The sequence below is a fragment of the Mesoplodon densirostris genome, chromosome 9 (assembly GCF_025265405.1).
Source record: "Mesoplodon densirostris isolate mMesDen1 chromosome 9, mMesDen1 primary haplotype, whole genome shotgun sequence".
In the NCBI taxonomy this organism is placed as follows: Eukaryota; Metazoa; Chordata; class Mammalia; order Artiodactyla; family Ziphiidae; genus Mesoplodon; species Mesoplodon densirostris.
In genome coordinates, this window is record NC_082669.1 from 6,077,514 (window position 1) to 6,221,692 (window position 144,179).

A 144,179-nucleotide genomic window follows, 5' to 3' on the forward strand; every position below is an offset into this window, starting at 1 on the left:
CCTCAGATCCACTCCCCACCTTCCTACACCCTACTTGGTGCCCTGGAAAGTTGACTTTTATGGACGCTGTCAGCAGGCTCTTTTGATCTCTGGTTTCCATTTGGGCTTGGCCAATGGGGAACCAGCCAAAGGTCAGAGGGAAGAAGGAGACTTGGGTTAGGATAATTATTTCCCAGGCATCTCCCAAGTGAGCTATGGGGTGGCCCTGTCCCTCTGCTAAGGCCACAGCTTCCTCTGGGTGATCTCTTTTATACCATGGCTGCTTTCTTACTTTCTCTAGGTGTCAACTTAAACACAAGTGTTCAGGCCTACGGATGGTTTCTCCTAGTCTTGCTCATACTTGACAAACAGTCCTTTTATAAACTCTTCAGTTACCTCGTGTTATCTGTTTGCATTTCTTGTTTCTATAGGTAATTCTGACCAAAATAATCTATGGCTAATTTTTACAAAGAAAAACATGTATATTCAAGGTCTCAAAACTCAATACTCATTTTAAACAAATCCGTGTGCATGTCAACCTCAAGCTGCCTGACAAATACAATTGGTAGATGGCCAGAGTCCTTTGGAAAGGGAGAGGCGTGCCAGCCTGGGGCATACCCACCTTGGAGGTTGCTGGCAGTAATAGGCATGCTGCTCATTCTAAATCACTGTCAACAGCTACATTCATTGTGTGTCTCAAGAAATAAAGCTCTAGGACTTTGATATCCTAAACCAGTTGTTTCTTACCTGTTTGTGTTTTACTTGTTTTCGTTGCCTTTTGGGAACCTGAATCAAGGTTTTGGCTTGACATGTAATGCATCATAATTTTTACCATTTAAAATAGACGGAAAGGGGCTCAATGTTTCCATGCAGAAAATTTGTTTTTCAGGAATAGATTCCTGATATCAAACAGGTAATGCCTACCTGAGGAGAAAGGAAACAGTTTATAGCATCTAGGGGTCAATTTCTTTATTTAAGTAGGAATAATGATAGCACGTAACTCAGAAACTTGTAAGAATTAACGATAAGCAATGTGTGCCTGGGACACATATTTCAGGAAATGATAGTTGTCATTGTTATCCTAATTATTTTACTGATTTCACAAATGGAAATTTTTATATTACCATTTACAGGAAGGCAGAAAATATCTGAGGATGCCTTAGTAACTTACGGATGGGTATGTTACCTATAGCATAAATAGAATTCAACTACCCTCTTGACTTCTGAAGTTAGTTAATTCTTTTGGCATAGACAAACCGTCAACTAGATTTTATTTCTGTGTGTGCCTGTTGACGAGGTGGAAGAAAGAGGAGAGAAGAAAGAAATGAACCCAGTTTACAGTCATCAAAGAGGTCAAACTGTATGATAGTTAAGGATCTTTGGTCAAAACTTACTGTAGATGAAATGACTCAAACGTCTTTTTAATTCAGTGACTTCTTTCATAATCAGAAACCACCATTTCGGGTAAATTTGCATCCTTCAAAGTGCATATTAAATGAACGAACAGTTTTCTTTATGCCTCACATTACTGTCTGGGGAGGAGACTAAGGTCAAGGTCCAGGAAAATATTCATGACTACCTTCTTCATGGCTGTGTCTTTTTTTTTTCTGTTATGTAACATCGAAGAGCAATTGGACAAGTTAACACTCATTTTTTCCTCTATATTTTAATGCTACGACACAGAGAACAATAACATATCAATTAACTTTAATCACCCTCGATCTCACCTCCTCAGGTACCTGCTATGTAAGCAGTGTGCTTTTATGAATAGCCTCCTGACACCGAGAGCCTCTCAAGGTCTATAACTCGTGCCACAATTTCGGTCCAGGGTCTCACAAAAAAAATCATTTAATATATTATGGGTGTTGTCTCATTTCTCCAATATTCTCAGAAGTCAGGATCATATCATTTATAACTGGATATTAAAGATAGACTCACAAAGTCAAGCATGGAATCAATCTAACAACAATAAAATGAACTCTCATGCCCAAGCAAGAAGCTGTACATTCCACCAGCTCCTAAGTCTGCACTACACTAAAGAGCCAGCGGTAAGAAGGTCTGTGGGTCACAGTTATAAAGCTCGAGCAGCTGTGCGGCAGCCCTGAAAACCAAGTGGGTTCTCCCCTCTGTCTGACATTTCCAGTCGAACATGGGATACCTTTGCAGTTCATTCATCTAGCATATGAAGACGTAAATTCACAGTAAAATATAAACAGCACTGCAATTAGCCAGATTAAAAGGATCAGGTGTTGGGAATTATATCTTCTCTGAGGTGAACTTTGATCAACGTCAGACCTGGGATTAATTGTCTCTCCATTCTTGCCTCCAATGGGCTTTTCCAAGATGGCGGTTTCTTCGTATTGGCCCGTCCAGAGATGCCCATGTGCTCAAGTGGCTATGCAGAGATTGGCTGGGAAGTCGTGGCCGGCAGGGCATGCATCACTACACACGCACAATTCCCCTGCTTCCTACCTCATTTCTCTTACCCTCACTTTTGCTGCCCTTGGGTTGCACTTGCCAAATAAAACATTAGCAATCAGTCCATAAAATATCAAGTCTCAAAACCTGTTCCTTGAATCCTTCTATTTATAATAAATACTATAGATAACATGGCCTTTGCAGGATATGGGAGGAGGTGTTTTCTTTAAATACAGAACAAGCTCTGAGAAAATGCTCATATCAATTAGGTTTGCCTTTGGGCCCACCCTCCCTCACCTCCATTCTCTGGAACTTTCCCATCTTTGTTGAGTCCCTGCCTTTTAGGTGACTTGTGACCTTATTCTGCCTCTAACTCTCACAGAATTAATCCATAACTTAGTACATCTTAATAATTTTCTACACATAAGTAACTCAACATGTTACTTCTTCCAACAGCATTACATTCTTTAAAAAGACATTTTAGAAAGAAAAATGATAAACCCTAGTGAATTTATTTCTAATAGTCATATTTTAGGCACTGTGGTACATAAATCATCATGGATATATGTTGGGATGAAAAGAAAACTTTTTTGATGCCACTTAAATCATACCAGGTTAATGAAAAACCCAGGCTCTGGATTCTACCAGATTTGGTTTTGAATATCAGTTTTGCTCTGTATAAGCTGTGTGACGTTATACAAATTACTTAACCTCTCTGTGCTTCAATGGTAAGATGTGGAAAGTAATAAAACCTACCTCAGGTTCATGATGAGATTGTGAGTTATTACATATAAAGCTCTTAGCAGCGTAAATGTTCTGTTTATACCCTGGAAAGGTCCTACAACCAAATGGAGGAACAGATTTATTTCATGGAACAGTGTAAGCAGTCCTCTGATTGGAGGAGGTTCAAAAGCTAAAGGAGCAAGGACGAGGGCTAGACTAACTTTTTGCCTATGTGAAAACCAAGTATTTATCCTTTTTCCTGTTTGAGAAAACTATTCTGTTACCAATTTCTAAAACAGGCAGTGGTTCACAGGACCCATCAGGGTAATGACTCATGAAACTCAGCCTCTTCATTAAGACACCTGATGTGAAAATCATTCTTAACAATCTGCACAATCATAGTTTAAAGTCACCAACTTTCCGGTATAGGAGCCATTGCAAACATTATTCAGTGCTATGGACTTGCTTATGCTTTGTAAACAGTTACATCCCTCAGAGATTAAAATACGAAGTTATCAGCAAGAGGATTTCATGTATAAGCAGCAATTTTGATGACTCCAGGATACAGAAGTCTTCATTTCGATGCTAAGCAATTTTATATTTGAGATATAAAGTTAGCTGAAAAGTGAAATGTGATGCATAGAGAAATGTCTACAGTCAATATTTATACAATATTTTATGGCACATACTGATGAAATACTTGTAATTCAGTGTTGTTCTTTCATTCTTTTCAACAAAGGGATTGCCCTCATTCCTTTTTGAGAATAAGCATTCAAAGAGGAATGAATTTGCCTCTTAGATATTCCAAGCGACTCTCTTAGGGGGGCAGGTGGGCAACACTTTTAGCAGAGTAAATATCCACCACATAACTAGCCTCGGATCTTCTACGTGAGCATGTATATCTGGCAGGATGGGTGACTTTACTCTGCACTGACAAATCTCCAACTCCCTGGTTACATTTCCTCTCCTATCAGCTAGAGACTCTGCTCGACTTATCCTCACTACAGAATTCAGGCTGATGGAACAGCCACTGTCTAGAGCATGGCCACTCAGTGTGCTGTATGAAAAGAGAGTGGTGATGTGGTCTAACCACGCAAGGGCTCTTAAGGCTTCCACTCAAATTTCAATGGCCAAAGTCAAGTCCCATGGCCACACCTAAGTTTGAAGAAGCAGGGAAGGGATGTTTTACCACGTCCTGAAAGAGGAAGAACTGGAAAAAGTTAGAGAACAGCCTCGTGACTGCAACGGTAACTGATCTCTTCTCTTCTCATTCGATGTGCTTTTTCTGGGAGCTCATTTTCTCGGCTTGGGCCAGAAGACATTTAATATATCCAAGATTTGCATTATGAAAGAAGCAAAGGACACCGTATAAAGTGATTCTGTGAAATGAAGAGGAATGCCGCATTCACAGTGCAAAGTTTCCAAGTCACGGTAGTATCAGCGGATATTCACATGTGCCTTTATTATTGCAAAATAAACCATCTTAAAACTTGGTAATCACAAAAAGCACCACTGATTTGCTCACGATGCTGCAGTTTGGGCCAGGCTCAGCCAGTGATTCTTCTGTTGGTCTCATTCAGTCACATGGCAGCAGCAGCGTCTGGAAGGTCCAAGACAGCCTCACTCATTTTTCTGGCGATGATCTTGGCTGATGGCTGAACCTCTTTCTCCAGGATCTTTTCTTACTCAAGGAGTCTAGTCCAGGGCTCATCTTATGGTCACCTCAGAGCAACAAGAGGGCAAGAGTGAAAGCCAAAAGCCTTCTTGAGGAGAAGGTAAGAAGTCCTACAAGGACATCACGTTCCCTGCATTCTGTTCACCAGGCAACATGACAGGGCCAGCCCCTTTGGGGGTGAGGTCGGGGAGATAGACGCTTGCTGGGGGAGCAGCAGGCCACGTGGTAAAGGGGCATATGAGCCAGGAGTGGAGGCATTGTTGCCGCCAACTTTGAAAGCAGTCTGCACACTGCAGAGCATGGGCATGGCCAGTGGCTTTATGGACTCTCCCAAGAATGTACATTCAGGGGCTTCCCTGGTGGCACAGTGGTTAAGAACCTGCCTGCCGGTGCGGGGTACACAGGCTCCAGCCCTGGTCTGGGAAGATCCCATGTGCAACTAAGCCCGTGTGCCACAACTACTGAGCCTGCGCTCTAGAGCCCGCGAGCCACAGCTACTGAGCCTGCATTCTAGAGCCTGTGAGTCACAACTACTGAGCCTGCGCTCTAGAGCCTGAGAGCCACAACTACTGAGCCTGCGCTCTAGAGCCCGCAAGCCACAACTACTGAGCCTGCGAGCCACAACTACTGAGCCTGCATTCTAGAGCCCGCGAGCCACAACTACTGGGCCTGCATTCTAGAGCCCGCGAGCCACAACTACTGGGCCTGCACTCTAGAGCCCGCGAGCCACAACTACTGAAGCCCACGCACCTAGAGCTCATGCTCTGCAACGAGAGAAGCCACCGCAACGAGCAGCCCACCCACCGCAACGAAGAGTGGCCCCCACTCGCCGCAACTAGAGAAAACCCATGCACAGCAACGAAGACCCAGTGCAGCCACAAGTAAATAAATGAATAAATGAATTAATTTTTTTAAAAAGGAATGTACATTCAGCCATATCAGAGAGTATACCATGGTTTTCCAGGGATTTCTCAACAGGTTTGTTTCTGTTACAAATGGACTGCAGTTTGGAAAATAACTGAAGAAATGCAGTCACCATGTGTGGAAAGTGAGGGGCTTTTCACCTGACTGCTTTTGTACATCCTGCCAGTCTGAGCGCCACTCCATCACAGCGGTGCTATCTGCCTTCTTTGCTAGCACCTGAGTAATTTGCCCTTTGCCATTTCTGATTCTGTTCTCCTTCTGTAATGAAATTGTATTTATTTCCTATGGTAAAAGCACCTCAAAATCTTGTAAAAGTAGAGTGTGAATAAGATCCTTGACACCAATGAAGCGCCCGATGTCATCTATTTCAAGGATTTTTAAGATGGACATTTATTTTCTAATGTCTACATGAGCGGCAGAGATGTGAAAAACAAACTCATCAGTTTTTCTGTGATTTCACATGATAGAGAAACAGGAAGCCAAAGCAGTCTTTGCACATCTTTGCCGACTGGGTTCATTCAATCTTCTCATCACACCTGGTTCAGCCATAACTGGGTAAACGTAACCCTTTTATGTGACTTTCTTTTCAGCTGTGGAAACTGCAGTTATCACATATTGAATTAGTAACCAATTAATAAGAGTTTCCCTTATTCACTTGGCAAGTATTGGTTGAAAAGTCATTACGTGCCTGGGAGCCTCCTGGGCGCCAGGAGGCGCCAAACAGAGAGCCTCTGTCCTCTGAGCTTCTCATCCATTGGATACGTAACTGGTGAAAATAAGTATGTGGTGATGAATTATAAAAAGTTCTCTGCATAAAACATAACGAGTGAAAAAAGAACCACAATGAGTGAGAATGAGAGGCATCGGCATGGACACCTCAGTAAGTTTGGGGGTTGGGCATCTCAGGTGTTTTCTGAGGAAGTGACGGAAAAGAAGAAACTGGAAGAAGGATGAGGAGGGTGGAGCCAGGCACAGGGTGGGAAGCAGAGGGCAGCGGTCGGGGGCCAGCAGGTCTGAAGGTTCCCGGTTAGGAAGCAGCCCCGCCCAGGCCCGGAACTGGAGAAGGCCAGTGTGGCCGGGGGACATGCAGCCAGGGGGAGCGACAGAAGCTGAGGACAGCAAGGTGGCTATAAGGACCTTTCAAATAGGTTCCGGATTTTACCCTGAGACTTTATGCAGAAAAACGCTGAACTAGAAAGAGACACGGTCAGCTGTGCATTTAAAGATTACTGGAAGTGTTGTGCAAAAACCAGGCTTGACCAGGGCAAGATGGAAGTAGACCAAGGCTATGGTCCAGAGTCCAAGGGAGAGATGCTGGTGCCTGGTGCAGACAACCGAAAGAATCGATAGGACTTCATGACAAAGTAAATGTGCGGTGAGAGCAAGAGGTGGTGTCAAGATGACTCCCCACGGGAAGAGCAGGGAGATATGTGACTTTACTGGGCGGTTAAGAAGGGTTAAGCAAGGAGTTTCCTAAAGAGAGTCCCATTTCCTTATCTTCCAAGATAGTAAAAGGTTTGCAAATTGGGGTGTCTTCACCCCAGGGGTGCTTAATACACTGGGATGCAGAAGTAAATATTAGAACTATTATTCATAGCATTTTACTGGAAATATAAGAAAATAAGACCTTTTAATATTTGATATTGAGGTGGATAGTAACGTGCTCTAAATACTAACAGAAATGTGTGCTCACAGTTTTTTATTGATGGGGTACTGTATTAATTTTCTGGACCATAAATTTGGTTCAGTAAACTGTTCCGACCCACAAGCAGGTTCCACAAACCATCCCATCATACACTTTGGGGAACTAAGTTGGCTCATACCGGCCTCTACGGGGCAGCGAACCCGTGTTCTGTGTCAATTCTTTTAAGCAACGTGCTAGTTTATATTTAAGGTCGTGCTGCCATTTTCCCAGGGAAAGTGAGAAATATCTTCTTTTTTACTTTCTTCTGTATTTATGATTTGCTCTTCAGGGAAAAAATGGGACTTCCTTTTCTAGTTCAGCCACATTGATAGCCTCAGTCTAACACGTCGATGGTAGGTAGAATTTGGCAGTGATCACATTCCGCTAGCAGGTATTCTATCTTGTTGCAATTTAGAAAGCCTGATGTTCGGAGGAGCAATAAACCTTATTTACATATTTGCCTTTGCCAACTGTAAATTTCCCTTTTATTGTTGTTGGCCTTGTGCGGCTGTAAACATTTGCCATTTGCTCTGTGAAAGTTCACCTTGGATAAGAAATATTGAAGTAACAAATGTGGCCTTGTTTCTTCAGTCCCTTTGAAAAAAAATGGTCTCTCCGAAGGGACCATTTTCAATATACACGTCTGTTTGATTCATTTTTTTTTAATCCATTTTTTTGCAGGAGTCCTTATTTCCTTTATAGCCATTTATAATTGAGGGGAAAGGTGTGAAATACTTTTTTTTTCCAACAAGCATACCTTGCAAATGCAACCCATATGTTATCTGTTTTCCTATGTATTTCGTATCGCTAGTACCATATGCCTCAAGTGATTGATCTTCCTGTTGTGAGGAAGCTCAAGATGCACATATTTTCAGTCCCTCTTATAGAAAATAAGGTAACCCCCTATCACTTCTTATGACTGACGTGCTAAAAGCCTCTGCTCATCTCTAATAGATGATCTGTAATTTACATCAATATTTCAATCATTTTAAATTAATACAGCCATTTCTTTAATGAATCTTGTTACTAATCTCTGATTTTCATCAAACAATCCAGTCGTAGCTGTTTACAGTTTTTTGTTTCGCATAAAATCTGAGTGTCCAGAGTATTTTCCGTTTGAGTTTTAATTAATAAATGACATGTATTCTTTTCAAATCAATATATTCCCTGCACCCTTTTGTGAGAAATATATTCTATTATCCATCACCCTGTTTTCATCTTCTATTGGATTTCATAAGATGGAAAAGAGAAAAAGATATGTAAGCTACTAACAGACATATAAATATTGTGAGAGCCATCTCGAAAAATAAGGCTGTTTATTTCTTATTTGTGCCCAAGAGAGGTACCAAGAGTAAGTCACATTAATTCTGATGGGATTTAGCAGTCAGAGTTTTCCCTGCATCAGCAGAAGGGATGTATGTGGGCAGAGAAAAGGAGAAAGTTGAAAAATGAATGTCTCAGACCTAAATGTTTTATTGCAATTGTTACATAATTAATATTGCACCTTAGTATGAGTTCAGCTAGTTATGGATATAACTATCTGGTGTATGTTTACTCCATAGTGAAAATGAACACTGATTTACTAGTTATATCTAAACGTGGGGTTGAAAAATTAATCAGTCTTCATGAGGGCCAACAGGACTCATTTGCATCAAATGGCCAAGTTGAATGGAAGATAGCTCAGTACACACTGGTATTGAGGTGGAAAGAAATGATTCCATGCTCTTCAGCTGAGACGGCCTTAGGGGACCAGCGGTCTCCTCTTCATCAGCAGTGGGGCACCGACACTTGGAGGGTTCTGGGAGCTGCAGGCATGGAGCGGGTGGAGGCAGACTGGACCCAGGCTGACCCCGCTTCTGCCTTTAAGCTGGAACAGCAATTCTCTCTTGGCTGTTTTATATATTAATCTTCTTTGCAGGATTTCCTGTAAAGGATGGACTCAAGAGCTTTCAAAAAAACTGTTGCAAAAAAGCACTGTAATCACACAGGCGTCTGGATGGAGTCAAGGCATCCTCAGAGAGACAATCATAAGAGAAAGGTCACAGTCAGGAAAAAACAGGCAGGACCATCTGTGGGAATTGGGATTAAATCTCGTTATGTGGTCTCTCCTCCCTGACAACATGTAGATACGTATACGCAGAATAACCACACACACACATACGTGTGTATACATGTATTAATAAGTATATATATATATGTGTGTGTGTGATTATGTATATATTTTTTCTATATGTGTGTGTATATATATGAATATATATATAAATCTGTAGAGAGTATAGACGCATATATAAAAATCACACATTCATATGCATGTAATCACACAGAGATACACACACACACACACAGAGACAGAAAAAAATAGAACAATGCATATCGTTGGACACTTACTATGTTCTAGGGTCTGTGTTAAACACTGGACTTACATAAAAGAACCAGACAGACGAGGTCCCCAGCCTCACAGGAAGACAAACAATGAGCAGGTGAACAACAAACAAATGAAAGGGTACAGATTCCGAGCGCTGGTGGAAATGAATGGAAGGTGTGTAGAGGCTTTTACACAGACAGAGAGGCTGGTTAGATGCTGGGAGGCGTAAAGGAGTGCGTCCAGTTGCAGGACCAGGGAAACTGGAGCTCAGAGGTGCTCGGTTCTAGCCTTGGTTCTGCCTTCAACCATCTTGTGTTGTGTAGGCGACCTAAATTTGTCAGAGGAGGTGATTTCCACTGTGGGGTTAGTAGGGACACCCCTAGGCGTGGTCTGTGCTGTTCTGAACTTGGCCTGACTAGATGTGGGCACAGGCGTCTTCCTTTCAACAGCCGAGGAAAAAATGCATGGAAGAGTTTGCTGAGGGCTAGGATAGGGCCTGCAGAGACACACAAGTGCTCAAGTTTCCTGATATCTGTAGCATTCCGGCCAAAGTCATTTGTTCAGATTTCAATCTAGGAAACAGTCTTAGAGATCATGAGGCAGACAGGAGTCCCACACAAAAAGTTCCCATGCGTTGGGACAGGTAAAAGCTAAGGAACCATGGAAAGCATACACCCATTCTAAGGATTCCACTGGTCCTCACCACGTGGGAACACGGCACAGCTTTGCTGGATGTTGCATGTTAGGATTAAAAAGGCGCTAGACATCCAAATGTTCCTGTAAATGTTTCTCACTTTTTAATGTTGCCAACTAATAAAAAGATAACTGTGGGAAATAGCTTTGGCTAGATTCAGACTACAGGACTCAAGTTCATACTAATTTGTTCAACCACCTCCTTTCCTATTTTCCAACAAGTAAGTAAAGTATAAAGAGATGAAGTGGTTTCTTTAGGCACAGAAATACCACGGTAAATGGGAGTTACATTTAGAGCCTTCACCTCTGATCTCATCCAGGTATTTTTTTCCCACCATTTTCCATCATTCCGGGGCGATACATCTACAGCTCACATTCAAGGAATTAGGTATCAAATCCTCCGTTCAATAACCATTTTAACTTAAAAAAAACAAAACAAAACAAAACCCTGACAACCCCAATTCAACTGAACTCCCTGGACAGCAAGACACATAGGAAAAAACAGTTGTGCAGGAGGGGTTTACAGGATTCAGGATCTCATTGGACGGTAGGGACGGGGTTGGAAGGATTCAGAATAGCTCTGAGCTTGTTTTACTCTGACTTCAGTGCAGAAACTTCATACAGCTATTAACGTAGAGAAACTGCCATAATGAACCTGTACATATGCGTCACAACTTTAAAAATCATCAATGTTTTTACCAGTTTTGTTTATATTTATTCCCCTACTTTGGGGTGGGCGATTTCACTTATAAATACTGGTTCTGAGGTTCTGAAGTTAGCTCAGTTTCAGAAAAGGGAAGGAAAAGAAGGAACGTGTGTGTGTGTGTGTGTGTGTGTGTGTGTGTGTGTGTGATCATGGGGGAGGTGGGGATGAGAAGCACTGAGGGGGCAGATACCATGACATTTATTTATTTATTATTTGTTTGTTTGTTTGTTTATTTATTTGCGGTATGCGGGCCTCTCACTGTTGTGGTCTCTCCCCTTGCGGAGCACAGGCTCCGGATGCACAGGCTCAGCGGCCGTGGCTCGCGGGCCCAGCCGCTCCACGGCATGTGGTATCTTCCTGGACCGGGGCACGAACCCATGTCCCCTGCATTGGCAGGCGGACTCTCAACCACTGCGCCACCAGGGAAGCCCTATGGCATTTATTTTGAGATGTGAGTTTGAAGTAGGAGGTGTCTGCATTGGAGCAGAGAATTCAGAAACGAGGCTCAAACTTGGGAGTCCGCCCCACAGAGACGGTAGTTGAAGCAACGGATGTGGGTAAAATTATCAGAAGAGAAAAAGTGTGTAGAGAGGCCAGAAGAGAGAAGAGAAGAGAACGGAGCAGAGGGAGAGGAGGAGGAAGCGGGTCCAGGGACAGGGAGGCTGGTGAGGCGTGGCCGCTTGGGACACAGCCAGAGGAGAGCTTCCACCAGCTCCTGCCAGGGCGTCTGCTGATGCCGCCTGTCCGTACCTGTACCCGACTAGCCTGTCACCTGGCTGTCCCATCACAAGGCCACCCCTGCACCACTGCTCAGCGTCTCCTCTCCCCACCCGAGGGCGGCGCTGCCCTGGTGCTCTCATCTCTCCTGTGTCGTGAACTGGCCCTTCTTTCTCTAGCATCAGCACATCGACTGGCCACTCTTTCTCCCACCACCTTCCGCCCCTATTCCCTCATTTCTCTGAAAGCAAAACTCTTTAGAAAGAATTGTCAGTACTTTGCTTTCTTCCAGTTCTTCTCCTGTTCCCTCTTGAACTCGCTCGCGTCGAGACTCCGCCTCCGTCATCCCAGGCGCGAATGCTTTCGTTAGACACGAAGGACCTCAACCCGGTTTTGGATGCTCCGCCCTCAGCCCTTACTTGACCTCCGCATGACCAACCCCTCCTCCTCAAAAGGCTTCCTCCCTCGCTTTCCAGGATACCTTGCTCCGTGGTTTCCGTCCCATCTCTCTGGCTGTTCCTTGTCAGTCTCCTTTGCCTGCTCTAGCTGTGTAGTTGGATTGGTGTGAGGGGTTTGGACCACAAGCAGGCATTTTTAGTAGCAAAGGTAGAAATTAGGTGAAAGACCGTCTGAGGAGCGGAGGTATGCTTGTTGACTTTATCCTGTTCCCTTTATCTAGTCACTGAGTTTTGTTATTAGGTAACTTGTAAAAACCTGGTTTACTCAAATCTAGGACGTGAGTATCATACTAGTTGGGCTGTGTGTTGGTCACAGAATCCACTCGTCCCCATGCCGCCTAGCAGCGTGCCTGGACTGAGAGACATACAATAGACAGTGGTTGAATGAGTCGGAATATCTGAATAAATAGGCATCGGGTTAGATTTCCTTCAGCATAAGCGCTGGGACTCATTTATTCTTCAACAATTACATACAAAGAAGGCTGTTAATGTTTGCAAGATGCAGTTATACAGAATACTTAATGTCTCCCATTGTTTGGGGATCACTGAGTATTTCCTTTAGGACTGTAAAAATCATTAATGTCATCTTTTCCATGTTCCGGCTGTCACCTCTCTACCATATTCCATTTGCAGAACAAATCCAAGTCAGAGGTTGATATCCTGAAGTTCAAAGATCGTTTGTCTATTTGCATCTCTTCGCTGTTTTAGAACCTTAAAAATTCAGCCTGGGAATAAGGAGATTTGCTCATCTTTGCTCTTATGTTTCATTTTCCCTGTGGTTAAAAATGAAAACTTTTGTGCAAAACATAATATTGATAAATCAATTGTAATTATCCTCATAGTTTGAGACAGTATATTTTTAATGTTGCTTTACTGAAAATCACCAGGTATTAAAAAATGCAAAGATATATATTCCAGAGTGCCTTGATATCAGCAGAGATGCACCTGCATATTTTGGTCTCCTACAGGAAAAGAGGGCAATTACCTCCTGAATTAACACATCTAGGTATTCGTCATTGACATTTCATAGTTGCCCAAAGGTCATTGGGAAAGATTCTGTTCTTGCATAAAACTGCAGGACTTACTGTAATCACACTGTACCTGTTAGATTCACATATGATCTAACTGTCCAAATCGTTACGTCAAAGTGTCATTTAGGATTTATTTTGTTTTGCATTTTTCCGGTTGCTTGAAAATATTTCAAGTACTTTCCTGTCATCACGTGTCTTGGTAGCAGTCCATAAACCTGACAGAGTTGAAAATTCTTTTGGATTCCTAGATATTGGGAGCCATCAGCAATGGAAAATGTAGGCCAACAAGAGGGGAGCCATGCATAATAATCCAAAAGAAATGGCAAACATCACCAGAACATATTGCATTGAGAGGTGTTTAATTTATTCATTGAGAAATTTTTAATAAGGATAAATTGGGCTCATGGAACCCAAGTTAGTTATACAAATGGCCAGCCTGATGGCGACCTTCCAAGGGCAGCAAACCAGATTCCGCTCCATCCTCCATGGCATGATGCCATCATCGTCCCGCGGCAACGTCCTGTTCGTGTTTTTCCCGTGCCCGGAGGGTTCCCCTTCCCCTGACCGCTGTGACGCTCCCACTCCTGCTCGTGGGCCTGCCTCTCGGTCAGTGAGAGCCACCATGATGGACACAGTTTCTGCCAGTGAGGCTTCGGGTGGTACCGCCCCTGAGTGTGTCATCCTGGGCAGTATGAGCGTGGTGGGCTGTGCGGTTTACAATGCTCTTTGCCATTTGTTTTGTGTTGCAGTGGATACATCTTTTCCCATAGTAACTGGGGAAAGGAATCTGACTGTGTCAGTCAGGCCCTGGTAGCGCACAGACGGAACACATCAAAGGTGGTAGCAGAAGAGAGTGTGCAGAAGAGAGAACAGGTGGGCAGGGTTAAGAGACACCAGTAAGGTGCCCGTGCTTATTGGGAGGTCCTTGGCCCAAGAGCATCAATAGCACCTGGGAACTTGTTAGAAATGCAAATTCTCAGTCCCTCCTCCAGACCTGCTTAGTCTGAAACTGGGGGGATGGAACCCAACAGTCTATGTGTGAACAAGCTCTCCAGGTGACTTGAATACCTGCTGAAGTCCCAGAACTGCAGTAAAGGATGAAGAAGGATTCTGGAGCTGGAAATAATTAGAAGGTGCAAGAGTAAAAACTGGTGAAAAAAATCCAGCAAGAAATGCAGCTGGGGGAAAGGCTAAGAGAACAGAGCGATGACTTTCAATGGAGGACAGCCAGCCCATGGCCTGTGACTCAGCAAGAAAGCCTTCTTCTAGCCCAGCCTCTGTATACCTGCTCTCTGGTTTTTCAAGCCCTGGAATGTGGCTAAAAGGAAAGGAGATATCTACTTAGAGGACCACTGACAGGAGTCTTTGAACAGACAAATAAAATGTCCCCTTTGTAGGAAGATTGGGAGAGAGGAAAAAGGCTGGGGAGACTCAGAAGTTTTAACAGATGTCGCCCCAGACAATATATGTTCTGGGAAAAAAAAAACAGTCTTTCAAGTAATTAATAGTCTAGGCACCTCCCTAGACTAGGACAATTTTGCAGAATGAACTGTTTTCCTAGAAGTGGTTAATAACGTCAAGATTACCAGGGATGTGCTCAAAGTTGAACACTCACAGATGATCAGATGTTTCTAGGGTGAAAAATATTTCTTGAGTCTAGAATTTTCAGGAGGAAAAGAACTTGAGAAGCTTTTGGAAAACCTCTTTGCATGATTATGATTTTTGGCCTGATTCTTCCACCTTGACCCAGCCTCACCTCATCACCAGCTCTTAGCATTTTGCCCAGAATTCCAGGAGTCTGGTCCATGCTGCGAGACCTTGGGCAGGTGGTCTGTGGGCTCAGGGTCGGGGGAGCTGGGCTGGGAGCCCCACTTGTCACCCTCTCAGGCGTTTGCTGTTGGGGGACCTTTGGTCCTGGGTCAGTCTACCCTTCTGGTAGGACAATAGTCCAATTTCTCATTTACTCTTAAAATTATTGCTGAGCTTGGGTTATCCTTTACTGTTTTTGAAGGTGAAATGCTTAAACATGTAAGGGTGGAGGAGTGATGGAACAGCTCAAAAAAAAATTGCAATTGTAATAAATCATCGGCCAGGTGGAACTGGTCCAAGCAATACGAAGGAACTATAGAATGAAGTGGCTGTGCTACTAACAAAAATATGTAATTTATCATTTAAAACAGCTGCTCAACTAGAAGACTGGAAGACTGCCAAGGTGATACCCATCTTTTAAATAGGACTAGAGGTGATCTCAGAAATTATACATCTGTGGGTTTCATATTGATGCTAAGAAAAATGTCTTTACAATTAACATGATTTCCCCTATAGCCTTGCACACAGTTTATTAATACCACTTGGGCTACAAAGGTGTCATTAGGTCTAGAAAATTTGCCTTTTCACCACCCTTGTTATCTCTCGTAGCATCAACTTCCGTGCACGCATCCAAAAGACTCCCAGTCCCCACAGGTGTTGACACCCAATGGGCACACTTCATCGTGAATTAAATAGGCCAGTGCGTGTAAAGTCTAGCATACAGTGTGGTGTGGCCTGACACAAAGGTGACATTGAAAGGTATTTGGTGTCACTGATGTGTTATTGCCATTGTTGTGAGTCTTGCACACAAACATTAGAAGACACGTGAGCAACGGTGGAGGTTTGCCCCTGCCTGCCCCCCGTTTCTTTTCCTTACGCCTCATGTCTGCCATCACTAACACTTCCTTCTTGCACCCTGCATGGAGAACGAGGACATTCTATCTTAAGGATGAAAGACGGTGTTGTCTGGGCCGTGTTACAGGGATCTAGAGACAATTGCTGCCTCCCAGGGCACGGTGATCTGAGGGAGCGGACGGTGACATGGAAGGAAGACCGTTTAACTGTGTTAGGTGAAAAGAGGGAGGTGGGAACCGTCAAAGTGACTTCTAGAATCAGGAGGAAGGAGCGTTCTTCCTTACCTCGCTGTTGTTGGTTTTCCTCAGGCCCAGATCTGCAAAGGGCGGAGGATTCACACTTGTTGAACATCAACTGTTGTCCCGTTCATTCTCCTGAAGACCCTGAGAGGCAGGGCATCCTGTCTATTTCATGGATGAGGGACTTGGAGTCTCAGAGTGACGAGCTCAAGACCCTGATCGCCAGCAGCTGGGAGTCCTCCCAGAGGCGCTCATGTCCTTTGCCTTACATCAAACTACCTCTCCTGAGCACCTGCTGAGCAGAATGACGGTCTGTATGACACTTGACAAACTTTCTAAGAGCTATAGCAGCCGTGAAAAAGTAGAACTCCCTGAACCTAATTTATTTAAACACTGAAATGTCTTCTGATACATTCTCTCGGTAGAATCTGTCAAGGCAACGGAGTCACAGAGCGCAATCAGAAATTCTTTTGTGGATTAAATGGACAGGGAGAAAAAAAAAGCCTCATTATTTTAAATGGCAAGTTTTCACCAAGGAAAAATCAAGTCTGAAATGACCCAAGAATGTAGACTAAGTGTGGTATATACATTGCCTGTATTGATGACTCAGAAAACAAGGGAAACATTGAGTATTGATATTTGCTGAGGATACATTTTTAGGGTACGTTAGGAAGAGAAAACAATGATGAAGGTCTCCAAACAACATGAATGACAACCTAAGGCCAAGCATCAACTTGGCAGGTAAATTAAATTTGGTACAGACAAGTGCCAGGCAACATATACAATGAAAAAATGTATGTACACACATATGTGTATTTTGTGTGATGGAACAGGACATTAACAATCCTTTATCCATGATCATTTCCAAATTATCTCTAAACCTGTCAAGACAAAGACAGAGGTATCAGTTTTGAGAACTAAGAGTATCTATTTCATGTGTGTGTAGCAACTGTAGAAGAAAAAAGTGTGTATACACAATATGTAAATGAATATTAGACCTTATTAATCAAGTACACCAAAATGGCACCATATGCCTAATAGTCACATGTGCAGTTTTCTGAGTCTGTTGTGTGCTCACACTTTGAGTCTATGTGTACTTTTGTCCCTCGTTTCACAAATGAAATGGCAGCAAGAGAAAATAACAACACAACATTCCAGAAATGTATCATGAGATTTTCAAGAGCTGTGAGTGGGGCGTAACTCCTGCAAGAAGAAAAATCAAATCCATGAATATAGAAACGGGGGCAAGCAAGAGGCCATGGTGGCGGATGTGCTATGGGGAATAAGGAATGATTTTAGGAAAACGCGCTGATACTCTTTCTTTTCTCAGTAGCAAAGAAACCAGCCAGGCAGTCGGAGAAGCCAGACAGCAGCAAATCTAAGGGGAGAAGGGGAAACAGGTTCTCAACACATCGTCCACAATTCCACGGAGGGGCTTGTTGGGTTTCCACTGGATTCAAACTTTGGGGGGAGGTTTGCAAAAGGGCTTCTGCATCGCCACAAGTAAGAACAGCCCGGGCAGTTTATTGTCGAGGATAGAATTACAAGGAGGCTCGATTCCACTGCTTCAGGGCACACACACTGCTGATCACCAGCTGGGGACTGGGAGGAATGGGAATGGCCCCCGGTGCTCCCGTGACGCACAATTAGGTGTATTACAGGGGGGTTTACATCTTTGGGAACGTGCAGCATTGGCTGTGTTGGAGAGAAGGTACCAGATTCCCAGTCTCATCGGTCTGTTCTGGGGTGGTGTTTATGGTTGTCCGCTCTTTTAGGTTTTGCAAGTCTCCAATTCACAAGAGGGCTCCTAAACTAGAATGGAGATATGGCTCTAATCCTACCACTGCTACAAAGTTAGCACAGATTGTAGAGGAAGTGCATAGGGTTTCCTAAAAAGGGTTTCCCCGGCCCTGGGGTAAGATTGCCTGCTGGGTCACCAGCCCTCCTCCAAGGCTGGCTACCACCTTAGCAAAGTCCTTTGACTGACAAACTGAATACAAAGTGGTTGCCAGAAAGAAAACAAACACACAAAACCAAACAAACAAATTCCCCACGACTGGCTTTTGTACATTTGAAACTCGCTACTAAAATTCTCATGTTAGTTTCCTCCAGCGAGCCCCCTAATTTCATTTTGCATTTGGGGCACTCTTGTTCCAGTTTACAAAAGGATTCCAATTTACCATGGGCGGAGCTAAAGAAACTGGATATGCTTTCCTTAGTTCTCTTTCTCTCTGACTGGACACATTGGGCTATTAATTCTGCACTGTCCACCTAAGGGAACTATTTCTAAACCTCTGTCCTTCTAACAGTAATAGGAGTGAGTGGTGGCCATTCTGCATAACAGCTGGGTGTGTGGTCAGCAAAGATGCCTGAGTGAGGTTCACCCATCAATATAAATCCAGACACTGCATCATCGCACGCTCCAGAGGAGTTTGTACATAAACGTGGGCCAGCTGAGGGCATCACTAGTGAGATACAGTGATTCTAAACAACTGGGAAACTGTAGCAACAGCCCTTAAAAGGCTTCATCACTCATCTGTCAACCTTTCTTCCGTATCCGGAGCATTGCAACTTTTCAACTTTTTTTTTTTGGCTGGGTTTCTGATGGTTACTACGAGCAAGCAGTTCGAGGCCTTTGCATTTAAGTATCATTTTTACCCGTCTCTGCCTCCATTTCTAGCAGAGAAGGAATTCTTCAATCTTTGAAAATGCATCAGGCTGAGTATTTGAATAAATGGTTAACCGCTGCGTGAAAATGGTTTTCACTGGCTCCCTATTGGCAGAGCTGAGCCTCTTTCCTGTCAATTATTGGGGTTGGTGATTACAGTGACAAATGGCCAGACTACAGCCACTCTCCCCGCCGTGTCCGTCAGTAACGGCATGAGGAATATAAATGGGATCAGGTGGGAAGAGGCAATAAGTCACATTTGATGGGCGCGTCTTTTTGTTTTCTGTGAGTTACTTCTAAAGGGTTGTTATTTCTATGTTGGTCCAGACTGGCAGTGTCACAGAGCACGTGGCCTTTTCGGTTGACAAATTTGCATCAGTATTCATATTGTATGGACCCTTGGCTAAAAGAAGGCAAACATGTCTTTAGGGAACTGCTGAGCAAGAGCAATGCTGGGTACCATTTTGGGGAGGCAGTTGGCAGGGCTGGGTATGTTTCGGCGTGTTAAAAAGGGGGAAGAAAGATCTAAGAGTGGTGTGTTTGGTGTATACTAGCACAAGTTTAGTTAAACATGGACACTGTATTTCAGTACCGGTTGGTAAATTTCATTCATTTCTGAGCCCCTGGGGATAATGTTTGACAGCACAGAAAATGGGTGATATTTTATAATAATATCATTGTCTACGGTCCCTGGTAAGTAGAGCTCTTGTGGTACAGAGATAATGTGTCATCTCAATCAACTTAGATGTGCAGTGGGTTTTGCGTCCTTAAAAAGTTGTATCTGGGAGGAAATAATAGCTGAAATTGATGGAGTTCTGGTGGGAGTGATTATCATGGGTGAGGGATTTTGACAGCAGAGACAAACTTTGGTGAAAGTCACTCATTAAACAAGTCAGGTAGACTTTTTCAGAGCATGTGGGCTTCTGATTATAAAAATCTGAGCAGGTTTGATAGCAGGAAAGGAATACATGTCACTCAAAGATTATGCATGATAGCCTCAAAAGGGCATATTACTCTGTTTTAAATTACCAGGATACTGCATTTCCTAAAACAGATTTACTAAAAGTTAAATCAGAAGCCTGCATGAGTCAAGAAATTCTCCTTTGTAACTTCACCCATTAGACCCTCTTAGGGTTCTGCTTCAGATGAGGTGTTCAGAACTCAAATTAAAGAGGAAAACATAAAAAAGCATGTTAGGAAACCAGAGCACTGACTCAAACCATGTACGCTGCCATCTGTTACACTTGCTCCTTACACAGGAGGGATGTAGGGATTGTGAATCCTTTTCAGCTTGCCTAGAAACTTCTACTTCGGAACAGTCTTTACCCTCAACCTTATCCTGTGAAAACTGGGTCTCCAGCATCCATTTTCTTTCTTCCTATCTCAGTTGTCATGGCTGCAGTCACACTGTGTCTTTATCACCTGTAATTAGTAGTAGTTGTAATAGATCCTTCTGGCTTAATGTGTATAGGAAAATATATAGTGACTAAGGAAAGTTGGCAAACCCTGGATGTCATTTAATACTATTAACTGAATAACCGAAATCTAGAACTTTCTATAATAGATACATCAAGAGAAGGAGAGCTGAGGCAAATTTTAGAGAGAATGATGAGCACGTTTAATGGTATTCAAGGGGCAAATGTCAAATTCCTATTTTTAAATCAAAATGTCATATAGTATTTGGAAAGAGAAACAGCAGTGGTATTCTTTACTTTGATTTGTATTTTAATTAAAACATATATTTTGCAAGCATACAGTAGGGCAATGTATTGTCTCATAAATAACTGTGTAAGAGCCACTGTTCAATTCTTTGTTCCCACTTGCAGTTTCTTAGCACATGGGGGATTTCTTCCCGCCTTCCAATGAGGATGATGTGTGTCTTCTTGTCTGTAAGGCTGAAGAGGTTACTGAAACTTGGGGAATAGAAAAGATCAAAGAGAGAGAAAATATTAATCTGTGGTTACCGAGTACAGCCTAAACTTTGCCATTTCTATCGATGGTATTCATTTAAAGATTATAAAATAATATGGATATCAGAACTTCAAAGGAAAATAATGTGAATTGTTTTCCAAAACTAACCTAAATAAGGACAGCATTTTAAATCATAAGCCAATGTAATAAAAAGCATCAGTATGTAACTCTAACCTGATGTCAGCATTTTTGTAACTCATACAAGACATGGAGAACTCTGTTAGTATCCTGAGTAGACAGAAAGGATAAACTGACATCACAGCTGACACCAAGGAACTCTGAACTTTTAGAATTTTCAGAAATAATGTGATTAAGATAGTGTTGTGTCTAATGTGTTACCTGGGCTTGTTCTGCAGTAGCAGATTCCAGAATAATCCTAGTATCTATCTCAAATAAAACTTCCATTCAAATCAGACTGATCTGCCTATATTGCACTTTAATTGACAAAAAAAAAAGATTCTTGTGCAAAAGAAAGCAGGTCATTTGACGAAAATTTTTATTTCAAATCTTTTGGTAACTTTTATATTATATAGGGATTAGCTTTCAATTTTCCTTGTTAAGATGAATATAATACTTGTTCGTCACATAGTTTACATCATATAATATAAAACCGCTATTTAGCACACGTGGTTTTCCTGTTGGCATAGAATCAAATTGTTTCTCTTCTTTCAATCCCATTTTTATTTCTCTTTTGGCAAACTGCAAACCCTTTGGGGAAAAAACAAAACAAACAAAACCTCAGGTTGCTGTGGTCTTCTATGGGACATGGTTGAAGGAAGCCCATAATTCATTCTGATATTTCTTCAAAGGGAAAGGTTTCCAAAGTCATCATTATTGGACCAATAAGCATGTTGCTCTTTGCAGAAGTCAGTGGGCCCACACTAAGGTATATAGGCTGCTGTGAACATTGACTCCTTTCATCCCCACACTCTCTTCCTCATCCCCTGTACTCTCTTTATGAACAACAACTTGTCTCCTACTTTTAAAGACAAAGGCCAAGTGATATGACTGATGCCATCTTTCGTCATTCCCACCTCAAAATTTCCCTGCATCTTCTTTATATTTTCATCCCCATTTCTTAGCACAATGCTTGGCCATATAGAAGATGTTCCATATTACCTGAACAGCATGGCTCCCATGTTGGACCACCACCATCCAGCATTGTTTTATGAGTTACCTCTTCTACATCTTCCATGTGTCCAGTGATGCCCATGGTGTTGGCCCTGTCCCCTTGGCTTAGAAACATATTGTAAATCTCCCAACTCTTAAAACACACACACGCACATACACACACTGGGTTGCAACGTTTTTTTTATTTATATATTTTTCAAAATTTTATCTTGGTTGCAGGGAGATTTCAGAGACTTTTACTTGGCCCTCTTCATGAAAATATTAAGGAACAATTATGGAAGTTACTCCAAAATGCCAAGTGTTTAAGCACAAAAAAGAGGGTGGCAGTGAGAAAGTAAGAGATTATAAACAGGAGTAAAAGATGCCTTTCCATTTTCCAGCCTGACTGGTTGGGGTTTTGGTGGCATCAACAAAAGAAAGACCGGGAATTCCCTGGTGGCGCAGTGGTTAACACTCCACGCTCCCAACACAGGGTGCCCGGGTTCAATCCCCGGTCAGGGAACTGGCTCCCACATCCAGACTCATGACCCAGACATTTCAGGCTTCAGGGATCTGGCCTCAGTAAAAACTCTCATGGAATAAGTAAAACTCCATAGTTTTGAGACATTTGAGCTTGACTGGAAGAAAAGAGTATTTTCAGGAAAGGAAAATGATGTGTGCCCACGGGTGTGAAATGGCATGATATATTTATCTGGTCTACATGAAGAAGTTCATTTTAGCCAAGCCAATGTTTCTCAGTGGTCCTCAGATCATTCACTGATGTTTGTTACAAATGCAGATGCCTAGGCTGGTTGTGGTCCCCTGACTTTGAGTGATTGAAACTTAAGCATCTTTGTTTTTAACTTCAACTCAAAGTGAGACCATCACTGACCTAGATCAGGATCAGGGAAAAGGTGAACACAGACATATAAAGTGAAACCAGGTTTAAAGATAGACAGACAGTTAGCCAGCTAGCCATTTTCAGGTGTTTGCAAGAGAGGGTAGTTATAGATTTTTAAGGATACGAATGAAATCAGCTGTATTCATTCCGGAAGGAAGTGCTGGACACAGGAAGAGCAGGCTTGGGGGCAGCTTATGGGAAACAAGTACTGGACTCGTCCAGGTAAGGGAAGAAAGGTGACAGTGGAATCCAACACCAAGATTATTTAGGAGGCATTGCAGAGGTACTTTAAAAGTAACTTGGTGTTGGGCTTCCCTGGTGGCGCAGTGGTTGAGAGTCCACCTGCTGATGCAGGGGACATGAGTTTGTGCCCCGGTCCGGGAAGATCCCACACGCCATGGAGCGGCTGGGCCCGTGAGCCATGGCCGCTGAGCCTGCGCGTCCGGAGCCTATGCTCTGCAGCGGGAGAGGCCACAACAGTGAGAGGCCCGCGTACAGCAAAGGAAAAAAAAAAAAAAAAACTTGTCCAATTAAAGTGAGAAGTGAGGAAAGGGAGGAATAAGGGTGACACGTTATATTTTCTATTTGGGGTATTGAGAGGGTGGGAATTGTCATTAACTAAGACATAAATCACAGTCAAGAAAACGGCCAGGGGCTCAGGAGAGATGATCATTTAGTTGGTTTTGGTCCTGCTGAGTTTGAATTGAGTTGGATGCAACAAAGATGTATGGAGGACCTATTATGTGCCAGACGTCATGCAAAGCTGTGAGGGGAACCAGTAAGGACGACAGTGGGTTCCTGTGTTCATGAAGCCCGGAACCCAACACTGGAGATAATTGAACCAATGATTGAAATCATGGTGGGTCCCTGCCATGCCTGGTGAAGTGCAGGTGCCTTGGGAGTGCATGGCAGCTGTCCAGGTCATAGACTGGACAGAGGAGGACAATCCTTGAGGACTTGCCAGAGGAAGTGTTATTCCATTAAGACCTAAAGGATATACTAGAGTTTTAAGTAAAAGGAGAAGGAAAAGAGGAAATAGATGCCAAAAAGGAAAAACAATGTGTGCAAAGTCCAGTAGGGATAAAGTACGTGGTACCTTTGAGGAACGAAAAGCAGTTTAGTCGAGCTGAAGGGAAGGAATGAGGTAGCGGCTCTTAGGGGACAGATTAGTTAGGGAAGTGTCCACGCTTCAATAATAAAAAGACAACAAAACAAAGTATTTCAAGACGACAGGAGCTTCTTTCTTTCTAGTGTAATGATCCAGAAGTGACTGACTGAGGTGATCGTGCATGAGGGGACCTTCTGTTCTCCTCGACGTGTCAGTTTCCTCTCTGGGTTCAAGCAGATGATTCAGTTGTTGTCACCTCCTGCCAGAAACATGCAAGAAGTGGACCAGTGATCCTGGACCCAGTCATTTTAATGACAAACCTTGGAAGTAGAACACATCACTTCTGTCAGCCCATGGACAAGACCCTCACTGCAGGGAAGCTAGGGAATATAGTTCCACGCCCAGGTAATATCCCACCCTGTGGAGAGGGCAGGATCTAGAGAATGACATAGCAGCCTACAGCAGAAGCCAGCCAACCAAGGATCTCGGCAACAATAGTAAGGGGTTTAAACCACATCCTACAGGAACTGGATGGATTTAAGCCAGAGTGTAGCCTGAAGAGATTTCTAGAGAGAACTATCATTAAAGGATTTGATCTTAGCAAACTGGGGGCAGGGAGACTGGTTAGGATGAAGGAGGTGCAGTGTGGATGGAGAAGACTGGACATACAGAATGACTCAGCTGTTGGTCGGTTATGTGGAGCGGCTGGAGAAAGGAAGGGGTCAGGGATGACACCCACGTTTCTGGGTGGAAAACTGAATACTGAATGGACAGGGGCGTCATCACCCACGTTCAGGGCACGGGACAAGATGGGGTGTAGATGGGCCCGGCAGGGCAGTGGGGAGGCTCTGAGTTCAGTTTCAGAAAGATCCATCAAGCAGTTTTAAATATAGAGTGCGAGGCGAGGAGACCTCCAGGAATAACTGACAGTTGATGCTTGCTGTGCCGTTGTGCCTCCAGGGAAAACGTAAAAAGCGGAGGAGTAGAACTATGACCTGAACATGGAAGGGGCGCAGGCGGGGCGGGGGAAGGGTGTCATGGAAAACTGACCACAAGTGATGCCAACAGAGGAATGTCTCAAAGAAGCCAAGGAAGGAGAGAGTTTCAAGACAGAAGGAGGAGATGAAGCTGACAAGAACCAAAGTGTATTTAGAGTTTAGCATGTGCCAGGCATTGTTCTACGTTCTTTACAGGAATTACCTTATAACAACACAATGAAGGAATGTTCTCTTACAGCCTCTGTTTTGTAAGTGGAGGAACCTGACCCATCAGGAGGCTGGATTGCCCAGGCTCCCACAGTGCACGGGATTCAGTGCAGGGAGGCCAGCTCCACAGCCTGTGCCTTTAGTACAAAAAAAAAAAAAAAGAGGGGGAAGCAACCGTTGGACTTGGCTCTGAAGAGATTTTTGTGGCCGTGATGAGAGCTGTTTAGAAGACGCATGTTGCCTTAGGCGTGCTCTTCACAGCACTAGGTACCCCAGGAAAAAACCATTCTGTCGTGAAATGAGTGTGAGGAAAACCACATACCACCAACCCCTTCCCTTCCCTGGGAATTTAGAATGCAAACTAGTTTAAGAAATACATGACATTTTCAGTAGAAAAAAAAAGATGAACATTGTTTAACCTGGTGTCTTCCTAATTTGTTTGATCATGGAGCCACTTCCTCTCATACTATCTATTAAAATCAGAAATCCCATGTTGAGAAATACTTCAGAATATGGGTGGAGCCGGTGAGTAAGTGGCAAAGTGGTGAAAACTGGAGAATAAACCTTACAATGTTTGAGAGGTGGAGGAAGGAGTGTACTGGGGCAATCTCAACCTTCTCTTAGCCTCTCAACCGGGAGAGAAAGTTCTGCTGGAATCCTCTAGCACGTCTGTGTGTCCCATGCCCACCACTGCTTAGTGGCGGTCATCCCAGATAGTGCATTATTCTACTTGCTGCACACAAATCCTGGCTGAAGCTCTCCGAGGGCAGCGTTTCATTATATTGACCTTCTAACATCTATAGCACGATGAACAAGAGGATGTTTATGACACGTGTACCAGGTCCCTGGCACTCTACCTGACACATCCCATTCACTACGTCATTGTGGCCGTATAACAAGTAAGCTATATAATTACCCCACCTTGCAGATGAGAAAACTGAGAGGCTAAATCCCAAATCTATGTGACCCCCAACCCATACCCATCATTCTATACAGAGTAAACTCAAAGAATCATTTTCTGAGTGAGTGTGTAAACATAAATAGTTTTTGGTAACCTATGGCCACTCTTCTGAGTGCATTTCCCTTAAAATTAAAATCTGAGCCTATTTCTTCTAACTAAACATCAGTCAGTGGAAGTGTAAGGTACATCTGACAGCAGCCTGTTCCCAAATTCCAGGCAAGTTTTTCAGTAAGGGTGCTGAAGTGTTTAGCTAGCTGCAGAGTTACTAGCTACAGAATTACCTCTAAGCAAAGAGCCATTTTTCATCTGCTTTTGAATACTGGTTGCAAGGTTTCCCCTTAGCCCCAGATATTAAGGGAGTTGCGACTAAACAATGCTGTGTGTCCACGGGGTAACCATCATATTTCCTTTTTCTCACCGTTTTCCCAAGTAGTGCTGTACGTATCGAGTTCCAGCCTTCTTCATTGCTTCTTCTACAGAGAGACCCTTTGAAAACTTGGGCCTTTGTAGTAATAGTGACAACAAAAGCAGCTGTTATCACCTCCCATTAACGTGAATTTAATCGCTGATTCACTCCATAAACCACTCCTACCGCCCTGTGGTGGGCCATCCTAGGAGAACACAGGAGCTGTAGAAGTAAACACCATGGCAAGAAAATAGAGCGAGACAGCCTTTTTGGGAATAGTAAATGTAAGCTGTATAAACACTTGTTTTCCTTTTACCAGTAATGAAAAACTCCTAATTCCTTCTAGATGGGGAAGACCATTGTGAAGGTATATGGTTAATTGGTCTTGAAAGACAGTTAATATCTGTCAGGAACACATACAACACATACAGGTTTTGCAAACGGTCAGTCCCTTTGCCCCTTTTCCTCTGTTGTTGTGTTTACTGTGCCCAGTTAATGTGGTCTTTTGCCATAATACTCTCCAGCTAAATGGTAATTGCTCTATTGATGGCATTACTGTACATTTTTGACAGATCATTATTCATACTTAACCACTTGACCTGGAATAAATGTTAAAGCAATTACCACTGAGAGCTTTTCTATGAGAAAATTGAGGCAAAGTTTAGAGATAATCAAAATGCAAAGCTGATCATGATAGCAATTGGAAAAATGGCAAATCCTATTAAACAGATTTTTATTAGCCAAGTTGATGCCAGTAGATATTATCTGGTAATTTAGTCTTATTAAAAAGAAAATAAAGCAGCTAATTGTTTACTATTCTGGAACTTATTCCAGCTTGCAATTTGCAACTGAAATTAGTCTTTATGTGGCTCATCTATTTTGTCACATTGAAATATGAAATCGTTCGGTACAAAGCACATCTGCCCGATGCCTCTTACATTACAGGAAAAATCCCTCATTCGATATGTTTTTCACCTGTTGAGGCATTATAGATGGATTAATTTATAGCAACTAATATAAAAGCTAATATTCAGCATATTTTTATGATGTCGAATATATTAAACGTCTGTATTTCTGAGGATTAAATTTTATTCCTGCTTCATCTTACTTTGCATTCAAACACTGACACAAATGATTTTTGTTTTCATTAAGTCAGAGGGCAACCGGCTTCTGAAAACACCACAGATGTACTGTCTGCTCATTAGAAATAAGAAATTACATATGGACCCCAAACTTAAGTATGTACGTGGTAAATATTTCAAAATATTTGAAGATGAATAATTTTAAAACTTTACAAGCAAAATGCTCAATCAGTTGTATAGTGATGAAAATACTTAATGACCTAAAAATTAATTTTAATATTCATGGTGACCATTTATTCCTTGATCTTACTTTACACTTTAAAATCAGCACATTCTCATAGGCTAGCTATTTAGAATGAGTAAAAATAAAATCCACAATTTATTCTTCTTAGTTCATGATCCAAGTAACTCTCAGAAAAGCAAACTTTCGGGATGACCGTATTTGGAAAATTGTCTTTTCACGTAATCTTCCTGTACTAAGTTGAGAAATTATTTAAGATGACGAAACCTGACCAAAAAAAAAATCTCATTTTAATTTCATCATACTCTCTTTTCCCCTTGGTTCTTAGAGGCTGCTTAGCTAAAACTTCAGCAAGATTCAGAGTCTTTGCACTAATATCTAGAGCAAAGTGCTGATGAAAAATGTGTACCAAAAGAGAAAGAAATTCTTAAACAGGTAGTGTAAAGTTTTACTGGCCCCTACTGAATCATGAGCCCTGTTTGAAAACTATCATTGAAATTCAGAAAACGGATTACTGATATGCTGATATTGTTATCTTGGGAGGCACAGTTATCATGGTCTCCTTCAGTTGGTAGCTGTAGTTTCTATATAAATGGAGGGTTTTTTTTCCCCACAGTTAATAAAAGGAGAGACTTTCTTTTAATGAGTTCATAAAACATTAAGTAGATTTTTCCCTCTTTCTTCTGCCATTTTCTTCTCCCTAAAGGGTCTTTTTCAAAGTCCAAAATGTGTACATTTGGCAGTCACATAAGGAGTGGCAATTTGTAAAAACACTCATTCTAGTTTTCCATTCTTGGACTTGGCCTTATCAAACTGATAATGTTTGAGATAACAGACTCTAATTGTTTCAAAATGTTTATATAGTTATGTCACTTCTTTTTAAAGAGACATTCCCCAGAAGTTTTCTAGGTGTTCAGATAGTAGCCAGAAAAACAAAGGGTGTCACAAAATTGCAGTTCTTCTTCCTTTGCTATGTTTGTTAGCTTAAATTTATTCTTGATAGAATAATATATTTATTACAAAATTCAAATGAAGTGGCTTATATGTGCTGAATTAGTTTACTTTAGATACAGAAGCAAAACTAAATAAAGTCCTTTTTTCCCAGTATTTATATGCAAAGCTGAGTTTGCATGATGGGCTAAAACGACAGAGCTATTCTCATTTGATTTTTTGAAAACCTGCAAAAATCCATGGGCCTTCATACTTTAATGTATGTAGTTTGTTTCTGTGGATTGTGTCATTATTTTAATCAGTACAATATGTGTTCTGCAGTCGTTGTACTGTTTTGTTACTTCTCTGTACAACCTTTGAACCACCATCCCTTGTCTCTCCTCTCTTGGATATTGACATCCCAGGAATCTAAGCGTGGGACTTTCTTCCTGACCTTGGCCTGGGCATAGACCCAAGACTCCACTCTCTCATTAGGGCATCGTGTCACGATTGTAATGTGTGCTTTCTACTGAATAATTTGTGTATTATGGAGACACAAAACAATTGGGCCATATGTGTCCCATGTCAGCCACATAATGAAAGGGCTGAAGTTAAGTCACAGAACAATAAACAAGTAAGTGCTTTATATTTTTCTCCTTGAAGGGTTTTACACATTGATTCTGCCCAATGTATTCTAAGAGACCTTTCTGCCCCTTTAGAATTACTCTTTTACCCTCTCCTATTTTCTGTTAACACAGATAGGGTAGAAAAAGAGGTTAAAATGCTCCAGTGGCTGCCGAACAGTCTTGGTAGCAAATAGACCAATTCAAGATAAAAGGTAAAGATTAAAAACTACACTAGTCTTGAAGATGGACTCTATCCTGAGCCTAGAACCCGCATCCTACTGATAATCTGGCCGGCAGGGCTTCTGGACAATTTGTTTTCTCGTTTTCCATTTTTACGTTCTACAGGACCAATTTCTACTTAGTAAAATTATGAAAAAATTTTTTCAACTGGATCTGAAAAACTTATGGCTGGTTATTGATGATCAAACAAATGTTCTGCTTCATGGCCATTTTCCAGGGGAATTGGACAATATTCCCTAAGGAAGCCTTCACTTCCCAGCCCCTGAAGTGCCTTTGGGTCCTTGGGTTTTGTTCCTAGTTATGCTGTCTCCACGGGCCATTGGTTGGTAGACAGAGGTTCGCTCTGGCCTGGGTTCGGTGTATTCCCTTAACACAGCAGCAACTGCTTGAATTTCTCCAAATGCACACGGATCTGGGCAATTGTGCATTCTAATGTAATGATATTAAAAGTTCATCAAAATTATACCGTCAATCACTGAAGATTATACAGTCTTGTTTTCCAAATCAGTTTCTCCTCCCTTTTCTCCACTTCTCCATCCTTGACCCTGCTGGACTCCTCATGTCCCTTATGTCCGTTCTCATCAATGGGCTTATAGTTTTAGGGGGAAAATATTACAAAATAGAGTTTGAGGAACCCAAAGTTGGGAAAAACTAATTCCAAATGGGAGAACTGGGAAAAATTTTAGGAAGCATAATGTCTTCTCTTAGCCTTGAAGTGCTGTACAATTTCACCAAGCAAAGATGGGGAGAACACCCTTAAAATTAAGGGAATAGGGGCTTCCCTGGTGGCGCAGTGGTTGAGAGTCCGCCTGCCGATGCAGGGGACGTGGGTTCGTGCCCCGGTCCGGGAAGATCCCACATGCCGTGGAGCAGCTGGGCCCGTGAGCCATGGCCACTGAGCCTGCGCGTCCAGAGCCTGTGCTCCGCAACGGGAGAGGCCACAACAGTGAGGGGCCCGCGAACCGCAAGAAAAAAAAATTAAGGAAATATATTTGCAGAGTGAGTTCTGACTCTAGCATCCACCGTGGGGGCCAGGGGAAGAGGGACACAGAGAAACATTTGAGGGAGAGCCTCCTCTCCCTGGGTCCTCATTACTTACCGCTTTCCCAGTCCTTGACTGACAGGCCTACCTCAGCTTCTGGTGTTTGATTCCCTTGCAGTCCCATTTCAGTTATCAATGCTGCCATCTTCTGATTCCCCAGCAGCTGTTTTCGTCTTTCCAGAGGATTCCAGTGTTTTCTTATCATTTTCTTCCACCCTTATCCTTGATGACTTCAGTTGTCGGGTAGATGGGATTTTAGACTCTTTGAAGACGTAATTCTTTGTTACTACTCAGAGAGATGATTTAGTGTCGTGGTAAAGAGACTGATCTGTGAAACTGGACCATCTGGGCAAGTTTCCTACCTTTTCAGTAACTCGGTTTCCTCATCTTTTAATAGAGCTAATAATAGTCCCTAATATAGAAGACTCTTATTGTGAGGCTTAAATGAATAAATGTATTAAAAGTACTTACAATGATAACCTAATATATCTTATTAGCTATTACCATTAGCATCATAAATGATGTGTCTACAGACCTTCAAGTTCACTACTCAACTTCCGTACTTGGCCACACCTTGTTGGGACAGTACTTCAGCTGCCAAAGATCTGAGCTACAGTGTGTCCCCCTCATTCCCAGCCTCCTTGCAAGACTTAGCTGCCTGTCATGTTGATGGTGCCCTCTGTCTGGGGCTCTTCCTTTCACCATGCTGCCTGCACCTTTACCACCTGCTTTCTCCACTTTTGCTCTGAGCCCTCGCACTTCTGCTAGAGAAATAGGAAGAATCCTGTAGGTGATGAATGCTGTTTGCCCTCTGTGCTGTTTGTCAACTCCTGTAATTCTTATGTTTTCCCAGGGAATGTAGTTATTATTATTTTTTTATTTTTGTAGGTGAGATAATAATCTTACAAATAGGTAACATTAAGAGCACCAGTACTGTTCCAAGTATGTGACAGTGATTAACTCATCTGACACTCCTGTCAATTTTATTGATGTTATTCTTTTATTTTAATTGAGTTATAGTTGATTTACAATGTTGTGTTAATTTCTGCTGTACAGCAAAGTGATGCAGTAATACACACATATATATATTCTTTTTAAAATTCTTTTCCATTATGGTTTATCACAGGATATTGACTATAGATCCCTGTGCTGTACAATAGGACCTTGCTGTTTATCCATCCTATATATAATAGTTTACAGCTGCTAACCTCAGACCCCCAATCCATCCCTCCTCCACCCCGCCTCCCCCTTGGCAACCACAAGTCTGTTCTCTATATCGGTGAGTCTGTTTCTGTTTCATAGATAGGTTATTGGTGTCATATTTTAGATTCCACATATAAGTGATATCATATGGTACATGTCTTTCTCTTTCTAATTTACTACACTTAGTATGATAAGCTCTAAGTCCATCCATGTTGCTGCACATGGCATTATTTCATTCTTTCTTATGGCTGAGTAGTATTCTATTGTATGTGTGTGTGTGTATACCACATATTCTTTTTTTTTTTTTTTTTTTTTTTCGGTATGCGGGCCTCTCACTGTTGTGGCCTCCCCCGTTGCGGAGCACAGGCTCCGGACGCGCAGGCTCCGGACGCGCAGGCTCAGCGGCCATGGCTCACGGGCCCAGCCACTCCGCGGCATATGGGATCCTCCCAGACCGGGGCACGAACCTGTATCCCCTGCATCGGCAGGTGGACTCTCAACCACTTGCGCCACCAGGGAGGCCCTATACCACATATTCTTTATCCATTCATCTGTTGATGGATATTTAGGTTGTTTCCATGTCTTGGCTATTGTGAAAAGTGCTGCTATGAACATAGGGGTGCATGTATCTTTTTGAGTTATTGCTTTGCCCGGATATATGCCTAGGAGTGGGATTGCTGGATTATATGGCAATTCTATCTTTAGTTTTTTGAGGAACCTTCGTACTGTTTTCCATAGTGGCTGCACAGACTTACATTCCCATATTGGTGCTACTCTTATTCCTATTTCACTGAAGTAGAAAGTGAGGTTCAGATGGGTAAGGCAGCATCCCAAACTCACATTGCAGTGGCCAAGTCAGGTTCCAGTCTCAGCTGGAGACAGTTCAGAACCTACACTCTTAGGCACTACAACATCTTCTCTTTTGTAAACTTCTGAACAAGTAGCTGGAATATTATAGGTGTTAAATCTTAGGTCATTTTCTCTTAAAAAATGAAACTAGTTTTTAAAGTATTACCAAAATAGCATATAAACATTGTGGGAAAAGAACAGAAGATATAAAACAAGAAATAAGTGGTTTCTTCTCTTTTTCTCCAAATCCCAGTGCATCCTTCCAAAATGCTCTATACATATTCAAGTACTAATACAAACATTATGTGTGCATTTATACAGATAATATGAATGTGTATATTACATTATATTTGTTAATGGGTGGAACTCTATATATACACACACATTTTTGTGCACAGAGACATGGAAAACTAGCACATTTGATGCTGGATATAAGTTTTAAACATTCTCCTTTATTTTTTGTAACATCATAAAATTTAAAAAATAATAATAATGTTCAAGAAAGAAATACAAGATGTGAAAATGTTTAGTAAGCTTCATGTATTTTTTTAGCTTTTTATTCATTTTAATCTTGAAAATTTTCCTTCACATAAGGCAATACCTACACAAATTAAGGAAAGTCTTAAACATAAGGAAAAGTCTGGCAGGTATTTATAAAATCCCATTTCACAAAAAAAGTTCTAGAAATTATAATATTTTCCATGTCTCTTTTCTGTTTGGGATAGATTTTAGCAGCTTTTAAATATGTATGCACTCAAAATTTTTCCTCTAAAATATATTCACTAGAAAATTCATTATAAATTTCTATTACATTTTTGTAAGAACTTCCAACATTCATAATAGTTCAGAATTTTTCAAGCTTTCTTTGAAAGCAGTTTATGCCCCTACTTCCTGCATTTAAAGAGTAGATTCAAAGTTAACAATGGTAGCACAGTGACTGAAAAAACTAAGAAACAGAACTTGAGGTTTTACTCTCAGAATGAACATGTGTTGCTGAGTCAGGGACTAACTCTCTAAATGGCAGTTCTCTGAATTAACTTCTAGATAGAACACAAGGTTTATTAAAGGGTAAGTTATAAAAATATACTAATTTGAAGTTTCCATATATATTGTAACTGCCGCAATTGTTTCAAATTTAGACCAATAAAATATTTTTCAGGGAGAAGTATTTTATCACTGACATTTGGGAAATGCTGGTGCACAGTGATAATAAAAAGCATACCAGATATAGTCAGTTTCGTACCATTTAAAAATAGTGGACAGAAAATGTGTCCCCTTATTGCTGGCACCCAGGGTAGACCTGCTCCCCTCTCTCTGCCCCCAGGACATCCACAGCTCCCACACCAGTCTCATTTCATGAGACAATATAGAGACTTTCCATTTCAGCGCATAAAGGTCTACCTCATTCTTTCTTATGACTGCATAACATCCCCCTCTATAGAGGTAGCCATACCATCATATTTTGATAAATGCTAAAATTTTTATTCGTACAAAGAGTGCTGAAATGTATGTTCTTGCACATGCATCTTTGCACGGGACTGTATCGGTAGGATAAATTCTTGGAATTTTGTTCCTTCCTAGATCCCATATTCTTCTCCATAAATATGGTCCCCAAATGCCCCTCAGTGGACCTCACTGTGCCCTCCTCAGGGCATCACTGCTCTTGTCTCCACCCATTAATTCCGACTTGCAGCCTCTCAGTTTTGTTCTCTCCTTAATCTCTTTTCATCCTATTCCATCCTATGTATCACCACCAAACGATTCTTCTAAAATATCTTTTCATCATGTCACACCTCTGTTCCAGAATCTGTGACCACTGCCATTGGTTTATGACAAAGGCTCACAAACGGTCCTCTTCAGAGAAAGTTCTGTAAATTCAGAAGGAGGCTGAGGACCTGTCCCTGGGGCACCGCGGTGTGAGACAGGCAGTTAAATAGTAACCACTCCTCTGTCCACACTCAGCACTTACCTCTCCTACCACAGCAATTTACTTCTGTTGGTCTTATATTTCTTATATACTTGTATATAGTTTTATATATTCCATGTGATATTTCATATGAAGAAATATTTCTACTGAGAAGTATGTGTGTTTGTGTGTGTGTGTGTCCACTAGAACATAAGTGCCACAAAGACAGGAATTTTTATATGTCTGATACTTCTGTTTTGGACCCAATGTATCCCAAGGGTCTACAGCAGTGCCTGGCATATAGTAGATGCTCAGATATGTGTTGGATATAATTAAATATTAATACTATTCATGAAATTCTTCATAAAATTAATATTAATTAAATGTATGTATTATATATATATATATATATATATATATATATATATATATATATATATATATATACACGTACATATACATCTGACACCCCCCCACACATTTCTCTGCCTGACTTTCATATCTGCAGTTATTTCTACCCTATCTGGGCTTACAAGGCTTACTCTCCACTGGTTCTACTAATCTGAAACCAGATCAATCCTCTACAAGCTCCATCTTTATTGCTGTAGTAGTTGCTAGAGCTGCCATAGCGAAGTATCACAAATTGAGTGGGTTAACCAACAGAAATGTGTCATTTCGCGGTTCTGTAGGGCAGAAGTTCACGATCAGGGTATCAGCAGGGTCGAGCTCCCACTGAAGGAGGATGGAAATGTCTGGTCCAGGCTCTCCTTTAGCTTCTGGTCGTTCCTTGGCTTGTGGTGGCATAATTCCAGTCTTCCCATGGCAATGTGTCTGTGTCCAGATTTCCCCTTTTTATAAGCACACCACTCGTATTGGATTAAGGGCTCACCCTACACCAGTAAGACCTCATCGGAACTAATTGTATCTGCAACAACCCTATTTACATATCAGGTTACATTCTGAGGCACTGGGGCTTAGAAATTCAACGTATGATTTGGGGGGGTACACAGTCCAACCCACAAAGGTTCCTACTCTCTGCCATTTCTCTTGCCCTTTCTCCTCCCTGGAGTGGAAGGCCCCGCTCACCCTCTTACATATTTGACTCTCACTCAAGGACTTCAACTCCTGTAAGATCAAAAAGTTAAACTTGACTCACACTTTAACAGCTTGATGTTTTTTCATTTTGTCTCTTCTCCTTGATAGCGAGGTCCTTGAGAACATAACCATAGGGTAGATAGATAGAAGTGGAAGGAAGGAGGGAGAGAGGGAGGCAGGCGAGAAGGGAGAGGGGAAAAACGCGTTCCCTCTCGTCTGGTGAAGCACTCTGCTTTAACATGCCACCAATAATAGCAAAGAAATGAGTAACTGTGGCTCCCTCACAATTCACAGCATTGTCAGGAATGAAAAGGCTACCTGAGAAACATTTTGCCCGTTAAAATGTAGTACCGCCTAGGCAACAAAGGCTCAAATTCCCCAAATTGCTAAGAACATTTCATAGTGGTAATAGCTAAGGTTTATCGAAGACCCATCAAATGCTGGACATCGCTCTAAACTCTTTACGTACTAACGCATTTAATCTTTACTGAAACCCTAAGAGATAATACAATTATCATCCACATTTATTTGATGAAGGGATTTCCAGAGACGTTAAATAAGCTGTTCAAGGCCTTACACGACTTAGTGATTTCTTGGGAGTTGTACCAAGGCTCTTCGGCTTCAGAGACCAGCACTATTCTAAATTCCTTGATTTTTAAGGAGATTTAAAAAAAAGTCCCTAAATCTTACACCATTTAAGGGGTAATTTTTGAATAAAGCCGTATCAGGAATCATAAAGAAGCGGGGTTAGGCTTTTCAGTAAATAGACTTTTCTTATCCATTTTTCCCAGGTCTCTCTCATCTGCTTTTCTCTCCTGCACGTTTTCCCAATGTATCCCGATTCAGACTTGTGAATCGCTTAAGCCAGCCAGACAACCCCCAGCGTATCAGCACCTGGGGAAGTTCTCTAAGGGGACTAATTGTTTCTGCTCCCTTTCTGATTTGCAAACCTGGAGAATTACCTGTCCAATGCCTGGCACACGTGGATGCCTGTTCAATGGATTAGTCTAACCCTGACTTTGGAGCCCACAGATAAAGCCCACTCTGTTCAAGAACGTTATGACTGTTGAAATGCTTGTTTGATAGGCCCTCTTGAGAGAACTTGAGTCTGTGTCTGCCTGCTGGGATATTTCAATACAGCAGCAACAGGTTGAAAATCTCGCATAGAGGGAATGTAAAAGATGGCTTTATTAGAAAGCTATTAATAAGAATCATTTTATGATTATTGCGTTAAAAGGCAGTTTACAATTTCCAATTTTAGATATGAAAAATGTAGAAGATAAACAGCTTATAATACTACTTCCAGAAATTGATCTCTACACTCAAGGTGAATGAATTGCAAGTATTGATTAATACTTTGGAGTGAATACCATTTCGTAATATTTAATTACCCACGAGGTACTATTGAATGGAAACTACATAATGTCATATATGTGAATATGAAGAATGGGAAGGTAAATGTGTTCTGTCCTTTGGTCCCATTGTGGTAAAAAGTAATTGCCGGGAGTGACCGGTTTGTTATCGTGTTTCCTTCTCTGGTAACTCTGGTTTATTAATGTCCCAAAGCACGAAGTGATTCTGCTATATTAATTCTCTTGGCCTTGAAATGATCTGTAACATGATTTAAGACCCATGCATTTTGTCACCATCTCAAATGGATTGTTTGAACCCAGTGAAAGATGGAGAAAAAAAGAAAAGACAAGGAATCGGATAGAACTAGAGAAGAAATTCACCTGTGTATGTTTTCTTTTGAAAATACTGGCCATACTAAATAGTCGTATTAGTTTTGCCACAGATCCCTGGCATAGAAGTAAGAGGAAAAAGATTTATACTTGGTTGTAGAGCATGAAATACTGTAGGTACCACATTAACATGTGACATTCATGTCGAAATGGAAACAGTAAAGGTACAGTCTTCACATATAGAACTCTTAGAAGTACTGACTGTGTGTTGCAGGAAGAGCCCTGGATTTAAATGAATCATTTATGCCTTTGCTGCCATAGGGCAAGTACAAGGTACATTAATAATGCAGTGTTTATTTGAAATATTTTATTATAGCACACATTTATTATTAAAAAAATCTAAACAGCAGAAAAAAGCCAGTATTGCACCAGTTCAGCATTCTGGACAAGTTATTTTCAAAATAGGATTCTTGGCAAATTATATCATTTCCTTCAATACTTCACCTGTGACACTATAAATAATACATATTTATTTAAGTAGTGGTATTATACACTGCTGCTTGCGTTGTACATAATTTATAGAAAACGATCTACCAGCAGGGTAGGTAATGTCCTCCATGAAAATAAATGGTTCAGATTAGAAAGTGATGAAGATCCCTGAGAGCTGCCTAATTGTAGGTGGAGTAGATTAGGCTTCTTAACAGGTTATTTTGTATTTTCCAAAAACGATAATCAACCTGCCTTCCATTAGAAATGTGAGGGCGATTATTACTAAGTTTGTCATGAATAAACGGACCTGTGTATCAAGTACGTATAAAGGGATACGAGAATGCCATTCTGTTTACTCTTTCAGAGGGTGCCATACCCAAGCTATACTTACCAGCACAGAATAGTGGAGAAACCATGCCCGGGTTTAAGATCATCCAGATCGCCCTGCAGTACCGTGTGGTCTTGGGAGCAGCCAGACCTCCATAACTCCTGGTTTAACCGCTTATTAGTTTATGATTTGGGGCAAGTTTTTTCACCTTCCTGACTTTCCGTTTCCACATCTGAACAATAATACCTGCCTCACAGAGTCAATAGAGGAATGAAATATGGAAAAATATGCAAAACACTCTAGTGCCTGGTGCTCAACTGTTTTATTTCTTGCTCTGGCCCTTTATACCCAAGAAGTATACTTACTACCTAGCAGTTTAGTAACTGCTTGTCTATTTTTTCCAGCAAGTTGTTTATTCATAGGGAAAAAACGCTTCCATCTTTCCGTTCCCTGTAATGAACAAAAGGCCTGGTACCTGGTAGTTCTGATCCATACGTTAATCATACATTAATTGGACTCCTTCGGATGTGCTCTGGTTTCTGGGGCAGGGACAGTCGAAGCAGTTCTGACGTATCTCTGGCACATGTAAAGAATCGTACCTGAAGATGGAATAGGGATTTTTCCCTCTTTTGTTTTTCCTGATAAAATGGTATCCCTCGGAACTTCTTAAGTTTCAGAATCCCAAAATACATCCTTTTGATAGTACCTTGGAATATTTGCCCCCTCTAGAGAGTCAGTAGTCATGTTTGCATATGCAGAATATACTGCAAATGTTATATGCACTTCTGCTATACAAAGAATGCTGTGAGAGTCTGTCCAGAGGACATTGTACTATGATAAAACCACCGCACGAGATTCCAGGCCCCCTCTCTTGAGCATGTATCTTAATCTCTCCAAACCTTACTTTATTTTCCTGTGAAATAGAGAGTAATACAGAATCCACTGTGATTTTTAAGTGAGTTTGAATACATGTTAGACACTCTAAAAATGCAAGATTTGCTTTGTTTGTTACTTCTATGTATGGTGCTAACACTCGTTTCTGAGACAGAAATGAAGAAAATTAACATTTCATGAGTACCTTCTGCCAGCCAAGCACTATGCTAAGGATTTTTCAAATATTACCTCATTTAAACCTGCAGGCACTTCTGTGAGTGAAGTGATATTAACTTCCTTTATTATCTAAGGAAACTGTGCTTGGTGAAATTAACTAAGATCATATGACAAATAGGCAACAAACAGGATCCAAGTGCAACTTTCTTCTCTCCTGTCCTACTGTATAAAAGTCTACTCAAATTAAAGGGGAGAACATTCTAGCAGTTAGTATGATGTGTTGTCATAAAGATTATTGATAATTATATTTTATTTCCATAACCATTTATGAGAGTGCTTTCACTTGCATTATAGGTCCTAGCAATAATTTCCTCTTTTATGTGCCAGGAACTGTGCTACATACACTTTGAATATAGTATAATCAATCTTCTAAGTAAATTAAATCGTGGGTGTGAGCCTCATTTTATAGAAGTAGAAACTGAGGCTCAAAGAGTTGAATACTTCTTCCTCGCCCTGGGGCTAATTGGTGGCCTGGCTCTCTCTCTCAGCTCTGAAGGCTACTCTTCCTGTAGCTGCCTGTTAATCTAAAGTAGCTGTGTCAGTTTGTTTTGAGCAATGTAGTAAGACAAAGAGGCAGATGATATGTTCCATATCACAGAGAAGGACCTCAAAACTCAAGGAAATATCCTGAAGTAGGAAAGCAAGGACTAGAACCCAGGGCACCGTCTTAGTTAGTACATAGTAAGTGCTAAAATGTACCTTACAGAAACCTGGCATATTTACAGGCTCATGAAATGCCCTTCCTTAAGCTGTGTTCCTATTACCTCGTTGTAAAAGACCAAATCTGTTTTCAATATACCCCAAACGTGTCTCAATAGGGAATGTGGATTTTTCCATGTGCTATAGATGTTTCTATAGTTTCTCAGTCTATTGACTTTTTTTCCTATTTAGCTGTATTTTTCCTATTTTCCTATTTAAAAACCCACATACCTCTTCCACATCCCATGTCAGCAGGGAAATACGAATTAAAACAATGATATACCACTGCACGCCTATTAGAATGGCCAAAATTCAGACCACTGACAACACCAAATGCTGATGAGGGTGTGGAGCAATAGGAACTCTCATTCATTGTTGGTGGGAGTGCAAAATGGTGCAGCTACTTTGGAGGATTTTGGCAGTGTCTCACAAAACTGAACATACCCTTACCGTGGCCTCCAGCAACTGACTCCTTAGTGTTTACCCAAAGAAGTTGAAACTTATGTCTACACAAGAACACGGACACAGATAGTTATAGCAGCTTTATTCATAATTGCCAACACTTAAGCAACTGAGGTGCCCTTCAATGGGTGAATGGATATATCAACTGTGGTCCATCCAGACAATGGATTTTTATTCAGGGCTAAAAAGAAATGAGCTATCAAGCCATGAAAAGACAGAGAGGACAGTTGAATACATATTAATAAGTGCAGGAAGCCAACCTAAAAAGGCTATGTGCTGTAGGATTCCAATCATGTGACACTGAAAAAGGCAAAACTATGGAGACAGTAAAATGATCAGTGGTTGTCAGAGGCTAGTGGGGAGGAAAGGATAAATAGGCAGAGCACAGAGGATTTCTACAATAGTGTTAAGACTACTCTGTATGATACTGTAATGGTGGGTATATGCCATTTGTCCAAACCCATGGAATGTAAATACAACATGAAGAGTGAACCCTAATGTGAACTATGGACTTTGGGTGATAAGGATGTGTCTCTGTAGGTTCATGTATTATAAGAAATGTACCACTTTGGTGGAGGATATTGGTAATGGAGGAGGCTGTGCACGTGTAGGGCAGGGGGTATCTGGGAAATATTGTACCTGCTGCTCCATTTTGCTGTGAACCTAAAAACTGCTCTAGAAAATGAAGTCTATTCACATATGGAGTAAAATATCATGTAAAAGCAAGCAGTTCAATACATATTAACGGTTGTTGATGAGAACTATGGTGGAAATTTTATACAAATTCATCAGTGTCGTAACCATGTATTGCACATCTGCAGTGTACATATCACAGTACTCAGAAGGAGAGGACCAGAGCAGGTACTGAGGTGTCAGCGCCCACAAAGAGCTAGCAGTGGCCTCAGTTTAAGGACATCCAAAGGACTACGTTCAAAGAAGTAGTTTACTACGAACAATTCCTTTTAAATGGAAAAACTAAGAGGAAGAACATATACGTATTGTTGCTTCGTGTTACTGTTTCTCAACATGTGTAGTTGTTGTAAACTAAGTTCATTCTTAATTCAAGGTCTCCTGGGTGACACTGCTTTCCACAGGACATTTTCACCAAGGGGTGGCGGCGACCTTGGAAAAGACAGAAGTGTGTGTGTGTGTGTGTGTGAGTGTGTGTGTGTGTGCATGCCACGCATTACATATGACTGTGCTTATGTCCTTGTAAACCAACAACTACAACTGGGGTACTGCGCAATTTCTACCCAGCACAAAATTGAGATTTCACAACTACAGTAATCATCCCATCGAAGTATCTAGCCGAGGTTTTCCAAACTAGAGTTTATTGGGATGTTAGTAAATGGTCTATGAAAAAAACCTGTTCCCTGTTTAATTAAGTTTGGGAAATGCTGAATTAGGCAAAGTCAAGCAGGTTCCTTTCGTATAGGATTTCTGAGAAGCTTTCTTGAGCCTCAAGGCATTGTGAAATTCCAAGAAAGTAGTTCAGAATTTTATAAACTTACCTGAATATGTAACTTTTCGCCCACAGGGCTTCTCTTAAGTGTTCCCCAGAACAAATCAGAAATGCTGATTTGGAAAAGGGGACAGTTGAGGCCACTGATGAATTTCTTGGACCAGAGTGGTTCTGAGTAAACAGTATGGTAATCAGCAGGTCAATATGCATATGCTCTCCTTGTGTTTTGGACCACGTTTAGAAGAGCACTGTGTTCCCCAAATTTCTTGCTTTTGTTAACATATGATTACCAGAAATCGTATTGAAATTCACAATAGGGGCTCTTTACATGTATTGCCTAGTCATCAAATTTCCCCAAATTACCATCACATACTTTTTCACTCAAAAGCTGAATTAGGAACAGATTCTGTATCTTTAACACTGCCCCATAAGTCACTCCAACACCGAGTTCAGCGTTGTAGACACAAAAGGTACATGAATAAAAGCTATTTGTTGGGCTTTCATGGTGGCGCGGTGGTTGAGAGTCCGCCTGCCAATGCAGGGGACACAGGTTCGTGCCCCGGTCCGGGAGGATCCCACGTGCCACGGAGTGGTTGGGCCCGTGAGCCATGGCTGCCGAGCCTGCACGTCCGGAGCCTGTGCTCCGCAACAGGAGAGGCCACAACAGTGAAAGGCCCGCGTACCACCAAAAAAATAAAAGCTATTTGTTGATGGTGACTTATGGTCCTTGAAGATGCCTCATGTGGACTACCAGCTAAAAAAGCAAGACTGGGTCTGTCTGTCCTGATACACTTGCCACCTGAATCTAGGTTTATTTGAATTGAATTTATTTCCCAGAAATGTTATCAAATCAAAGATAGAATGCCCTTCTGAAAACATAAGATATGAAACTTGTGCTTTATGTGGAAGACAGAGGCTTTTTTTAAAGTAATCATTCATATTTTATAGTATGAACCATTTCCTTGCAGTTTGGAAAATGAGTTATATTGAAAGGATTGTGGCTTCTAGGTAGTAATAAATATGAATATTTTATATGGCCTTCTCTATTGTTTCAGAACTTAGCAATATACTTAAAATTTGTTTCATTTCTCTGAGTTACAAACTTTTATTATGATTAGTCCTATCTGTCACAAATTGTAAACACTGATTAGATATAAGTCAAGATGGAATTCAAGTATGTATAGAATTTTCAGTGTGGCAATTCATTTTATTATCTTTTTAACAGATGTGTGTTAAGGGCTCACTGTGTCAGGTGCTGTGATGGGCACTGCAGACATCTTCTCCCTCATGATAGTATTTCTCTAATGTGTGGCCATAGAGTGACAAGCTTGACTTTCATATGAAAATTGTCATCATTGCTTTACAGTTGCATCGTAAGGGGTAAATATTTTTCTCTGAGGATACTTCTGTTTGGCGTGAAAAGCAAAGGCAGAGTTGGTGGGAAAATATAGTTTGGACTTCTCTAATTTGATAATTTCAGATTCCATATTAACTACTCCAGTTTGAGTTGGGTTAAATTGGTAGGTTTGATAATAAAATCCCTTAGGAAAATATGGAAATGTCTTATGCAGAAAAATATCTTGGAAGAGAGAACGTAAACAAAAGAAAAATGTTCCATCATAAAGCAAGTTTCTTCCTCATCCACTGACCCATTTTCAATATATTTTCCAATAGAACCATTACTAATGGGCTCTTTTAAAGTGTTATGTGAGGCTTGGGGAGAGGGGGGATTTTCTTTTTCTATAGTTTCCTTGACAGGCACCATACGTTCAGCATAGTCTTGAGCCTCCAAATATGTTATAAATTGGACTTAAAATCTGAATGAAAGCATATTGCAATGAAATGTGCACTGGCCTAGATTACAGTTGGTATTGGATCTATAAAAAGGCAAATTCACAAGCAATATATAGCATGGGAGATAACCAGTAGGAAAGGGGGAAAATGACTAAAAGTTAGGAAACCAGGGCTCTATTTCAAAGTCTATGGATGACTGAGAGCTTGGAAAAGTACCCAGACTCTCTCTTAATCTTGTTTTCCTCATCTATAAAACAAGGTTTGGATTGTAGTGGATCTCAGCGGATCATCTCTTTCATTACAAAAATGTAATGGCTCTCTTTCTAAGCATAAGCCAGAGCTTGCATCAACATTAAAGGTCACAGATATGTTAAAATTAAAACATATTTTTAAATGGGGTTACATGTATGAAGTATATCATACTAGTCACAAATAAGGAAGCCACACACTCCTCCACATACTTTACGTAGGTCCAAAATAGTCCCCCATGATAGCTCTCCGTAAAGTGACGGCTGCCTTCCAGACCATTACATCTGGGAGCCATGGTTTAACATCCGTTACATGTGATGCATGTTAATGACCACTCCTTTCTTCCTGGAATAGTTTTTTACCTTGGTTTTGCCCCAGGCTGCTCCTCTGTCTCTCCCACAGGCTTATTGATCTCCGCTTGATCCTTGACTACCGGCAAGTCTCTCACATCCTGGTCTTCACATTCTGCCCTGCTTACCCCATATTCCCTTCCTAAGAGAACCCATATGTGTCCATGGTTTCTCTTACTGCCTGATGTCCATGATTCACAGTCTTCATCTCCAGTTATGACCTCCAGCTTTCTGACTCGTGTACAACTACCTATTTGCCATCTCTATTTGGATATCTTCACACACATCTAAAACGTACCCTGTCTCAGCCATACTCTTAAGAGTTGGTCTTCTCCAGACCTAATCCTCTTCCAGAATTAACTTCCAGAGAATGGAGTAGTCATCACCCAACTGTGCAAAAGAGAGACATTTCTTTGAAATGTTTCCTCCCTCCCTTCACATGACCCAGTCTGTTAACAAGTCCTCTTGTCTTTAAATGTATCTTCTTGTCACCATTGTCCATTGCCTCTCACAGTCAAAGGTACCCCTTTCCCTTACCTAAGTGACAACATAGCTTCCTAATTGTCTGTGTTCTTCTATTCATGCTTTCCCCGATTATCAGTTTCCATTCTGAAGTTGGAATGCTTCCTTAGACGTTCAAACAGGGTTATGATTTTCCCCTGTTTAAAATCATTGAAAGCCTTTTCATTTTTCTTTGAATAAAGAAGAGCCTTAAATGATCAATGAGGCTTTTTCTGATCTGGGCCCTGCCTAGCGCTGGAGCCTCATTCCTCATTCCTAACCTCCTCCTTTTTCTACTTTCCAGACTCATTATTCTTATTTCAGCTCCTTCAGTAAGCTGTACTTCTTCCCACATAAGAAATTTCAAGCAGTTGCTTCTGTGCTCCTCCCCTCTCCCAATCCCCTTTGGACAACATTCTCTCATCCCCTAGGTCAACTTCCCCTTTCATATGGTCTTAGAGCACTATATCTCTTTGAGAGAATTTATCTCAGTCATATAGGTATATTCTTTTAGGGATTGTTTTGTGCACTCAATCGATACATGTTTATTGAGCATCTACTAGGTGCTAGACACACTGTAAGCTGATAGTAAACATTGGTGGGCAAAATAGACAAATTCTAGGCTCTGACAGTTCTATGCCCTAATAATCTTACAAGAAAGACAGAAAATACACAAATATATCACCATAATGTATGTAAAATTTGAATTGTAATAACTGTTTTGAAGCAAAGAGTTTAGTGAAAGAGAAGGAGGGATTTAGGGAATCAGGAAAGACTTTTCTGAGAAAGTAGTTTTAATGCTGAAATGGAAAAATATGAGGGACCAAGGAGGGGGATGCGTATTAAAGGGAAAAAGTGTTTGTGGCAGAGGGAAGAGTATTGAGACTATCTCCAGGCAGAAAAGAATTTGCTGTACATTGAGACCCTAAAGGAGGCCTTTTTGTGTCCGCCCCCCTTTACCCCTGAGAGGGAGAGAGTAATTCTGCCTTGTTCTCTACTGAAACTCTAGTGCCAAACTCACTGACAGGCACATAGTCACTGAAAGTAAATATCAGTAGATACACAGATAGAACTCACTTTGCAAAATGACTTGGTCCTAAAACAAAATACGTAATTCAAGTTTCAAAAAAAAGGTATCATTTAATAGTCATTTAATAATACAGTAAGAAAAATGTTGCTTGTAAAAATTCTTTATTAAACTGTTATACACATACTTGTACTAAAGAATCTATCTGCTTAATTTTTCTTCATAGTACTTATGTCTATATCTATCTATATCATCTCTCTTATGCTATTTGAATGGAAAACTTCCCAGGAAGTTTTTAAATAGAACAAAAAAGAGAAAGCACAATTTTGGATTAGCACTGTCTACCAATAAAAGCTGTAAATAAAAGCAATCCAAAGATAATACAAATAATCTCTTTTGTGTCCGAATACTTCTCAGTAGTAAATTATAAACCATCGCTTAACACAGTCAGTTTAAAACAAAATTTATGTTCACTCTTACATAAAGTTCCTTAAAACAAGCAAATTTCCAAAATAAGATGAATGCAAAGGAGCACATATATGTTTTACAGCATTTGAAATATTTCCATGATTTGATTCACTGTGCTGGATGGAGATTCAATTAAACTGATAGTTTTTCAAGCTGTTTTTATCTAGGCTAAATCATTCTGCAAACAACTCACCTTCCTCCTGAAGAAATATATATAAGATACTGATTTAATTCACTTTAAAATTGGTATATATTTATAGAGTGTGACAAATTAAAACCTTTGATCAAATATATTATTGGGACTGAATTATACTAAACACCGTATATGTTAAAGTAGTATAAATAATACATAGACTAAGTCTCTATGTTTAAAATAAAGTGGGAGGTTGTCTAGATAATTTAAACATTCACTTCTGCATTATTTATGTAGCTGGTTTAAAGTAGGGTTCAGGCGGGAAGAGACTTGATACACAAATCATTGTCTGAATCTCCCAGCTGGCTTGACTCAGAAGACACAGTTTTACCTGGCAAATTGCTCATGTATATCATGATTGTGTCTAATCAATTTCCTTTTCAAAATTGTATCTCGTTGTAACCACCTATCTCTATAAAAAGTGCCAGGAGTAGCTCTCAGCTACAGCTACCTACAGCTTACTGCCACACTATATCCTAAATTTAAACATTCTGTTTTATATCTGTGAAATTAAACCCGTTTCCTCCTAAAATCTTATTTCTGATCTAATATCCTCCAGAAATATATTTGAACTCGTAGATCTGTAAACTAATTATTTTACCATACACACACATACACACTGCCTCTAAAGTATTAATATGTAGGCTATAAATAATACATACTGTCAATACAATAATCCCTGTGGTATTTTCTGCTATGTTTTTATAAAAATTGTCCCAAAGAATATCCAATATTTTACTCATCTTTCTAAACAATGATACTTTTAATCACTTTAAATGTGTCATAAATATTTTCTAAGCTGAAATTTAATGAGCTCTGTAAATATGTTCAAACAAACCAGTCAAACTACAGTTAACAGACAGAAGAAAATCTTGATTAAGGATTTGCTTGCCAAAGCAACCTGATAGACCCATGTTGGTCACAGCCCTTAGCTACAAGAGATCTGTGGTATTTGATGGTTTGCCCATGACAATGTTTTCCAAAATAAAACACATGGTGTGGCCTCAAGTATTCAAAGGCTTGTAGTGACTTTTTTTTTGAAAGAGCATTGAAGATAATTCAGATGGCACATAAATTACTAATAGCTACTATTCAATTTGTGAATTTGACCAGAAGTCATCCATTGACAACTCATCAGGATATTTTGATGAGAACTTTTTTATAATGAACAATTACAAAGCTTTTGAAATGATGACAAAAAAAGATAGAACCAAGTATTATTGCCACCTAAAACCCTATAAAATTGTTGTATATTTTTGTTTGTGTGCTTTTAATCAAATTGTCTTTCTCTCTCTTGTATCTATCTTCGAGGTCTTAAAATGATGCGTTCTACTGTGTAGTTCAAATAACCAGTCAGGGAGTCATAAAAACAGAATAATTCTAGATTTGAAAGATATCATAAGTTATTCTAGTTTTTTCTCACTACAAAGTGTTGTGTTGTCATGAGGAACCAAGGAGCTCTGTCAGCTGTAAAGTGCTAGACAGATATAAAAGATTGCTACTACTCAAGTCAGTCTAAATTGCAAGTTTCACAGATGCATCCTTAGTCCCAACATTCAAAATTTCCCATTGATTTTATGTTTCCCAAAAAGGGGTTTCTACCTTAATTATTCAAACAGTTATGTAAATTGTCCATGAAGAGAAATACTGAATCATGTGTAGAAGGTCTAAACAAATCAGGGCATCTTAAAAGCTAAAATGGGAACTAGGAGATACACTGGCTGTTATCTTTCTGTTCTTTTTATTTGTTTCTCATGGGAAATTGTATAGGGGTGGTATACTGAATGTTATTATAAGTATATTAATACATTCTTTTAGTTTATAGGAGAACTAGCATAGACTATGCCCAAGATAAGCATATTCTTGGGAAATGGAAACAGTCCTGTGCAAAATTTGCAAGCCAGACAGAACACAGTTGATGAGAGACAAATCCATTTGACAAATTCTTTGCAAGTCAAATCCCGTAATTTGCCAAGATTGAGAAGTAGCTCGATTGGAAATAAATGAAGAGATTATTGAATTTCAGTTAAAAAAAGTAGAAATTGCTAACATTTAACTGGACCTTGATATTTTCTTCTCTCTGAAAGAAACCATTTCGGTGGTCAGAGGCAAGTGCAAAGAACAGAAGAGACTTTTTCCCCCTTGTCCTAAAGGCAGTTATCACTAAAATTGCTCAATTCTGAAAAGCCTTAGGGTTCCAGCTGGCCATTATTGTATGAATACTGTTTTCACTATCCATAATTAGAAGGTATTTTTCTTTATTGCCTAGACACAATATCCTTTCTGTATAAGTAAATTTACAATAAAGTTAGCCAGTGCTTACTCTGCCTGGTCTAAAACCTTTCTTCAGTTTACCAAAAATATTACTTCAACTTCAGGATGATAGTGATTCAAGGAGTTACTAACTCATGACTATACATCAAGTAAATACTTTCTATTTCTCTGAGAAAGAAATACAAATACACAAGATGGCTTTAGGCAGACACAGCTATTTTTACAGTAGAGATAAACCACAATGTAAAGCAGGTAAATTTTCTAAATATTTGTAAGTGTCTTAAAGAATTCATTTAAAATATGGCAATCACGTAATGAAACACTACCCCCTATGTTAATCAGTTTCCAAAATTATTTGCACATGTGAGACGTGACTCAAAGGAAACTCCAACGCATCATATTCTAACTCAGATAACCTCATCCGAAATGAAACCTTGATGCTATTTACACGACATGTCGTTGATAAAGGATCAACCATCATTTTGGCTGAATTTAAGAACAATATATTGTAACAATATTGCTGGGTTCTTGAAACCTAGTAGATGTGAATGATTAGCCATGTAAATATGACCAGTACTGAGAGCCCTAACATGGAACATAATAAAATTCAAACCCACTGCAACAATTAACAAAAAGAGAATTCAGTAAATAGTCCAACAAGAAGTCCTTGTGAGTATTCGGTCACAGCCACAGAGGCTGTTTATATCATTGAGCTAGAAACCTCATTAAACCAGCTAGAACCTTTACTTTGAATATCCCTTTTTGTGGAGTTTTTCTGTTCAGTGACAGCGGGGTTTTTTTCCAAGACTTTTTCCCTTGGTTTTTCCCTTTAAGTCTGCATCTGTGGGTGGCTTACCAGTCAATTCAGTGAAAAATGAGAAAAAGTAGTTTCATCAGATTGACTGGTTGATTGTTAAAACAGTTGATCCCGTGACCTCTTTACATGTAGACACTGACATTTTATGTGAACCTTGGACATGATCTCTGTTATTTAAAATAAAGCAATTGGACTTGCTTTGGGGTCTGACTCAAAACAACGTGGCCAAGGTGGGAAGAGAAAAAACATATAAACATATGTGTATACACTCATACCTAAGATTGACTTGTACCACATGTAATACAATGTGATGTTTAAATGACCTTGGTAGATTGGAAGAGTGGTCAGAAATAAGTAGAATGAAATTAAATAAGAAAGAAACTGTACAGCACTTCACTTGGAGTGTGTGGAAGAGGCAGAATGAGCAGAGTCCAACGACACAGGATGAAATCCTGAGCTCAGGTGGGTAAACGGCAACAAGGACTCACTGAATTGGGGCTGAGGTGGTGTGAACCCAGCAGCATGCTGCTCCTGACGACTCCCAGCTGGGAGGGCAGTGGAGGATCCCGGGATCTCAAGGGTGACTTGCAGAGATGCCTAGAACAGAACGTGGGAGGAAAGCTCTGCTTTTTACAGAACAGAATAGGCCCCTTATATTTTTAAGGCTTTATACTTTGTTATGTTCTTGTCATTATTATTTTACTTGACCTCATATTACTCTTTAGGTAGACAGGACAGATATAGTCATTTTTCCCCTTCTTGTAGATGGATCAACCAAGGTTCAGAGAGCTTAAGTGGCCCTCCCAAAGCCACATGGTCGGGGTGGGGCTGCACAGAGACTGTCCAATCTGGGCTGAGATCCTCTCCCTCCTGTGTCCAGGATTTCTCTCCACCTTTTGTGTGGTCCCTGGCAGCACTCTTCTGAGTGTCAGCTCCTTAGACAGGAAAACGGGGTTCTCTGAGGCGGGGCTCCCTGGAAGCAGAAGCTGGGACAGGATGCAGTTCATTGGGGGAGTGACCTTCAGAGGAAACCTGTAAATAGGTTTCCATCCATCTGTAAATAATTACTGTTATTAAGGTCTTAGAAAATGCAATCAACTTAAAAAAAAATATCTACCAAGTATCTACTAGGTAGGGTTAGATGGGACAGAGACGGATGAAAAAGATAGACAACCCAGTAAGAGCTCACCATCTAGTTGGATGCAGATATGAAACAAACAAATTATAACATTAGGAGCATAACGATAGAAGTGAGAGGTTGGAAGATAGCACAAAGAAGGAAGTGATTGATTAAAACTATGGAGAGAAAGAGAAGGCCTGGAAGCTTCCTTAGAAGAGGTTATATCTCGGCTTGATTTGGAATGATGAATAGAAAGTTTTCTGGTGGCAGAGACAAGGTTAGTGAAAGAAGCGTGAGTACTCCAGATAAAGAAGCATCAGCCCAGAGACAGGAATGCAAAATGTAGTCTGTGGGGGGAAATATAAGGAACTGGAGTTTATTTTAGAATAAATTTAAAGTTGGGGAGATTGGTTCAAGATGGAGGACTAGAAGGACATCTGCTCCCTCTTGCGAGAGTGCTGGAATCACAACTAACTGCTGAACAATCATCAATAGGAAGACACTGGAACTCACCAAATGATACCCCACATCCAAAGAGAAAGGAGAAGCCACAATGAGACGGTAGGAGGGGTGCAATCACAGCAAAATCTAATCCCATAACTGCTGGGTGGGTGACTCACAAACTGGAGAACAATTATACCACAGAAGTCCACCCACTGGAGTGAAGGTTCTGAGCCCCATGTGAGGCTTCCCAACCTGGAGGTCCGGCAACGGGAGGAGGAATTCCTACAGAATCAGACTTTGAAGGCTAGGGGGATTTGATGGCACAACTTTGACAGGACTGGGGGAAACAGAAACTCCACACTTGGAGGGCACGCACAGAGTCATGTGCGCATTGGGACCCAGGGGAAGGAAAAGTGAATCCAGGGGAGACTGAACCAGACCTACCTGCTAGTGTTGGAGGGTCTCCTGCAGAGGCAGGGTGTGGCTGTGGCTCACATGGGGACAGGGACACTGACAGCAGAAGTTCTGGGAAGTACTCCTTGGCGTTAGCCCTCCCAGAGTCTGTCATTAAACCCACCAAAGACCCAGGTAGGCTCCAGTGTTGGGTCGCCTCAGGCCAAACAACCAACAGAGAGGGAACCCAGCCCCACCTATCAGCAGTCAAGCAGATTAAAGTTTTACTGAGCTCTGCCCACCAGAGCAACACCCAGCTCTACCCACCACCAGTCCCTCCCATCAGGAAGCCTGCACAAGCCTCTTAGATAGCCTCATCCACCAGAGGGCAGACAGCAGAAGCAAGAAGAACTACAATCCTGCAGCCTGTGGAACAAAACCAAATTCATAGAAAGATAGACAAGATAAAAAGGCAGAGGGCTATGTACCAGATGAAGAAACAAGATAAAAGCCCAGAAAACCAACTAAAAGAAGTGGAGATAGGCAACCTTCCAGAAAAAGAATTCAGAATAATGATAGTGAAGATGATCCAGGACCTCGGAAAAAGAATGGGGGCAAAGATCGAGAAGATGCAAGAAATGTTTAACAAAGACCTAGAAGAATTAAAGAACAAACAGAGATGAACAGTACAATAACTGAAATGAAAACTACACTAGAAGGAATCAATAGCAGAATAACTGAGGCAGAAGAACGGATAAGTGACCTGGAAGACAGAATGGTGGAACTCACTGCTGCGGAAGAGAATAAAGAAAAAAGAATGAAAGGAGATGAAGACAGCCTAAGAGACCTCTGGGACAACATTAAATGCAACAACATTTGCATTATAGGGATCCCAGAAGGAGAAGAGAGAGAGAAAGTACCTGAAAAAATATTTGGAAAGATTATAGTCGAAAACTTCCCTAATGTGGCAAAGGAAATAGCCACCCAAGTCCTGGAAGCACAGTGGGTCCCACACAGGATAAACACAAGGAGAAGCACACCGAGACACATAGTAATCAAATTGGCAAAAATTAAAGACAAAGAAAAATTATTGAAAGCAGCAAGGGAAAAAATGACAAATAACATACAAGGGAACTCCCATAAGGTTAACATCTGATTTCCCAGCAGAAACTCTACAAGCCAGAAGGGAGTGGCATGATATACTTAAAGTGATGAAAGGGAAGAACCTACAGCCAAAATTACTCTACCCGGCAAGGATCTCATTCAGATTCAACGGAGAAATCAAAAGCTTTACAGACAAGCCAAAGCTAAGAGAATTCAGCATCACCAAACCAACTCGACAACAAATGCTGAAGGAACTTCTCTAAGTGGGAAACACAAGAGAAGAAAAGGACCTACAGAAACAAACCCAAAACAATTAAGAAAATGGTCATAGGAACATACATATCGATAATTACCTTCAACGTGAATGGATTAAATGCTCCAACCAAAAGACACAAGCACGCTGACTGGATACAAAACAAGGCACACATATATGCTGTCTACAAGAGACCCACTTCAGACCTAGGGACACATACAGACTGAAAGTGAGGGGATGGAAAACGCTATTCCATGCAAATGGAAATCCAAAGAAAGCTGGAGTAGCAATCCTCATATCAGATTATTAGAGAAATGCAAATCAAAACTACAATGAGGTATCACCTCACATGGGTTAGAATGGGCATCATCAGAAAATCTACAAACATCAAATGCTGGAGAGGGTGTGGAGAAAAGGGAACCCTCTTGCACTTTTGGTGGGAATGTAAATTGATACAGTCACTATGGAGAACAGTATGGAGGTTCCTTAAAAGACTACAAATAGAACTACCATACGACCCAGCAATCCCACTACTGGGCATATACCCAGAGAAAACCATAATTCAAAAAGACACATGCACCCCGATGTTCATTGCAGCACTATTTACAATAGCCAGGTCATGGAAGCAACCTAAATGCCCATCGACAGACAAATAGATAAAGAAGATGTGGTACATATATACAATGCAATATTACTTAGCCATAAAAAGGAATGAAATTGGGTCATTTGTAGAGACGTGGATGGACCTAGAGTGTCATACAGAGTGAAGTAAGTCAGAAAGAGAAAAACAAATATTGTATATTAACGCATATATGTGGAATCTAGAAAATTTTTACAGATGAACCGGTTTGCAGTGCAGAAATAGAGACACAGATGTAAAGAACAAATATATGGACACCAAGGTGGGAAAGTGGCGGGGGTGGGGTGGGAAGAACTGGGAGATTGGGATCGACGTGTATACACAAATATGTATAAAATAGGTAACTAATAAGAAGCTGCTGTATAAAAAAATAAAATAAAAAATAAAGCTGGAGTAACAGGAAATAAGTTTGGAGAATTAGTAATCATAATAATCCCTAATATGTATTGGGCACTGATTATATATATATAGGAGGCATAGAAATGTGGTTAGTTAATCTTCCCCTAAAATCTGTGAAATGATTCATATCCATTTTACAGGTAAGAAAACCGGATGTCAGGTGTGACTCATCAGGGTCAGAGCCGTTGGTGGAGCAAAGGTGCAAATCAAGCACTTCTAACCTCTGTTTCAAACAGACTCGTAGATCATAATGAGTCTCAAACGTCTTGCTTAAGACCGTACATTTCACTCTACGCCAGGGGCTCCGTGACTGTCAAACTTTAGCCTGTATCAGAATCATCTGGAAGGCTTGCTAAAATGCAGAGTGCTGGGTCCACTCCCAGATTTGCTTATTTTTCTGTAGGTCTGGGGTTGGGCCCGAGAATTTACGTTTCTGCCGGTTATCCAGGTGATGCTGCTGCTGCTTCTCCTCGGCCCCCGGTGGAGAGCTTCTGCCCTAGAAAACAGGCAACAGGTGAGGCCACTGAGCCAGAGATGAGCGGTGGTCAGGGGATGTATTTAGATAGGCGTCCAAGGCAGTGGTCTCGGAGAGGTGATGCCGGGCGGGCCCTGTGGTAGCAGCAGCAGAAGCAGAGTCTCCGTGACAGCAGACTCCGTGCTGGCTGGGCCAGGTACTGTGATGTGGGGGTCATGAATGGGGTGGGCCCTCTGTAGTCCTTCTGGTCTTTGAGCGCCCACACCCTGACCGGTTCTTCCCTTCTGTTTAAGCTGCAGTTGACATGAACGCCCTCTTCCTGAGGTTTTTGTGAAAGCCAGAGGGGTTATGACCATATGTATGCCTAGCAGGGTGAAGTATTTAGCAAATATTAGTTATTATTATAGGAGGGAAAAGGAACCTGGGAAAACTCCAGGCAGTTTCTGGCTTAAACGTCTAGGCTGCTTTGCTTGGCGTTCCTGGAATACTCCGCGCGGGTTTATACTTCTAGGTTTTTGTTTATGTCTGTCCTGCATTCCGTTCCTCTCACCCCTCACCCCAGTTCCTATGCAGGGGTGCATGTCGGAGGGGAAGGGGGGATGGCAGGAGTTGAAGCCAGGCGTGGAGCCAGAGCCCAATCTTTTTACGAAACGTTGTACAGAAAGAGAAGTTCGGTGTGAAAGTTCAGTATTTTTAAAGCGATTCAGAGAAACCCTTCCTTCTTGCTGCCTTCCTACTCTCCCACCCCTCATCCTTCTAAATGTATAAAGAAAGGAAATCCTGTGACTCTTATTTATTTAACTTTTCATTTTATATTGGAGTTACAGCCAATTAACAATGTTGTGATGCCTCAGGTGCACTGCAAAGTGACTCAGCCGTACAAGAAATCTTACAAGTTTTAATCTGATGTTTTCACATCTTATTCATTTACATGAATCTATTTGTGTGAAAATGTGAGGAATGTGTTTTTAAAGGAAATGAATGTGACAATGTTAGCGACGCATTGGATTTCTTAAGCAGTCCCTGAATGCATTAACAAACACACTGTGCATTAAGAGCTAGTTTGTATCGTGGGTAACCTCACTCTGATGGGGAGCTGCTATCCTGTAAGAACCCATTTCAGAGATGTCTTAAGGGTAAGACTGAGAAAAAGAAAAAGTGGTTCATGTAATACCCGTCCCAGTTTTGGAAATTAAGGATATAAATGAATGCTTGTTTTTCTAACATAATCATCTAAAAAGATTCCAGGAGACAATTAAGTGTATGGAACTTGACTAAAATCATTTCTTTCAGTTTTAGATGTTTGGTAGAATTCATTATTCCTCGTCTGGTGAAGATTTTTATCTGTTTAAACAAGATGTTTTGGTCATCTAGGTCCAACATTACATAATAATATCATTAATTTTATATTTCTAGAGGCAAAGTTTTAAGTGACACTTGAGGTTTCAGATATTCACTACTGGAAATCATGTCCACAAGAACACAATGTACCCTCCCAATTTATTCAGTGCGATGCCTTTGTATGTTACCATAAATTACAAAGTGTTGGTATCATTTCAGTAACCTCATTGCATTTTTAATGTTTGATTAAATCCATTTTCAATTATTCCAGACAAGTGATCATTTAAAAAGATTTCTCAGACATATTTTGGAAATGACATCTTCCACAAGCGGGTGGGGAGTTTTCACATTCATGGTCATGTTGAGCCTCGGGTGAGATGTTTAGCTCCAAAAATACAAGACTAATCCAAATGGAATAATAGTTAAAATTCCAAATAATGTCAAAGGATGAATTCTCACCCTGCCTGCACCCAGCTCACGAGTGGGTTTCTGACATTGCACAGGTGATCGTGTGACCTCTCTTGCCAGGAAGGCAGCATGTAATTAATGATACGTTGAGTTGTTTCCCAAAACGTATAGATGTTTTCCAGAGATGGCTGATGTCACTCAGTGGAATCCCTGCACATTTTCTCATCCAGGAGTGGCTGTTACTAGGAAACAAGTTTCACTGTAACTTTGAAAGTACTGTTCTCAGGGTATTAGTATTACTTGTCTGTATTTTTCTGACATTTTAGCTATAGAAAGTGTTTTTGTATGGGAAACAAAATGCAGGCTGACAAATGAAAATCAAGCCAGTTGAATCAGTATGCATATTTTTCTGAGTCACCATGCCCTTTGCTGGGTTCTGGCAAACTGCTTTTACTCATCTTTGTAGGCGAAGCACAATAAACAGCTACTGTACCAGCTCCAGCGCAGAGTCAGCAGCTGCAGATCGTACATGATTCAGACAGCAACACGTGCTCCCCACCCCCACCCCGGACAGCATAAATACACAGGGAACAGGATTTTTCCATTAAATGCTTTAGGATCCTTCTCAACTTCTTAGCCGAACGTTTTCCTTCAGATAATTCCTCATTTCAGAAATCTTTTTAGTTGGTGTTTAAGCAGTGTTAGCTACCTGTCGTCGAGTCAGAAATATTTTTCTTCTGTTCCCTCAGTGAGAAAAACTAAAACGGCTTTTCCTCGGATAGAAATTTATATTTCAGGCTGTTTTTGACATAATTTAAAGGACACAAGTTCTCCCATAGCCTTCTTTCCTTCTTCAGTAAACATTTATTGAGCACAATTATATAAAAAGCTCTCTACTAGATGCTATGGAAATTCACAGATAAGTAAGACATGACTCCTGGTCTTAAAGTTTCACAGGGGATGCAATGTATATATGTAGAGAAAGAAAAAGATGATTTTGGAAAATTGATGCAACTACATTTTTTAAGTAATAGTGTTCATTTGATTCATTTGTTATCTTTCATAGGAATCATTTAGTAAGTCCTCTTTTTATTTGAAAAACTGCTGTCATTTTTAAAAAGTAAAAAAGAAAAGACTTCAGATGTTAGTTTCTATATTCTTTGGTCAAGTATAGCCCACGATATACTTTTCTGAAAATGCTCTCTCATCTAGAACAAACTAGATTTCTTTTCCCTTCCTCTCTTTTAGACTTTGTTTTTCTTTTTACACTGTTCATTATTAAATGAATCTTTGTTTTCTATAAAAAAGTGATCTCTGCTTTACTATCTAACCACTTATATGCTGCTACTCTGGATCTTATTAAAAGAGAGAAGCACAGAGTTTAAATGTAGAATGAGTTTTAGAAATATGCCCGGCCACGCCAAATTAGTGATTTTATAGACCTGCAAAATAAAGTTTTATTAAACCATTTAATAGTCACACAATGGAAGAAGAATACCAATTTAAATAAGGCTGACCATTACATGTGTTAGTAGAAAGACATTAGCCCAGCTGTTACTGAAAATGACTATTATTTAGTGGTTTTGTTCCTTTTTTTTTTGCATTGTAATGAAACTATTTAATCCCACTCTCTAATGACTAACCTGTGAGGTATGTAGTGATATCAATTTCATCAAAGTTAGCTTTGCCGTGAATATAACACAAACTTTTATAGAAACTAAAGGTAATCGTTTTCCTTTGTTCTCCCCTTCACAGCTGCATATCCTTTCTAAAAGCTGGCTAATCTATTGTTTTCCAAAATATTTTCAATATACTCTTGCAGAATGCCTCTGAAGGCTCGTTTTCAGCTGTTTGTCCATGCCATGAGATAGTCATCCATCTCTGGACATAGGTGATATGTTTTGGCCACTTGTTACGGAGGCCATTGTAGACACTGCCAGTCTGGGCAAAGTTCGGGATACATATCTTGCTCAGAGCAGTGCTGAGACATCCCAAACTCAGTGATTTCATGTTAGAAAGTCCCGTGAAGCCATCACCTTTATAGGATGCAGCTGGGGCTTTCTTCTACTCTTAAATTCCTGAGTTAACACTGACAGCCAGTCAACTGAGGCTCTTCCAAAGGAAGTATTTGCAATTAAGCTGTTCTAAGACCCAACTAAATGCAGACCCTGTATATTCCAATTAAATGAACACTTTTGTAATACTGTGAATATTAAAGCCTTTCAATCAGTGACAGAAACATTGAACATATTCTATGAATGATTAATAATATTAGCAAACAGCCACTGAATGCTTACTCTGTGCTGTCGTGAGGCTGTTGTGAGTGACACTCAGAAAACCCAGCAATACAATTGTCTTCTGAGCATACTCTGTTCTTCAGAAATTATGAATGCACCCCCCAAACTCTTGACAAATAAATTCACTAGCACAGAGGGGCTATTGTAATCATCACTGTTATCACCTTCATAAGAATCTTGCAAAATTATCATAGTCTTATAACCAGAGTAAAGGTAATCATTAACCCAAAGTCAAAGATTACTGTAAATCTGTTCACGAAGTTTCTTCACTAATTCTAAACCTTTCTTAAAATTTTCATCTCAGTTGTACTTATTTCACAAAGCAAATGTGTGTTTTTTTTTTACATAGATAATAATTACCTGGGGGAAAATGAGAAATCAATAGTTAGGGTGCAAGTCGTGTCTTCAAACTCTACAAAGTTAAGTTTTTCTCTAAATAGAAACCAATTCATGTGCTATAGGCTGTTGTTAAAAAATTTTTTTTGATCTTGTTCAGGTTTGGCCCTTAGGGTTTTGCAGGTCAGTGTTATTGTGTCTTATGTCCCCTACTGTGAAAATCAACTTGCATTTGAATGTGCATCTTGACCCATAAATGCCACTGTGGTCCACTGAGCATCTGACTTCAACGTTTTCTGTTGTAAAATGGACAATGGAAAACAGTTCTTTTTTCCTGAAAAGGGGGCCTGTGACAGAGCATGTGTATGTTCGTAAGTGTAGCACAGATGGGATAAAATGCAATGGGTTTAAGTGCATGTCTTCAACTAGTGAGCAAGACGATACAAGACAACAAAGTTTCTGAAAAATGCCAGATTATCGTTTCTGTTTCCAATTCACTTCTCCCTTTCACAGGATTGCCTTCACCCTGGTTACCCATAGTCTCTGGCTTAACTCTTTGCCTCAAAATGAAGATATATCAAATTCTCTCTTCACCATTCACTTTGCTGCTTTCTCTTCCCCTCTACTTGGCACACACAGATTTTATTTATCTTTAAATCCACATGTATAGCCCAATGTGTGGAATAGGATGCCTGGCTGAGGCGGGGATGAATGAAGGCGTGCACACACGAAGAGTGCAGGGATAGTGCTGCCCACGTGCATTATTCTCTGCATGGGTGGCCTGTGCCTATTTTTAGAATTCCACTTTTCAATAATTTTTGGTAAAGAATCTCAGGAAAGTATCTCGTCTAGTTTTGTATAGACACCATGCGTTTCGAGGAAACGTCATATGAAAATTAGAGCACGTGGCTCTTTTTTCAAAAATCTGATTTCTGACAGTGCTTGATTTTTTTCTAACTAAATTTGATATTTTATTTATTGATGGATAGGTGGATGGATGGTTTGACTGAAAAAATAGCAGAAGTATGAAACCCAACTGGAATTTTTGTTCAACTTGGAGAAGCCGTGCATGGGAAGATTATTTCCCTGCTGGATCTTCAGGTCAAAAGGCACAAGAAAAGAAAGGAAAAAGAATTAACATTTATTGAGCCTGGGCTCAGTGCCTTGGTACTTTTCCTATGGCCAGGGTTCTCTCGACAGTATTTATGGTGAAGTAAGGCCAGGAGTTGCAGGTAGACACTGGTCAAACTAGGATTACTCAGTGACGGATAATCCATTTTTCCACAAAATTAAGGCCAGTAGATCTTCCTCTACTGTATTTAAGAATTGAGTTCCTTGAGGTCATTCCTCTTTCAGAGAGGGCAAAGGAAGAGAAGGCGGATAAAACTCACACTGTAATCCATAAACAGCTTTCATGGTAAAGGTTAGATGGACTAAACAACCGAACACACACACACACACACACACACACACACAAGTTGGCTAAATGTGCTTTTCTTGAGGTAGGTTAGATATACTACAGCACAAAGGCAAATTGACTACTTATATAGTGAACATAAGCACTAGGTATATAAATGTGAAAAGCTGAGGTAAAATTTGTCATAAAAGAAGGGAGAAAAGATGTATGTGGAAAGTGGGTGGGAAGGGAGCAGTTTCAGTTGCCTTCAGAAAGATTGCCATGTGCATAGTAGATGTGTCCATCCGAAATAAAATGTGATTCCCGGGCATCCAATATGGCACCAGAGTCTAGTTGATGGGGCTCGTTAAGGCAGTTTGAAACATCTGCTTTCCCTGTTCAAAGGACTAAAATTCAAGGACTAATGTGTTAGTTATTCACAGAGAGGGCAGGTCTGTTAGCATTTAAGAACCAGCAGGAAATCTCATGCATACACACAAACACACACACGATTATTTAGTACTCACACACAAGGAAAGTAGATATCAAGATGTTCTCTGGTCTTAAATCACTCAAACCAGGGCCATCTACTTCCTAGAAAAGCTCTGTGAGTGTGTGATATCACTGCCAATAACCATTGTCACCACGTCTTGTTAAAGCAAAGGCCATTTGTTTCTGGGAGAAAAGTCTGAGGTAGGCAAGGATTTTTTTCTAAGGGAAATACAAGCCTTTAAATAATTGTCTTTTCTGAGCACATTAAAAAAAACATATGTATAAAAAATCATGCTGAAAAAAATTTATACTCAACGAAATTGTGACACTCACTCATCTAAAAAGCTTTGCTCATTCAAACCAGAGAGATTAATCACAGAAAGGAGATAAAAAAAATTTCCTGAAAGAGAAGGGAAATAATTTAGCAGTAAATCATGGAGCAGGGCTAACATGAATCACAGAAAAAGGTACCAGCTCTTATGATTTAGGTGACATATAAAAAATAGCCCTTCGTGGATTGACAGTTATAGGTATAAATGATAAAATTATTCAGCAGTGGTATGTGCTTTTCTTGCCATTTGTCATTTTGCATCTGATTACTTCTAAGAATTTAATTAAAGGGGCAACAGAACCATATAGACCTTTTGTGACTAACAATCTAACCTTCTTAAGTCTTTTTAAAGAAAATATATAACTATTTTTTCGCTTTGTCTTTACTAAATGTGCTGTGCATCTTCATACATGTTATTTTTCTTTATATCATTTTAGGCTTGCAAGAAAAATGTATTAAGAAAACATTAAAAATAAAATGTGAAGACATTCATTTTTGTTATTAGCAGAGAAATTATTTTAATTTAAATATACACTGAGAGACAATGAATATGAACAGCTGCTTAACTGATGTCTCCAGATTTTATTTTTGAACTGGAAATCAAAGATAATTGTACTTTTTCTCTCTGGCTCCGCAACTCAAAGTAATGAATATGAGCTCTGTGTGTGTGTGTGTGCATGTATGCGTGTGCATATGCACCACACACAAGACCATACATTTCCTATCAGCATTACAGACATTTTTCTCTAACAGAACTATAAATCACAAGATAGGTGAATAACATCTTTTAAAAGTGTGTATAAAAATGCAGTTTTAGCAAAGGGGACCCCTTTACATGGATTGTGCTTTAATTTGCTTAGACTAAAAGATGTTGTTTTGTTTTCTTATCCTGTATATTGTAATAGTACAGGAAGTGGGTTTATATGAATATACCTGTAATAAAGTATTCACCATCAAAATTCCTGTAAGGAAAATAAAAGTCTCAAGAACTACTGTGAGCATTGTACAATGTGACCAGCCAATACACCCTTAAAAATACACCTGTGTGTGCACTTTCTTTGCAATTAAGAAGTGTTAATACTACAAGCCCAATTCACAGTCACTTTAAAGTTTTGCTTCAAACGACTTCAGTGTTTTAACTGACTAAATTAAGGCTTTTCTGTGCTTCCCCCATCTCCCAGAGCAGAAATTAAATCAGTTTTAATTTATTTTATTTGCTAACACCGTGGATATAATTATTGCTGCCGAGTCTTTTTAATTGTTTTCAACTAGGTGCTTGTCTTTAAGTTGCAATCGACTTCTAATTCCACATTGTTGATATTCCCCTGCTAATTCTGACAAAGCATCATAAATCCAGGTATTTAGGCTTATTGAATTTTGAAATGAGGTGATTAGTTGGAGCATGGATGGATGAATTGATGCAAAGCAAAATGAATTTTATAATTTACTATGGCTTACAAGTTCCCTTGGAACCATTATGGGAAAATTGTAAAATGTGTTAAGAGCTAAGATATCACATTTATAATCAACTTGGCAAATTTTCCTCATGTGAAGATATTCAGGCATTCTGCAAAAGAGTCACTGTTGAATAAGCATTGGGCATATACAATTAATTTTCACTGTGTTGTCTTCCACTCTATCATTTGAGTGTAAGAGGCTAACGTATGTGGTATCAGAGGCTTCACAATCACTGTGAAATGCCATGCTGTGTCATTTTTAGGGTTTTAAGTTGTAGTCTAATTTTCAAGGTAATTAACAAATCAGAGTTCTAGTAAGATGCATTTTACTTTAAAACAAAAGGTTCATCGCTTATTCCCTCCCTGATGGAGGCCATGAGCATATGGATTTTACATTATTGATCTTATGACATATAATCCATGCATTTAGTTTGGTATTAAAACGGTTGGGAAAGTGTGGGTCCATTAACACTGTTAATTTAGATGTGAAATAATAATATCATACTATTAAGGTAACACCAAAGAAACTAGGCAGCTCAGGATCTATGGCTAGAACAAGGAGGAAAACATGTATAGCATGGTGTGAGGGGCCTCAGGGGGTCTTCGCTGCCATTGAAATTCTACCATTAGTAATTCATCTCTCTCTTTTCCTTAATACTCTTATTAACCCCCCAAGATAAGATACCACCTCCCAGCAGCTCACTGAGATTAGCTGTACCAAGAGATGCTACCTTTGCCGTAGACCTTGGGGAGAGTAGGACATGACAACTACTTGAGGAGTTTAGTTTGAGAAGAGGCACCGCAGAGGAGAGCTCCAGATATTTAGGGGATCCTCTGAGGGCCTAGAGAGAGAAGGACAGCAAGCACAGCCAGAGTATGATTGTCCCTGTTCCCTGCCTCAGTTGTGCGGTGTTGCTACCTAGACAACTTGTAGCAGATCAGATGCACCAAACCTTTCGGTTCCAAACAACCAGTTCTTATATTTGGCGTCATGCGATATTCATCCTTTACACCTATTTCAACTGACTGTGATCTGTCAAGAAGTACACTGTAGTTAAGAGGGAACTTATTCTAAATATCCCATGGGAAATTTACAATGTTGTGTCTGTTGGGTGACGAACCAAAATGTTCATTTCCCTATGAGTTGTCTTAGAGACTTCACAAGGCTTCCGAGGTGACCTCTTAGGTTTATCTGTTTCTAATCAGGTCCATCATCTGTAATTTTTATTTCTTGGGTGTGTTAATTACCACTGACACTCTAGTCCTTAAGACACGTGGTGTGGATGGCCCAGAGGGTCTGATGCATTCTGATCATACATGAGACTTGTGGCCACTAGGAAGAATACAGTTAAGTGGTCTCCTGACTTAGACTTTGGAAAAAAAGCAGAGCGTGGAATGAGTTTTTTTTTCTAAGGATAATAAAAGGAATCGTCAGGACGTCTCATTTTTAAGCTCCAGTAGCTCAGCTTGGAACCTTGACTAGAGTTTGGGGCAGTCCCCAAATCAATTAGATGTAGAGCTCAACTGTGGTTTTATTAGTTATTGTATATTTAAACAGTGTTTCTAATATTTTGGGATTTCACAGAAGAGCAAGCGATACAGTGAAATCCTGAAATTTTGGTTGATTAGTCAACTTCACATTCTTTCCCTCCCACTGCCATGTCCTCTGCCATACCCACAGCATTGCCGAAGACGGAGCTCCCCGTGAATTTGCTTGTTCCCATCTTCTCTTGAGCAGGGAGATAATTGTTTAGGTTTGAAAGACTTCTAGCTTCTGAGCCAGAATGGGCAAAAATCATTTTATGTTATCAAAGTACTTCATTAAGCAGATTATGTGACTTTGTAGATTAAAAGTGAAAAAAAAAATTGAAGACTGCTAATTTACTGTGTGATGGAGACTTGGCCACAGCCATTTGCCAACTTGCTCAGGAAAATGGACAGTCTATGATAGGGAATAGTCAGTAATACTGATTGTGTTCTTTTTATAGGCTAAGCACTTTCTAGAAGAAGTGCCCCCCTTTTTTTAATGTAGGGGTTTAAAACATCACTTAGCTGCAAGTCTGAATATATTTTTACCATTCTGAAAATTTTACTGAGAATAATAATTGAAAGTAAATGAGCTCCCAAAAGCTGGACATGTGTTTGCATTTTCAAAGACAATTATTTTGGCATTTCATGACAATGCCATGTGGTGAGTCATAAGACTGGTGGAATTCCATTACAGGTATCCGTGTACATTAAGAACTAATAGAAGAAGACATTTTAGCTGACAGAGTCAGAGTTTCATAGCATGTATAATAGAAATCTCGTAATGATAAAGCACATCACTGTTAGATTATATAGCACAACATCAGAGAGAAGCAACACATCTTTCTGCTGCTGCCTTGTTGCCCCTCCCAACTTCTCTGTCATCAGTACTTCCTCTGTTACCTGACATCTATTCACCATTGTATTAAACAAAGGGAAGTTGTTTCCTGAAGGCCACAGTGATATGCTGCCCACATGAACAATGTATCAGGAATGTCCTCTAATCTCTCCAACAATAATACTAATGTGAAACATGGAATCCTCTCTAACAACTCCATAGATTTATATATATAACATTATATTTCACCATAGCTCCAGGGGAGTACTTTTATTTGTCTCTTTCTGTGTGTTCCTAAGACAAATCTAGTTAGGAAGACTTTTCAAGTAAGGGGCCAAGTGCGATGCATTTCTAGATTCTCAATGCCTAGCCCAGAGCCTGGCATATGATAATGGACACACTCAATATGTGGTTAACAGACAGAGTTGAGAGATTCATTCTATGGATGAAGGGACTGAGGCTCAAGAGCTTAAGCCTCCAGGGTGACAGCTAGTGAGTTACAGGCGCAGAGATTGAACTCAAACCTTTTGATGACGGCACTCAGGGCTCTTTGCATAGCTGCCCCCCGACTCCATCAAGGCACAGAGAGGAGGGTGCGGGTCAGACCACAGAGTCCTCAGGACGCCAGGGAACAAGGGGGCAGCATCCGAAACAAAGGAAGGGAAGGGCAGTGTCAGAAGCCAGAGCTCATCTTCTTATTTTATTTTTTTCTCTCTGTCACGAATGTTCTGGGATCAACTACGTTCTCTCTCGGTGTCTCACCTCCCACACTGATGAGGATCCCTGGATTCCTAATAATTATCTCTCTCCTGCTACCGAACATTTTCAAAAGCAGAACCATGGCCTCAAGAATCTTCAACCCCTGGGTCAATCTCGACCCAGGGCAGGTCTGGTCTTTGTTCTGTGGTGGAGGGACTGTAGCAAGAATTCTCGCCATGCCATGGGGACCAGGGAGAGTTTAGAAAGAGGGCACAGGTCTCCCTGACGTAGCCAGCCGACTGAAGCCAAGTTTAAGGTCTTTTCCTTCAAAGCTCTGAGAGCCATCACGCCGAAGTCATTTCTTCCATTTCCTGGTTTTATAATGTTACATTACAGTGCAAATCTCGCTTCATTTGTGTTATTAAACACGATTAAGTGATCTGTGCAGAATAATCAGATTTCCCAGCAGATTATTTTCTCTTTATTATTAATTTCTAAGAGTAAAGAGGAAGAAACTGACCTCTATTGAGTGCTTACTCTGTAAGGCACTGTGTCAGGTACCTTTCTTATCCTAATCTTAAAAAAAAAAAAAAAAGCAAAAACACTCTGAAGATAGAACTTAATACATCTTCCTTTGGGAATGAGGACACTAAAGTTCAAAGACATAAATATGGTGCCCAAGGCCAAAAACTAACCAAGGACCATTGAAATCTGATTCCAGAGATCCTTGCTGTTCTCCAGGGTCTATTTCAGGACTTAAAAATATTTCTAGTTATTTACTTTAATGCCAAGGAACTTTTCTACACATAAACCTTGCATTTGGAAGCTTTATTTTAGGAAAAATAAATCACTCTGGCACATTCCAGATCTGGAACTATACTCCAGAATAGTAGCCGTCTTATTCAGCAATCCCATGACCTTAATAAAATTGTATTTTTGGTTTTAGGATTACACACTGAAAGGCAGTGTGGAACAGAGAGAAAATATAACATGGTCATAGCAGATCAAGATTTTGATCTCAGATCTGCCAAAGACTAGCAGTAAGATCTTGGCAAAATACCTGTCTTCTTTGGACCTCAATTTGCATTCCAGTATAATCACGATGATCTTGAAGGTGTCTTCCAATTCTAGAAGTTATCTACACATTTTAATATCTGTCATAAGAAAAATGATTTTCAATTATTCATTCCACGCACAATTGTCCCTTCTTTTTAAAGCCTTCAGGAATATAAATCTGCTGTTTTATGTTCCTCCTAATAGAAGGTACTGATACCAATGTGTTTAAAGGATCTAAATAAAAATTACTTTATTTAACTTGTTTTCTTTAGAAAGAGTTTAGGTGAAACTATTTTGCTGCAGACTGAGCAATGGAAAAATACATTTGCCTTTAAGTAGAAGAACAAAGAGAACACTGTTGAGATAAAGCTTCAAATGTCCACTCATGGTCACGTTAGGTGCTGAGTTTGTGTGCCCACCTCGGTTTCCATCAAGATTCAGGCCTGTAGACAAGTGTTAGAAAACAGTATAGCTGCAGTATTAATACTTCATTATTTTTTTCCCACACATGACCATTTATTAAACATTTGGAGTATCATACACAATTTGCTTCTTTTACTTAGCAATTTTTGGCATTTTTCTCTCAGTACTTCATTCTTTTTAACTGCTGCAGATGTTACATTTTATAGACATTGGTTAGTTATTAATCTTCATTATACAACTTATAGAGAGAAGTTAGCTGAGGACTTTTTCACAGTTGAGATAGGTACAAAATATAATTTCCTTTAAATTAAGAAGGGAACTTAGGCCAAGGACTCTCAGTATATTTATTTATGCAGTTTCATTTTAAGGTTTGGAATTAGAAATATACCTATCTATCATCTCACATAGACAAATTTTGTTTTGTTTTGGAAGAAAGCGAATCTTTGTAGAAACCACTTGAAGTCTAATAATTGCAGGAAGCAAATTGGAGGTGCCCTAAGAGACAGCGCCTACTAGCTTAACCTCCACAGTGAATGAATGGCTGCTTAACTGACTTGCATTGAAATTCAGAGGAGGATTAACCATCAAATTTTCTGAGGAGGATTTTTTTCCTTTTAACAGAAAATCATTGACAAATGAGTGTAGTATCTTGATGAAGTATACCCATTTGTTTTGTTTTAACCTTCCTGTAGACTTCTCCTCCAAAACAAAAATTCTCCTGCAAAGTTTAAAAGTGCCCCTCCATCGTGACTGTTCCGTCATTCACATTCAGAATCAGTGACGATTTCCAATAAAGTAGGCGTTGACCGCAGAGAACAATGTTGCTAGATTGTGCAGATTGCATGTGGGAAAATAAAATGCTCATGAAAATTGCCTTCTTGGAGTGAATGTCAGCATTTCTAAGTTTGATTTTTATTTTATTTCAGAGTCAGTGTTTTTTGTTCTGCAAGAAAGCATTCCTAATAGAAGTTAGTGATAGGAAGATGTATAATGTTTTGCATCTCGGACATATGTTTATTTCTTAATTTTAATGAAGTTAAAAAGAATCAGTTGCTTCAAGTTGTAAATATTACTGATGCAAAAAAAATGAATCAGTCTGCTAAAATTGGTGGGATACAAGGGGAGGAGAAAATATATTTTGCTATGTGATCTCATTAAGCATGACTTTGGCATTTTTTTCTTAGTTAATGGTGTGTTTTTCTTAGTTAATACAATCCATTCCGTTTTGTGTCTCACTCCATTGCTACTGACTTGCTCACATGTGTTTACCAGTTGAAACTGAGCACCGGAGGAGAAGCTTAGAAATCTTGATGAAATATTTAATCTTGTCAAAGATTATCATCTTCCCCCCAACCCTTTGTGACCTATTTATACTACTTTGCTATTTAAAAAAACCCTATTTTTGGTCACAAGAAATATATTTTAAAAGGTACAGTAGTGGTCACTGTCATGTTGTCAGCTTGTCACTCTGCAGGGCCACACAGGAACCACAAGGAAAGGTATCAGTGCGTCCCTGGGTGGAATGGAATAGAGCAGCATTTTTTATTTGAATCAGGAAAGGAGAACATTGAGCACATCTCCTGATCAGTTTGGACAAACTTTGATTTTAAACTTGTTTATTGTTATTTTTTGAATGGGGAATAATGCCATATCAGATGTCTGATTTTTCTACTTTACATATTTCAGGAGAAAACATGTCATCTTCTGTTTTTAATTCCATCTTTGTGACCGAGGTCAAAGTGGCGTCATTCTATTTAATTGGCTCTGTGCAGTTCACTAGGGAATGCAGCCTGGTTAAGTCATTATGGAGCCTTTGTAGGAACTAATCTTCCCGGCGTTTAGCATCCCCCTTGACCTTGTTAAAGGTAAAGGAGGTCAGACTTGGGTTCAGCAGAGGCACCCTTTTGCCAAGGAGACTGGCACGACAAAGTAATTGTTGTGTGTCACTTTTCATTAATCACACCACTTTCCTTTTCATGAACTACCAGCAAATAATTGTTACTAAATGCGATTTGCAACACTCCATACAGTGGTTGAAGAACCAGAAATAGGCAAACAGATAAAAACATTGTTTAGCTTGCAGGCAAGCAAGTGTTTGCTATTCAGAGATACATCATGCATAAACATTGATTTAGCCATGAGCTGACACTTATAAAGCTTTTGCTGTTTCCAGAAAGCCCTGTGGTCAGGCTAAGTAATAGCCAAGGGCAAGTGCTTTTACCTGTATGGCAAGGTTACATTCTGTTTAAATTGCCTGATCTGAAATAAATCGGTTTCCCTAATGTTAGAAGGCTGCAAGATTGCCATAGGTGAGAATCAAGTGCACTAAATAAAATGTTTGCCTTTATGGTGAAAGACTTCTAGAGGGCAGCTTGTTGATTTTGAATAAATATTTCATTGTGTCTGAGCGGCTGCACGTAATTTCGAAGCTAAGGATTTATTTAAATCAATGTAGATTTCCAGCTTGCTTTAAGAAATGGGTTACAGTTATGCACAACGAACAAGAAAACTCTTTGTTTTTTTCATATCAGGGCTTCCCAATATTTAAACCCCCCCAAAGTGACTGATAGGACTTTTGAAGGTGCTGGTAGGTTTGGCACCAGACGACTTGTGGTTCTCCTATCAGTGGGTTCGTTACAGGAAGCAGCGTAGTTCTGTGCGGTCTGCTCAGATTTGTGGTCCTGAGTACGGAACACACGTGTGCAGCATACCGCAAATGGATGCTATGGGAATGTCGCCAGACACATAATGAAGCAAGTAAGTAGTGAAGCATTTCTCTCCCTACACCATGGTGTTATTAGCTCAACCCTGTCAATGCACTATGATGGCAAAGAGAAGACAGAGTCAGCTATGAAGATGGACATAGCAGGAGCTGAGGTCCCAAACTACTGTCAGTGTTTTCAGGCTCTTCCTCACTGTGATTCATTCTGTTTTCTCTCTTTTAGTCATTGAAATTCCCCATCAGTTCTAATATGCATGACGGCTTTATTTGATATTAAGATGCAAAACCGAAGAACTCAACATTGACAATATACACTAATAAGAAAGAGGATTTCTAGGAGAAAATGTATTAAAATTGAAAAGAGTATTTTTCTTAAAAAGAAACATAAAGGAAGACCGATTATGAAATCCAACTTTTCGAAGTTTTTTCCGTAGATAATATGCTTGTCAAACAAAACCATGATATTCAGCAGAGGGTGAAAAAATCACATTTTGGTAGAATAGGAAAAGTAATTTGATCAGATATATACAGATTTCTTATTTATAAAAAGTTGAGTTATTTACTTATATAAAATCTACTTTGCAGATAGTTTGTTGATTCTGAGAAAGTGTTTTCCCAAAGCACTGAAGTAAAAAAAAATTTCCACCAATAACAATGCATAACCTCAACTTATAAAATCACAATATGCTCACTGCTAAAATGAATTGGAGTCCCCATTGCATAAGCAGAGGTAGTCTTCCATTTTTATGGATCTCAATTTCATCATGTACTCACAGTTTTTATTATGGTAACTTCTGTGGTCATTAATCTTTATCATATTTAGTTTTTAGACATTGGTTATTATAGAGTGTTCAGCGTCTAATGAAACTTAACACTTTGTGTGATTGTAAGTATGAACCATCCCATCTAATCAGAAGAAAAAAAGTTCCTAGCAGTTCTTCAGTGCTAACTACATTCTAAGTACCCTGTACATATTAGCTTCCTTAATCCTTGCGACAGTATGTGACGTAGGAGGTACTCGTCATCATTTACAGACAGGAGATGACGATGCAGAGGGGGCTTCAGTGTCTTGACTAGGATCGCACTGAAAGCACCGGAGCCGCGTGTAAACCAAAGCCAACCAGCCAGAGTCTGTGCACTTAGTCACCAAAGACACTGCCCCCAAGCACTTTCACACAATCCAAGCTGCTGCACCGTAGACCAGCCAGGTCTCTGCTGACCTGAGATGCGGTCGTCATGCATATCATAGGCGGCACATGTCTGCTGATAGAGCGCCTTCTGTTCTCTGCTAAGTGCCTGGGGATGTGAATAATTTACCCTCACATTTGCTTTCTCACAGTGTAAAATATTATTCCTAATATACATAAAGTAAGATTGCACAGTTTTAACATAAATGGATGCATGCAGATCTAAGAGGGGAAATAGATACGACCTGGTAACGGGATGATAGATTTTGTCCTTAGCAAGTGTGATGTTGATGCACTGGAACTGTTCTTCTATCCCCACTATGACTTTTCTCCTTCAGACTAAGAAACCTACAGGGTTGCCCTGTGTGTTCCTTACCCTCTACAGCACAGGGTAGAGGCTGTCGTGGAGGTGTTCCTCTTTATAACAGCTGAGTTGGCTAACTTCGCGTTTCCTGTGTGGAGCAGGTGGGTGCAGTGTCTGTGTGCCTAGCTAAGCTAATTTTCCTTTTCCTCTCTGCATCCAGAACTTATCTTCCTTCCTCTGTAATGGATAGAGGTTCTTTGGGGAGGTTTTTTTCCCTTCCTTGCATAAATGTAAAGGAAAGCAGCATAATGTTTTCTTCAACCTTATTAAATTGCATTTCACCCTTGAAAAATGAGCCAGTGATTCGGTGATGGGTTGGGTATGAAATATGTCAGAATGCTCAGAGGTGCATGAAGCCTTGGCCCAGGCATACCTGTCCAGTGTTGTAATGACATGTAAAGACAGCAAGATAGGGGAATTTGCTGGTGGTCCAGGGGTTAGAACTCCGTAACCTAATTCACTGCTGAGGGCCAGGGTTCCATCCCTGGTCGGGGAAATAACATCCCACAAGCCACGAGGCATGGCCAAAAAAAAAAAAGGCAGCACCATCTTTGGTCTCTGGCAGTACCAGCATCTGCAGTGAGGTCAATGAATGTGGTCACTCAACACTCTAAAGAACTTAGTTCAAAACCCAAAATAACATCAAAATACTTCAGATCCTTGCCTGATGGTATGAAGCTGTAAAGTTGTCACCAAGGCCACCCCTTTAAGTAAATCCTTGTATATTCTCCCATTCACTGTCCCATTACCCTCCCACTCACTCTCCTTATCGACCCCTGGTCCATATGCAGAAAAACCTCAGCCCCAGGCTCCAGTCCACCTTTCTTTCCCTGTTCCTGGTCCTGCCTTGCAAAGTCAGGGCTGCTTCCTGACAGCAGGAGGAATGCTGTCGGTAGTCGAGGATGGGTAAGAGCTCAAGAGAAAAACAGATTTCTCTTTGGCCAGTTGGGGGAAGGGAAAAATGGTTAATTCTCATGTTAATATACTTTATCCCTCACAAGTAGGTCATCAGTTTTTTCTTCTTTCTTCCTGTCCTCACTGTAACCCCCAGCGAATCTTGCCGAGATACAATGTTGTTGAGATAAAAATCATTTTTTTCCTTCTGGTAGGCATGTGAACTTACAAACTGGAACTGAAATCATAATTGATAGGCCCATACAGCAGTTCTCCCCTTTTGGCCATGGTTTTTTTTAAAGTTTCTCACCCTATAATGTTTACTCAGGAACTGATCTGATTTCTTTCTATATGTTTCAACAGTGTGCTATTCTAGGTGGAGGTATTTTAATGATAAAAGAGAGACCCCATCTCTGTCCTGTTTGGATGTGGAGTGGGTGGACGGAAGATTTGTCATTACATAAATTAACACTGGCATAATAATTATATTCCAGTTATTATAAGGACTACAATAAAAGTACAGTCCACAATGAAAACTACAAGACTGAAATTTCACCCATAACCGGGGAAGTGGTTAGCATTTAATAAAAGTTTACTGAATAGGTTAATCAACACATTCAAATATTACATACAAGTCTTTGGAGAATTCCAATTTATTGGAAAACATGCATAATCTTCTCTGTGTTCTCTTTTTGATACACGGCTTACACTGTAGAGCCCTCCAAAGAGAGATCTTGGAAGTCTGTATCACAGGACAAATCTTATTGAAATTCCCACTCACTGCTGTCTGAACCATCATTTTCACTGATGAGAAATGGTTTATTGCTTTTTCATCACTGACATTCACTTTGCTTGATGAGAAACAAAACAAAACAAAACAAAACAGTGTCATTAAATAGTAAGCTTGCTGAGATTTGGGTTTCTCTCTTTTTTTAACTTAAGCTTATACATGCCTATTTAACAGGCATATTACCCCATCTCACCCATGAAGAAACAAGGTAGGTTGATTGTCATGGACCCCATTCACAGACTAGAGCCACCCTGGGATCCTAACCCCACACTATCCTTTACTGGTTTTGTTTAATGTAAAGTCAAGTCATTGTGTTAGTCTGCTAGGGTTGCTGTAACAACTGCAGATTGAGTGGCTTAAACAACAGAAATGTATTTTCTCACCGTTCTGGAGGCTGGAAGTCCAAGATCAGGCTATTGCCAGGGTTGGCTCCCTCTTAGGGCTGTGAGGGAAGTTTCTCTTCCAGGTCTCTTCCCTTGGCTTGTAGATGGCCATCTTCTCCTTGTGTCTTCACATCGTCCTCCCTCTGTTCATGTGTGTGTCCAGACTTCCTCTCTGTATAAAGGGCACTGGTCACACTGTGTTGCAGCCCCACCCTCATGACCTCATTTTATCTTAATTACGTCTGTGGTGATGCTATCTCCAAACATGGCTGCATTCTGAAGTACTGGGTGTTAGGATTTCAGTTATGAATTGAGAGAGGGCACAAGTCAGCCCATAATAGTCATCTTCCTGAAGGGTTCTGTGGACTGGGTGTGACTGAAGTGGCACAGAACTGTTCCTCTTTTCAGAAAAATTGAAGTCGAACACCGCAAAGTTATCAATTAGATAGATGTATGAAGTACACAATCATGAGATTAGCATTTTGTCTCATTAGTGGGTGGTATTACTTAGATGAGTATTCTGCATTGATATAGAATGAATATTAAGATTAATATTTTAATAACATTATATTAAACATTATATTATATAGATAATATAACATTATCTATATTGAATCTAGAAATGATCCTACATTGGTTAAGCTTATTGCCCTATGAGAAACAGGGAAGTATCTCCATTTTAGTGTCCAAGGTCTGGCAACATCATAGGTGAGACTTGAATTGTAAGAAGTGATGGAGGGAGAAATGAGTTATAGTCCAGGTTCCTGACTTCATTTTCTCCCTCTTGAGATCATCTTAGGTGTTCTGATATCTATTAGGCTGTTCTTTCATTTGTGGCCATTACATCTGGCGACTGATCTCCAGAGTCCAAATACCAATGGTCTCGGCTGTCAGTGAGGTTGCATCTCCCTCATCCTGGAAGTTTCCAGATAAGAATGTTCAGTGGGTTTTACTTCTTGATCTTCCACAAGTGAGAATCTGATTGAAGTGGTATATTGCAGGCCCTGTCACTATACGCTCCAGGAGATACACTGGAAAGTGCTTTGTAGCCAAATGGGTAGGCGCTTAGGGTACAGGAAAAGGGGACCTGCATTTTCTACCTTTCTGGCTGGCAGCTTTGTTTGACCTAAAATCAAATTACTAGAAGAAGCAACAACATGGTGTGACATTTAAAAACAAAAGAAAATAGATGCACTCTAGTAAACCCGCAAGCACTTTGTAGTTTCTGTTTTATTACGTTTGAAGAGTTCTTGTTTGCTGAACCCGTTTTTCATTCTAGATTGAAAATAATCTGGTGTTTCAAAGACAACCAGGAGTTCAACGTGTTAATAAAGCAGAAATACACCATCTTTGGAGACTAGTCTGAAACTAGTAATAAATGAAACACTAGTATAATGAATTGAGAGTTCTCGGTTAAGTCACTGTCACTTGATTGACTTTGCTTTTCTTATCTGTAAAATGGGCTTTTGAGAAGTACATGGCTAAACCTGCAAGAGTGGTATGAGAATTTTGCGTGTGGTCATCCAAGCATTATTCATTTTTCTAGAGAGAAAGTCCATAAACTCCCCATGATTATCAAAGGTGTCCATAACCAAAAAAGTCTAAAACATATCTGGACCAGATGACCCCAATTAGCATTCAAGACAATTACAGGTTCTATACTATTTACCTGTTTTGAATCCTTCTCTTAGCCATTGTTACTAGGATTTATCAGTCTGAATATTAAGTACAAACTCAAAGTGAGCATACATAATTTGGCCCAGTGTCTCGTGGATTTTAATAGATCTAATAGTTGGTTCATAAATAAATAATGAAAAGATAAATTATAGAAAAATGTATGGGATAGGGCAGAAGTGGGCAAATACATAATAGTTCTTAGTCTTTTTTGTCTGTGACAAATGATTCATTAGAAAGACATGTTCCCATTGGTGTCTTCAGAACTATTTAAAATTCTCAACACGTTAACCGTGATTTTACTTTTCTTCTCATTCTTGAAAGTGTATTAGAGGGAGTGAAAAAGTGACAGTAGGGCCTGGATACTGTTACACTATTTCTAGGGCATTAGGTCAGGAATTAACCAAGATATTCATTATATACTGTGTAGCAATCCTCATGAATGTTTGCCTAAATATTCTTGCCTAATTATAGCGTATCTTCTTTGTTCTTAAGCTCTAAATGAAATGGTAAAATGAATAGTGAATTGTGGATACATGTCTAATATACTCCGGTAAGATACAATTGTGTTAAAGAAAATGGAATGTTTTCAATGTTTAAAATAATATTGTAATTTACAGACATAATTTGCTATGACAATATATAGTATGGTATTGCATATGTCAGATAAGAAAAGCTGGTACCTTTGGACATGCACATAAATTTTAAGTTTTCTATTAGAACAAGATAAGAAAGAACTTAGTCAAATAAGTTATGTTGAAAACATGAACCTGAATTCAACATTCAGGAATTAAAAAGGGTTGCTTTCTGTTTAATAATTGTCTTAGTTTTTGTTTGTTTTATGTTATTTTTTTTATTTTTCTGTTTCTAGAGCTCCTTGTGTCATCTCTCCTTAAATAATACTCTTTTGAAAAATCTCATGTGTCCTAATTGGCCTCCTTATTTGGGCCTCCAATATTGTTCTCAATTTTGGCTACACCTGTAAAAAGTAGTGATACCTGAATCCCCCCACCAAGACTCTGATTTGTTTGGGCTGGGGTGCAGCCTGAACACGGAGATTTTTTAATACTCCCCAGATGATTTAGTTGTGTTCACATACTTGAGAACCATTTTACCTTAAAGAAGTAACGGTTCTTGGTAAATACGTGATTCCACATTTGCAAACAGTAACATCACGTTAGACCCAGAACATCTTGGGTTGTCAAAAAAGCAAGAACACTTTGCAAAGTATCTGGGATAAGCCAAAATGTAGAAAGAACCTAATGTAAAGAAACTTCTGCAATTGATACAATTTGACTATCAATTAGAAAACAAATAGTCAATTGGTGTAAATGGAATCTATAAAAAAAAAACCAACAACACTAAGCTCATAATAATACAAAAGTCATGTGTGAGTGAGAGGAGTGGGTCATATGTATAAAACTGTGCTAAAGGGAAGATGTGTTTTCAGTAGTATTTATAGAAAATGCCATATGTTCATCAAGTCAAATTATTTATTCAAATTTCTTAGTTTCTTTATTCATTCAATATTTGGATGCCTACTAGGTGCCAAATAATGTTCTAGGTGCTGGAAATATATTGTTAATTTCAGTGAAATCCTTGACTTCAAAAACTATATATTCTGGCTGGAAGAAATGAGGGACAGATATACATAATAACACAGTAGCAACTGCTATGAAGAAGAGTAATTCAGTGTAAGAGGATAGAGAGGTAAGTCAGAATGAGACCATTATAGAGATTACTGCTGGGGAAGCCTCTAAATTTTACTCTTTGAACAGAGAACTGAATAAAGTGAGGAAGTGTGCTTAAGACTCACTAGGGGAAGAGAGTTCCATGCTGAGGAACAGCAGCAGTGGCAAAGGCCCTGAGGTGTGAATGGTCAGCAAGAATGCCAACATGACAGAAGCAAGAAACTGAAGTCAGAGGGGCAGCCAGAGGTCAGATCCCTTAGCGCTTGAGCATGGAAGGATATGGTCTGCTGCTGTGTGGAGGTGGATTGTAGGGGGGAAGTCATGGAAACAGGATACCAGTTGGGAGAACAGTTGGGAATTCAGGTGTTAGCAGTGGACAGAGAGAAAGTCATTAAATTCAGGACTCTTTTTTTTTAATTGAAGTATAGTTGATTTACAATGTTATGTTAGTTTAAGGTGTACAGCAAAGTGATTCATATATATATATACACACACACACATCTGTATACATTCATTTTCAGATTCTTTTTCATTATTCGTTATTATAAGATACTGAATATAGTTCCCTGTGCTCTACAGTAGGACATTGTTGTTTATTTTGTATATAGTAGCGTATATCTGTTAATCCCAAACTCCTGATTTATCCCTCCCCTCCTCTTTCCCCTTTGGTGGCCATAAATTTATTTTCTAAGTCTGCGAGTCTATTTTTGTTTTGTAAATAAGTTCATTTGTATTGTTTTTTTTAATCCCCCATGTAAGTGATATCATGTGATATTTGTCTTTCTCTGTCTGACTTACTTCAGTTAGTATGATCATCTCCAGGTCCATTGATGTGGCTGCAGGTGGCATTATTTCATTCTTTTTTATGGCTGAGTAATATTCTGTTGCATATGTAGACATGTACCATATCTTCTTTATCCATTCATCTGTCAGTGGACAATGAGGTTGCTTCCATGTCTTGGCTATTGTTCATTTTCTAAAAAATAGCACTGAATAGAGTTTTTGATGGATTGGGAGTATATTTTGGTGAAAGGGGAGAATCAAGAATAGATATTTACTGAGACGTAGAGTTCAAAGAAGAAGTATGTTTAGGGTGGGGAAGGAAGAATAGGTAGTTTATGCTGGACATATTAAGTTTGAAATATATGTGAAATATCCCATTTTTGGACGGAGGGGGCAATTGGATATTTGGTTGTCAAGCTCAGGTAACACGTTGATGCTGACAACAGAAATTAGGGAGGCAACAACATGTAGAGAGTACTTAATGCCATGGTGCTAAATAAGGACCTGGAGAGAAATCAGAGAAGAGGTTTGAGAACTAAGTTCTGGGGTACTAATACTGAGAGGTAAGATGAGTTAGAGGAAACAAACAAAAGAACATGAGATGAAGAAGCCAGTAATGTGTAAAGAAAACCAGGTATGTGCTTTCCAGGAAGTCAGATCACATTTCCAAGGAGAGAGTGGTAAATTTCACAAATGCTGCTGTGAGTCAGGTAAGATGTAGGCTGAGACTTGAACACTGGATTTGGTCACATAAATGTTTTCCTGTAAGAGGATCAAAGAAATGTGGTTACAACTGAAGGGCAATATAAGATGTCAAGGAAGGGACAACATCTAAACTGGCAACCAGAGCAAGGTACTTTTAAATAAAAGGTATATTGTTTACTAAACTTAAGTAAATACAGTCACTTTTCACTGTTCACAGTAGTTACGTTCTGTAACATCTCCAAGAGCACTGAATTAATGAATACTGAACCATTGCTCCTAGGGGAAAAATAGGGTTAGATTCCTGCATGTCTCTGGTCACAGCATTTTCATCAATTGATCAGTACATAACCTTCTTTTATGTTTGTGTGTGTGTGTGTGTGTGTGTGTTTTAAACACCCCTCCTAATGTATATTGTTGATTCATTGACATTCAACTCACAGCAAGAGCACTTAACTCATGCCTGAATGAAGATTGTCTAACACATGTTTTCTCTGTAAAGAATATTACATCCTTCGTGTGTTTAGGAACACTAGATGGTACTTCAGCACTAGGTTTACAAATACATTTTAGCAAGGGGGTGATCACAAATACAAAATCCATAAACAATGAGGACCACTTTGTGTATCATAAAATAAATTACTGTGTCAAGATGGAGATACCTCAACCCCAGCTGAAGAGAAACGGACAATCAAGCTTATAAAAAGTTTCAGAAGAACAGGAGTCAGGCTTAAACTTGTCAAAATCATTGGCACAAAAAGTGGATTGTTTTCATTGTGTAAATTGTTCGACATTTGAACATCAGAACTGCTCCAATTTTATTTAGTGTCTGAAGATTCATATACTGAGAATTGTGTAAAACTGGGGTAGTATAGAACAGTATAGACTCTCTTATCAACATTAGAAAAATTACCCACAGGGTTGAAACAACCACAGGCTCAGATCCTATGGCTTAACTGTTCTACCTGAGCAAGGCAAGTGCTGCTGTGGGCTAGTGGGCTGGGCCATCCAGCTTGCTGCATGTGCACAAGAACTAATATAAACGTGGTTGAAAGCATTAAAAATAAATAATTAGAATTTCTTAGAAGGGGAGCAGGATTAACATCCCATTATTAGGGCAATAAATCATGTATTAATTTAAGTTCACTAAGTACATTTGTGGCAGCCACAGTATATAAAATCATAGAAAGTCTGCCTCTGAAATTATAGTGTATTTGAGCCAGAACCCACGTGAGCCAGGGGTGTTACTCCTATAGCCTCAGCTATTCGAGGAGAATTGAGATCTGCCTCTGTTCTTGCTGCCTCTGAACCTGAATCCAACAGAAACAACACAATTCTACCTGCCATTTTTCTAAAAATTAATAAACAACGAGAGCTTGCCATGCTCAAATCAAAATTCAATATCATCAATAAAGGAAATAATGTAAGACCCCTACCCGGCGATTGACCAATCATGTAAGTTAAAGGAAACCTAACTTGGCAAGCCCCCTACCCCCATTCTTGTTCTCATTAATTTCAGTGTTTCATTGGAAGGCATTGCAGTGTCACGGTTGCACGCACAAACTCTGGTGCCATTTTGCACAGGTTCACATCCCACTTTGGCGGCCTGTTGGCTGGTGACCTCTGGTAACTTCCTTTCCTCTCTGCCTTTGTTGACTAGCTGTATGGGGCAGACGGTGGTGGCACCTATCTCACTGCACTGTATGAAGATTACGCGAATGAAGGGATAATGTCCAGGGCTTAGTAACAACAGATCTTGGCATGTGAGAAGCCATACGTAGGTGTTTATAGCAATCACAAGTATTTTGGCTTTGGCACAGTGATTGAGGTATAATCACAGAACAAATAATCACAAGGTAAGTTATCCATCTGTATTTTGTATTAACAAGTCAAAGGAGAACGTAACTCACTCCTACTTCACTCACCCCCAAACTTCCCATCAATTCACAATCAAAAGAAAGATCAAAGAAAGAAACACTCAGAGACCCTTAATTCTAATTACTTTTCTAGATTTTTAAGGCCCTTGTTACTCTCTAATCCCATGTTTAATTGTTTTATGTTTCCCTCTCTTAGGAAACCAATGTGATAAGTACAGTGTGATTGTTGTTTATTATACCAAAGTGATACAAATATCTTAGTTTACCTTTCTCATAATGATAAATATGGTGTAATGCAAAAGAAAAAAAAAACAATTGGGCAGGGCCACAGGCTGGGCTCTGCTTCTGGGCAGTGCTGTTGGCTGGACGCTGAGGCTGCCCAGGGTCACTGCTCCGGCTCCCCGGTTATACAGGGCCAGGGGCAGTGCTGAACTGTTGGATGGGCCTGCTGGCTTGGCTCCCCACCTGAGTGGGGCTGTAGGATAGGCTCCACGGCTTCCCGAGTTCCCTGGCCAGGCTTCCTGAATGCACACAACTGGAGGGGCTACAAATTTGCTTCCCTGTCTAGGCAGTGTGGTAGATCAGGATCCGCAGCCAGTATGGCCCACTGACTGGGGACCCAAATCGAGCAGGACTGCCCCCCTCCCCCCCGAGCTCCCTGGCCAGACAGGGCCACTTGCTCAGCTCTGCAGACAGGCAGAGCCACTGGCTGGGACCTCTGCTGGGGCACCGCCATGAGAAGGAATGTGCTTCACCAAGATCTGAGCGCTGGGTGCTCTAAGCTTTGTTCTCTTCTCCATCTCTTTCTCATCCCCTGTCGTTGAGTCTCAGATTCCCCCAGTGACTCCCATGAGGCCAGATCCTAGTGAGTCTTCCAGGACGCATCCCGCAACACTGGGGGAGCTGGATGTCAACTTGGGGCTCTCTTTTTACCCTGGAGGAACCTTAAGCCCAGGAGGCGCTCAGGCTGTGGAAATGTGCTGGCCCGAGGAGAGGCAGTGCAGTCAGGGTGCAGCGCTTCTTCTTACCCTTCTCACGTGCCCTTCTCCGTCTCTCTGGTCCAAGGGGGTGCTTCAGCTCCTCCGCCACCGCCCCCATAGGTTCTGGGATTCTCCCAACGTTGTCTTGTCTATGGATAGTTGTTAGCTGATATTGTGAGGTCTTCCTGGGAACAACAAGATGTCCCCATCTTGATGATGTCACCTCCTATCCATAACACTGTTTTTATTCATCTTTCATTTTCAATGAATATTTATTGAGAACCATCTATGTTTTAAAAAGGTAGAACAAAGACAGGTAAAATACATTTATACCGTGTGAGGAGTGATAAACACACTTGAAGAAACTTCATAATGTGTTTTTAAAAATCTATGAAAAGATAAATGTTAACTTCTATTAGAGTTCTTAGAGATGATGAACTCAATATGAACAGACGCAATTCTATAGCACTTAAAAAATACATCCACAGGTAATTCTTTAAATTATTACTACCATATTCTAGTTGAAAAAAAATGAGGCTTACCAAAATTTGCCTAATCTCTGATCATACAAGGTAGAGCAGGCACTAGAACCATACCTTTAACTTCACAGCCTGTGGTAATTCTTTCAGAACAAGCTGCCAGAATAGTCTTTCTACACATCCTTTGATAGCAATTTGTAGTATTGAACTACTTTCTGGAAAACATAATATAGACAAGACACATAAATTGGCTGGGGTTAAGGAGGAAGAAGAAAAAATAGTGTCTCTCTCCAGCATTTCTTTTTCCCTTATTCTTTTCTGTCTATTCCCTTTTGGCTCCAAAGGGGCTCTAGAGTTTTTTAAAAAGACTAAGTATTGCATGTTAAGATGCTGTAGCCTGAAATGAAAGGCTTTCGAAGTCTTTACATAATATGATTTTCTTTGTTTCCTTCCATTCTGTTCTGGTCTCTGTATATACTTCAAGGTCGTCCACTCTCCATACATGTGTATGTTTCCAGTATCACATTGAATTCTCTCTTTTAACCTCAGAGGTGGCTAGGTAAAGCGCTATAGTTTATCTTGCAAGTAAAGTTTCCAAAGCCAACCGCAGGGAGGAGCTGCCTGTACCTTCCTGAGGTCTGACTGAGGGCCTTGTCCCATTAATAGCCTCCATAAGAGCAGAGAACAGCAGCTTCCACATAAATAGCCATATCAAGTCATAAACCCCAAGATTTCCTGATGTGTCTGATTCTTCAAGTTTTGGGTTGCTTGGGCTCCATTTAATGTTTTCATAGAAAATTATTTTATTGTTGATTTTTTAAATGAGTTAAACAATGGAATATGACAAAATTAGACACTGTCACTGAATTTCTATTCTACTTTTTAGGGAAACAATTTTACTATAGTAGAAGTAATTATTCCAAGTTATAAGGTATGCAATTCTATCATAGTAAAAATTAACTATGTTAACTTTTATAGCCATTTTCATTGACATTTTGAAATAGTAAAAATAGAGTTTAGTTGTTAAAACTGGAAAATTATTCATACCAGTCTGTGAATCAAAGGGTATTATTTCTTTTCCCGAAACCCAACAATAATTTGCTTCTGACTTTCAGTAGCTCACTGATTTCTTCTGTGTGTATATGTTTTCCTATGTATAAAATGACACTATGGAAAGATCTTCTGTATATGGTCTGCATGCTGTGATTAAAAATGGCTTAGAAAATGGCAGTTGAACATAGGCCAGCATTTCCAACGTTTGTTCTATAAAACATTGAAACATTATACAAGAGAGTTCCATCATCAAGTAAATTTTGGAAATGTATTGTTACAAATTCCGTGGAGAATATTTCTACTAGAAGACTTCTCAGAGCCTTTACTATTGTATATGACCTTGTACTCTGAATTTGCACAAATAATGTAGTATATGGTATCTCCCAAATGCATTTGACCATGAAATGCTTTTTTTCTAAGAGCATCCATTCTATAGTCTACAGAATGAAATTTAGTTAACATTGACTTTTGTAAAATGAGATATAAAAAGATTTTCTAATAGGTGTTACCCACCTTTTTCTTCTTTAAAATTAATATGGTTATTATTTATAATAAAGAAAACAGTTTATATGACTAAGGAAGCTAAAAATCATCTTTAATAAAATGCCTCAAAAGATTATTTCTTTCTCATAGATTTTTACTACTTATTTTTGAAACGTCATGCAAAGATATCATAAGTAGAACATATTTTTCTAAAGTTTTTCTGAAGATATACTTATTTAGGACATTCAGTATAGAGTTAAATGCATCTGCTTTTAAGAAAAAATATTTTACTAAATGTTTTGGGTATCAAAATGTTTTTAATAGTCTTTATTACAATTTTTTTTGAAAATATGATTTCTAGTCTAAACCAAAATTATCATTGTTTTTACAGAATAATACCATTATGTTATACTCATTTTAAAAAAATTATGCACCAATGAAAGTTATATTAAGCTAAGTGTCAACAATAATTTTTGTCATGCCTGTTCTATAATTATTCTATTTAATAATTTTAAGCAGCAACGGCCTTGGGAAAAAATCGGAGCAATTGTTATGTAATAATTTATTAAGTACCTACTGTGAGCTTAAGTACAGTGATAGGACCTAGAGAGAATACCAAGAGGAATAGGATAACAAGCCTTGTGATCTTTGTTCATATGTATTTTTTATCTGCTCAAATTAATTCACTATAATTTATATACAAATCATTTTTCAGAGTTTTCATGGGTATCCATCTTAGTTTTTTTAAAATCTTTTTATTATAAAGAATTCCATATATACAAGAGTAGTAAAAATATTGAGGTGGACTCTGTAGAGTTGTTTATGTTCCTTTAGAATATGTAAGGTAGTAGTTTAATTTGCTTGAATTTTTTTATTTCCTTTTCTGTCAAGAATAACTCATAGGAAATGTGTAATTCTCTCAGGTTATCTCTCTTTTTATTAAGGTAGCTACCATGACAATTATTGTCTAAATTCATCATTTCAGGAAGGTTTTGCCAAATGGTGATAGTGCAGTTCTATAATTCTTTCTTCCTTTATTAGCTTAAATACTCTATACAGAGAAATATCTCTCATCAATTATTTTGTTACCCTGAGATATAATTAGTACAGGAATGACAGGTCAAGTTTGTTTCTTTCTTTCCCTTTACAGTTTGCAAAATATTTTAGATGACTTTCTAGCAACTTCAGAGATGATCAATGAAGGTTTTTATGGTTTCGTTATTTGATATCATTGTGAATTAATGGATTTTAAACATTTAACATATTTAAATTTATTGTCATTATTATACTTATCAATGTTCAAACTTCCGATCTTTGGTCAGTGGAAACCTTTTCAGTTTGGCTGAGTCCTTTGACATTACCTTAGTCTTTAATAGGTTCCTTAACTTCTAGTATGACAGGATGGCTAGGCTTATCTTGTACATTTCCTACCCTAGACCTGACTTCAATTATTTCTCAGGGAACTCAGGTTTCTTTTAGGGAGGAATGGTATTTTGAGACCACAGCTGTGTTCCAGGGATACATCTTGTTGGTGGGTTGGCCATTTGTTTCCTGCCCTTCTAGTGGACCAAACTAAGAAAATTTCTCAAGAGGACATATATTATAGTTCATAGCAGTAATGCCAGTTTAAAGTTAGAACTACAGTCTTTTACCCTAAATTGTTTGATTTTACATTTTTTTCTTTTTTAATGAAATTCTAAATTCCTAATGGCATTAACATAATCACTTATTTCCTTGATCCAGTAGTAATGTCGACATTACAGTAGTTTGAGAATAGCAGTATCAATATCCTGGGAAACAAAACGATTACTGAAAAGAATTTAAGATATCTTTGGAGCTCTTTTTGTTCTACTTAGTTATATCCTAATAGAGTTCATCAAATTACTCTGCTTTAAAATCACTAGAAATATTCTGTTTTATTAAGCCATCAACTTAATATGCAGATTCATTTGTTTTATTTTGTATTTAAAAAAATTTTTATATGTATGTAACATGAGTCCAAATTCAAATCTACAACTTGAAGTATATTCAGAGAAGCCTGGCTTCTGCACATGTGCCTCAGCCTTCCCTCATTTACAGGTGGCCATTTTATATAGTTGTATTATCTCTTGTTTATTTAATGGTTTAATCTTCTATCTTTTAAAAACATGCAAACAAACATAAAGATATGTGTGTAGTGTAATTACATATGCATGTGTCTGCATTGTATGCCCTTTCCTTCCACCATAAACAGCACGCTGCGTAGCAATCACTCTCAAATTCACCTGCAAACCCACCATCTGGGGGCTTTGTTAAAACACAGATTGCCAGTCCCATTCCCAGAGTTTCTGATTCAATAGGTTTAGGTAGCACCCAATTTTCTTCATGTCTAACGAGTTCCCAGGTGATGGTGACACTGCTGCTGCAGGTCTGGAGACCACACTTTGAGAACGAGTGCTGTGTTTAGTATTCTTGACTTCACTTCCCACTTAAGATGATATTCTGAAGACCACTCCAGCGATATAAAAAGAACTTTGTTTCTCCTCATAGTTGCACAGTATTCCACCAGGAGGAGGTGCCACAGTTTATTCCACTAGTTCCCTACTGTGCACATCTAAGTCTGTCATTTGGGGAGATAAAATGAGTTAATCATGTAAAGAATATAGCCTATCAGTTCTCAATCTTACTGGAACAAGATCTACTTTCTTAAATTAAAATATTATAATGCACCATTTATTCTCTGAAAAATAACTTGTACATAATCTAGGCTAACTACATGCATAATGTTTAAATGAATATAATTTCTTAAATCTAATTTAAAGAAAAAATAAAAGGAAAGCAATTTATAATAAAATAATATGTATTTGATATGTAAATGACCATGCATGACAAATCTAAATGACATATGAAGCAATTACATGTTGAAATAATGTTTTGGATATATTGGGTTTTAAATAAAACATAATTAAATGAATTTCACATGTTTCATTTTACTTCTTTAATGCAACTACTAGAAAATTCTAAAATTACACATGTGAATAACATGAGGAATAAATATCCTATTATTATCTTCAGGGGCATTAATAAAAATCATCATCATTATATGGATAACATCTCTATTAAACACTTACAAGCCAGGCATTGGGGATAAGCCAATGTCATCAATAGTATAGGTACCGCTCATATGCAAGCAAGATGCTTGCACTTACATCATCTTGAATATGGCAGAGATGGTAGTATAAACACAGGTGTGCTGAATCTGCAAGTCTAATACGAAGGGCAACATGGATATCTGTCATGTAATTTGCTAAAATGGTAAACAACTTGTGTAAGGTTCTGACCAAAGTAATCTTTCCTTGATTAACATGGTAGCTGAATTTCTGGAAAACTCAGTGCATTAAGCATTAAAACTATGCAACAAATATTTTGTGTTTTTATGTAAGGTTTTAGGCTGAGTCAATTAGGCTGAGATAGTTATGAAATGATGTTTCATCTGAGACTCTTCAGTGGCATTCTTCATTGGGCAAGATTGACCCAAGATTTATTATACCACCTGCATCCTTTGGCTAGATGCCAGGAGGACCCACCAAATTGGGACAACCAAAAATATGGACCCACAAATTTCCAGAATGCCCCCTAGAGGGTGGTACCTACACTATTGATGACATTGGCTTATCCCAATGCCTGGCTTGTAAGTGTTTAATAGAGATGTTGTCCCTATAATGATGATGATTTTTATTAATGCCTCTGAAGATAATAATAGGATCATACTTATTCCTCATGTTATTCACATTTGTAATTTTAGAATTTTCTGGTAGCTGCATTAAAGAAGTAAACTGAAACATGTGAAATTCATTTAATTATGTTTTATTTAACCCAATATGCGCCAAATATTATTTCAGCATGTAGTCAATACAAAAGTTTTTAATGAGATGTGAAACACTCAAGATATTATCACATTCCTTCTCTTCCTAAGTGCAGTTCTGTGTGCATTTTACACATGCAACGTATCTCAGTTCCAGTCAGTCCTATTTTGATTCCTCAGCAGCTCTGAGTGACTGTGGCTGTAACATTGGTCAGCATAAGTCCAGTCACACTTAAATCACACTTCCTGGGTTTGAATCCCTGGTCTACCTCTTACTAGCTATGTGATCTTGGCCTCTTTCCTTAAAAACTCTATGTGCCTCAGTTTCATCATCTGTAACACATGGGTGGTAAAAATAGAATCTATGTCAAAAGGTTTTGTGTGAATTAAAGAGTTAATGGTACTTAGAAGTAACACACAGTAAGTTCTCAATAAAGGTTGACTTTAGGCTTAGGTTTTTTTAATATCCAGAGTTTATTAAAAAGTAATAGAAAGATGTCAAAAGCTGTGATAGAAACACAAAAGCTTTTTGTCAGGAGATGACATAACACACGTGGAATCTCCTTTCTCCACTTCACCCCTGCCTGCACACACACCGCACCTCCCGAACAGTTTCTCGTAATAGTTCTTTGCACCGGGATTATCAGCAGTACTTCTGCCAACTTTGGTGGACAAACGGAAGCACAGAATCCACTAGTATTTTAGCCGCTCCTGATACTAAGTCTTAGAGCTTTGATTTGATTTTGATCCCTCACCACATATCACGTGCTAAGGGAGGTGTAGATTGGAATCTTGAGGTTGCCTTCTGACTTCTAAGTAAACAGAAATGTATGCAGTCAAGATCGTTTGCATGAGTATTTCATTGTCGGCCTCCTGGCCGAATCACACATCAGAAGCGTGTGAGTGATGTAGCGGTTGAATGTGGATGCACAGTTACTGACAGGTCACCCTATAACAGGAGTCCTGTCCTTACTACGCTGCCCATGACAAACTTTTTCATGTCAAAAATAAAATTACAGGAGATGGTCATGGGATGTGAAATGTCGCAGTAGAAATTTAAAACTTTTCCTTTTATTCTCCATACAACAGGCATTCTTCTATTTTCAGCCTGCTGGTGCCATTTTCTATTTTTTCAGCAATGGCGATAGGAATTGTAGGTAAACCTGATAATAGACTCTTAAAGTTTCTGTGTGCAAATTGAAAGAGCCCATTATAGTGCCTGCCGTTCCTGAGGTCTGGCAGCCTAACCAATACGGTATATAAATACGACACCAGCAGAAGTTATAACAATAGTTTCTGTCCGCCTGTCTGAGATGGTTAGAGAATAGCAGGAGGGAATAGCACAGTAACCCAGAAATGTCCAGATACTTCTGGCCCCTTTTCCTGTGATAAATCTCTTGTGAACATTGCAGAGAGGTATTGTTTGCATCTGGTGTATCTCTGTCTAGAATGTGGCTATGTGCATCTCTTCCTTCTTTCTAAACTGTGGCATAAAAGCCAATTCAGTTCTATGCAGAAAAAACTATAAAACACTGTGCAGGAAGGGAGTAGAGATAATAGATTTGAATAAGATGAATTAACTACTTGCTTTACCTTCACCGTATGAGATGTGAATAGTGCAAGCTTGTATGTTTAAAAATCTAAGGAGTGTTCTTTTGTTCTACAAGAAGAATAACTCTCGCAGATGCTGGTTTATTGCAAAATATATCAGATAACTTACTGCTAACTGAGAAAATCGGGGCTCTGCATTCTACATAAAGTTTTGTTGTTCCTTAATAAAAGAAAGAAAAGAAGTAATTACCATAAATGCTGGCAAAATATTACATTCAATTAAGTATTTCTAAGTGTATATTTGAAAGAAATTAGTAAGGAATGTAAACGAGTAGAAGAATGGAAGCTTTGAAAGACACGGTTTCAATCTTTTATGAAAAGCATTCAAAGATTGTCTGTGGTCTTGGAATTCGCTATCTTGTTCTTCCTGGCATGACGTCCCCGCACCTGTCTGCTTTTAGGTCACACACCATGTGTATTTCCTCCTCTGAACCTTTCTCATTCCTCACACCCAAACTGGCCTCTTCCTATCACAAACTCACTCTACCTAATTCTTACATGTCCCCCAAGGCTCACTTTGAGTCTCATGTCACCCATCAAGTCTTTCCAAACTCCCATAGCTCTTTTTTTTATGATCATTTAAATAAAATTTATTAGCGTATAGTTGATATAAAATGTTGTGTTAGTTTCAGGTGTACAGCAAAGTGAATCAGTTATACATATACATATATCCACTCTTTTTTTTTTTAGATTCTTTTCCCATATAGGTCATTACAGAGTATTGGGTAGTGTTCCCTGTGCTATACAGCAGGTTATTATTAATTATCTATTTTATATATACAGTAGATATATATATTATATATGTAATGGCCTATATGGGAAAAGAATATACAAAAAGAGTGGATGTATGTGTATGTATAACTGATTCACAAACCCCTATGGCTCTTGATTTTGCCACCTTTACTTCCTACGGTGTTGGTTAGGCTAATTTCATAAGTATCTACTGTATGCCCAGGGTCACACAGGTAGTAAGTGATAAAGCCAGGATTTTAATTCACAATGAATCCAAGCTTACCTGGGGTTTGTCCACAATGGAAATTGTGTATTTAAGTCCACATGTGAGATGGTGGTCAGCTATTCCAGAATTTCCAGGCTTAATTGGGCCGGCTTCTCATCTGTGATTCCCCTATTGTTTATCCTTCTTTTGCTACATTAGATTATAATGGAATGATCCTAGCATGCCTGAAGGCAAGGACTGGGTCTTATTTTTTCACCTTTGTATAGTCAGCAGTAGGAAACTGCAGCCCTCAGATAAGTGTTCAGTAAAGCTTTGGTGAGATATACACTACTTACAACACGACCGTAGTTTCTCGTTTTTTTCATGTAACTGATACAAATGTATCAGGCAACAGAATTCTCCTTGGTAAGAAAAAAAATGCCCAAACCAAAAACAAAAAGCCCGAGGTCACACTGAAAAGTCTTGGACACTAAGTATTTCCAAGTGTTAGCAGATAATCCACTATTTTAATCTACATTCTATATAATAAATTCAATTTACTCAGAATTCAAATGATGCCTCAATGCTCATTAAAATGAATTCTGAATTCATGAAAGTAATGACTATATACGTTACTCTGGGTCACTTTGCTGATTTGAAGCCACCTCCCTGATTCATATTTGGTATTTAGTTTCACAAATAATATATTCAGTGCCTACTGCATGCATTGTATCATTCATTTTATATTCATGTAATGCCTTCACTGTGTCACATTCTCTAAAAACCTTGATACTTTAATGTGCTGGATACATGCTTTCTAAAAACAGCTCTTCATCAAGCTAACTAGTATATCTATTTAAATTTTTTGTCACAGAGCTTGGATTAAAATATTCAAGTATTGAGCAACAAATACATCTAAGTCAGTATTTCATTACTGTTTTTCTCTTGTTCTCAAGCAGAATGTTATTCATTGAGAGAAAATATCAGTGGCAAATAATAGCTTCATGGCATAATAATTCTGACATAAGAATAAGAATGAACATACAAAACAGGGGATTATACCTCCATGTTAGTATTTTTATATTCTTCCCGTTAATAACCTAAGCCTGTGTTGTCACATTCTCCCAAGATATTCCTGTTTGATATCATTTTTTACTTCATGCATTCCTTGATGTGGTTATTTTGGTGTGTAACAATACTGTATTCTAACTGTGTGTGAAGTTGCATGCTGCATTTTTGTATTTTTGTTTCCCTATCCACTGATTGAAAGTGTTTATACAGGTATTAGTGTTCTAAAATTAAAAATTTCCTTAATTTTTTTCATTTAAAACTGTACTTTTATTTGATGACTTTTTAATTAAAATATGTATTAGAAAGCCTGTGTATATTTAAAACTATAATTCTAGAGTACTTTGACTGATTTTTTTTTAACAACCATTCAAGCATTCTTGCAGTAGTCTTTTGAATACTCTCAGTGGGAAGAAGTCTTTGTCCTTTGAAAGCATATTTGAATTTTTTGAAATAGCCAGAAGTTGTTCAGTGTCAAATCTGTTCAATAATTTTGGTGATCACACTGGACAATACTATTTTAGAACAAACACAAAACTGAGCCGCAAAGACAAGTTTTCTTGTGTGGCTCATAAACTCATTCTAAGGAAATCCATCCATAGGACTTCTAATGAGGAATATATCATTAAAACAAAGTTTCTAATAGGATTACCTTGAAGTGAGTTTGATAAGGGTCTAAGAGAGGGGTGTTAAAGCAGGGCCTTTGGGAAGCACAGAGGAGAGGTATATCATCCAGACTAGGGTAATGGGGGAGTCTGGGAAGGTTCCACTGATAAAGTAACTCTTGAATTCATCAAGATGAATAGCAATTAGAAACATACAGAGGCTGAGAAAGGTCATTCCAGGAGGATAGAGCGTTATGTGCAAAGGCAAAGAGGCAAGAGAATATGTAAAATGTAGTTCTTTAAGGCTGGAATATAAGGTTAGCAGAGGATGGTGTTGAGGAAAGAGGAAGGGTCACTGTGAAAAAGAACTGTGAATGCCATGGCATGACGTTTAGACCTTATCCTGAAGGTTAAGAAATGCCTTGATTCATTTTAAGAATGGGTACCTGACATGGTCAAATGTTACATGACAGAAGAATAATAGAGAAGTCACAGAGAATTGGAATGGGTACAGTAAGGTCTGGGGAGGGGCAGGGTTGGGTCAGTAATGCAGTCAAGAAAGATGGAAGTCCAACCGAGACAGGGATGGAGAAAAAGGAGTGATTGCAATGATATCAAGAAGGCAGGATCAGCAGACCTGGTGGCAAAATGAGTGTGATGAGGAAAAGAAAAAGTAAGAAGTGCAAGGTAGCTTTCAGCCTCCTTGTTTGGACTTCTGAATAGATGGTGTGGCTATCACTGAGTTAGAAAATATTGGGTAGGAAAAAAATAAGATTATTTTTTGTTCAATAATGAATTAAGTTTGAGATGTGTTGAATCAGTAGTGCCTATGGGCCAGACATGTGGAATTGTCGTTAAGGTTAATCAGTATCAGTCTGGAGATCTGAGGGGCAATTTGACGGGATATTTATATTTGGAATTAACAATAGACAGTGAATGAAGCTTTGCAGTGAATGCAATCCATGAATTCAAGAGTTTGTAAAACAAGATGGAAAAGAAGATAATGAAACACTTCTGGGGAGCCATAGAATTTCAGGCTACTGTGGAGAGGTTCAGAGGATACACAGAAAGAATAGAAAAACCGGAGATCAGGATGTCATGGAATCCATGGGAAATAGGTGTTTTCAAAAGGAAGGAGGTGGTTAATGGTGCTAAAAGCCTAGATCAGTGCATGGCACCTAGGAAGCACTCAATAAATATTGCTTGTATTAAACTCTTAGAATCAAAATTGTGGCAATAGCATGCACACTTCTGTCTCCTTTTTTAAACTCTTTATATTTCATTATGACAGTTTTCCCTCTATTCTAAACTATTCCTAAAAATATAATTTTTTGATATTAAGCTGTATGAGCTGTTTGTGTATTTTGGAAATTAACCCCTTGTCTATAGTGTCCTTTGCAAATATTTTCTTCCAGTCCATAGGTTGTCTTTATAAAGTATAGTTTATTTTTATAAAGACATTTTACAAATGTCTTTATTAATATATATATATATATATATATATATTTTTTTTTTTTTTTTTTTTTTTTTTTGCGGTACGCGGGCCTCCCACTGCTGTGGCCTCTCCCGTTGCGGAGCACAGGCTCCAGACGCGCAGGCTCAGCGGCCATGGCTCACGGACCCAGCCACTCCACGGCATGTGGGATCTTCCCAGACGGGGGCACGAACCCATGTCCCCTGCATTGGCAGGCGGACTCTCAACCACTGCACCACCAGGGAAGCCCTAAAAATATAATTTTTAATGCTACAGAATATTCAAGACCACGCTCTGGAGAGGTCTTTGGGCAAAGCCATGTTAAGTCTTGATAAACATAGGACTCAACATGCATAGGGCATTTAGAAGGACTACAGTGGGCCAGGCTAGACGGACAGTGGGAATGCTATCAGGTGAGGGAGTTTCTCTGATTTTTTTGCTTCTGAGTTCAATATGGCCAACCTTCTCTCTCAGGGTTTTATCTTAGCTGAATACTGCCTTAGGATAATGTGTATATTCAGCTAACCGAAAAGCAAGGACATAGAAGGGAGAATTGAAATATCACCAGCAAATGGTCAAGACAAAGTACAGATACTAGTCTGGAACAGACTCAGCCAGTCACCTTGTCCTAAATTTAAAAGATTTTAGAGTGATACTGGGCGTGATGGAGAAGTCAGCCCTCAACAATGTCTTTTAAATTTCTCAGATCACTGTAATCCAGACCGACTGTCTACTATGTTTAATGTGGTGCGGTCTTCCTAGAATTCCATTCATTATTCTCCTTTGAACTCTTGATGCTTTCTTCTGTGTGGAATTTTCTGTTTCCTGGAAACCACTTCTTGGTTTTCTTGATTCTTTTCTCTCCTTTTGGCAGAATACATTCTCCAGAAGCTAAATCAGAAAGGAACAGGGAAGGTAATATTTTTGTTCACATTGGATATCTGAAATTATCTTGATTTCACCCTCAGTTGATTGTTTACTTAGCTGGGTATAGAAGTCTAACTAGGAAAGTTTTCCTTCAGAATTTTGAAGGCATCGTTTCAATGTCTTCTAGTTTCCAATACCTCTAAGAAGAAGTTAAGAAGTCCGAAGACATTCTGACTTTATATATAACCTATTTTTATCCCTGTGAAATAAAACCTTGTTGAAATTCTGGCTTCTCCACAAGTTCTGAAGTTTCATCATTAATATGCTCTGGTAAAGGTTTATATTCATTCAGTGGGCTAAAGACTAAGTGGGCTTAGAAATTTTATTGAATTATTTTATTGGTGATAGTTGGAAGACAATTCTCCATGATTCCTCATGGCCTAGATGTGCACAGTCTGAACATTTTAAGCAAAGGGCATTTTTGATCAGTAAACAGTCTTGGAAACCAGAGATAGTGTATCCCTCTAGAGATATCTAGAGACGTGCTTCCCTAAAGATGTACCAGAATAGTAAAGATAAAGCCTTCTACTTCCTCCTAGAGGTATTTGCTTACATTCCAGGATAATTCATCATCTCTCTCTTTCTGGAAGGGAGCATGAGCAGATGGGTCAGAGTTCTGAAACTTAGGACTTCCTTTTCAGTGGTGCAACACGACGCACACACAGGTAAAATCCAGCCCTTGTTGTGTCACCCTGTGGGGATCAGGAACCAGCACAAGGTGCTGTTCCAGCAGCTGTTCTGCTATGAGTAATAAATGCTTTGCATCTCTGAAGCAGGGCTATTGTGTCTTCTGTCAACATATATTTATAAATCTCTGGCAGGCTAACTTATTAGCTTCCAAGTAGAGTGAAATCTCAAACCCTTCACCATTTTTGACTTAATAATGATCCCTTTTAGTCCATTTTCCTTGTTCTTTTTTCCAGGGATTGTACCTCCTTGGCTCGTTCTTTAATGTTTTATTTCCCATATCAGATCATCTCAAATTTATTTTCCAGTATTCTACTGAGTTTTTCATTTCAACAGTCATGTTTTTAATTTCCAAAATCTCTTTGTTTTCTAAATGTACCTTATTTTAAAAAACATCCTGTTTTCGTTTCATGGATGAAATATCTTCTCAATCTCTATGAGAAAATTAGGATTTTTTTAACATCTTTATTGGAGTATAATTGCTTTACAATGGTGTGTTAGTTTCTGCTTTATAGCAAAGTGAATCAGTTATACATATACATATGTTCCCATATCTCTTCCCTCTTGCATCTCCCTCCCTCCCACCCTCCCTATCCCACCCCTCTAGGGGGTCACAAAGCACAGAGCTGATCTCCCTGTGCTATGGGGAGGGAGAAGGGTAAGCTGTGACAAAGTGAGAGAGTGGTATGGACATATCTACACTACCAAACATAAAATAGATAGCTAGTGGGAAGTAGCCGAAAATTAGGATATTTTAAAGCTTTCTTCTCCCTGCACAGTGACTGTTTGATTTTGTGTTTTTTGATTATTTGCTTTGATCTCCATCTTTTATGCTAAAAGCCTCTTTTGGCATAAAAGAGTCTTCTAGTCATCTTTGACTGATTTTTCATATTTAAAAGTTGGAGACAAAAATACTAAATGGAAATTCTACTCATTTTGGTAGCATGTGTGACTTTGAACTTGACTGGGAGAGCTTGAACTTGGGATATCTGGCTGTTTTCTTTTGTTATTTGATATTAGGTAATTTTGGTGTTTCTTCTTGGGCAGGTCAGAATCCCCAGAAAAATCCTCTGTTATTATTCTGTCTGGAGGGTAAAGGCCGCACTGCCAGTTTTCAGGGAGTGGAGAAAAGGATGCGGACGAGAGAGGTAGACTGAGCGTTCAGTATATACATATAGCCTTAATTCCTGTTTGGTGAATAGTAACTCTGTCTTCTCCTGTGTCTGGTGTCCTCTAGTTAAAAAATCCTGTTTTACTCTCCAGAGAGTAGATCTCCAGACTGGGGCCCTAATGCATGACAATTTAGGACTGCTTCACAGCCTTCCCCACTGTCACCTTAGGTTTTAGCATCCCTAGGTCTGTCAAATCTGTTACCACTTATCCTTTGCCTTTTAGCCTCCAACATTCTTCTGCTACTCTCTCCCCTCTCAAGCTTCCTATTTTTGTAGGTTTATTATGTAAAGATGTTTTTACTGACATTTTAGGGGATTTCAGGAAGGAAAAGGATTAAATGTATACATGTAACTTGCCTTCATTCCCTGAAACCTGGTTTGTTTCTTCACTTGGATGGTTTACATTTAACTTTTTAACCCATTTAAAATTGCAAAATAAGAAGCTAACATTAGTCTTTTTTTTTCTTTCTCAAATAGCCAGTTTTTTAAAAACCATTTTTAAGTGTTTAATTCTTTGTCCTTTGGCTTATGATAGCTTGTGATTATTAAAGGCTAAGGTCTAGTTCAAGACTACCTTCTGTGTTTCATTCATCAATTCATTTGATTCTAATACCAGTATAATAGTATTTTAATGATGATACTTCTAGGGAGAAGCTTAATATCTTGAATGTCAAGTCTCAAGGGAAGGGTTGCAATTGTTTTTATTTGCCTCTCAAAAACACATAGATGCTTAACAGTGTTTAAACTCTAACAGGAGAGGACCAAGAAAGAAAAGAAAGAAATTATGATGATGTGAGAATGAGAGGAAGAATGAAATCTTTTAAGGTTTACTCATTCCCAAATAAAATTGTTTATTCATTCAAATTATATATCATATGATATGAATATAAATATATTTTACAAAATTATCAAACTTTGTTTAAAAATTATAGAATGTATTTACTCATTCAAAAATTTAAAATACATCATTTTTAACCATCCACTCTATGCTAAATAAATTTGCTAGGTAGGTGAAATGAGTAGAATAATACCATTTTTCTTTTCCACTGCATAGAAGTATCAGAGGGTTTTATATGTAATGAATGTCTGCTGTTCCAGGTCCTGTAATGGATGTTTTACATGCAATTTTACATCTACTCTTTATACTAACACTGTAAGTATGTAGTATCCAAATTTTCAGGGATATAGAAACCGTGGCTCAGAGAAGTTAAGTTACATGCATAAATTCACATGGCCATGAAATATTGCTACTGAATGTCAAATCCAAGTTCTTCTAATCTCCCAAGTATAAGAAAAAATGTTGAGAAAAAATAATTTGATGATTTTATAATATAATGCCGTCTAATTCACATAATCTATTTAAGAGCATGAGTTTCTTTAGCTTGGGTGGAAAGTGGCATTTAGAATATTAGAGAGATAAAATACATGATTTGATCTTATAAAGTCTAGTAAATAAGATAGCCACTGAGTAAATATCAGACATGATTTTTAAAACTGCTTATAGATGTTCCAACCAAAATCAGATCTGATAGTTACGTGATTAACTATATAATGTAGCTAGAGTTTGTAGTAGAGTCATATTCTAGCCTTTTAAAACTTGTATCTAGAAACAGTTGAAAACAATGGTATCGTTCGATTCAAAAGAATATTACTATTGTCATCTGATATTTATGTCATTTTGTTGTATCTAAATTGAATGGCAAAAAGAAGATTATTGTCGTTATTACTATTAGTTTGTATGGCTTCTAGATTAGTATAAAATGTTTTTTACAAACAAGATGCATTATTATATTATCTCCTTAAGCATAATAAGGGCTGTTTTATAATTTAATAAATGAGGATTTACTCATCCACTGTTACAATGAACATATATTTATGTTGCTCTAAGTACATGCAAAACACTGTGAATTCTATAAAATAAATCAGAAATCCTTCACTGAGGAGCCTCACATTTTAGTAGAGGACAACGATAATAGAGGTTGGAGAGTCTCCACATACTGATACAATTGTGTGAGTGTTTAGAAAGAGGACCACTTATTTCTACTTGAAGAAGTCAAAATATTATTTCTGGAGGGTGGCATTTGGTCTGGGCCTCAAAAGATAGGAGCCATAGACACTATCTGACCAGTGAAAGGAGAGTGACGAATGGCACGTCTAACTGTGCTTCCGTGATCCCTGGGGAGCAAAAGTCACGATGGGTTCTCTGCCCTCCCCGGGTCCTTCCTGTGACGAGAAGTGAAAGAACGAAGCAGAAGGGCGGCCCTTGTTACCGTGAAGTCACTCTCGAAAAGGAAAGCTCCTAGTGCATCTTCAGAGGAGTCCGAAATGTCATCAGGTGTTTTTATTTGCTTTACGTTATAGAAGAAACTCTGGGGGCCATATCGTTAACAGATAAATTAGGGTACAGGTTAAATTACAAAAGGAACTCCAAGACACCGTGACTTAAGTAATAGAGGATGCATTTCTCTTTCATGTGACACTGTAGCTGGTTTAGGCTGGCAGAGTGCCTCTTCCCTGCTGGGTCATTCAGGGAGCCAAGATCCCCCATCCTGGTGCTCTTGAAGCCCAGGAGGGTGTTATTTTTCATCCCTGTAGTCTGAGCAGAGTCACTGCTATGTTCATCTTCCAGCCAGTGGCAAGAGTGGAAAAGCTAAGGTCCAGGAGGAGATGACTGCGCACGTTCCATTAACCTGAGTGTAAATACATGGCCACACTACCCCAAGAGAGTCTGGAACATTAATCGATATGCAGGAAGTGGACGGGAAAGGAGTAGTCTGCCACAAGAGATTTTTGGTGCTTTGTTTTGTTTCTATAATTTCTCAGGATTTGTAGAAAATTTACTATTTAATAGTTTTTATACCTTTATAGTTTAATATCTGAATCTTATAAGATTTAGAATATAGAAGACCACATACGGTAATTACATGGTGCATTTTTAAGAGGCTTCTAGTATAACTTGTACATGTGGCAAATTCAACTCCCAAAATTAAGTTGTAAGACTGAAGATATTCAGGCACCAAAGTAAAAATGTGACTCATGCTCTGTTTATGTGTTTAACAAGATAAAATCTGTCATCCTCATAGTATTTATCTGACTGTTCCTCGACAGCAGTTTGCAGTATGCAAAATGGGCAGTTCTGAAGAGTATAAAGATTGTAAAATATTGTCCTAGCTTATGAGTTGTAGACCACCCAGATAAAAGCACGAATTCTATATACATTATGATTATTCACATTACTTTTGTACAAATGATCTATGTCAGAATCACAGCTTAAGAGTCTGCTGATTCTTTACTCAGATTATATCCATTTTGTGATAGCAGCAAAAAAGAACCCCATACGAGAGATGTTCAAAATATCAGGACAGAGAATACTTTTAAAGTTCTGTACTATTTTATGAAATAGATAAAGAATCCTATTTTAAGGATTGCCTGCTAAATTTTAGTTTTAATCACGATTCCTTTTAATGTGTGAGTAAACATCTTTAATAAATGAGTATGTTGTACAAAGTTCAATACAATAAGTATTTATTGAATGCCTATTCAAATGGAAGATATTGTGTGGTGTTTTTTTTTTTTTTGCGGTATGCGGGCCTCTCACTGCTGTGGCCTCTCCCGTTGCGGAGCACAGGCTCCAGACGTGCAGGCTCAGCGGCCATGGCTCACGGGCCCAGCCGCTCCGCGGCATGTGGGATCTTCCCGGACCGGGGCACGAACCTGCGTCCCCTGCATCGGCAGGCGGACTCTCAGCCACTGCGCCACCAGGGAAGCCCTGCGTGGTTTTAATTTAACATGTTTTAATTTAATGCTTTTGTTACATGGACTTGACTTTCTAAGGGTAGCTGATTAAAAGGAACTATCTGCTCAATTTTCTTTACTGGGCCTATGTATATAAAATAAAATAAAATAAAACTACCGCAGTCCACTGTACTGTACATCAACAAAGTAAAGAGGCAAATGAACATTATTATGAATAAACTTTACACAGAAAATGATTGTTCCAATGGTCTTACCTCCCTGGGCACCAGAGTGAGTTCTGTAACTTAAGGGGGCATGTAAGATTAATGGCATATGGCCAGACTGTATATTATTTATATATCAATCTCTAACTCAGATAAAAACCTCAAAGGCAGAAGGAATCTAAAATTACATGGGAAAGGAAGAAGAATGTGAATCCAAGAAAAAAATACTCTCTGCATATATTTTACTTGTCAGGCACAAAATTAGTTGTCAGGTTTCCCCAGTGAGTCTTCCAATCTGCTTTAATTATAATCTGAGGATGGAAACCCAACAGCAGTGTCAACTGAGAATTGATTGGATGGGTGGTAGGGAGTAGGGACCGAAGAATAGATGAGGTGTTTGGTAAGAGAGAAGCCCACCAACCGACCTTGGCAAGGGATGACTATAGAACTTAGAAGTGACCCCAGCAGGAAAAGCACAGCCAAAGAGGATTCTGAAGCCATTTTGTGAAAAGACCGTGTCACCCTTCTTCTACATCTAGAAGCTCCTCTCTATTCACTTAATTCAGATTATTTTGATTTTATTTCCTGTGACAGTTTCTTAATTTGCAGAAGTGTGGGGTGCCTTCATTTTTTCCCTAAGATCCCAAACAAAAAAGATTTCAAAAAATAAAAGCATAATGATTCTTAAAGGGCTAAGCCACCATTATTTTGAAAATCCACTTACCGAGAATACCCTATTCATAAGTCAGGTAGACTGTACTTAGTTGTTATATCTACACAGTTATCAACTGTGTTTCTGGTAAAAAGAGGTTTCCGTTTGAGACTGGTGTAACATTTGTATTTGCACTGTTGATATGTTAGTTAGTTCCAGTTAATAGAAAATTGGATAGCAAATCAAGAAAAGAGGGGCAAAATAACAGCATGAGTCTCTGACTCAGTGAGACAGAAGCGTGTGTTTTGAGGTGAAGATGAGGTGGAGATAGAGTAAGGAGATAAGTGGAGTGATGAACTGGCTCAAAAGTAAAACAACACATGAAGCACCTTAAGAACCACCAAATTACATTTCCAACCATTTGCAGACTATTGTATAGACGTCAGTTTATTTCCAGGAGATAATCTTTGTATACTAGAAGAATTAAAAAGTCAGCAAAGACCTATCATTGCTTTATCCATTATTTATTGAGGAGGAAATGAAGGAGGAGGATGGACACGGATTAGAACTGCCTGACTGTTCTGAGTGTTCTCTAAAGTGTTGTGGTTTTATATGGCCTGAAAACGCAGATGAAGATTGGGAGCTGCGTTTTCAACCTCAGACCTCTGGAATTAAAATCAGTATCTAAGCAGTTTCTTCCAGTTACTACCATGGAATGACAGTAGAACTTTATTTTTCTTTGACTGCTGAGGATAGATAAATAGATGAAGGTTGATAAATGTAAATAGATATCAAGGTATAATTAAGTCCCATCTTCTGAAGTCTATGTGTGTTAAAATGCTACCTTAAAAAGAAGTTATTTTCCAAAACTTCTGTAATCAATTTAGGCTGTGTCTTTGAAACAGAAAGTTTCCATATCTTTATCATCCCAGCTGTTGCTTATCTCTGTGGACTAGTATCATTTTATCGAGAAAGGGTGACTGAATTCACTGAATCTCAGGAAAAGTGGCTAACTCGTGCATTCTTTTATGCTCTCCTGTTTTCGCTTTTGATAAAACCTGAGCACTTTGAGGTCTGTGGGTCAAGCATCAGTACTGTTCCCAGACAGCCATTTCCTCTTGTGGGCATCCCTTGGAATTTTGAGATGTTACCAGTTGCAGATTAGTGTGTAGAAGGCAGAAAAAGACTGAGTCTGAGTATCGTACGGGTGGGGAAACGGGAGGCTCCAGAATTGAGATCAAAGCAACCGTATCTTACTGTTTCTGTCACTTAGAGTTCCTGGGATAGTTATGTTGTTGAGTATTTGCTTCCCATTCTTTGTTTCTCGGAACATTTTGGATTGAACTTGAATAATTATTCAAGACCCCTTACCATGAAATTCTGGCATTATGCATTTAAAGATGCAAAACTATTAAATACTAATATGCTGTGACTCAGATCTTTGAAAGAAAAAGTTCTTTGTTTGTGGCTTGGAACCTGCCATTCTGTTTTATTATTGAAGAAGTTCCCAGCAGGCACATCCACCCCGATTTAATTATTAAGCCATAAGTGTATCTTTGAAAATTCTCCCTTATACTGAATGCCCAGAACTCATTTAGAATTGCTTTTTCAATCATCATATGTGGCGAATCAGACTTCAACACAGAGTATGTTTTTTTAAGTGTTTTTGGAAAGTAAAAAATCACTGGATTGAAAATAGTATTAGGATGCATGGTACATAAAATAGACAAATGTAGAGACTAATGGATAAATGTACTGAGGTATTAGGTAACCATTTTATATATATATATATATATATATATATATATATATATATATATATATATATATTTATATAAATGGAAGCTTAATGAAGGCAGTGTCCTCATCACTTGTCATCATTTTGTCCCCAGAATACAGCATAGTGCTTGGCACTTATCTGGGGACTCAATAACAATGTACTGAATAAACAAGTGATAAAAATCAATCATGTCTCATTTATACCCCACATAACCACATACATACATGTCTTAGTACTGACAGTGGAAGAAGTTGAAGACTTTTACTTGGCATTAAACATATCCGTGCAAATATACAGACATATGTATGCATTTGTATTCAATTACAGACTTGTTGTTTTGGTGATTTTGCCTGAAGGAGACCAATTTTCAGAGTGATTCATATTTTATGTGAAAGTATAACTGGTTAAATGTGATCCTAAGTCTCAAGAGTTTTTAGATGACTGAAAAAAAGTCCATTATTTTTCTCCTTTGCTTAGAGTTATTGAGAATATGAGAATAGGAGACATAAGTCTTGATTATTGGTAGAGAATAGACATGGACTATAGAATAACCAAAAACTCTCTTAAAAATATCCCGTGTATAGTTTCTACAGGACCTTTAAGGAAATGGCCTGATAAAAGTGAAGCTCTCCAAATGTCATGACATTTACAAGATTATTTGGAAATACTGAATATTTGTTAAGTATTAAAATGTTTCCACTCTCAATCTTCTTTGAAAGAAAATCAGTTGACTTAATAAAGATGCAGTTAACACATTTGGGTAACATATGCTAATATGTCCACATATAGAATCTACATGAAAATACAAAAAGCAGGGTAAATGAGGAAACATTGTTTAAAAATAAATAAAGAAATATGGATTTCCCCTACTGTTTTCACCACAATACTTTACCTCTAAAGTGTTTGAATAGTTTCACTAACTGCCAAATTTTTTATTATGAAAGATTGATCTTTAATTCAAAAATTACATTAGAACATGTTCTCAATGAAGTACATTAATTTTTGCCCCTCCGCCCAATTATTGTTAAACTTGAAGAAGAGTTACAAGAAAAAAATTTGGTAACTGAGACGATCAGTACAAGTAGATAGTACTTGATATCACTTATATAACCTAATGCCCATAAAGCTTGAGGACTGTTCTCTCCCAAACAATTCAGATGTCAAGAAAGTAGCTACAAGCTAATCACTTTTCCTCAGTCAGAATTGGGAAAAGTGTTTTCTTTTTCAAAAAAACAAACAAACAAACAACTGCATACTACGTAACATACAGACACATAAATAAAACTGGGGAAATCTGAAAAAAAAAAAACTTACTACAATCCTGACATCAGTACTGGACTAAATCATCATTTATTATTGTCTTATAAATATGTTAAAGCGGAAAACCTCTAGGTTCAGGTACAATAAAATATTTCAGCATTAAACTGAATAATAAAATGCCAAAGGTAAAAGACTGATAACCCACCCAGCTTAGGGGAAAAAATCTATCTAAATAAGTAGACTTTGCAGAATATTCTGTCTTGTTCCCCAAACCTACACATTCTGAGACACTAGACTTGGTTTGTCTTTCTTTGGCATTACTAGATTGAATTAGTATCTGTAAAGTTTTCTGTATTAAATCTCATTAACAGAAACATGAAAATCTCTAATCATTTCACAATTGCAAATCTCAATTATAAAATAGATTCCAAGTTGGTGTTTTCATCATTTCAAGGCTACTGGAAGTCCCAGGTTATACTGCTAATGATACCTGTGTATTTGAACCCAATGTTCCATTTTAATGTCTCTCTTTTTTCTCACAATATATTTTAAAAAGGAATTTTTATTCCTTCTAATATAATTTCTCAAAAAGAGTAGAAGAGGTCAGACAGTAATCCTACTGCTTCACACTTAATCACTAATAATAAGACAACACAAAACTGGGTCATTTTATCTACAACTTCATTATAGTTTGCCTTTGGATACAAGTCCCATGAGTATAGAAAATGTGGCAAATTAATATATGCTAGTTTGACTGATTGCACTGAAAGAATTAGCTAAATGTTCAACAGAATTTACTGGTCCATCTGGTAAAAACTATTCTATGAGTAAGTACATTCTAAGTCTTTGTTTTCTGAGCCACATAGCTTCATGTGAGTATATACACTCAAATACCATTTAAGAAACAATAATACCAACCCCAACTATGCTACCCTTAAATAGTGAATAAATTAAAATTTAAATTGAAATAGATTGAGCCTCTGAGATGTCACTACAAGTGCTCACTTTTTTTTATCAGCCCCCAGTTCATCAAATTGATAAACATCAGTGACCCCTGCCAGATTGCCAGGAGCTAGGGGAGGCTTACCAGAATCTTAGGAGAAGAAACAAGGTCATAGACTTTCTTGCCCTACAGCTGTCATCGTGGCTGCTAAAAGGGAGGAGAGTGGAAGCATGTAGCTCGTAACAGAGAATCACTTTCTGAGGAGATGAGAGTCTTGGGTTAAGGCACGGGTCTGGTAGCATCATAAACAGAATCTTTGAGAAATGACGCAATTTCCTATAGAACAGGCAGGGCAGAAGATGAACCCAGGTCTCCCATCAGTTGCCATTCTCCAAACACAGACCAAGGTTTCTCCCTTGGGATGCCATGGCAACACTGCAATCAATTTCAGAGCAAATCACAAAGGGTATAATATATTGGATACATTGTTCCAGCTGTAATTCCAGCTGGCCTTCTACTTTAGCTGACTCGAAAGGTCTCATTAAGTTGAGAAAATGTATAAAAAAACAAGGACATTTTCATTCAGGAAAAGACTTACTTTTACCCCAAATCCTAAAGTTAGGTTCTTTTGCAGCTGCAAATTAAGCAGTAAGAAAATTCGTATATTTGACTAAAAGCCTCCAAATTTACTGCCTGCTCTGAAGCCTATTCCTTCTGTCATGTTCTTAATTGAGAAACATGGCCCATAGGAACTGACAGGGAATGTATAGCAATGGCCCTGGTCACTGTCACTGGAAGCAGACTTCAAATTCCCAGACTTCTTCAGGGAAAAAAAAAAAAAGCTGGCAACCCATGGAAAGGCACATCATGACGTTTTCCTCCTTTCAGAACAACTGCACTAAATATCTGTTCATTTCACCATGTTCAGCCCTCAGTCTGTCATAAACATAATTTAACCATTGTTTGGAAAACAGAGATTCCTGTGGCAAACAAATTTCACACAATCATAAAACATAAAACTGTATGTATGAATATTACCATTTAGACATCCTTGAGTATAGGATGCCCAAGAGGTCATGGACTTTGTAATATACCCTGGCTTAAATGCAAATAAAAAGATGCATTGAAGGACACAAAAAAGGTATTCAAAGGCAGGATGTTTGTATTACATAAATTTATCAGGCACACAAGATTGGTGCAACCAGCACAATTACCAAATTGTATCTGGGGAGTACTACTGAATGCATTGTGCAGTAAACATTATACAGTACCAGACATGAGGCAAAATAGCCGGGCAAACATGTGAGGGGAAAGAGTGGAGAAAGGACTATAAAATATCTCTATGAATATTAGCATAAATGATGGGTTACAATCTTCCAACTTTATTCTTCTGACAAAGTGTCTATATAGTAATGTTTTCATCGTACACTATCATTTAGAAACATACTGCACAAACCATATACCTGTAAAATCTATAGTTTCTTTTGTCAGCTTTGTGGCTGTTATTCAGTACATGTCAAGTATGCTACTTAGGGGGTAAATTTATAGCCTATACAGTAACTGGATTTCCTAGACACCTTCCCTTAGAAAAACAAAATGAAATGTCATAGCAGTGAGGAACACTGGAAAGCAAGTTCTATGTTGAGCCAGTGAGCAGAGCTCGTCTTGCTCCCCGAAGTGTCTGTCCATGGTGCTAGTCTGGCCTGTTGGAAGCACCCTTGTAATCCCCACGTTATTTGTTTTGTGCTCATTGTGCCTGGGTTTATATGTCCCCCTTGTCTGTAACTTTTCCGAAAAGAGAAATTTTGCATTGCTACTGTTTACAGTGCTGATTTTTCTGAAAGTTTAGGTGTGGTCCTTTATTCATTATTTCTACAACTTATTGCATTGTTTCTATTGTTCAGTATTTTTTCTTCCTTTTGTTTTCACTATTTGCTTTTTCCTTGACATTGGCAGACTCGTTTGTGTTTGTTCTCCTAAGCATGCATCCCAACCCCCCCCTTAATTATGGAGGGGGAGGGGTTAATAGCTATTAGTAGATATATTTCCCTTCTAGAATCTGAACTGGCTTTTAAAATTTGTTTCCCTCCCTTAATTTATAAATATTTTAATCAATAATGTATCTATTATTTCCCAAGTGAGCCCTAAGGAGTGTGTTTGATGGCCTCACACAAGCCATTCCAGTAGAACAGCCTCTCAAGCATCTGACACCGACGAGCCTAGCTAAGTTTTTACCTCTCCTGAGTCCCTGTGTTTTTAGGTTAGCCAGCAACAGCACACTCACTCCATCACTGAGCCAATGAAACTGATGTGTTCTGCAAGTTCCCTCACTCCCTTTTGCTGAACTTGCATTGTGTTGCCCATTGCATATTCAGTCAGAAGCTAGCCTGGAACAAAAAGTCAGCCATCAGAGAAAAATACTGTCTGTCCTCAACGTTGTAATTGCACTTGATCAGCATCAGCTCTGCGTCAATAATTAGACAAGGGTCCAATAATTATGTTGGCAATGAAACAACATAGTCAGAACTTCAGTTATTTACATGAGGTGATGGTCCAAGGACTGAAGCCAGTGTTAGAGATTGATGCTCCCCACTTACTTATAACATCACAGATGATTGAAAACAGGTGCCCTTTGTGTGGTTTGCAATATTCTCTTCCAGTTGTGGCCTCACAGACTGACTAAAGAACTATACTTGCTTTCATAGATGACATACTTGCTTTTAAAAATCTAATTAAAACTTTCTTTTTGGTCCTTAGGTAGAAAGATGGCTCTGCTGAGATAAGCTCTTAATTAATGCACTGAGAGCTTACGAGTCCCACCTCTCAACAGGAATGATTGACGTCCAAGGATACATAAATTACACTAATTGAGCCCTGGCTCTACCCAGGCTTCCTACAGCCAACTCATCAGAGAAGCTAGGTGAGTAGACCAGCATAAAAAGTTATTGAAATACGTTCTTTGCTTTCCCAAAGAGTGAAAGAGAAACTTTCCAGACTGTTGCACATTTATTATCACAGAAGTCAGGTCTTTTCTTCAGTTTTAAGATGTAGGTTTTGTGTTATAGTTGTTGTTTTTTTTTTTATTAAAAAGTAGCATTTAGGGCCTCCCTGGTGGCGCAGTGGTTGAGAGTCCGCCTGCCGATGCAGGGGATACGGGTTCGTGCCCCGGTCTGGGAGGATCCCATATGCCGCGGAGCGGCTGGGCCCGTGAGCCATGGCCGCTGGGCCTGCGCGTCCAGAGCCTGTGCTCCGCAACGGGAGAGGCCACAACAGTGAGAGGCCCACATACCGCAAAAAGAAAAAAAAAAAAAAGTAGCATTTTAACATAGCCATTGAAATTTAAATAACCACCTTCTCTTCGCAATGTTCAAGCCGCAAAACTTACAGGCCAATTATAGTATGCAAAAATCACTTGGCATCATTTGTTGGTATTAAATTGTGTTGCATAGCAACCAGCACATATGCTATGGAGGGATTGTTTGAAATCAGATCCAATCGTAGTCCTTGAGTTTAGTTTTCGGAAATGTACCTAACTGTAAACACACCTAAAGACCATACTGAAATATTTTGTTTATGTTTATTTCATTCTGAAAGAAATTTAGAGGTATTCTGAGGCTCTCACTTTCACGAAATCTAAAAACCATTTGCTATAATCTAGGTGGTTTAATGGTCTAAAATAAAATTCAAGCACAGGGCTATTTGCTAAAATTGAAGATGATTACACCATATTAGATGTCTTCATTTATATCTGAAAGTTTTATTCGCAGATTTTTAACAGTTTTAAAAATTATGGAAAAACACAGTGTTTCAACTTTTGTCAAGGAAATATGAATAATATGGGATATTAAATTATTTACTTAAAATATATCGTTAAAATATATGTATTATTTGTACAAAAGACAAGTAGAGCTTGAGTTTTACTATGTAAAATTTTAAAAAGTGAGAGTAAAGGGATGAAGACCACAAAGAAAACTAGATTGAGAAATTATTAAGCATAATGGTTATACATCAAAATGAATAGAAGTGGAAAAGCAAATAGTGATAACAAAAGGAAAAAAATACCAAACAATAGAAGCACTGCAGTAAGTTTTAGAAGTAATAAGTAAAATACAGAACCCAAACATTCCAAAAAATCAGTACTGGCCAAAATAGAGAAGAAAGTGATAGAAGGAAACAGGGTTAGATTCAGAAGTATTTAGGGAACTACCATGTCCTAGCAGCAAAAATCAAAAAGAATTCTTTTAAGACTTTGGATTCCTGAAAATTCAGGAGAACGTGTTGCTCTCACACTTTTTCTCTTTCCACTGCAGTGCACTTTGCTGTGCCTACTGTTTCAAATTGTGAAAAATGTGACGCTCCACTTAAAAAGAAAATCATAAGATGGCTACATTTCTATCAAAATGGCTTTATTATTACCTGTGAGAAAACCTGAAGTGGAGAAAAATTGAGGGAGATCAGAAAATCTTGAGCTGATAATCTCGTAAAAAATATAAAATGCTTTTAACATCAAGACTATCTCGCTAGGACTGAAATGGAATAAAAATGGAACAGCTTCTTTACTTAGATCCTTTTATTATTGGGTGGCTAGCAGGACCCAAATACAATGTATCAAGGCCATGGAAATATAAGTAATAGAGCATTATCTATTAAAAAAATTATTTAGGTGGAAGGAGCAGGAAACATAGCCCTCAAAAATCCTAAGTATTTTGATTTTCTGTTATTATGTGTTCAGACCACATTCCTTCACCACCTATTATGTACTGAGCAAGGTTTGGTAGTTGAAGTGGCTTTGTCTGAAATTATGCATGGAATGACCTAAATCTCTTCATATCTCTTGAGAGTTTATATCTTTAATAATGATGAAAAGGCAGTATCACTGTGTGCTTCATTAGTCTCATACCCATAGAAATATTTATTAGTAGAAGGAGTAACCATATGTTCATAAACTGGCAGAAAATTCTACTTGAATTCACATATTTTTAATGCAGTTAACAAAAACTCAACATTCTTTCATCGTACGATGTGGGACATACCTTTGGATTCAGATTGCTCAAAGGTACCTGAATTAGTAGCAGCTTTTGTCTTCATACATGTTGGGTAATCAAAGTGCTGGTGCCTGACAGAAAGTCATAAGTTATTATGAGATGGAGCACAGTCAGCACTGAGATGTCTGGGGCCACGCTGCCTGGAATGGAACGGTTAACATAATAGCCTATCACTCAAGCTAATCAAATCAGTTCTTACTCTGTTCTGTTTCTGAACATGGACCATCAGTTCCAAGTTTCCAATTCCTACATCTCATCACAAGCATACTGTTACTAGCCAGTACATGAATGAACATAGCAAAAGACATGCTGGTCACCCTCTAACATTGCAATGTCCAAAAATCCTCGGTAAATGTTTCTCTGCTCTTTGAAACATATCACTTATCATATACTTACTGCTTCAGTCACTTGCTTCAATCACCTGAAAGGTTTCTTATACTATTTCTTCATCTAGAATTTATATAACTCTTCAGATGTGGGACTATTCAGTTAGCTGGGCAATTCATTATTCTACTGTTTGATCTCTGGGTTAATTTCTTGCTTGTAACTTTAATAACAATTTTAAAGATCTTGAGGATTTATTAATAAAATTGGTTACCTTTTTTTAAAAAAAACAGGAGCATGTTGAAAAAACCAACAAATATCCTATAACGTCCTGTAATATCCATGCTAATATCATTTTTTTTGTAATTTTAAATAACAAAAACTAATGATGTACATGATTAGGGGGAAAAAAGTACATTTAAAAAAATTATTTCCCCTCAAATAATTACTAGTTATAATTTTTCTTCCACAGAAATTCATATCCCTTTAAATATCTACCTATCGTTTATGCATTCACTCAACAAATAGTTATTCAGCGTTTCTTACATATCAAGCACTATTTTTGGTGCTAGGATGTAACAGTAGCAAAACAAATTTTTAAAAATTCTGGCCTTCATGGAGCTTACATTCTTGTGGGGAGAAACAGAATAAATAAGATTTTGTGTGTGTGTGTGTGTGTGATAGAGAGAGAGAGAGAGAAGTAAATAGTATGGAAAAAGTAAAACAAGGAAGGATGACTTGAAGGTCTTATTGAGAAAATGATGTTTAAGCAAAGACTTGAAGGAGGAGAGAAGGAACCCTGTGGATAGTTGGGAAAGAGCTCCAGGCAGGAGAAATAGCATGTGCAAAGGCTTTGAGGGAAGCTCTCCTGGGTGGAGGAAAGTAGTGCAAAGGAACTAAGAGAGCTGGGACGGGCAGGAGAGCGGAAGAGCATCGGAGAGTCACAGAACTGGAGATACTAACAGGCTTTAGCTTCTAATCCATGTAACATGGGAAGCTTTTAAAAGATTTTGTATTTTCGGGATGTGGAATATTGGATGGTTTTGAACAGAGAGATAAGATGATCCTGACGTATGTTTTAAAAGGACATCCCCGGTTGCTATGTTGATACTAGACTAAGTAGGAGAAAGGGCAGAAACAGGGTCAGTAGTTGGAAAACTGTTGTAATCATCCAGGCAAGAGATGATGGTGGCTGGAGCCAGGAAGGTAGAGGAAGCAGTGGCAATATGTGGTTTTCCATTCCAAGTATATTCTGAAACTGGTACTGACAGAATTTGTGATGGATTGGGTCTGAGATGTGAGGTCAACTACAGCCACAGTCTGTAGTTTAGGTCTTGGTTGGAGATAGGAATTCTCAGCATATAGATGGTATTTAAAGCCACGTAACGGGGTGAAATCACTAGAGGAGCCATTGTGGGTAGAGAAGAAAAGAGGACCCAGGGCTTAGACACAAGCATCCCAATGTCAAGAAGTCAGGATTCTGAGGCTTACCCAATGAAGAGGGGGGAGACCGGAAGAGGGTGGTTTCCTGGAAACCATGTGGAAGCTATTTGTAAATGTTGTCCTTATATTGAGGAACCTGAAGATTGGATTGGATTCGCAGTGTTAGGTCAGTTGTGGTGTGGTGGGAGAGAAAATCTAACTGACATTGGCTCAAGAGAACGAGAAGAGAGAAATTAGAAGTAATCTGTACAGATCACTCTTTGAAGGAATCTTGCTATAAATAGAGACAAAAAAATTGGATGGTTTCTATAGTTAGAAGTGGGGAGAAAGTTTTGTTTCCTTTGAGATAATAACAATAACAGTATGTTTTATATTTGGTAAGGGCGATTCAGTCAATGGGGGTGGGGAATTGCTGATGCAAGAAAGATCTGCTGGAGTTCTTTGTATGTAAGTGAGAGAGCATCAGGCTTCAGGCAAGTATGGAGGGACATCCAGCGAAGAGAAGTTGGCATCAACAAGTGCAAACGCAGAAAGGTGGGCAGATGAGGAGAGACCTTATGGAAGATCTCTTCTAGCTTCTCTGCTTTGTTTTAATGCATTAGAAACAAGGGCATCAGCTGACACTGAGGATGGTAGAGGTTTGAAGGTGGAGGAGAGCGTATGAAATCATGATGTAAGGGAGCCTGAGTAGACTGAGAAAATAACCTGAGAAACCAGAAGCACGAAGGTGCCATGGAGGTTAGTGGTCAGGAATTTAGGATAAGACCAGTGTGTAAGGTTGCGTGGTTTTCATTCACCATACTCAGTTGTGCAAGTGCAGGTACAAAGCAGGCAGAGTCGGTGGCACAGTGGTTGGAGTTTTGCCAAGGGAATATCAAGCAGCTCAAGCTGGGTGAATGAGTTGACGGCGTACGCAAGGGGATGATTACAGCATAAGGTTGTGGAATTTAAACTGGGTATGAAATGAGGGGCTGAGAGGCAGAGGAATGGCGTTAGGATCAAAAGATTGTAAGCACCATTGCAGAAGGAGTTCCAGGCCTTTAGGGAATGAGCTGGAATGAGGAGGGGGTTGGTGCTAAAGAATGGGGTGTTTAGAATTGAGGTAATGGGGAGATTTCAGTCACTTATGATGAAAAAAGTCAATACTGTGACCATGTAAAAGAGGTTAAAAAGAGTACAAGAACTTTGGAGCTCAGGACTAGAGGCTAGGTTTGCTGTTGCAAGGATCAATGTGGATATCCAAATCACCCGGAATTTGACAGGAGTAATGTTAGAAAGAGTGAGAATGAACTCGGGTAAAAAGTTTCCAAGGAATGCTGCAGAGGGCCTGGGGGAGATTGGTAAGGAGTAGCTTTAAAGTGTGATATAACCTAGTGATGTGCTATTCCAAGATGGGGCATTTGAGGAGGGGGAGTGGACAGTGGTCTGTAAGCAATAATAAGGAAAGATAGGAGTGTTGTACTCTTTGACTATTCATTCCCTATGTACAGCTATTTATCTACTTACCTTGTTCTACTTATTTATACCTATGCCTCTACTTATTTAGATATCACTAGGTAAGAGCAGGGGTGGGTCTGGGTGGCCTCCCATCCTCAAAGCCGAGGGAGGGAACGGTCCAGAGAACTACTCACAGGCTCAGGGGTCTCTGATGTGCACATCACTGTCTGGACAGTTCCGGGCACTAAGCTCACTGCCCAGCCCCTGTGCTACCAGGGTAGAGAAAAGCACATAGAGAAGGGATGACATGGTGGGGGACAGCCAGGTGGAGCTGAGGTCACGCCATCCCTACTCAAAGCCCCAGAGGTTTTCAAGATGGAGGCCACATGAGCCTTTCCCTACACACTGACCTATTTGCCCCCCTCTTCACCATCCTATCGATCTCCTTTGACCTAGGAGATAGATAGGATGATTGGCTAGTATTTTTTTACTTATACAAAAGTAAAGTACTGATTGGCTAATATTTTTTTACTTATACAAAAGAAGTATCTATACCATTGTCGTGCACGTTGCTTTTCCCCCCTTAATTTTGATATATATTGGCTCACAGATATCTGCCTCATTCTTTTTAACAGCTGCTCCCTCCCGAACGTGCCAAAATTCATTAGTCAGAACGTTTCTCCATTGATATACTCTTTAGTTATTTCCCATTTTTCACTATTAGCAACAATGTTGTAACATATCTCTGTATATACTTGTATTTGAGAAATCTTCACTGCTATATTCACAAAGTAAATTAGAATTAGTGGGTCAAAGGGCATGAGAATTTATTTAAAATTTGCATATATTATATAGGGTTGGCCAAAAAGTTCGTTCAAGTTTTTCTGTAACATCTTACGGGAGATATGTGTATATATATGTGTGTATATATATATATATATATATATACACACACATATATATATATATATATATATCTTAATTGCCTTCTAGTAAGATTAGACAAATTTTAGTTCTGTCAACAGTGAATGAGGGAGCTACTTTCCTTACCATCCTCATCCTCACCAACATTAGTTATCATATTTCTTTGTATTTGCCTTTGGACTAAAAACGATTCTATTTTCATGTGTTTCTTGGGTATTAGAAATTTTCTCTTCCTATATATGGTCTTTCCTAGTTTTTATGTCCTTTATAAAATTAAGCTTAATTTTGAGACCACTGTAGATTCACATGCAGTTATAAAAATAATACTGAGAAATCCCCTATACCTTTTGCACAGTTTCCCCCAAAGGTAACATCTTTCAAGATTTGCAGTGCAATATCACAACTAGGATATTGACATTGATATAATATTGCACACATGAAACTTAGATAATGTTATAAACTAATGCTACTTTAATTTTAAAAAAGAATATAGCTTTCCTAATTTTTGACTATTTTTCTATTGTGATAATCGTCTTTCTTGTGTTTGGAATATTTTTTTAATTAGCAACATTATTTTTTCAAACATATTAAATATGTCTTCTCTGAGATTTTCATTTGCATTTTGATTTTAGTTATACTATTCTTGGCTATTTTTTTCAATCTCTTCTTTATGTCTTCTGGATTTTGCATCCTGTGTAAAAAAAATCTTGTCAGCTTATAAATGAATTTACCTTCTAGAATTTATATGGTTCCATTTTTCATATTTAAATGTTGACCCATTTGAGATTTATTTGCTGTAAAGAATTAGATAGGGGTCCAGATTTATTTATTTTTTTCTTCAAAGAGTTAACCAAATATTTCTATCCCTTTTATTTCAAATATTACTAATGTCATAATCCAAATTTCTATATGCATTTGTGTTTATTTCCAGATTTGCATTGATCTTTCTTATCATATCTTCTCCAGTACCAAACTCTTTTAATTATTGTACCATTTGGGATATATTTTGTTATACGATGTAGGACATCACCAGGTGATGCTCATTGCTCCTCCTCAAGGATTCTTCTAGCAATTTTTGAATACTTATCCTTTAACCTAAAAATTTTAGTATCACTTTATCAAGGTAAAAAAATCCTGTTGACTTTTAAATTTTTATTGAATTACTGTCAGATTCATAGATTTGAGGAAAATCCATACCTTTGCACTATACAATATCCTTATTCACATGATTACTAACCTTTGTCATTTTCTTATTCTTTTCCGAGTTCTTCAGTAGAGTTTTAAGGTTTTCTTGTATAGACCCTACGCATTTATATATTTTACAAGTACAAGCACATATGCATCACCCCTATTGTTTGCTTGATCAATAATAGAAGAACAGGGAATTCCCGGGCGGTCCAGTGGTTAGGGCTCTGTGCTTCCACTGCAGGGGGTACGGGTTTGATCGCTGGTCAGAGAACTAAGATCCCGCATGCCATGCAGCACGGCCAGAAAAAGAGAAGAACAGAGAAAAGCAACTATTACACTCAGAGGCTATCAAACTCATTCATTTATTTGCTTGATAGATATCAGGCTGTTATTTCACTATTTAAATTACTAATTTGTAACATCTAATATTTTGCCCATGTTTTTGTTAGTGGCAATTTGTACAAGAGCCAGAAGGTAAGTAAAGAAACAGGTTTTTCATGTTTTCAGAGGTAGGTGTTACCTACCTGCTTACCTGAAGTAAGCATCCTCATTTCATGAAAAGAGTAAGTTGTAAAAATAAAATATGCTACGGTGGATAATCATCTATAATGTTAACAGTCCAATTGCTTGTCATGTAGAGGAAGGTTGTACTTTAATTAAGCAATAAGACATGACAGGGTGTGAATTATGGCGTAATAATTCTTGTCTACTGTATTGTTAGACAAGAGGCCAAGGGCCAGATGTCATTGCGTACACCACCCATAACTTATTACACTGTAATTTAAATCTAGAACATTATAGAATAATTCTAAAATATTTTTCAAATAACTTTGCAAAACGAGAAATGTAGGTTGAATATATTTATTAAATTCTATGTTAGAGGATCTCTACGATAATGCTGTAAGATCAAGAGGCTAAAGAAAAGCATTTATTTGGGGGGAAAAATATAGCAGGAAAATATAGCAAAGTTGGCATCATAGTGGATTACTCTCTAAACAGTATTAATATACAGGAGATTCCTAGGAAGATGATACATTGACTTTTCCCCCTATGATTAGGGGAAAATGGTTGGAGCTAAGTTTTGAGAAATTTTAAGAGGGGTCCTTTTTTTAACATCTTTATTGGAGTATAATTGCTTTACAGTGGTGTGTTACTTTCTGCTTTATAACAAAGTGAATCAGTTATACATATACATATGTTCCCATATCTCTTCCCTAAGAGGGGTCCTTTTAGGCTTTATTTTTTCTTCACAAAGCAATGCTAACTAACAAATAACTCTACCACAAACCTTCCAGAAAAACATGCATCTCCCTGAAAGAACTTGGCAAAGGGTGGAACAATTTTACAGAATTTTGGGTCCTTTTAAAATCAGTGTGATTTGTAATCCTAACACTTTCCTCCATAACATATCATTTTGAAAGTCCTCTTTTGTAAAGACATTAAAACAGATCTCTTATCACAAGAAAACACATTGTTTGAAATACTGCTTTTTTTAAAAGAGGAAAACTCATTTTTGCCCATTCAAAAGAGAAATGTTTGAGGGAGAGTATGTGATTATAACAAGGAGAAAGTCTACTTGCTTTTCATCTGCAGGGCACTCTGTCTAGCAGTGTTTCAAAAGACGATTTCTTTTTAAAGTTATTATAGTTTTGTGCTTTCAATGCCAATATTGTATACTTTTAAGATGGCTGTGGTGTTGACAAGTTCGACTTCTTTTGTGAATATCGCAAGATAAAAGTCATATATTTCAACTTCAGACCGTTAATTTTGTCTCAGGTTCTCCTTAAAATTAATGTATTTTATCACCAAATTTGACCTCTTTCTAGATGTGTGATAACCAGAGAGAACTTAATACATAGATCAAGTATAAAATATTTTTAAAGGGCCTCTAGAAACACCCACCTGCCCAAAATACATCTCTTAATGTCTTATCATAAGACCATTAATTATTTATACCTCTAGATTAGTGTTTTGGTCTTGAATAGTCCCTTATTAAAATAAAATCTCTCCCAAGTCAATGACACAGAAACCAGTTATCAGGTATTAATCCATTAGTCTGTCTGTTTGCCAAAGTAGTAGATTTAGGTTAGGGATTTGCTTTCATCCGTAACAGAAAACAGAGAGGAAATGAGACACAAAAAAGAAATGGTTTAATGGATATGAGAAGAGAAAGTTTCCAGCCCTGAAACTTGAGCTAGGTGTTACTGTGACAGGTCCTTAGCTCCTGGAAGGTGGCTTGAAGACACACAGGTTTCATGGTCAGGGGGTAGAAGAACCCAAAGAAAAGGGAGGATGATGAGTTCTTTATGCAAGAAGGGACCATGTCATAAATGGTACCTAATATGTGTCTTAAATGATGAAAAAGGTAGGGAAAGCCAACGAAAATTTATCTTTAGTACTTAATGGTTTTACCCGTTCTATCACTTATATTAGGTCCATGGGTCTATCACAACAATTAAATAAAACCATTTTTAGCACTTTTTTTTCTTGTTTCTGTTCAGTTGAATTAGGCAGGATTGACTTTCCTACCCAGTGGCTCCAGCGGATCCTTTTCTGGAGTTATAGCTCAATAGGATTCTACTCCAAAATTCTTAGTATGGAAGACTACAGCTGTCTCTAACTTCTTCTCCAAGGTTTATTGTGTCAGTGTTGGACAACCCACATGATGGGTAATTTTTAGAAAGTGTAACAGAAACTCGTAGAATTATTCTTAGAGGACCACGATATGACATTGTACTATTAGCTTGGAACAAGAGTCCAGATGTGATGAGGCTAAATGAAAAACACCTATGCATTTTTAGAAAAGGATTATCAGTTACTTTGTTTTAACTTTTATACTAGGACGTCCTTGATTTAAGCTCTGTCTACTTCTACAGAGACATAATTACTTTAAGGTATTTTAGAATGTAATAAGTTGTGAAAATAATCATTTCACTGGTTGTTTGTTGTTTGGGTCTACAAGCTTGTTCAAATAGACACCACGCATAAGTGTTAACTGATCATATCACTCAGTAGGGAGATTAAAAATTGCTTTTTAGGGGCTTCCCTGGTGGCGCAGTGGTTTGGAGTCTGCCTGACGATGCTAGGGGACACGGGTTCGTGCCCCGGTCCAGGAGGGTCCCACGTGCCGCAGAGCAGCTGGGCCCGTGAGCCATGGCCGCTGAGCCTGCGTGTCTGGAGCCTGTGCTCCACAACGGGAGAAACCACAACAGTGAGAGGCCCACGTACCGCAAAAAAAAAAAAAAAATGCTTTTTATACGTTTATGTTTATTAGGAAAAATTATTAGCACTAGTTTTGTGAGAAGATTGATGCCAGGGATTCAACATCATTCTATCCATATTTATAATAATACGGCAGGATTAGTGCTAATTTCCAGATCAAGAAATGCGGGTTTATAGAGATCCTCAGTAAGGAAGAGGTGGGTCCAGTCTTCTAACTCAAGACCATGATTTGAAAGCAAAATTATTTTCAGTGAATCATATTGTCTCCTGCAGAACTTGAGTCAGAATACTTTTTTAAATATGGAATTTAATCATCACAAAATTCTTCTTAAAAAAACCCTGCCATTTCCCAGGCTGTGATCCAGGACTCTTAAATTTCTTCCACTGCCCATTCTAAGAACTTCCTCCTCATATGTTATGAACTTCCTTTCTGCTCCAGAACCCATTACACATTTTCAAAAGTGCAACAGCAGGAGTAAAAGCTCTGGAGTAACAACCATGAGCACCAGGCTTATCACACCAAAGATCAACAGCCAATTCTGCAGAAAGACCCCAGTATCATAGCCGTGGAGCAGGAACCTGCTTTCTCCTTCACCCAAGTTTAGTTTCCTTCCATTAGATTAAACTGTCTGTGTGTTGGAGTGGGGTTGAGAGTTTTGATGGAGTACTTCTGTCATGATCTTTTGGGGGAAAAAATGCTGACCTGTAAATAAAGCACAGGTAGAAAAGAAGACCCAGAGCTGGTATCATAACATTTTTGCACGTGCATGAGCCTGTCTCTTTAGGTGTATCTATGTGTTTTTTTGAATCCATCAACTTGACTCCTATCTCATTCCTAACACCCTTTGCCTGCTTTTTGTTTCAATTTTCTTCACTAAAGTTGCTATTTTTATGGTCTTTGACTTAAAAGCAGCAGCCTGGACTCACATTCCTCATTTTTCTCCTATTTAGGCAGTTGGTTTTGACATTCCCAACCTCGGGCTGTACCCAAGTATGATTCACTCCACTGTAGCAGCTCAGCAGACATGAGTCCTCATTTCTGACAAGGTCATTCATCATAGAAGCTGTTGAATTCCTTGTTACTACATTTGGATTAAAAGTGGAATGTAGGTACCAATCAAGACCAAAATAGAGAAAATAATACTTATTATCTCAAACTACAGTGGTATCATTTTATTATTAGGCGTGAAAATGATGAACACCACACCCCAGTTTTATTTTCTCAAACCCCTGCTCCATAGACAGCCCAGAACAGAGAGTAAAATTAAGAAAAAGATAGAGACAACAGTTGCTAGAAATTTCTCTTTTTGCTTCCAAAATATATTTTAAAAATTATATCTTTTAAAAAATCATAGCAAGTAATATATAACCAAGAAAAAAAGAGTACTGAAAAAAAAAGAAACGAAAAATAGCTCAGTGGCAAGGTAACAACTGACAAGACTTATTCCATCTGCTGGAGAGAGTTTAAAACCTTTACCTGCTGCCACTCACACGATAGAGATCGAGAGTTCAGAGCTGAAAACTAACATCTGACGTGGAAGTGTGTGGTCACGGTTCATCTGTAAGTGCATTTCCCTGCTTATTAAATGTTATACATTTGTTTGAAGGAAATAAGAATGCCCAAGTTTTGAAGTGTAAGAAAGCAAGACACAAAAGACAAGAAAGCACTGAAATGCTTGTGTACAACTAGCATTAGGACACCTGAAGGTAATCACACATGCAGCTGGTCCTCCACGAGCTCTAGGTCAGGGGTTCTTCACACAGGAATACTTTGAAGGTGAGGAGAGGGGTTGGAACCGTCTATAATCAGCCACACTATCAAAGCATAAAAGAGAAAAATATCTCCCCCAAGCAGGCGAGAGCAGAGGCAACCTCTGCCATTGAATCCTTCTCTCTTGGATTCCCCTCCCAGCTCTCCGTAATTCAAAACAGGCAGGCAGCAGGCTGTACAGATGGAGACGCAACAGCCACAGTCCACATGGAGTGTTATAGATCTGGCTAGTTGTCTAGTTAACAGTCAGCTATTTTTGGATAATACCCACAGTTGTTTTACAAAAATGAGAAAAAAGATGGATTTATCCTGAGTTCAGTATATAAAAATATGTGTGCTGGTTGGTGCTTGGGTTGAAGCCATTTTTCTTACCTGCAAGACCGCCTGTCGATGACTCAGACCGACTTCCCGTGCAATCGACAGCAAAGAGCCACCGTTGAGATGATACTGTGGGTCCTATGAGTGGCATTTTCCACAATTTCAGGTCCCAGAAAGAACTGCTTTAGGTGCTAGTTATTATTTTCATGGAATTTTGTTTTTGACCTTGAACAAGCAGATGGCAGAGAGGTTTAGAGATGCCCTTGCATGTCACACCATCACGAGGGACCAAGGAGGTGCTGTGTTATGTACATGCTCATCAAATGTTGGACTGGGGCTCCTCGGCCAGCAGGCAACACCAGGGAATGCTCTTCAGTTAACGGAATTTGGGGGTTTAATGAGGCTTGATTCATTTATGCAGTGAAACGATGTGGGGAAAGGAAGCAACCATATAAAATTGACAAGCATATTCCTTGTAAAACATTTTTTATAGACGTAGTTATGTTGGCAGATGTTGAAGCTATCTTTGAAGCCATAAGTCAGTTTACGAATCACTATTCTTCAAGATAGTCACCAGACCAACAATCACAAGAGCATATTAGACACAAGCAAAGTTGAAGTTATCTGTTCTAGTTTTAACAAAATACAAGGGATGACAACATTATGTTATTATTTATTGAATGCCTACCACTTGCCTTTACTGTGTTCTATATTCTCAGGGATTTGTATATGTGTGTGTATATAGATATGCACACACACACGTATAAAATCATACAATCTTGCTCTCCAATTGCTATAATATCAGTACAATAGAGAGAAGACCCATGCAAAGTAACCCAGTTTTGTAAGAAAAGTACAAATACCAAGCTTTAGAAAGTTCAGTAGAGAGAGAATATACTCGAGTGGAGAAATGAGAAAACGTTTCATGGATAAGAAAGGTTGTGAAATCTACCATCAAAAGATGAATAACATTTCAAGTGATAAAGAAGGGAAGGGCATTGCGAAAGGAAGTGGCATTAACAAAGGAATAGCGATGGGAATTTATCAAAAGTCTAATAATTACCAAGCCAGTCTCCCGAGTGGGTAGAACATGAGGCTTGCGATTGGGAGACGGCTGGAGTAAAGGTGGAAATGTAGGCAGAAACAGATTCTGGAGGACCATGGGTGGCAGGCAAACATGATCACTGCCATGGTTTTCATTTCAAAACTGGACAGCTGTAAGGAGTTGCTAATTGTCCCATAGCAACCTGTGGCTGACATTTCTATCCCATTACTGGCCAAGAGCTTTCATTAATCTTACCTGCAGCCCCCAGAAAACTGAGATGTTAATGTAGATGAGCCCAGGGGTTGCCCTACCCTTGATTTTTTGTTACGTTTCCAAAGGCATCGTCAAGGTTGTGTGTTTTGTTAGATTTTAGAAAGGCAGCTCTCAGGGGCAAACCTGGGTGTCTTCTGGTGGCCAGTGAGCGCGTCCCAGTTTCTCCCGCCTCAGATTTCAGGTGCAGCTCAGTGGCAGTTGTGTGGACAATTCTATTGTTCATGTGCCAGTAAATTAGGGCAATGATGTCCTTGGCCTTCCCCACATCCCAGACACCAGGTTTTGTTCATGGCTTTTGATTCTGGTGCTAATTAAAAGGAAGAAAACCAGATCCTAGTAATCTAATACCTAGGTCTTCACAGTTCAGTTATCTATATTCAGCTCATTAGTTTTATTGTGACCTTTTTAAAGGTTTTGAAAGTATTAGTTTCATGAAGATTCTTTCCTTCTTTATAGCCTTCCTTATTTTTACTCAATAAAATATAAATAAAGAAATGATTTTCGGGCTTCCCTGGTGGCGCAGTGGTTGAGAGTCTGCCTGCCGATGCAGGGGACACGGGTTTGTGCCCCGGTCCGGTAAGGTCCCACATGCTGCGGAGCGGCTGGGCCCGTGAGCCATGGCCGCTGGGCCTGCACGTCCGGAGCCTGTGCTCCGCAACGGGAGAGGCCACAGCAATGAGAGGCCCACGTACCGCAAAAAAAAAAAAAAAAAAAAAAAAAAAATGATTTTCCCAGTATAACATGATTCTAGGAAATGAACTCCGATTGTTCCAGTCATCCATAAATCATCTCATTGAATATTAAGAAGTTTTTCAGCCAATTAAAAAAATTTGAATTCACACACTACGCTGGATGGCTTGAATCTAAACATAAAACGTTGAAGTGGCCATGCAGAAATCAGACCAAATATTTATATTCATTATCAGTGTATTTGGCCAAAATCCAGCAACTTGTAACCCAAACGTGTATTCCAAAAGGGATACTGCTACTCGGCATGTGTGGCCAAGTGACATCAATGCATAAAACTCTGTCGCTTTATCCTTTGCGGTGCTGCTCCCCTGCCCCACCCATCCTCTGAGGACTGTTGTGAGGATAGACTACAGTATCTGATAGCACGTGGTCCGTTCAGGTTTGATGGGTCTTGATGAGTTTGATACTAGGAGTGTTGACAAGAATGGCTGGATTTATCTCCTTTGTGGTGGAGGAATATTGCCCCTGAGGGCAGGCTCTTATTTGAATGAGCAAAAAGCATACAAATCATCTCTGGTGTCTATCGCCCCATCAGCTGCAGTTGAGACCTTCCTTGGGAAATACATGATGACACGCCACATATCTAGCTACGCCGCAGTGGGTGCCTCTGTGCAAGAGGAGTTGGCCCTCGACCAAGGCAAGGAGCCCCTCTTATTTCACAGATCAGGAAAAGTGAGTCGGTGGGTATAAAGCTCTCCCAAATGAAGGGAGGCTGGAAAAAGAAGTTGCTAATGTCTTTCCCCATATGCTTTCTCTAGTCAAAGAAATAACCCGTTCTTTGGGGACTTCCCTGGCAGTTCGGTGGTTAGGACTTAGCCTTCACATGCAGAGGGTACATGTTCGATCCCTGGTCGGGGAGCTAAGATCCCACATGCCTCGGGGCCAAAAAGCCAACACATTACAGCAGAAGCAATATTGTAACAAATTCAATAAAGACTATAAAAATGGTCCTCATCCAAAATAAATAAATAAATAAATAACTAGTTCTCTTCTGCCCAGTTCTCCCGGTGAAACAAAAGACATCTTCCCTCTCTTCTTTCCGGCAGAATAAGTGAGGAGCAAAGCAGCTACCGCCTGAGGAGGGAGAGGGAAAGCCAGCTGCAGTTTCATTGGGGTTTGGTTCCTAATTGATACGTTTCAGTATTATTTCTTCAGCAAATACATAAAATTCTCTGATGTTTTTTAATCAAAAGAATATAGCTCATCACTCTCTTTAAAAAACAAAACAAAACAGTGGAAGCCTATGAAACAAGTGCTGTAGGAAGAGTCGAGTTGCATGCTGTGTGTTTCAGGGTGGCCTGTGCAGGCAACAGGAGTAACAGGAATGATTAAACCCTGTCGGGTGGCGTTAGGTTCGGAGCTTTCTTGCCTCATGACAGGCTGTGACAGTCGAGTGGCACTGAAGCAGAACAAACGACAGTGGCAGTTTGCTGTGAGCAGTGCAACTGTCAAAACTGCTGTACAAAAGCAAATGTTGGGGATAAGCAACCAGCAGAGTTTGCAACCTGACGACTCAAATGCTGATGGCCACGATGTCTTCACAGTAAACTCTGGGTTATAGTGCCCTCCTGGGGCTTTCCACTATCATGCTCAGGGCTGCCAACTCTTCCTGTGCTCTGGGTATTGTCAATTTCCATATCATAATGAAGCCTACCTTCTTTGCAAGATCACTAACCAATCCTCGCATAACCCACGTGGAACGCTCATACTCACAGACTAACATGTAAGCCACGTGTATGGAGTTTATCGCATTTCGTGTTTGGAGCAATCGTCTGACATCCAGAAAGACAAAGGCTGTCCATGTGTGAAATCCAGTTCTGATTACTTGGCTGTAAGAATAGGTTATAGCACAGATGTAGACCTGCCATCACAAATAGGGTGAAATACTTCACACCCAAAGCTGAAACAGTGACTTAGCATTGTCACTAGTTTCTTGAAAAGTTGAAAAAAAAATACTTTACACCCATGTGGCTTCACAGGTTTTTATTAGAAGCCACAATAGACACTTTTCACCGGCAGTAAATGAGAAACCTTTCAGCATTGTAATAACGTGGGGAGAGTTTCTCAGCCACTGTCATCCTCTGGGAATTCTCCCGCTGAGTTTTCATAGGTTGGAGGGATGAGAAAGTTGCCCACAGGGTCTCTATCACACAAGCTCAGTTTTTAGCATTGCGTCCTGTCATATTTTTCACGTTTGGGGGAGTCCAGCAGAAAAGGTGTCATCCCAGTCTGCAGTTTGCAGGGTGCTAGGTGTCTTACCTCTGACGAGGTCAGATTGTCCGGGTGTGACATAAACTAGGAATTCTTGGATGCTAACATCAATTTTTCTTTCTGCGAAACCTAATCTGACCCCATGTGTGTTTTACAAGCTGGCGCTCTCGGCACAAGAATGGTTAAGAGTAAGCTGAAGGCTTACCACTTACATCTACTTAGTAAAAGTAATGATTATGCATTTTTAAATTAATTTTTATTGGAGAACAGTTGATTTACAGTGTTGTGTTAGTTTCTGCTGTACAGCAAAGTTATACATATACATATATCCACTCTTTTTTAGATTCTTTTCCCATATAGGCCATTACAGAATATAAGGTAGAGTTCCCTGTGCTATACAGTAGGTCCTTATTAGTTGTCTATTTGATATACAGTAGCGTGTATATGTCAATCCCAGTCTCCCAGTTCATCTCTCCCCCTTTTCCACCTTGGTACCTCTTGAAGGAAAAAACCACCTCCATATACTTATGTACCTGGGATATATGTATATGTATAGCTGATTCACTTTGTTATACAGCAAAAGCTAACACAACAATGTAAGGCAATTATACTCCAACAAAGATGTGGAAAAAATAAAATAAAATCTATTTTATCTGAGCAAGAAGAAAAAAAAAAGCTCTATGGTTTAGAAGTTTCATCTTCCTTCACCTACAGCTGAAGAGGCAAACAAAATCATTGCACGTTTACTGTGAGGAAGGAGAGCCTATTTTTTAAAAGGGTAGGAAATCAGCTGGTGCTGGAAGCATCTATTTTCTTGCCTTCATCACTGCCAGCTCCCTCTGTTTGCTTTGATCTATGATTTGCAAGCTACTATTATTATTTATGTGTTCTACCATTACGACCAGTGACACCTCCCCTTCTCCAGCCCTAAGCCACACATAGGAAAGGAAGAAATGCTGTTTATTGGGACAGTCTGCCTTTTCTCAGTGAAACAATGACAAACTGTACCACGGACAGCTCACTACCATTTTTGCTACTGTTCCCAGCTCACTTCTCAAGAGTTCTCCAGAACTGACAGTAGATGGACTCGAATAAAAATGCCTAGTGATTTTCTCAGGGTATATGCCCAGTAGTGGGATTGCTGGGCTCTATGGTAGTTCTATTTCATGTTTCTTAAGGAACCTCCATACTGTTCTCCATAGTGGCTGTATCAATTTACATTCCCACCAACAGTGCAACAGGGTTCCCTTCTCTCCACACCCTCTCCGGCATTTATTGTTTGTAGATTTTTTGATGATGGACATTCTGATCAGTGTGAGATGATATCTCATTGTAGTTTTGATTTGCATTTCTCCAATGATTAGTGATGTTGAGCATCTTTCATGTGTTTGTTGGCAGTCTGCATATCTTCTGTGGAGAAATGTCTATTTAGGTCTTCTGCCCATTTTTGGATTGGGTTGTTTGTTTTTTTGCTATTGAGCTGCATGAGCTGCTTATAAATTTTGGAGATTAATCTTTTGTCAGTTGCTTCATTGGCAAATATTTTCTCCCATTCTGAGGGTTGTCTTTTGGTCTTGTTTATGGTTTCCTTTTCTGTGCAAAAGCTTTGAAGTTTCATTAGGTCCCATTTGTTTATTTTTGTTTTTATTTCCATTTCTCTAGGAGGTGGGTCCAAAAGGATCTTGCTGTGATTTATGTCATAGAGTGTTCTGCCTATGTTTTCCTCTAAGAGTTTGATAGTGTCTGGCGTTACATTTAGGTCTTTAATCCATTCATTTACCTCCCAGTGAGCTCCTTGGGGGACATATATTAGATTAAAAAGACAGAGGACCCAGCAGTGTGAGGACATTTTAAGAATTTTTGTACATCTTTCGGGCGGGGGCAGGAGCCTTCCTAGCTTAACAAGGATCTCTAACCACTAATGTACCTAACTTCTTAAATGTATTTAATTTTAAAATCACACAGTCTACAGATAATGTGGAGAGGGGATGCAGATCAGAGTCATTTATGAATTTTTGGAAAGATTTCCATTTCCTCAGCCTGGGAACTTTCAGAGAGCAGCAATCTCCTAGAATCACTGAAAGGACCAAACTGTGTGAGGTTTTCCAAAGGGCCTATCCTAATTAGCTTTTTAAGCTGTGTTAAACTGGTATATTTACTGGATAATTGCACCTTATGGAACAGAATAGATTAATAAATAAAAGAGTCACTACAATTTTTGTATGCCCAACTTTGAGCTAAGTGCAGGCTTGTAAATATTTGACAGTTAGCCGGTCTTGTCTGTTGTTATTAGTCAGAAAAAATCATTAAAAGCCAGCACCTAGCTCTGGTCTCAGAGAGAGATTGCATTTAAGGACATAAGGTTCTGTTTCCTCTTGTTTTTAGTGGTTTGTGGAAAAAGAAAAAAAAAACCCTTCTGGAATTCCACTCTTAAAGAAGTAAAATTTTAAACAACCAACTATGTTTTCTACCAAATATCTATTTTAGGAAACACATTAAAAAATCAATACTGACTCCATTGTTAAAGAAAAACTCAAAACTTGCAAAAATTGTTTTTCATTCTTTCATATAAAATATTCTACCAGCAGCCTTTAAATATTCAAAATACAGTTTAACCATTTAAAATTCACTGCATATTGAGTTGCCTTGTAGAATTTTCATTTCTTGGGGGAGGAAGCTGGAGAATACAAAATAAATTAAAAGAAAGTTGATGAACCCAGCAAAAATAAGAGTAAGAAAATGAGAAAACCAAGTAATGTGTAATATTAGTTAATAGTTTATTCAAGGAAGGAGTGGAATCAAATCAGTTGTGTGATAATAAATGTGAGTGTTAGCATCCCAACAGAAAGCCAGAGACTTTTCGATTGGGATGAAAGGCAAAGTCCAACTGCTTGTAAAGAGCATATCTAAAATATTTTTTTTAGTCTTTGAAAATATAATCATAAGATGGGCCTGGTAAATGTAAAACAAAGAGAAAGTTGGAGTTGCCTTATCAATATCATCTGAAGTGGAATTCAGGGCTATAATCATGAAACAGAACAAAAGGGGTATTATGAAAGTAGAAATTTTCTATTCACATGAAGGTGAAGAATTGTAAACATTTTTGTACCAAGCAACATAGCTGTGGAATGCATAATGCAAACTCTCCTGGAAGTACAATTGGATAAAACCAAATGATAATGGAGACTTGATGTGTAAAATTCTGAAAGAGTTGTAATTAAGTAGAGTGCAAAAAAGCAAGGATCTGTGTAGTATAATAACAGTATAATCAGCAGGTTTGTGTGTGTGTGTGTGTTTGTGAATAGATAGATAGTAGATGGATAAAATGACAGATATTTAATAAATAATCATAGCATGTTTTCTACCTGCTAGGTACTGTTCCAGGGTTTGACATATTAATTCATGTAATCCTCATAACAGTCTCTTACCGATGAGGAAACTGAGGCACCAACTGGACAGGTAACTTGTTTAGGGCCACATAGCAAAGAATAACAGAGCAGGACTTAATCCAGCTGGTCTGACCCTAGGGCCTATGGTCTTAAGACTCTTAGACATCATACCGCCTATAGAGAATATGTTTTTCTCTTATTCCATGAAAAAAATGTAAAACTAGTCATGAATTGGTCAAGACAAACTTTAACAAATTCCACAACATAGAGGTTTACAGACAATGTTTTCTCACCAGTATCCAGCAAAACCAAAAGTCACCAACAAAAATCTCCCCTTCTTCCCCCCGAAACTCTCTACCTGTACACTTATAAACCTACTGTACTTAATTCCTGGATCAAAACGAAGATCCCAAAACTAAGATTAAAAATAAGTTAGCAATTAAATATGCCACAAGTATCCATCTTAATACATGACACTTTCCACTCACCACTCTGTTTTTAAATTGCTAAAAAAATGTCTAAATATTCTCCCTAATTCCCTTTATTTGTACTAATCTAGTCACTCAGGTATATCTATGTTGAATTTAATAGACAGCAATTGGATAATTTCCCACCATTAACACAGAATTAATTTTATACCTTTGTAAGTATATATTATTTGTAGTTTAATTTCTCCTAAGTTAGATCCATTATGGTTATGATAGTGGGATGTGAGGCCTAAAACTTTTAATCAGTCCAACTCCAGAAGTCATTTTATAGCTTCAAGGGAGGAGGTAGGGCTTCGTAGTCACTACCAAGAAGTTTGATGATAAGTAGGACGTGGAAAATTTGACCAATGAGTTGTTATTTCTTATGATTTGCCAGCCCGGGATTATCCACCATATGTCTTGTCTGACATTTTACTACCTCTTTACCAGATGTTTTGACCCAAGTGGATTATTATATATTCTTTGATTTTTTTCTTCCATGATATTTTCTTTCATTATATTCCTATATGTAAATATATATGTGTGTGTATATAGATAGATAGATAAGTATATAGGTATAGATATACACACACTGAATGTTTAGGTAATTCTGCTCTGTAAAGTGTCATATTCATAATTAATTTAGTTCATAATTTAACCAAATCCCTCTACACGTCTGTATTGTCAGTTGCGTAGTCAAGGCAAGAGTTCACAGTTTTATTGATCTTTCTGTTTTTTCTATCAATTATACTAAGCTAGTGGGGAGAAAACCTCACGTTATAGCAGTCTCACAGTGTATTATAATTGTCATGGTTATCGATGGCTAAAATAAAGAATGTGTTCATACAGGGAGATGAATCATCTCTCATAACTGCCATATAAAGTAAATGGCAGGTTGGAGTCATGACATTTAGGAATGAGGTCCAACATAAACAAATGAGCAGCCTCGCATGGGCTGTTAGGTCATTTGTTTCCTGTGTGATGGGAGAATCACTGGTAATTTGTATGCCACAGTTTACTATGAAAATAAAACGGAAAAATATATTTTCTGAAGTCTTTATCATTAATAATGGATTACTAGAAAAAAAAATGATCACTTGGAAGCCTGATTTTAAAGTAGCCTTCTTCTTCTCACAACCACATTCCAATAAATTTATATGTCCGAAAACGTATATGTAATCCCAAGATCACGTCTAAAAACTGTTTTTTAATACGAAAACCATATCATATCAATTTTGATCTCTTTCACTCACAATCATGTTTATGAAAATCCTCACAGTCTATATATGATTTATTAAGATATTTTCAATTACATGCTGCTTCCTGTCAAGTATCCCTAAGCATGGGTATATATGCTGTGTTTCTAGGTTTGGGGGAAGGTTAGAGATCATCTATTTCAAAATGCCTAGTAGATTCTCTAGCACATAGGGTTTATATTTAAAACATGAATTTAACTGTCCAGTATATTTGTGACGTTTGGAATATGTCATCCATCACCTTAAATATCAATTCAAGAAAATACTTCTAGGATATTATGATTGTTCATAATAGTATCTTTTTTTTGCATTGTTAACAGACAAGTTCTAGTGGCCACTTTGTTAGCCTACTTGGGATCATTGGACGATAAATTCTCATAAGAAATTTTTGTTTGCCAGCACACATGAGGCATACAGGCCCTGGCAGTTAGTATCAGAGTTCACTATGAAGTTTTTCTCACAATCCTGTGAGAGCACACCGTTTGAAAATGCCTCCCAGGTCATTCTGAAGTGATGTGAAAGGTGAAATATCTTCTGGTCTAATAGGTGGTTAGTAGCAGAACCAGACTTTGTGATCCTAAACACTCTCCTTCACTACTATGCATATTACAGCACAAGCTGAATAGTTGAATGTATGAATGATGCAAAGGGTCTGGAATATACATGTATTCATTTCAACATCACCTGGATTTTCTCCCTCTCCTCCTCTCCATACTCCAGATTGTTTCTTGGGGCATTGATGTTTAATGCATCATTCTCCCCATTAGGAGAGGTCAGCATGAGTCAAATCTGCCGTGGTTTGCAGACTCCATCCTAGTGGCTGTTGATTTGGGATGACTGTTTTGCCTTAGGCAAGCAGGTCAGCTTTATTTTAGATCCAACTAATGACAGTGCTAAGAGTTTAATGTGAGCTGAAATCCAGCTGCCCTAATTCTGAGGTGGGGAACAAGGCGGGACACAAAGCCCTTTGATGCTATCATTTTCTGCAGCATCAACACTGGTCAGGCTGCTGCTCGAAAATGATCTGAATTTTCACCCCACCGTCAAGACGTTGTCTTTACCAGTGACTTTTGCAAACTGAATCAATTACCAATAAAGGAAAGCAGCTGGACAACAGACATGGCTGGACATGGTGCCAAATTCTTGGACAGTTTTTAGTTCTCTGGCTGTGTTTGAATCCAAGTAGGGAAGGTATTATTACTAGCAGGAATTTCAGGTATAGTCACAGATGGTGCTGCCTTACCATATACATATGTATATGACATATAAAATATATATATCATATATATATTAGAGACAGTGGTAGCTTATAAAATGGAATTAATTATATTTATTAGCAATTGGTATTCAACTTTCAGTGGAAAAGAATTCATCGGATGGAAAAGATATGATTGAAAACTTGTGGAACAAATATGACATAAAACAATTTCTGTTGCAATATCTTGGCAAGTGAATGGATGATGATGATCTTGAGTGATGATGACTGTTTCTATTTGATGTGAAAATAGTAATGTCCTCTTTTCCCTAAGGAAAAGGTGGAGTTCTATGGAGAATTAAAGTACCATAACAAAAAATAAGAAAAGTCTATTAAAGGACTCGTAGCATGAAGTCAAGAAATTTGGACTTGGTATTGTAAATGGTAAATGCACTGGATTGATTCTAGTGTTCACTCCAGTTATTTTCTTAGTCATTATCACCATCATCATGTTAATCATCTTCCTCTTCATCACCATAATAATCAATATAATATTTATCAAATGCTCATAAAATAATTAGTATAATTTCCTAGATAAGGAGTCAGCAAACTACAACCTCCCAGCCACATCTGCCCCTTGCCTGTTTTTACATAGCCCATGAGCTAAGAATTGCTTTTACATTTTTATATGATTGAAAAAACTCAAGAGAAATAGAATTTGTGACATGAAAATTACACAAAATTCAGATTTCATTGTCCCTAAAGTCTTACTGGAATGCAGCTGCATCTATTGCTTACACGGTCTGCGGCTGCTCTGTTTGCTACACCTTCAGAGTTGAGTAGTTACAACAGACAGTGTATGCTCTGCAAACCTAAAATATTTACAATCTGGCTCTGTACAGAAAAGGTTTGACAACCCCTTCCTAGATGATTAACATCCCATTTAGCACTGACTCAGGTTCACTCGAAACCAGAGTGAAAATTATTTGGCAAAATCAGGTTATTGTCTATTCTAGGAATTTTTAATTTGGGAACCTTAATTTGGGCTCTTATTAACTTGTGGAAACATGTGTGAACTCAGAGAGTACATTGACATACACACTGGCAGAACTGTTATAGATGATTTTGATTATGACTTTCTATAAAGCCAGCATTTGTTGCCTAGAGCTGATTTGTCCCACTGAAAAATATAAATGAATAATCATTATTATTCTTTTCCCTTGCTTATAGAACAGTATACAGCTAGTGGAACAATTCTGATTTGACTCAAGCTTATATTATAACATTCTGCTCCTCTAAAAGAAAGATTTTTCAAGTGGAAAATTCAAATTAAGGTTTCATTTGTCATGTCTTTTTTTTACAAAAGAAAAAAAATACATGTTATGTTAACAAATTTAAAAGGTCCTAATAATTATAAAACATACACTAAGAAGGAGATACATGAAAAGAAAGGTTTGTTCCTTAATGGTTGACAAACATTGTAAAATGAGTAATCTCTGAAGGCCTTTTTATACTTTTCCTTGATTTATGTGCTTCCACTTACTTGCATGTTACTTCCTTTAAAAAATATATAATCTTGTGATGCAGAATAGCTTATCATGGAATTGTAAGCAATAGCAATTTTCAATGGTTTCATTTAAGAACAACTAGAAAGGACCACTGATTTCAGAATGCCTAAGCTTTGAGTCATTATTTTAGAGTCAATATTTTATCTGGTCATCTGATGGGTAATGTGGTTGGTAAATCCACTGTAATTTATTTACCTTCTCCACATAATGGTAAGAATTATTTTTCAGCAACTATTCTATGAGCAGAAGGTTATTTTATGTTTGTTTATCTAAAATCTTTATGAATTATTAGAGAATGAGTGCAAATATGTGACTTTGGACATGATCCAGAATCATCACGCCTCTTAAGAAGGATTTGCCAATTTAAATTTACATAGGTCATTCTTTTTTAAGGGAAAACAGAATTAGCAATTTTTAAATTTATTCAGCACTATTTGATTCAGAAAAATGTGCCTGAGTGTTATGCTTTTTTTTCAATGAATGTTTATTTTGTTGTGTAACACTCTGCACAGATCTTTTTTATTTGATTGTGAGGGCTGATCTCTTGGGAAAAGTTTATTATGTATTATATGTAAAGTAGACACGTTTAAACATAGAAAGCAGGATCTGTGATGTGAAATCCTTTAAGTATGATGATGAAAAGATAGGATTGTTTCTCACTTCATAAAAATCATTTATTTCTTGCTCATCAGAAAGAAAAATAAGCGCTGAGAAAATTACCACACTGATATTAATGATTACTAGAGCAACCTTTCATGAATCTCTGACTCCATGAATGAAAAATTCAATAGGTTGCTACATATATCAATAGAATAACATTATTTAAGGTGACTTAACAAATGTTGATTCAAGAAGAAGCAAACTTTTTTTTCCCCAAATGATTTTGGGGAAAAAAATGCTAGCTACTCTCAAGTCAAGTCATCATACTGTTAAGCTTTCCTTAACTCATCAATGAGAATTGATAAATACATCATGAGACACAATAGATATACACTCATATTGCACAGGACATAAAATTATGTTTGGATTAAACCCCCAAACATGTCTGCCAAAATGAAGTACAGTTGCAGTCTTAGAGGAAAAGGGTTTAGAAAAAATATATACTGTTGGCTCTGTTATTATTTGCCATAAATTAAAGATCCAGAGTAGAAGAGGGACTGTTGTCATTTAGCATACATATCTGGGTTGGAGATTTATAAAATGTTAAATTATGTGGATAACTGAATAAAAGTGGATCCCCAGGAAGAAGAAGAGAACAAGAAGACTGTTAGAGGGTAGTTCTCCTTCTGAAATAAGGACATGATCCACCTAGTTTATATCAGAAAGTAGTCGTGGAAATAGTCCTGGTGGAAAGGGCCAGAGGGCATCAGTTGGTTCCCTTAAGTTTCTCTCTGTGTCAGGGACCCCTCATTTTGACTACCAGATGCACCACCATGCCTGGGCTCAGGGATGTACTACTTCCTCATTATAAAACTCGGACCCACTGAAGGATTGACCAGCTGTCTGGATATCCATAAATCCTCTTTCAGAAAAAGCATAAAGGAGAGCAAATAAAACAACAGTTTACCCACGCCTGCATTACTGAGAGGCAGGCAGAAAGAAACATCAGATTCTCACAGAGCTCCTGCCATTGCTACAAGCTGGTGGATGCAGAGAATGGGGAAGACAGAGCTGAAGAAACTCCACTGGAAAGAGAAAGGGCACAGACAAAACCACCCTCCAGAAAGTCCATTACTAGTTGCCAAGAGAGTAAACACGGGTCTGGAACTTGGTGGTTCACAGCAGCAGTTGTAGAGAAGATGCTTGAGAGTGAGCAGAGGTGGCAGGCTTGAAGACATATTTCTTCTGAGAGACAAGGAGATAAATAAAAATACATGTAGTACCTGTCAGAAGAATGGGAGTGAAGCCAAGAAGGTGGTCAGAGGGGAAATACCAATTCCTTAGAAACATGCATTAAAAGATAAACCAAACAAACACAAAGCTGACAGAGAGGGTGATCTTGAACTAGGAACCCTGCCATGAGATACCTAGGTATACAAAGAAAAAAAAATGGTAAAACTTTATACAAAGCTACTTACAGGAGAAAGTAGATAATGTGATTCAAAACATTTTGGCTGATGGAAAATAACCACAAAGCAGAGGAGAATTATTAACACCACTTCCCCATTTACATTTAGGATCATCAAACAATAATTTAGGGATATTTTTAATAGAATCAGAAATTCAAAAATTAATACCAGAAATGGTAAAAAATGCAATGAAAGTTGATTAAATTTAGGAAATATATTGAAAAGAAAAGCAAAGCCATCTTAGAAATAAGGAATAATTTGCTAGGTCCTAAGGAAGAATATATTCAAATGAAAATCTAATAAAGGACATGAAAGGAAGGCAGGAAAGAAACCAACAGAGTGAAGTTGAAATAAGGAGGCAAAAAAGAGTCAGAGAGAAAGTGACTGAAGTACAAGGTAGGCAAAAATGTCCGGTATGCATGTAACTGGAGGACCTGAATGAGAAAAATAAAACAGTGGAATAGAGCTAATATTTAAAACTTTCCTGGAAATTAAAGAAACCTGAACCCTACTATATTGAAAGGGCTCACCAGATACCTGGGGAAATTGCCGTGAAACAATCAACCCAGAGATATATTCTAGTATTCTAGACTTTGAAGACAAAAACAAAAACAAAGACAAAATCCTCAGAGCTTCCAGGCACAAAGATCAAATTATTTATAGGGATACAAATAACAAATATTCAGATAGCACCGCATTTCTCAAGTGCAACATTTTTAAGTAACTCAAAGAAAAAGTATTTTATATCTAGAAAAAATCTTCAATTATTAAGATATAGAAAAACAGTCTTAAATGTATAAGACTTTGGAGAATACTGTACTCAGAAGGCCTTCCTTACTGATCTACTAGAAGATCAGTTTCCTATAATCAAGATGTAACTGAGGAAGTGTCAACAGCAACAACAAAAAATGATGGTGAACATTTAACATATTGTAGAAATAAGACTAAAATGAGTACGGAAACATAGGTGGAAAATAATGTTGAAGCATTGTATATTCTTTTTTTTTAATTCATTTATCTATCTACTTATTTATTTATTTATTTTTGGCTGTGTTGGGTCTTTGTTACTGTGCACAGGCTTTTCTCTAGTTGCAAGCAGGGGCTACTCTTCGTTGCAGTGTGCAGGCTTCTCATTTCGATGGCTTCTCTCGTTGTGGAGCGTGGGCTCTAGGTGTGTAAGCTTCAGTAGTTGTGGCACGTGGGCTCAGTAGTTGTGGCACACGGGCTTAGTTGCTCTGTGTGTGGGATCTTCCCGGACCAGGGCTTGAACCCGTGTCCCCTGCATTGTCAGGTGGATTCTTAACCACTGCGCCACCAGGGAAGCCCAAAGCATTGTATATTCTGACATGTATAGTTTATACGTATTTTTTACTTTAGTTTTGTGCCTGTCCTTACCAGAGTAAAATTTATTGTCTCCCTTTTATAATTTTCACCAGTCTTAGCAAAAAGACTATGGTACTACCTGGAGCTTTTCCAAAGTACTGTGGTACTTAATAGTACATTTTTACAAATTTGAGTTAGAATAAGAAAAACATGAAAGGATCTTGCTCTTCCACAGAGACACCTATAAGTTCTTGGGTTTGAGTGTAGGGAATAATTGTTGTCTTGTTCTTTTGCTTAGACAGATGAATGGAAACACTCATGCATTAAAATAGTCTGTATTTTTAAATATTTTTATAAAAACACAAAATTATAGTTAGCAAGGCCAAGTTTGGTGAGTGGTTATTTGAAATACCTTAAAATTGGAAAAGTGACGTGGAAAGAGAAACCACTGGTGTTGGATCTTTGCATTCTTATTCTTTAAATTTTCAAATGATTATTTCTAAATAAAGGGTAATTACTGGCTTAATGTAAATCAACTGCATAGATTTTCATGGACAGGCAACTAAGTTATTGGTCATTGGTGGGTTTAAGCAGATCAGTAGGGTCTTTTAGTAGATCAAATGTTACCTGACGAAGGAACAGCCTTAGTAAGGGACATCTGTCTTAAAATTTGGTAATTTCAAGAAAGATTGAGCGTTTATTATAAGTCAATACAAAGAGGTTACAATATATAAGTTAGAATCAAACTGGGTCTGAAAAGAATAGATATGTTCTAACATTTCAGAATGAATGAATAATTTCAGAAGTTCTATGGCCTCTGTAGATGACGGTTGAATGGGGCTTATTAAGCTGTGGAACAATGGATCCTATTCCACAGAGTGTCACTCAGTAGGTCTGGGGAGGGGACCAATGATCTATAACATTAACAAGCATCTCAGGAAATTCTGGGATGGGGGGATCCAAGGACTATAATTTTGAGAAACACTGGGCTAGGCGTTCACTTGTCAAGGGAATTATGATTTTTGGATACTTCCAAAACTGCTTACTTTCAAGACTTATTTTTATGTAGTCTATTAACTTAAATGAGGAGAAAATCATATTGAACTAGTTAGGGAGATTTAGAGAAATAATTTCATATGAAGGACATCCATGAAAATGATTATGCATACTTAGACTTAAAAATCTATATGTGTACAGATTATAAATGTAAATTAATGCATACTGACAAATAACAATTTCAGCCTAAATACAGATGACAAATGTTTATTCAACTGAAAACACCAGAAAAGATAATTTGTTCTATTGACATGCAGTCTTGAATATCAGAAATTATTCAATTTGAAGATCATTTAACAGAGTTTTTGATAAAGAACATAAAGTACAATTACTTTAGGATATTACTTTAAAGCAGCAGCTCCCCAAAAGGGGTAATTTTGTGCCCCAGGGGATATTCCCAATGCTTGGAGACATTTTTTTTGTTGTCACAAATGGGGGAGTGGTATTCGGTGTTGTCCTGATTCTAGTGAGTAAAGGCCAGAGATGATGCTAAAATCCAAAATTCACAAACAGTTCCTCACAACAATAAATTTTCCAGCCCAGAACGTCAGTAGTACCGAGGGTGAGAAACTGTGCTTCACAATTTTATTTTCATAATTATTTGTTAAAACAATCCTGTCTAAGACATTCAGACTCTTTATTCATAAGTTTTAATAGAAAAATATTTCTAATGCTTTAAAGGCAAAATTGTATTATTTAGCAGTAAGGAAGACTTTCTGGATGAATCAAAAGTCTAGATAAATTAAATGTCATATTTCCCATCGAGTTTTCAGGTTTTTTACCTCATTATCATTATACTATGCTAGAAGATCACTAGCAATTTATATTACAAAATACCATGCCTTTTCCCATCAAACCAAAAGATATAAGTATGCTTTTATTACATTGGCAACATTCCTATCAAAGACACAAATATCAAATGATTTATTATGATGTGATAGCAGGAGACATAAAATATTTATGGTCATAGATGTTTTCACAGTCTTATAGGCAATTAAAATATAAGAACAACATGAAAACATACAATGTCTGAAGAAGACGAGACCCATCTCGCCACCTCTCTCATTTACTTTATTTCCATTTCCTTCCTTTTTTAAAATCATGGCTTAGAAATTTTGTTTTGTTGTGAATGTTTGAAAGCTTTCAAGAAAATGACCTTCATTATAACTTAGTTCATGTTTTTCAAGTGCTTTTTTCCTATTTTAACAAGGGATGCTTAACTAAGCGCTTTGATACATGAATTTCATTATGAAATTGATAATGGTTTCTATTTTATAGAGTAGCCACCATTTTAAGGAGTTCATTTAAGTCAGCTTTACTCATTATCTTTAAAAGACAATAATGCAAACAATCTAACTCAACTCTTGTGAAGAATCTCCTGGAAAAAGCATAGGGCTGGTAGTCACATGACTTACATTAAGCTTTAGTCCATCACTAACAAATTATATAAACTTGGGTATTAAATACTTTGGGTTTCAGTTTTCACATACAAAGGAGAGATTATTGTATTTCAAATTTAGACTTTAGACTCACACCATCTAGGTTTTATCCTGGCTAAGCCACTTACTATGTATGTAACCATGGGCGCTTTCTTTACCTTTCTAAACCTCAGTGTTATCATCTGAAAAATGGAAATTATAGTAATAGCTTCTCCCTCATAGGGCTAAACATTTAGGCTCTTTAGCATTTAATGAACATTATTTGTAATTATTATTAAAACATTTTCTGAGCCTAAAATCTAATAATTCTTCCACGGATTAAAATGTTAAATATTTACATAAACCTACCAGATATATTCTTATCCAGGTATAAATAGTTGAATTGGGACTTCCCTGGTGGCGCAGTGGTTGAGAGTCCGCCTGCCGATGCAGGGGACACAGGTTTGTGCCCCGGTCCAGAAAGATCCCACATGCCGCGGAGCGGCTAGGCCCGTGAGCCACAACTACTGAGCCTGCGTGTCCGGAGCCTGTGCTCCACAGCGGGAGAGGCCACAACAGTGAGAGGCCTACGTACTGCAAAAAAAAAAAAAAGTTGAATTGGCTCAAATCATTTCTGTATGGCCTCTCATATCTAATTCATTAGACTTTTTTTCAATTATCAGTGGTTTTGGGCAATGAAATATAGTCAACATGTACTATTAGTCACATAATTTATGGGAGGAGGTGTGCATTTCTGGTTCTTGTTTAGTCATCTACTATACCCATTTCTGGAAGAGTTTATTCATAATTCTTGAGCTAGCCAATATCTATTAAATTTATAGAGCCTAAAGTTAAGGGAAAACGTGCTGTCTATTTGTGCGTCAGCAACATGGTACAATCTTGGGAAACAAAAATGCAATTGCATTAAGTAACCATGAGACACATTGGACCCCTTAGTGGCAGTGCCCAAAGAGAGTGAGATTAGATAAAATCTAGTTGTTGGATATGCAACTTGAGGGTTTTGGAAGATCTTGGAGGGAAGATTCATATACATGATTGTGCTATTTAGAGAAAAGATTTTTGAGGAAAGGTTTAAAAAATTCCCATGCAGACGAGAAGGATGAGAGGTTACATAAATTAAAAATTAATTTAAGGAGAGTGGTGACTATTCATAATATTTTCAAAAACAAAAAATAATTAGCTTAATTATGATTGAAAAACAAATTGTGATTTGATGTAATTAACTGTGGTAAGACTAACACTTGCCAGAACTATCTTAAGAATGAGGAAGTACAAAGAAGGATATGTTCTCATCATTGCATTCTCATCATTGCATTCGAGAAATGTATAATCTAGGTCTTCTCTGGTGGCTCAGTGGTTGAGAGTCCGCCTGCCGATGCAGGGGACATGGGTTCGTGCCCCGGTCCGGGATGATACCACATGCCGCGGAGCAGCTGGGCCCGTGAGCCATGGCCGCTGAGCCTGCACATCCGGAGCCTGTGCTCTGCAACGGGAGAGGCCACAACAGTGAGGGGCCCGCGTACCGCAAAAAAAAAAAAAAAGAAATGTATAATCTAATGTGATAGAAAATATACACACATATCCCTAGAAACACTCTCTGACTGTATGTCAGTGCATTGGCTTTTGAGACTATACTTATTACAGTTAATAGAAACTATCTATTAAGAACTTACTATTTCCCAAGCGCTGTATCAACAGTTTATAAGCATTATTTCTTTTAATCCTCATGGTAATCCCGTGAAGAAGATAGTATTGTTATCGCTATTTAACAGACGATGAAACTAAGGATCCAGTTAAGAATCTTGGCCAGCATCGAAGAACCAGTAAGGAAGGAGTAAGTGCTCACAGCTCTTAAACACTGCGCAGGTAGAGAGCAGTAGGTTAGGGGAATGCCTGGTAGGTTGCGACCAATTCTCATTAGGAAGAGTTCTGTGGTGACAATACGCTTTAACGTGTGGCTTTAAAGATGTGAAGAAGTTCTACAGAAACAGAGAGGAGGAAAGGGATTCCATGATGAGAAGAGACATGAGCCAGGCACATAGATGAGAAATGCAGAAAATGTTGAGTCATCTTGTAAGAATGAGGGTGTATGAATGAGAGGAAGATAATCAAAATGTGATAGGTGATGCAACTGGAAATTTAATCACTAAATGTTATATATCATATGTAATTTGGACTATATTCTCAAGGCCAGTGATTCCCAGGAAGTGAAGACAAGCGAACTTGGTCAAGGTGTATCCTAAGTACAATAGATGCTGTCACGTGAGATTCACTATCAGAGGGGACCAGTGTCAATGATGGGAAGGTATCAATGCCTCATGTGGATAAATACAGCCTGCCTTCTCCTCCCCAGAGATGCCCAGTAGACACACTCTGCGTCTCTGCTCTTCTTTGACTGGGAAACAACTCTCTTCTGCTCCCAAGAATCTTTTATCATAACGCTTTTAAAACTTGAATGTGCAAACCAGTCAACTGGTGTCCTTTTTAAATGTGGATTTTATTTCAGTGGGTCTGAGATTTTGCATTTCTAATAAGTTCCTGGCCACACCCAAGCTGCCAATCTCAGGGATCCCATTTTGCAAGGCAAAACTTTGGTGCACAGCAGGAAGAATTGCTTACCAAACTGTTCTCTCAATTTGGAGAGATGCTTCACTTGCCTTAGTCAAAACATGTTCCTGCCCCAAACATCTCTTCTGCCCAAAACATTGTTCTGAAACAATTTCTCTGTGTTCTTTAAGACAGGGAAGGATATCCAACATTCAAATGTAGTGGACATTTTTACATAGGCACTGAGTTTTGTTTAAGATCACATAAATTAAGTAAATGGCATAATGCCTACTGGGCTGCAGGTATTATGCAAAGAAAGTAATTTATGATATGACTGTCCTAAATAATAATTTTAAAAACAGAAAACCTTTGTTAAACCATAAGAGCTAATAGGAGAAAAAGAAGTGATATCACTCTAGTTCCTTTCCTAAATATGTGAGAATGACATATTTTTTAAAAAATTCTTAGTGTGTAAGTTCATGCAGAAGCAAAGTCATGCAGTATAAATTCATTGAGGAATTTTATCACTGTAATTCCTGGGTTTTCAACCTCAGTGAAAATATACTCAGTTCTGATGTTAAGGAGAGCAACTCATTTCTCAGATACTAGAATTAGACAACGAATGTCCTGAAGAACATATTTTTGAAAAACCAAATGAAATGATAGCAGCATTAGCCAGTGTACCATGAACCTTGGTTATTTTTCAAGATGGACCTACTTTGGATTCCAGATGTTATCTGGGATTTTCACCTTATTATATACACATTTTTTCCACCTTATTATACATTAATACAGTAGAAAATATCATGAGGTCATCTAGCACTGCACTTACATCTGGCAAAGAATGCCCTGCAATTTTTCTTAAAACCTACGATAAGTAGATTAGTGAACATTCTCTGGTAACATATTTCATTATCTCAAAGACACTTAGGGACACAGGGCATCCAAAAAAAATTGCTTCCACTTTACTCTAAATCCTTTCTTTTTGTTCTGCTCTCGTCCAACACAGAAAACATCTACTCACCAGCACCCACATGGTTTACGGGGAGTACCCGACTACTGTTGTAAAGCACTCACCCAGACTTTGCTTTTTCAGGTTAAATCTCAGCTCCTTAGCCTTTCCTCAGAAACTCCTTAGCCCAAGGAGTATTTCCTTGTTTCGCTTCAACATCAGATAGCTTCAAAATTATGTACTTCACTTTACTTAGTGGAGTTCCAAATCAATCATGGGACTCTTAAGGACATAACCAATAACAGTACAGTGAAAGTCATTGCTTTGTAGATTATGCTCCTGTTTCTACATCCCAGAATCCTATTAGTTATTTGCTACAGTGGATATCAAGAGTTCAGCTATCACTTAGGACAGGCCTATTTATAAATTTATAGAAATGAGAGTTGAAATCTACCTTAAAGGCCATCTGGTCCACCCTTCTCATACATAAATTCTGTATGAGAGCCCTCACAAATGGAAACTACCTCCTATTCTGGGTCACAGGGTTTTAGACTGTTGAGATTAGATCTCTTAACCTGGAATTGCTCATCTCTCCATCCTACCAGGACTGAATGAATTAGTGATTTACACTTAATGGTGGCCATGAAGCATGGTCTCTGCATTGGTAAAGTGAAGTCTTGTGTTAATATTAGTGAATGGCTTCTAGTAGATTTTATTTCTATATTTAAATCTTGATTATAACTGCTACCTCTTTAACTTTTCAAAGTACTTTGAAGAATCATGACACTGGATGATAACTATAATGTTCAATTTTGAGGGGCATTTGGGGTGTGTCCTAGCCAAGGCCCAGCTTGAATCTCCTCTGTGTATCCTCAACAAATAAATTGTCAATGAGCCTCTCTTTCCTTGGCGTGAATCTCAATGGTTCATGAGGATTTAGGACAATTCTAATTCTTAAAAAGTTCTCTCAGTTAAACCCAAATCTGCCTCCACTTAACTATAACTTGTTAATTTTAGTCTCAAAGGATCCCTGTGACTTTGTTTATAGTCACCTACTATGTGCTAAAACTCTACAAGTCCTTCAGCTGAGGTCATAAGCCCCACCTGTCCCTCCATCCTCTGGACTAAGTCCTGTCAACCGTGGGAAGAGACTGGGCAGAGGGTTGGCTTCACCACGTAGGACCGTGGCTTTCCTCGCTCTTGACATTGAGCTTCAGTCAGGACAGTGAAGGTCATGTGAGCTTCTGTGGCAGCACATCACCCTGATTATGTTAAACGTAACATTTACTTAAACCTTTGATTTTTCCTCTACAAAAACTCTTATTAAATTATTTTCTGGAGCAGTTTTCCCCTGCTTACCATAGACAGTTGTTTCTGTGGTTGAGGGATATTGAATAAGCATACCAACTATGTTTTCTACCAAAGTTTTGATAAACCGTCAAACAGGATGGGCTGAAGACAAAGGACATCAATCGGCTGTGGATTCCTCCCCATAAGTGGATACTGAGCAATCTCTAAACCCTGGTGTGGAGTTTGGTCCTTTGCATGATTCCGAATTCACCTTCACCATTTCTTTGCCCAACTACATTTCCTCCGTGTTGTCACCAAGATTATTTTGCTAGGATTTGCCAGATACCTTGATTTTTTAAATTGACAAGTTTCCACCATTAGTATCTCAGTGATTATGTTGGGTGAACCTATGCTGATTCCTATTATCAATTGCTTTGATTTTTTAGAAATCACTGAATATACTTTAAGAACATAAAATAAAAATAAGAGTAGTTAGTAATTTTGGCCTGCGTTTTACCCCCAACTCTCTTTGCCTGCCTGATACACTTTAAGAAACGAGAGAGGAAACACCATTGATCAATAGGAATTGGTTATCTTTTGGAGCTACATTGAGTGTGAATGCAATTTTACTCAATTAAGTCTTAAACAACTGATGCAGGCAAATGTGGTCCATGCACTAGAGACCCTTATTATATCTAATATAAAAGAGTTAATTGCTTCCAAATGAAGCTCAAATCAGACAGAGAAATGTCTAGTCTGACTAGTACTACAATAGAAGTAGGCAATGGGCAGTGTGGTGGTTTTGCTTGGCTCTGTGGAGTCTCAAGAATATTCATTTACTTAATAGGCCACATTGAGGCATGTGTCCTCCAGGGACTGCCACTCTTAGAACACGTGGACAGAAATGCAATTTCCTCTGCAATTTCTTAGATGGATTCAGTAAAGATCTTTATTAGTCTATATGGTGACAGTGTTTCTGGGCAGTGTTGCCTGCTGCATTTTGGCTTACATATATTAAACACATTCACATATAAAATCATGCTTTCAAAATAATCTGAAATCATTCACACAATTTTACATTAAATGATGTTATCATGTAGGTCATAGATAGAACACTATAGTGTGATTTTTCTCTTAAAATTGTGAAGGTCAGGGGACTACCCTTAGGATGACCTTTTGTTAGAAGAAGAACATTGTCACTACTAATACATATAGGGAAACAAAAATTCTCATGTATTTTGAAGGTTTTATTTTGGTTCCAAAATTGAACTTAAATTTCCATTAAAGTCATGTAGTGCCAAAAGGAAATCCTCCCAACAAATTCACAGTTTACTGTTCAGCTCTTCATTGCGAATTGTGTTTACTAAATCTCAAAAGCAATACAGTGGAAAAGAAGATTTAAAAACATAAATAAGGCTAGATTGTATTATTAAACTAGATCCTACCAACATAAATTGATAGGGGAAAAATACGTATATTTTAGTATACAATAATGTTTGAAAATTTGATTGCTAATGGATTTCTGTATTCACATAAAGGTCA